The following is a 140,249-nucleotide window of genomic DNA, read 5'->3' as shown; positions in this document are numbered from 1 at the left end:
GCAGCCTTGGAGGGCCTCCAGGCCTCCGGAGACCCCCAGGCTATGCAGGAAATCAATGGGGCAGGGGAGGGGAAGATGGGCCCTGCCTCCTCCTTCCCCCAGATCCAAGGGATTGGCAGGAGGCCTGGAGCTGAGGCTTTCTCACCTGGCCCCATGCTCTGGTGGCTCCCGAGCCCCCTGCCCACAGCTGGAAGTTTTGGAAAAACATGGGTGTGGATGCCAGTTGGGCAGATGCCGACGCTCCCACGTATAAGCTCTGGAACCTTGGCTGAGTTCCTGAGGTTTCTGATCCTCACTGTTCTCATCTACTTTGGAGATATTAATAGTACCTACTAATGGGAGGATTAAATGAGCTAATATGTGTGAAGTACCAGCACTATCCCTTGATAATCCCCTTCCCAAACATGTCTGGGGAGACATAGCATCCAGAGTCTTCTCCAGGCCTAATATCTTTTACTTCAACAAGCACTTCTTGAACACGTACTTTGTGCAGAGCTTTACTGGACACTGAGGGGGAGCAGATAAGTAAATGCTGGAGGCGGGGGGGGAGAGGGAGCCCTTCCGGCAGGGGTATTGATGAGGAAAGACTCCACAGAGGAGGTGAGGCTACAAAGATGAGCAGATTTTTACAGGTGAAGTTAAGAGGGAAAGGAAAGGTGTCTTCAGGAGAGGGAACAGCATGAGCCAGGGGCAAGGTGATGTGACCCTGCAGTGATCAGCCCATTGTGGGTGCAGCTCAAGTGCCCCGGGTCCTGTCCCCCATGCCTCTGGTGTTGGGGGCTTTGCCTTTTTTGCCTCTTAAATGTAACCACATCCCAGTCAAATGGGCTCCTTGGGGTCTTCCCTCAGCAGAACAAGGAATAATTCCTATTCCTTTAGCTAGCTCTGTGACCAACGTGTGATCCAGGCCCTAATCTGGGGAATGTCTGTCTGTCGCACATATACACATAGGTACGGCTGGCATGAACCTCCCAACCTCTCCTCCAATATGACACTTCCTTCAGGAAGCTCTTCTGGATTGTTCTTCCATACTGTGCGTACTTAGAGTATGTGGGCCTATGCCCAGTCACTTGGCCCCAGCTAGGGCCAGGCCTGGGGAGGAGCTACCAGAGCAGGGCCCCCTGGTCAGCCCGAGCTGGTCCAGCCCTGGCGTGTCCCCTCTCCCATGCCACTCTGAGCTTGTGGAAATTTCCACACTTTCTTTGCCCTGGTTACAGCTCCTCCTGCTCCGTTTGTCACCCTGGAGACCTGGTGATGCGGGCGCACACGGGCCGCACACGCGCACTCATGCCCTGCACACCTCAGCCTGCACTTCCAGATATGCTCGCGCACGGCACGTGTCTGAACGCCCCCACAACAAAGCTCTCTAGGAAAATTGCCCCCACCCTTCTCCTCCTCCACTCTGTCCTCCCACCACCAACCACCTCAAAACACTGAGACCAAAGAGATGGGCTGGACGGCCCTCCCACCACTTGTCAGCCTGGGAGGCACATCCCACTCCCTGACTACAGCGTCCTCCTTCCCCACCACCCGCTTTTCCCTCCGTCTGTCTCCTCAGCTTCTCAATCCTTCCCTCTCTGCCACTTCTCTGCTCCTGTCTCTCTCTCCCTGCGCCTCAGTCATTCGGAGTCCTCTCGGCACTCTTTCGACCCCGTGAGGTAGAAACCGTGCTTCCTCCCTGCCCTCCCTCCTGGGGGCTTTCGGTTGGGGACCTCATGGGGGCTTATGGGGACAGAAGGACAGGCCTAGGGGACCCAAGGTCCTGAGCCTCCAGATCCTGTCACGTCAGCCCCTCCTCCTGTGTGCCTGGCACCATGGAGACCAGCGTCATGGTAACACAGCTTGGGTGGGCACAGCCTCCCTCCTCTTAGGGGGCCCCCCATGGCCTCCTGGGAGCTGCCAAGCGGCTCTGAGGAGATGGGCCTTGTGCTGGCGCCCTCCCCCAGCTCATACCAGCCCAGGATACCCCCACCCTGACCATCTGTACTTGCACCCCAGCTTCCAATGCCACAAGCCATGAATCCCCAGTGGGGGGCGGGAGGGTGGATTCTCTTGCAAACATGAGCTCCAGAGCTGGGGACCTTGAGGGTCTTTCATTGACTGAGAGCTCATTTATTGATTGAGGACCAGAGAGGGCAGGGGCTTGCTCAGGGGAACACAGCAAGTCTGGCCAGGCTTCTGACTCTCAGACATTGGTTCTTTCCTCTGGGTTCCCACCTTCCACCCGGGTCAGTGGTTACTGGGGCAAAGGGGTCATTCCAATCTGGGAGGTCTCCAGCCAGATGCAAATGATAATGCTGATAAGCCACAATGAAGCACCCACCACTTCCTGGGCTAAGGCTTTGCATGTGTTTTCTCTGATCCTTGCAACAAACCCCAGGAGGAAGATATTCTCATTTTATAGCTGAAGAAACCAAGGCATGGACTTGACCGTGTCAGGTGACTAATAAGTGGTGTGGCTGGGAAGGAACACAGGTCCTTCCCAGATGGTGCAGGTGAGCCAAAGCTTCATGCCCAGTGCCCTCCCCAGCAGGCACTCTTTTTCTAAGTCCGTGACAAACCATGTTTTCAGTTCTGTCTTTCCTTCTGGAGAGAGTTCATGGGGAGGATCTGGGCTTAGTCTAAGTTTGGCCGTAGGGTTTCTAGAAACCAGGGGGTTATTTTTCTAAGAAGGTAGAGAGGGAACAGAGACTTTCTAGTGTGGTTAGCCCTAGGGAGGACCTCCTTCGAAGTCCAGCAATGCAAGCTCACAGATCCCAGGTCCACGTAGAGTCATGTCCAAGCCCAAGCTGGAGCTGTGTGTTGGAGGGAGGAGACCCTGCCTCCCAGGCCCAGCCTCAGCTTGTCTACCGACCTTGATGGAGTCACAGTGCAGTTGCCTCCCTCCTGGCTTATGTAATCATTCAAATATAGCAGCTGCCGTTATCCCACTGAGTCACACCCCCTCCCGCCCCCACTCAGGTGCGGGGAGTTAAGGGGGAAGAGGTAGATTAGGGCTGAGTGGGTAGATCAGGGCCTCCTGGAAGGAGGATCCTGGTGTGCCGCATTGGAGGCCGGTGGAGATGAGGAAGCGGGGGCCAGAACCCCAGGGAGAGTAAATTCTTTCCCAGAGTATGAAGCCACAGGGGCCATGCCTGTTCGGACCTATCCCTGCTGGAACGCCACATTCCTGGGGATGCCTCCCCAGGGTCACGAGCTGTATCCACAGCCTTCTTTCCTAGTCCTGTGCCTCCATGGAAGAGGTGAGGAGGAGGAGGGAGAGGTGGAGGATTACAAAGAGGAGGAGGTAGTGGAGGGGACAGTGGCCAGGGGTCCCTGGTCCTGGGTCTAGAGTCCTCCTTCTATTCACTGTGTGACCTGGGCATATTTCTGCCTTCTTGCCTGTTTCCCCCTCTGCACCATAAGAAGTTGGATTCCACTGGCTCTGGCATCTTGTTGTGCTGTCTGGTCCGTATTTCTGGAGATGACCTCGACCTTAGGCAGAAGGCACTTCCAAGCATCTGGTCTAGCCCCATCCCTGGCTGACTTCCCTCTCTTCCTTTTCTTTGTCCATCCCAAACCTGTCCATCCTCCATGGGCCAGTTCAGCACCCCTGCTCCCCACCAAATCCACAGGGCAGTGGAGACAGGAAGGGTCACTGGGTTCTGGGCTGAGGGGCTGAATTTTGACTGCCTCTCCCCTTCCTAAACTGGCCATCTGCTCCACCACTTCATTCCCCTGCCCAGCAGGAACGAGATGCTTACTCCCCCTGTGTGAGGTCGCCCCTTGTTTCATAGTTCAGCTCAGACTGACCCTGGACCTGAAGCAGGCCCACACAGTGCCTCAGCCCTCAGCTCTGGTCCCCAAAGCCACCTTCCTGGGGTGCTGAAGAAGCCACACCAGCTTAGAGCTGTTCTGGAGCCCGGGGTGGCTTTTTGTCCCTTTGTCCACAAGGGCCTTGTCACCCATGGCATGATGGGGTCTGTGCTTAGTGTGGGAACACAGGGAACTATGCCAGGCCCTTGGCGAGGATTGGTGGCCTTCAGGCATTGTCCTTGGAGTCACAGGGGACATCTTCCAGGCTGAGGGGGAAGCAGAGGAGCACTGTGAGATGGCTCAGAGTTTTCCACTCAACCCCCCCATCCGCCTCCTTGGGCTTTAGTTGCCAAGATTCAGATGCAGGGCCCCTCCTGGCTCTCAGCCAGAGGGAGTCACCCAGGGGTTTTCAGGCCAAGCCTCCATGAAATCCATGTTCCGCCAATTACCCGCCTTCCCCCGAGAAGGCTAAGGGACACTCCATGGCCACAGCCTACCCTTGGGCGGGGGTGAGCAATGGTTCCCACAGAGTGGGGCAAGGAGTCCCCCACACCATCCGCCTGCAGCGTTTTCTTGAGGCCTTGCTCTGATGTAATCCTGCACTGAGCTCTCAAGCACTGTCTCACTTCCACACTCACCTGTATATCCTTCCTACTTTCCGCAACATTTCTCACTCGTACCTGGTGAGGCTGCCCAAAGGCTGTGGACTGGGGCTGAGGTGACTAGGACTTTGGCCTGTCCTTGAGGGAAGCGTGATCCAGTGGAAGAAATGAGGTGACCCTGAGCAGGGGGGTGGAGTGGTGGGACAGATGACAGGGAAGAGGGAGGCAGCCAAAGGCTGCTCAGCTCAGAACCCAGTGGTTCCTCCTGCCCACCCTGTCCCCTGGGCAGGGTGTGTGCTGAGCTGATCCAAGAAGAATAGGCCAGGATTTGGGATGGGCAGAGAAAAGCAAGAGGAGGGTGGAGTCAGCCTGGCAACCAGAGGGTACCAAGTCAAGGAGGAAGAAAGAACTGGTGCGCGCTTAGGGACTAGACCCTGCTCCGTGTGGATCAGAGAATGGAGAGGTTGGTCGGGGCCGAACACGAGAGACTTCAAATACCAGGCTGAGGAGCTCGGCCTTTATCCTGAAAGCACTGGAGAGGGTTTTGAGGAAGAGTTACATGACCAGCTAGGTAGGGAGTCAGTGCCTGGTGCAGGGTGGAGTGGAATGGAGGGGCGGAGTTGGGGTAGGGAGCTGGAGAAAGACCAGAGGAGGGGAAGGAAGCTGGGCCTGGAAGGATGGAGGCAGTGGATAGAAGAGAGGATTACAGAGGGAGAATTAACAGTGACAGATTTGACACAGGAAGTGCAGGAGAAGGAAGAGGCAAAGAAACTTTGAAGTTTCCAGACGGAATTAGAAGTTTGCTGATGCCTTTGATAGAGACAAAAGATATGTTGGATGTTGAATATTTGAGTGTGGGGGGCCCCGGGGTGGTCCCACAGATGTCCAGGAGGCAACCGGAGCCCGGGGGAGAGGGCTGGGCCGCAGGGGGCCCTCGGACGGAGCCAGTGCGTTGGGGGAAGGCTCCAAACTCCCTGAGGGTGGGGTGGAGAAAGAGGAGAGACAGGGCCTGGTGCTCCTCTGAGGAGCACCCATGTTGAGGGTGCAAAGATAGGATGAGGCAGCAAGAGAGACAGAGGTTGGGCCGTCTGGAAGGTGGGAGGGAAACAGCCGAGCAGGAAGGGGGCGGGAGAGGGCCCTCAGAAGAAGCCGCCTTCTTAGGCAATGAGGAGGTAGCTAGAGCCTTGCAGTCCTCGCGAGGCAGGGGGCGCAGGGCGGAGGCTGGATCCCAGAGGCTGCAACCTCCCATCACTTTGGGCAGCCACCCGCCTCCCAGCTTCCTCTCACCTCCCGCCAGCTCCCCGGACTAGCAGGCACGGTGTCTGCCGACCGGCTGCAGAGCGCCAGCCCGGGGCCTGTGAGCGTGGCACGCCCGGATCAGCACCCGGGAGAGCGGCCGGGGCCGGCGGTGGGGCGGGGCTTCGCGGGGCGCGGGGCGCGCTCGGGGCCTGGGGTTCGTGCCGCGCCCGCCTGGCAGGCTGCAAGCCGGCGGGGGAGGGAAGAGCAGGCCGGGACACTCCGGCCCTCTCCCCTTTCAGAAGCATCCCCCCATCCTGGCACTGCCCTACAGGAGCCCCTACCCCAACATTTGAGGCTGTTACTGCCTCTGCCCCATGAATTCAACTTCTTCAGGGGACGGGACTTGACGGGAGGGGAGGAAGACTATTCATTGGGAACTTGACAGACATTTCCAAAGCCTTACAACTCTTTGAGCTTGGAAATTGTGACCTCTCCTTTCAGGTGAGCAAACCAAATTGAAGTTCAGAGAGGTTAAATGACTTGCCCAGGGCACATGGCAGAGCTGGGATCTGAACTTCCACCTGCCTGGCTCTAAGTCCTGGAGTACCTCGTTTCTGCAGCTGTGGAGTCTGGTGTGGCAGTGGGGTGGGAGGAGACCTTTCCTCCTCCCTGACTTGCTTGAGTATATTCCCAGGAGATTTCTGAAGATGAGGCCTCCACCATAGTTTCCAGAGTGGGAGGGCAGAGAAGAGGCTGAGGGTAGGTGAGGTCTCGGTGCACCTGCTTCCCCTGTGCCCAGGAGGTGCCCTCCTTTGAACTCTTCTGACTCAGCTTCTTCCTGCCGGGCTCCTTGGGGCATGAAGGGGAACCATAAGAGGCCAAGTCTGGATGTGGGCCAGGGCCTGGGCTTTCTGGGCCTGAAAAATGCCTTCCCAGCTGACAGGCATGGAGCAGTGAGGTCCCAGGTGTGGGTCAGGCTGAGAAAACAGTTCGGCCAGAGCTTTCAGAGGTCTGAAAGTCTACCTTCTGGGGCCACAGTGGGGAGCAAAAGCTCCCTCCCATTTTCTTTCCTGACACTTCGCAAGCCATGAGAAAACTGCTTTCTGTCAGCCTGGACAGGCCTCGTGCATGGGCTGGGTCACTCCTGTCCATCCCACCACCACTGTGCACCCCCGTGCCCATTCACAGGGGCTAGGTTTTCACTCCGTCTCGTGGGCTTTGCAGCCTGGGTCCTGGCGTGTGGGGCAGGGGATATTGCCCCCACAGGTCAGAGGCGTGAGGTTATTGGTGAGTACACCCCCTTCTCCTGGGGTCCTTTAAAGACCCAGCTGGTATCCTCTCTTACAGAAATGCTCACCAATCCCAGACTGAGTCAAGGGCCCTCTTTGGGCACCACAGACTCTGTGTTTCTGTCACACTACAAGTCTCCCCCCAACACACACACACATACACACCTTGACTGGGTGCTTCTCCAAGGCAAGGAACAGTCTGAGTCATATCTAATGAAGTTGGCCAATGGTAGGTGTTTGTGAATGAATGAATGAATAAGTTAGTGGAGGAGCCAGCATTTGAACCCCCATTTCTTGCCTCAAAGTGTGGAGCTTTTTCTTTTATGTCCGACAGGCTCTCTACTGAGACAACCCCCTACTTGTCCCATTGATAAAATGACGCCATTCCATTGGGTTAAGATTTCCTCCTGAGGAGTCCTCTCTGGCAACAGGGTCCAGTGGGCCTTCTCCCATGCGTATAGCCTGTGGACAGGGAAAGCCACGTATGTAGGCAGGCTGTGGCCTGGGTGCCCACAATTCCTAGGAGAAGTTCATGCTTCTGGGCACCTGACTGACTTATTCAGTAGAGCATGTGACTCTTGATCTCAGGGTTGTGAGTTCGAGCCCCATGTTGGGTGTAGAGATTACTTAAAACAAACAAACAAACAAACAAAAAATGCATGCTTTAGCATCAGGTCCCACAGTGTCCCAACTAAGCAGAGCCACCAAAAAGTGGACTCTGTGACAAGACTCTGAGTCCAAAGGCCATTAGCAAAAGCACCCAGAGTCCCCCCCCATGTACCCAGCTCCACACTGGGGATGCACCCCAGGACATGATACAAACTCAGTAAGGGAGCCCAGAGGAGCAGGTTCTGCCTGGAGGACTGGCCTTTCCGTACTTGAGGAGGGCTCAGAGGTGTCCCTGACCCCGAGGGCCTCTAAAATGGGGTAACACAGGGTCTGAGTCCCATCCATCTGCCCCTCATCCCCAGCCCCCATTCTAGTCCTTGCACAGTGCAAATCCTTCATCCTCGTACCTCTCTGGGCTCCTCTATCTGCTTCTCTCTCTCACTCTCTCTCTCCATCTCTACTTTTTTTTTCTTTTCTTTTCTGTCTTTGTTCCTCTGTATGTGTTTTCCCTATGCCTCTCTGATCTCTTTATATCTCCATCTTGATCTCTGAGGCTCTGATCCCTCTCTTCTCTCCTCTATGTATTTCTCTCCTTCCTGTTTCTCTCTGTCTCTGTCTGTTCCTCTGTGTGTGAGTCTTTCTTTTCCTCTCCCAGCCAGAGTCTCTCTCTACCCCTCCCTCCCTGTCTCCCTCTCTGTCTGGGCTTCTCTGTCCCTCCTCCCTCCTCCCTCCCCCTTCTGCATTATCAGACCTGCTCCAGCCTCCTCCCAGAGCCAGCCTAGCGGCAGAGGCAGTGGAAGCAGGAGAGGTGGGAGCGACGGGGGCAGCGGCAGCGCTGGCCCGGGGTTTTGAGTCCAGGCTGAGTTGGGGACAGGCTAGCGCTCTCAGTCCCTGTGCCTGCTGGGCCAGGCACCCTGCCTGGAGCCCCGGGCAGGGTGGACAGGGCAAGGTGCCACCTTAGTCTGGCTGGGGAGGCAGACGATGAGGAGCGATGGGGCAGGCATGCGGCCACTCCATCCTCTGCAGGAGCCAGCAGTACCCGGCAGCGCGACCGGCTGAGCCGTGAGTACCATCGAGGGCCTGGGGTTTGGGCGAGCGGCTGCAAGACGTACCATGGACAAGGGTCCTGGGAGTGCCTGTGAAGAGCTGGGGCTGGCGTGGAGCTGAGCCACGTGGGAGGATCAATCGTGCTCCTGGGTGCCTGGTTGCTGCACTGTAGCCTGGGGGGCCTCTGCACAGGGCTGGGGGTGTCTGGCATCAACCTAGGGGGTGATGGGGCTGGAGTCCTGCAGAAGGGGCTGGGGGAGGGGTTGGTAATGAACCTGAATTATCTTTCCAGGGGCTGGGGGTGGGGGAGGTCTGCAGGGAGTTCCAAGGAGCTCCTGGGGGGCTGAGATAAAGTGATTAAGAACCCTGGAGAAGGATGAGATGTCTGGGACCGTGTGTGTGTGTGTGTGTGAAAGAGAAAGAATAAAGGAGGGAGAAAACAAACATGAATTTGAATGAGTAAGAGTGGCGCTGGAACAGAAGAGGGTCTGGGGCAACCACCTTTCATGGGATTGGGATTCATAGCCACCAGTTTAGGCAACTTTACCCTCAAAACACCTGTCCCAGAGAAAGCCATGGGGCTGGTTGAATGAGGCCCCTGTGCACCAGCCTCATGTGTGTCCACATGCGGGGTGGGGGGAGTACTTGTGCAGGTGAGTGGGGGGTTCTGTGGAGGTGGCCCTCCACCATCTGAGGGCTGCCGAGGTGGGGGACAAGTGACATGTGTGTCTCCAAGTCCGTGGAGGTGCAGGTCCATGCCTGCACATGAAGGTACATGTGTGTGTATATGTGCGAGGTGCAAGGGGACACATGGGGTATGGAAGGACCTGTGGAGTCCTTGGTGGTCGGGTGGGCAGTAGCCTGTCAGGATGTGTGAGCAACGCTGTGTGACCGTGAGAGTTCATCTGTACGCGTGTCAGAGCAGGGTGCTCTGTGTGTCGGTGCGGGTGGGTGTGTGTTAGTTTGAGTTTGTATGTTGGCATGCATGTTAATAGATGTGCTGCATCTGCAAAATAGAGTGACACAGTACTGAGTATGGTGTTTGATTCCATGCACATTCATGTTTGTGTGCTCCTTCACTCACGTGTGAATATTAGTGTTGCTAATATTCACTGTGTGCATATCGACGTGGATGTCTGTTAGGCTAAGTGTTCGGGTGTGGGTGTGTAATCCTGATGCTGGTGTGCGTGAGTGTGTGTGTGTGTGTGTGTCTATGTGTGTGTTCATCCAACTGTGTGTGGGTTGCTGTTTCCTTCCCCTGGTGGTTGAAGACACAGCTGGGACTCTGTGGCCCACTGAGGCAGGGCGGGGGTGGCTGAATGTGCGACCACCCCTCTGAGCCCAGGACAATTCATTCTCCACCCTGTGGGGAGAAGCAGAAAAGAAATAGGCCATAATGGCTCTGCCCTCTGGGGCCTCCTCAGCTTCCTAGACATAAAATAGCTTGCAAATAATTAAGCATAAAGATCAGGATCAAGCTAACAGGTGGGGGTGGAGTGTGAGCACCATAAGCAAAGGCCCTGGGTGGGGATGGGGCCCGTGCCTGGAGCCAGGAGGAGGCTGAAGGGAGGGGCAGCGACCTCAGCCTGCAGCACTTAGAACTCCAGACCTCTTGGGCTTTCTCCTGAGGGCCCTGGGGAGTCTGAGAAGGTTCCGTGTGGTGGAGGGACAGAATCAGGTTTGGGTTTTAGAAAGCTGCCCTCGTGCTACTGTCACAGTTGAACTGGAAGAGAGCGAGGGGGCAGGGAGGCCAGGGTGGAGGCCAGACCGCGTGGGCATCTAGGAGGTCTGGGGCCGGGGGACCAAGGGGCAGATGACCAGGGCCTTTCCGAAGGGAGAAGTTGGAGGGCCTGGGGAAGAGGATGGGACGGGGAATGTCAAGGTGGCTTGGGCTTGGACGCAGGTGGGAGGTGCGGTGGCAGGACCTCAGGGGCTCAGGGTGTTAGAGGGGAAAAGCCTTTGGAAAGTCAGGCCAACAGGGTAGCAGGAGAGATCCCCACGGGGTTTCTAGCCTGGGTGCCGAGGGTTGGAAATCATGGAGTTGCCTCTTCCCAGACAGGGAAACTGAGGCTGTGGCTTCGTCCACCTCCTCTGGCTGTAAGGCCAGGGCTGAAGCTCCTCAGCAGATGCGAGCCTCGGTCTCCTTTCTCAGGCCCTGCAGGGGACCTGTGGGTTGCCTGAGCTGGGTCGGCTTGGTGAGGGTTAATCGCCTTTTTGCTCCCTGCACCCCCCAGTCGCCCCTGCCCACCAAGCAGCTCCTGCCACTCTTGCTGCTTCCCACACTAGCCTCCTGTCCCCAGGGACTGCTGATGGCTTGGCTGGGATCTAGCCAAACAGGGGAGGCAGAGCTCCCAGCCATACCCGCCTTCGGTCTTAATGGCCTGGGAGTCTCACCCTGAGCCAGGCTGCTGTCAAGTCAGGCCCACACTCCCCAGGCTCCTGCTGCCCGGGCCTATACAACCTACCCGCTCGGCATGCTCCCATTCTGGCATTTTTGTGTTTATCCATTCATTTATTCACTCAACACAAACTGTCCAATGCCTGCTTGGTGCCCACTGGGCTGGGCACTAGGGGCGCAGAATGGACACAGACCCAGACCCTGCTCTCAGGGACTCCTGGTCTGATGAGGGAGGCAGGGGTGGAAACCTCCAGCCTTGCGGTATGAACAGTGCTGTGCAGAGGGAACCAGGAACTGTGGGGCCCACCCCAAGCCAGGGCTTCCGAGGAAGAGACACTTGAGCTGCACTTTGAAGGAGGGATGGGAATGGCCCGCATGGGGAAGAGTGGAGGGAACAGCACGTAAAGGGGGGCAGATGTGAGAGAGTGCTATGTGACCAAGGGACAGAAAGAGTTTGGGTTGGCGGGAGCAAGAAGGGAGTGGAGAAGAGGAAGAGAGGACACAGGAGGGGCCGGATTCTGTAGAGTCCCAAATGCCAGGTGAAGGGGTTTGGACTTCTCGTCATAGGACTAGGTTGCTGAGGAAATAGGAAGCCTCCCCCCAGAAGACTTCCTTGGTTACCCCTCCCTCTGACCCCATGACCCACCCTGCAGTATGGCATCAAGATTGTGGCCCAGACTCAGCCTTCCCCCCATGATGCCCCCTGGGTGTGTGGTCCTTACCCAGCCAGCCAAGGAGCTCCTCTGAGGCAGGAGCCTTCTCCTCATGCTTCCCAGCACAGAGCTGAGCACCTAGGCTCAGTGCAGCCTCCCAACGGAGGAGGACATGTAGAGCATCTGGGCCACCTTCTAGCAGTTGCTTTACTCCTCTCTGCAACTTGCCCACAGATCTATTCAGCCCTGCTTACATACCCCCGGGACAGGTGGCTCATCCCTTCCCTCTCAAGCCGCCCTTCCCTTGGAGTGATTATATCTGTCCTGGGATCCTCTACAGGGCCTGGCTGCTTGGCCTTGTGTCCCTTCTCCATCCTGGGTCACTATCCTTCTTCCCAAGTAGGGCCAGGCTGGGGCATAATGGTTCAGGAGTGGTATGAACACATCCCGGGCAGAGAGTAGGGAGAGATAAGCGGCCTTTGTCCCACTACAGATGGTAAAACTGAGATGGAGCAGTCCCTGACCCCTCTCCAAAAATAATGATAAAGAAGCAGGCATGGCTAAAAAAGGGAGTGAGGATAGACAACAGGAAGAACTTCCTACCAGCTCAGAGGGGTGTGGAATCTCCTGGCTTTGTGAGAGTGGGCTGTGGGCATGAGGGGGAAGTCTTCTGGGACAGGAGGGGGAGTAGGAGACCGAGGGCCTCTCCAGCCCTGTCCCTCCTGCCGGTGAGTGAAGTCATCCAGGGAGAGGGGGACAGCAGGGGCTGAGAGAGACAGGGGAGGGAGATCAGGATTTACTCATTCATTTAGCGGGTATTTCCGGGGCTGCTGCCCAACCAAACAGGCCAGGTCTGCGGAGAGCTGGACAGAGCAATGGCCACATGGAGGAAGGCCCATGGTCCCGCCTACCTCTGCCAGTGTGCTGGGAAGGTCTTTCAGAGGAGGGGCGGTTGGGGCCGGCCTTAGAAGGAAGAGTCACTTCTTCAGGCAGAATTGACAGCTCCAGGAAGAGCAAATGCCATGTGCAAAGGTCTTGAGGGGAGAGCAAGCATGGTTTTGCTTATGTGAGCACTGGAGGAGTTCAGAGTGGCCTAAGCATGAAGTGCAAGGGTATGGAAGGCCTGAGCAGAGACGGAGAAGGAGAGAAGTGAGGGAATTGAGGTTACACTATAGGAAGCACTTTCTATAGCCAAGGTACCCCCAGCAGCTTTGACATGTAAGCATTGGTGTGAATTTGCAACTTCTCGGTCTCTCCCAGTGAACTGCTGAGGGACTCCTTCTTGCTTGGGAATGAAATCTTCAGTGAACAGAGACCCTGAAAATGGGGGAGAGGCGGCAGTTGAATGTGAGCCCCTTCCAAAAAGTGGCATGCAAATGAATGCAAAGTAATATGCAAATAAGCTAGCTTAGGCTTGGCAGCTTTGTCTGGGAGGATGAGACATCACCCCCTTCCCTGCTTGCCTCCCACCCCCTCTGCCCCGCCCCGGGACAGCCAGAACAGCCTTGTCTGCTGCTCTGAGTGCCCCAGCTTGTCTGAGCCACAAGATTATAGCCTCTAGGTTAGGGGCCACAGGCTCCCTGTCAGCACCCCCATCCTCTCAGAAAGTCGATATATTTAGTAACGGATGTTTTCAACACATTTATCTCCCATTGTTCAGCTGCCCGCTCCCTGGGAAAGGCCAGGTCCCCAGTGACGTGACCCACTTCTCGAATTCCCTGAAGTCACCCTTCTCACTGCCCTCCCTGAAAAACAGGAGGCAGATGGGGCTTGGTGCAGCAGAAGGGATTTAAGTCAGACATCTGGGAGGACATCCCAACAGTGTAGTTGCTGAAATATGTGTGGACCTTGAGGTTTCTGGGTTCTCACTCTTTAGATGGCTAGCTGGGTCCAAAGCCAGAGAAGGCTTTGAGAATAGAAAATAGAAAAGGTGGTGGACAGTTGGAGGTTCAAATATCAGCACCATTACTCTGTAGCTGTGTGGTCCTGGGCAAGCTACTTAGCTTCTCTGAACCCTGTGTGAATGGTGGACTGGGAATATTAATACTTTCATGGCAGGATGACTGTGAAGAATCTGGAAGTGGAGAGCTTAGTGGCAGGCATGCAGCAGGTGCTCATAAAGGTTAGCTGTTGCCATTATAAACCACCCACACTCACCTACACTTTTAGAAAGATTCAGTGGGGGCCTGGAGGGGGAGAGACCAGAGCTAAGAGCCCAGAAGCTGTCATCGTGTGGGAGACACAAGGAGGTCTGAAATGGAGCCATGGTGGTGGGAATGGTGAGAAGTGTGGATGCTCTGTGGGAGGGCCTTCAGAGACATGTGACCACCTTCCTAGGCTGCACTGGCTGGTCAGGGACTAACCCCCAGAGGATACGGTGGAGGAAAGGGCTCAATAGGAAGGGGTTAAGCCAGCGGCCACACTCATAGCAGTCTGTGAGTCATTCTGGGAGTTGTAGTCTGGCGTGAATTTGCAATAAGTATACTTAGTCCAGCCTCCTTGCGTGCAAATGTGCACCCTGCTGCTGAGGCAGGCTGGGGACAGGCCCTGGAGGGGGTTGGGGGATGCAGGGCCCCAAAGTGGAGCAGCATCAACCCCTCCCTCAGGACCCCTCAGCCTGCTGTGTGTTGGGCAGTGCAGGTGGGGGATAAAGGGACTAGGCCATAATTAGGACTCTTCACACATTCACACAGAAGTTTACAGCTTCCAGAGCATGTTTTCACATCTATGATCTCATTTAATCCTCACCACAAACCCGAGAGACTGCTGTTTTCTGGATGAAGAAACCGAAGATCCGAGAGGGGAAATAAGTTGCCCAGAGCCATTCAGCCAGGGACTGATGGAGCTAGGCTTGGAGCACATATCTGCCCTCCCCGAAGTTCCTCTTCTTTCCATGGATTGTTGTTCCAGGTGGCAAAGGCCAGGCGGTGAAGGACAGGCAAGATATAGACAGTTAGACATCTCAGCAGAGGAACCGAGGAACAAAGACCTGACTCAAGGGACAGAAGGCAAAGGCTGAGCCCCGAGGGATATGAGGCTAAGAAGCAGACTAGGCAGACCCCCAGACGACCAATTCCAGGCTGAGAATTTGAACTTCTTGCCATGGCCCATCAGGCTCTTCCCAAGAGTTTGGAGCAAGGGCAGGGCCTGATTAGAGCTGGACTTTGGAAAGATTGATCTGGGCTGAATGGTTAGGATTGGAGAAACAATCTGAGGCTTCTGAGGTTCATCCATGGTGCTCTCAGCACTTTGCTCCTCTTCATCCTCCACACTTCTTCCCAGCTTCTTCCTCCTCTTCCTCTTTTTCCTCCCCCCTCTACCCCGCTCCCCTCCACCCCAGCCTGGGGAGTGAGGACTGTGTACCATAGAGCTGTGCTGTAATGCCACCTGTCTCCAGCAGGGGTTGCTGTCGTGCACAGTCAATTGCAGCCTGGATGGTCCTCCTGTTTGAAAGGCCAGAGGGAGGAAGAGGCTGGACTGGGAGCAGAGATGACTGGGGGTGGGGGGAGCCCATTGTTCTCCACTCCCACTGGGTCCAGGGTGAGGACACTGCTGACATGGCATAGGGAGGAAGGAGGGCTGAGGAGAGACCAGATCCCACATGGCAAGCACAGACATGTAGAAAGCGTTAAGCCAGAGGACAAGGTATTTTACCTCCTTACAGTTCTGGGACAAGTTTAGATTTGGAAATGGATCTAGAATGACAATTGCAGCTGGAGTCTGGGTTTCTATTGGATTGTGATTTGCCTGATCCTGAGATGAGGGCTAAGATTGGTTGGTTTATTTGTGTTTCTGTGTGTGTGAACCTGAATGTGAGCTTCCAGTTGTGCATGTGTGTTTATGGGTCTGAGGGTGTAAGTGTGTGGGTCAGTGTTTGTATAAAAGTGTGGACATATTCATAGGTGTGAATACATGAGTGCCCATTTTTATGCCTGATTATTGGTAAATGGTTATGTGTGCACCTCTGTGTACAGTGTTATGCACATATGTTCTAATAAAACTGTATGTGGGTGTGTATCTCCATGTATGTGGGTCTCCGTGTTTCAGCGTAAAGGCAGGGATGAGTGAATGTGTGTGAAGGCACGTGCCCCTGCTCTGCTGACCCAGTAAAGCCACGCCCAAGGTCTGGATACTCAACACTCTCTCTCCCGAGTCCCATCTGCCTGAAGGTAGAGACGATATGTGTGTGGACTTGGGCTGGAGGGGCTGTCAGGGAGGCTGGGCCTCCCTCAGGAGACTCTGGGACCCCTTCTTCGTCAGTGAGGGCCCTAGAGGAACATGGTGTCTTTGTATTCAGGCTCAGATCAGACTAACCAGGATCCAGGGCTATCACTTGGAGATGTTGGACATGGCCATACCTGCACCCCACTAGCAGAGTTTCAGGGGCTCCCAGCTCAGTCTTTTTCTATAGATACAAATCCTGCAGCCCAGAGAGGAGTAATGATTGACTCAGGGTCACATAGCTGGATCCAGGGTGAGATGGCACAGAGGGGGTGTGTCTGGCCTAGAAGGCCCCTCTCTGTCCAGCCTCTGGAGCAGATGGGGAGCTCAAAGTAGAGATACTGTTCTGTGGCATGAGGCCACCTCCTGCACCTGGGCCTTTGCACTCCTCCGAGGCCTCAGATGCTGCCTTTGAAGTTTATACCAGAGCATCTGCCTGCTGTGAGACTCCGCCTGGGCACTTGTGAAGTCTGTCATTCCTGGAGCACTGCGATTCCATGGAGAGGAGTCCGGCAGTGGAGTGGGACCAGGGGGAGGGGCCTCATCTTTGCATCACATGGCTTTTTTAGGTTTTTACTGTTCTAATATTCAAGGCTTTTCCTGTAATCCTTCCTTGGGCTCTTAGTACTGAAAAAGTGCTGAGGTGGTGGGGGAGTCCTGGAAACCTAGCTTGGCTCAATGAGAGGAGGGCAGGGTAGTCCCATGGGGAAGGGACTGCCCTAAGGCGGAGGGATGAGCTTTGGGTCCATGGTACAGGGAGGTGTGAACAGGGAGGCTGGGCAGCCTGGTTAGGGAGACTGCACAGGAGACTCCTGTCCTAGCAGAGAAGTTGGTTGCAAACTCTCTGAAGTCCCTTTGAGCTCTAGCTGTCATGGAGGGGCCAGAGAAGGACATACCTCAGCCCACTTGGCATGGGGAAGCTTGAGCCCCACAGTGCTTTTCCTGGTGGCCTGGGCAGTGGGAAGCTGGAAGCTGGAAGATCCCCTTCCCTGCGAAACTGGAGAGACTATCTTTCTGGAGTTTGGGGATTGGAGGCAGGGGGCTGGATTCAAAGACTCCAATGGAGCTGGGGTTGCAATGGGTGGCAGACAGTGGCTTTGCTGGTAGCACTGTCAGGGAGGGAGCAGACAGGCAGACAGACAGGCAGCTAGCTTCCCTTGGGCTGAGATGTGGGGGGCTCTAAGGTTGGAGGCCCATGGGAGGCTCAGAACTGGGTGGGTTGGGGGCAGAGGCTTCCCGGTGCCACAGGCTGGGCAGGGATTGGATAGAAGCGGGCAGCCCGGCACCGCATCCTTCCCGTGGCAGAGAATTTAGAGGTATCTTAAAACTCCAAGTAGGTGCAGTCTGGGGGCTAGATGGAGAGAACTAACGATTATGGAGTGCCCTTTATATTTTCCAAATTACCTTGTTTAATCACCTCAACAATCCTTCAAGGAGCTCGCACTGTTTTGTAGAGGGGAAACAGATGACACACTTATGTGATTTAATTGAAGGCAGTTTGATGAAGCAACCATTGTGGAGATGGGGCAGGATGAAGGGAAAAAACAGGGCATGTCGAGGTACTTTGGACTAACATCCATGAGGCCCAAGGGGCAAGGAGAGTGCTGTAGATCTGAGAGCCAAAGCATGAATAAAGGGCTGCCCCACAGAGGCTGTCAAAGGAGACAAAGAATGGAGGTCTGGAGGGACAAACAGATGATGGGAACCCGAAGCCCAGAGAGAGTGCCAACTTGCCCAAGGTCACACAGCTGGTTGGTCTCAGAGCTGGAGCCAGAAGCCAGGCCCTGCTTCTGCACATGCGTTTTGTCATGTTCTCTGATGCTTGGTGGGATCCAGGTACCACCAGTGCTTTCTGCATGCTCCCCCAGGCACCTCGTGGTCTGCTATTCGGCTGGAGCTACTTCTGCCAAGACTGCCCTGCTCCCTACCTGAGTAGCACTGGGGCTGCTGAAGAATGTCATTCTCAGGATTTGGTGTGCCCTGGGCCCCCACTGAGCCATCTGCTCATGGATCCCACCCCTCCTCAGTGATGCCGTCATATCCCTTGCCCTGTGCTTGTCACCCTGGCCATGGAGATGGGCTGCACAGCCCTTGTCCTCCCCTGTGTTAGAGGAAGGCAGTGAGCCTTATGGGGTGAGTGCAGGGAAGGAGGAAAGCCCATGCTGGGACCGCTGATCAGGAGACTTCCCTGAGGAGGTGATGCTGGGTCTTAGCCCTGAAAAATTAATGGGAGTTTTCCGGGTGAGGGAGGAGAGGAAGGTGATTCTAGGCAAAAAGCCAGCACAAGCAGAAGTGTGAAGAACAGCAGGAAGTCATGGTGGCAGGGCCAGGGCTGCTGGGCTGGGGGAAGGGCCAGTCGTGGAAGCCCAGTTCACCCAGGGAAGCCAGGGAGGGCGGAAGCAGGGTCATGGTTAGCTTTGAGTTTTGAAAGCCCCAAGTGAGGGGTGAATTAGAGGGGCCAGAGAGGAGGCTGGTGTGGAGACCCAGGTAAGAGGCAAGACGGCTGTGTTGGAGATGGCTGAGGACAAGTGAGCTGTGTAGACGGGTCAGAGGAGGAGTGGCAATCCCCAACCCCCAGCCACCCATCTGAGCTATGGCCCTAGTTCTTCAGGGTCCACCCACCAGTGCAGGGATGGGTGGCAACTCTAGACTCTCCTCCAGGAGCACCCCTCCCTGCCTGATCCTGCCTGTGGCTTCCACACTCCATCCCTGGTACCATAAGCCACCCCCTCACACCGTAGCCCCCAAGAGCAAAGCTCTGTCACTGCTGCCTCATCTCTTAATGAAAATTATGACTTGTCCACTGCCAAGTCTAATAAAAGTCTTCTCTTTTAAGACCTTCATCCTGGAGTTTGATCTCAATCCTTCTTGCTTTCCAGAGCCTGGGCCTTGGCCTTCCTGGGAGATGAGTCAGTGAGATGGCTCCCTCCTGGTGCTGGGGGGCAGTTATGGGCTTTGGCCCAGCCAGCTCATCCGTGTGCCTGTGTGCCAGTGGGGACCCACTCTCAGCCTCTGCTGGGCCTCAGGTCACTGACTCATTATCAGTGTTAATTGGCATCTCTGGTGCAGCCTTCCACCCCACTAAGTGCTTGACAATCATTAGGTGCTATTGTGCGCAACTGGATTCCAACTCTAGCACCTCCTACCTCAGGCTTCTCCTGGTCTAGCTGCCTGAGCTAAGGGACCAAGTGTCCTGGCCACAAACATCCATCTCCAGGCATGGAGAGACAAACAGAAATAAACAAGAGAAAAGCTCAGCAGCCTCAGAAACCCATTCACAGAGGAGCAGACCATAGTGCAAAGACACGGAGAGACCCACAACGAACACGCACATAACACAGACATTAATATACACTGAAAAGCAGAGAGAGAATAAATCTAAAAAACTGACCTAGTAGTGGAATGAACTGCAACACCTGTGCACATCACCCAGGTATACACACCTGCAACACAGACACGCACTCAGCACACAGAAACACTCATACTTGGCATAAATACGGGCTGCCCATCAGGTAGCCAGACCAAGCTACCTTTGGTTCCCCACCTGTGCAGCCTTCTCACCCCTGGGCTAATGCATATGCTGTTCCTTTTGCCTGGAACATTCTTCCTGGATGCCCCCTCACTTCGCAGGGTTAATTCCTATCCTTCTTTAGGTCGTGGTATCCCTTCCATACTCCCCAACCTTGAAGCTCTCCCCTGCTACATGGCATCACTGACTATTTTCCAACCGGTCTTTGACAAGTTTTGGGATGAAACTTTTGCCTGTGCCTGGTGAGGTGGTGGCTGTGGTTGTGAGTGGGCCATTAGGGCTGAGAAACCGAGCAGAGACAAATTTTGAGGGGGACAGAGTCAGGAATAACAATGAGGAGCCCTGACTGCTCAGGGCCTGAGCAGGCATTTAACTCACAGGCTAGCATAGCCAGATGTCCTTTGCCTCATTTTTTTTTTTTCAGACGCTGCCTGATTTCTTTTGTGTTTCTTCTAGGCTTGCTGCCCAACCTAGTTCCCTCCTTCCCAAAGCCAGTCCTGCCTCTTGCCACCACTCTGAGCTCACACATGTTCACTTGCCCTCTTCGCTTGGGTGTACCCTGCCTCTACTTCTAAGCCTCGGGAAAACCTCATGATTCAACGCCTAGGGTCAGAGGCAAATCCTCCATACATGGTCTCCTAACCCAGGCCATTTAATTTGGTAAAGGGATGCTTATGAGCATAAGTCTTGGAGACTGTCTCCTGGTTCAAATCTCAGCCCTTCCACTTCTTGGCAGCAGGACATGTGTGAGTTCTGCCACCTTTGTTCCCTCATCTGTAAAAGGGGGATGCTAATAGAGCCCACCTCATTAGGGCTGCCGCAAGGATTAAATGAGACAAGTGTGTGAGGTACTTGGCATGCAGTTCGGCTCCCACTCCGGGCTGTGTGAGAGCTGAGGGAGAGCTAATGAGATCAAGGATGTGCAAGTGCACCCAGGAGGTGCCTAGTGAGTCCTTGCTAATTGGAACTGAGTGAAACAAACATGTGTGTGAGTACCTACTATGTGTCCTCCATGGCTGGGTCTTTGCACCTCCCCTCCTCAGTTTCTGCATGCCTGCTGATTCTGCACAGCTGTTACCCTATGGGGGGCTCAGAAGGTGAGGGTATAACTTCTTTTTTTTTAATTTAATTTTTTTACATCCATTTTATTGAAGTATAATTTATATACAATAAAATCACCAATTTAAAGTGTATGATTCAATGAGTTTTAGTAAACGTATACAGTCATATAACTGCCATTTCAATCAAGAAGAGAGTATTACTCCCTCAAACTTCCCTGTGCCCTTTGCAGTCAATCCCCTTTGGGGGGTGACTTTTTACAGGGCTGTGAGAGGCGTTGGGTTTTCCTTGAGCTGAAAACCTAGGCGCATAGACTGGAGCTCCTTCTAACATGTTAGGAGATGCCAAGGAAATGCTCACCCTTTCTGGGCCTTTATTCCTGTGGCCTTTATACCTCCTGGCAGAGGTAATGAGGCCAGGGAGGGGAAGGGATGCTCAGGCCACATTTTCCTGAGGGCACACTCTGGGTCTGAGGGCTGGGTCAGACGGAAGTGGTGGCCTCGGAAATCCACAGAGTGGGTGACAGAGAGTAGAGAGTTGGTGTTCTCACAAACCTGCCCCTCCTTGGATCAGGTGAGCCCTGTGGCCCTGATAGGAATGGCAGGGGCCTGCCCAAGATGACTCCACATCTCTTCCTATCTATCTCCCCCTTCCAGGGGCCATAAACCCCTCTGTGGATTAGCAATTCCCTGAAAAGAAGGGGGCACTTCTGTTCCCCAGTTCTGGAACCAAATATTAAAGTAATTATGTAACTAGCAATAAATTACTTAAAGTAGTGACTCACTCAGCTTAATTAGAGCGAGAGCAGGGAGGGATTAAGGTATTTTTAGAGCACACACCTCACTCCCTCCTGGGGGGGAGGAGAGGCCTCTGTGCAAGGTGGGGGTGGAGAAAGGGCTGGGAGCTCATGGAAGCACCCCAGGTGTCTGCAAGGAGATGAAAGCTGATCCTCCACCCCACTGAGGTCTCAACAAAGAGAAGCCAAGTCAGAGCTGTGGCAGGAGGAATTCAGATCAGACTCAAGGAACACTTTCCAGAGATGCTTGTTGGAGAACGGGGACAGGTAAACTAGATTATGAACTCTTTGAGGGCAGGGACTAGGTCTGTGACCCGCCTGCCTACCTTCACTGGTTACTAGCTGCGTGGCCTTGGGTAGGTTTCTTTGTCATCCCAAGCTTCAGTTTCCTTCACTGTCAGATGGGCATAATAATATCCACCTTCACACACATAGTAAGGATCAAGTGGGTTAATGTGCATAAAGAAAACTCCAGTGCTGACTTAACAGGACAAAAATTTCCAAAAAAGCAGGAAGTAAGTCTGTTTTGTTCAATATTTTATCCCAAGCTCTACTCACAGGGCCACACATAGTAGTTGTTCAATAAATGCTTGTTAAGTGAATGCGTATTTCCCTTTTCTCCTACTCCAAATGGGTTCCTTGTTTCAAGGTTTGTGGATGATGGACCTATGTGAGAGGAGGGCAGGGTTGCCTCGCAGGTGGAGACTGGCTTTTCTCCCCCAGGCTGAGGAAGAGACGACGTAGGACAGAAAAAAGGCAACTTCCAGAGACAGGCCTGGGAGAGTTAAGAACCACGGACAGCTCCAGCCCGCGATAATGGGCGTGGTCTTCTGGTCGCTGGGTGTGGTCTTCTGGTCGCTGGCCGCGCAGCTGGGATGGGAGGGGGAGGGGGAGGGGGAGGGCCCGCCCAGTCGACGCCACAGCTCCAGGTGAGAGGAGCCAGCAGTCTACTCAGACTGGAGAGATCAGGACCCTCACCATCATTGGGAGGTCAAGGGAGGGAAGATGAGTGTATCCTCAGGATGGGGCATCCTGAAAAGCTTCCCGGAAGAGAGGAATGGGATTGGTGGGGAAGATTTAGGCAGAGAGAATATCCAGGCATCTGTAAACCGAAGTAATAATTTTGACCCTATAGGTTTTCTAGGTGGATTAAATGAGTTACTTTTTAGGAATGCCTGGCATATTTGCCTGCTTGGAAAGGGCACAACATATGGGCTCACTTCTTCCGGCTTCCCTCCACCTCTTCTCAGCCCCTGTGACTTGAGGAAGGACATCCCCCTGCCCTACTGGAGACAGCAGGACCTGGATAACTGCTCAGAGACGCTGGGGTACAGGGTTTCCTATTCCGGCCTTCACTGACCCCCAGCTCTGAGATTGGACTGAGCTAGACGCACAGTAGGTGCACAAGACAGACTGAGGGAAGGTCTGTGCTCCTCCTTCCTATCAGGGCTTTGGGAGGCTGAGGGAAGGACACAGCAGGATTGGGGTGATGGAGTTTAACCTCTGGTCCTCCCCCAGGCCCACAGCCCCAAGACTCCTGCCCCTAGTGGTGGCTCTGATCAGTTCTGACTAGTTCTCTTCACACCTCTTGGGCCTCCCAGGGCTCCAGCGATGAATTAGTGATGACAGCTTTGCACCATCACTATGACGACCAGGCATGTTCTTAGCCTCCAGTCAGGGTGCAGCGGCAGAGGCCAGAGACCCTTTGGCTCTGGGCCTTTGTACTGGTGTGTTTGAGGGGGATTGGGGCCCAAAGGGGGAAGCAGGAGGGAGGGAGCTGGGGATGGAGCAGGGACCAGGGCATGGGGGCTCCATCTGGAGTAGCCTAGCATTCCTTCAGATTGCTAGATCCAAAGGAAACTTGAGGATAGTTATTTCTCTTCCTCCCTGCTTTCTTTTTCTTTTCATTCCTCCCTCCCTTCCTCCTCCTTTCTTTCTTTCCATTTTCTCTAAGCCTCATCCCTGTGCAAGGCCCTGAGCTGCCCACCTCTTCCCCCTATTCTGGGAATCAGGCCCAGCCCAGCCCTCACCCTTAAGAGCCCAGAGTGAGATGGGGACACAGACACATCCTGGTCTGGACTTCAGAGAAGGTATGCGGGAGCCACTGGTGGCTCTGCAAGAGGGGGCTGGCTTAGCTCTGCCGGAGGCTGTGCAAACAGCTTTGCAGAAGGAGTGATACTTCTGGTCCTGTTGAGTGAGGAGATTTTCCTGTGGAGAGGCAGAGGATCAGAGGTGAATAGGTGAACCATGAATCCCGAGGTGAAACATAAAGAGGGATGGGGGGTTGCCAGAAATCCAGAGCAGCCTACTTGTAGCAGGGAGAAGAGGAGGACTGGAGCCTGGGGAAGGACTGGGAGGCAGTGGTTGCAATGAGGAGTTTGCAGTGTGTCTCATAGGGAAGGAGGTGCTCTTGAGGAATTGTTGTTGAGTGTTTGATTTTAGGGATGGGAAAACTGAGGCACAGAGAAAGTGACTTGCTCAAGCTTACTGAGGTCACTAAAGACAAACCAAGGCTATGGGCTCTGCCAGGATCCCACTAGACCCCAGCTAGGACCTCTTGTCTCAGACTTGCTGGCCAGGACTTTTCCAGATAACCACTATCTCCAAAAGGTGAGGAGGGCCCATGGGTGACTTTGTCCTTAGTTTGAATGAAATTTGCATAGGCAATGGCTGTGCTCTGGCCCTCCCTGCCTCTTGCGCGTTGGTGGTAGTTGGAGAGGGCATCCAAGGAAGGACCTGGGAAGCCAGGGGCTTGGCTGAGGTCAGCAAGATATTACGGTCAGAAATTGATTAGGGTCAGAAACTTGGGCCGTCAAGTTCCCAGCCCAGGCACTGTGCCACATCCCTTACTCTGCACCCTCAGGGATCTTTGTCTGAATTGGGCACCCCTAGGAGGTAAGGGCACTCTGAGCCTCCCCAGGTTCTTCCTGGCCCTGGGGCCTGATATGGGGTCTGCTGTGGCTGGAACTTCTCAGGGCAGAGAGAGACATTTAGCCCCGTTGTCCTGATGAAGAAACTGAGGTCTCAGGGCAACAGTGACTCACTCGGGGTTATTGAACAGGTCAGTGCTGGGCTGGGCCTGGCTGCCTGACGCTTAGCCTGGCTACACTCCCCCCACCTCGCAGCTGTCCCTTGCCTCTCTTCCACCCCGCTCTGCAGCATTGCTTGCCCTGCCAGCTTTGATGGATGGCCCCACAGCTCAGCCTCCTTCCCATTCCTTTCTGGATGCTGGGCTTTTAGCCTTCTCATCACCAGTTTTGCCTGGTGGCCGTCAAACCATCCATCTCCCCCCGCTCCCCCCACCCCCAGCTTCATCCAGCACAGGTGGGGTTTTTTTGGCGGGGAAGAGGATCAGTGCAGCAATTCCCCCTTCTCTGAGGTTGGGCTGAGAGTGTGGTTGCAGCCCTACTCTAGGGGAGTCAAGGGTTAGGGAGCAGCCTGCCCCTCCTTGCTGGAGTACCAGAAATCCCTCCTCCCAAGGCTGCCTACGAATGCATACACGCACACATGCTCACAGTGACAGTAATAAAATAAAAACATTCATGTATCAAAAAATACTGTATGCCAAGCACTGCGCCAGAGTTCTGCATGTACACTCTCTGGCTGGGTACTATTGGTCACTTCACTACAGAGGTAAGGAAAGGAAAGAGGTAAGGAAACTGGAGCTCAGAGAGATTAAATAACTTTCACAGGTGCACATATCCAGGAACTGGAGGAGCTGGGATTTGAACCCAAGTCGTATGGCTTACATCTTATTTCCAGCTCCTTTGCCATACTGACTTACTTGGTGTGTACATGTGCGCCCACAAACACGTGTACACGTGTACACTTGTGTGCTGGGCCTTGCACCACCCATCTACCTGGACCAGGGTCCTGAGGAGTAGGGAGAGTGCTGGACTGAGAGACAGATGAGGAGTCCCTGCTCATTGTCCCCAGGCTGCCCCCAGAATCACCCTGGCAGGGACACTGATCAGCTGGAGGGCTGCATGGAGGAGGCAGCCTCCGGGCATCAGGAAGGGAAGGCTGGGAGGCCTTCGATCAATAATGCCTGCAGCGCTGCCTTCCAGGAACTGGGGCTCCGGGGAGTACGGCGCCGTGGGTCGATCATCTGGCTGCAGCCCAGGCCCGGCAGACATGCACGTTTGTGCGGAGTGTGGCTGGTGAGCGGGCGGCCTGCTGCCCCCCTGCCCCCAGTTCCGTGTGCTCTCCCTCCTCCCTTTCTCTCCCCTTCCTGCTGTTGTCCCTACACCGGCCCGTTCCTCCCCCTTCTGCCCCCCATAACCGGCCCTGCAGCGGAGAATCAAACTGCCCGCTCCCAGGCACCCGTGTGCATGCACGGCTATGGAGCGCTGCCCCAGAAGCTGCGGCGAGGTGTGGGGAGGGCGAGTGGAAAGGCCAGGGGCCACGAGATGCGGGTGGTGGGGCAAGCCCTCAGAGCCCTAGGAGCCGATTTAATGAGATAATGAATGGAAAGTGCTTCACACCACCAGGGGCACATAGTAGGTGCTTAATTGGACTGCGCTATGTTCCTGCCTCCGGAGTGTGGGGAGAGCAAGGCTGGTGCTGATGGGGGTGCATGGGGCGCCTCTGGAGGCACATGAGCACCCAGAGCGGCTGTCAGGGGCAGCTGACAGTGTTAACAACCCCCGGAACAATTAGCAGTGAGGGAGGGGAGAGAGAGATTCGTACCTGACATCCGACTGAGGCTAGCCTGGCGCTGTTACCCGTCTGACGTCGGGGGAGGACAGCCGGTGCTGGGAGGAGTGGCGGCCCCAGCAGGGCTGGAGACCGCGCCCACCCCCCTCTGGGAAGGGCCCCTGAGCAGGCCCCCTCCTGGAGGGGCTGCCGCCACCCTGGCAGAGAGGCTTTTCCCCCAGGCTCTCCAACTGGCACTGGCCCCCGGAGACCTGGGTTCAGGTCCGGATTCAGGCACCTGCTGGCTGGTGGTGGTTAGTTAAAATGAGTCACTCTCCTTTTGGGGGCCTTGGTCTTCTCATCTATAACAAGTTACGGTGAAGATCAAATGAGATTGTCATATGTTGTCTGTGAAGTGCCTGCCACTTCCCTGTCCCCAGGCAGCCAGGCCACCCGGGGTTCCCCAGAGTCTGCCTTTCCTAGTCGCACCCCTGAGAGGGACAGGTGTGGGCCATCTCTCCACCAGATGCTGTCTGCTCCATCCTTGGGTGCCCGGTGTCCCGACACAGGGTTGTTGAGGAAGAAGGAAATAAAGAGGGTCCCATGTTAGTTTCTGTCATCTTCTTCACTCTGGTAGGGGGACACGTGTGCCTGCAGACCACATTCATGGGAAACCAAGGAGTGGTCCGACTCCTGTGAGGGGGGGAAGAGCTCTGGACTGGGATTCCCAATGCCTGCCTCCTCCCATTTCAGACAGTACCTCACTGTCTGATCTTGGGCAAGACCTGTCCCTGGGAGGTTAGAGAGACATGGGACCTCTGACCAGCCTCTTTTTTGAGGGCCTAGATGCTTCTGTGTTCTGGGGGAAAGGCTGGGTGGGGGAGAGGGTGTGGTACAAGGCTGGTGACACCCAAGCCACTGATGGGCAGACCCAGGAGGAGGGGCCAGCTCAGGCCTCCTGTGACTTTGGTGCCCTTGTCCTCATACTGCCACAGTCCTGCCCCTGCTGCCATCAGCCCTGCCTCCAAGTCTCTGCTGCCCCTCCTGCCCCTCCATTCCTAGTCCTCTTTTCCTTTATTGTCTGACGGTATTGCCTCCTGCCCCAGGCTTATCTCCTCCGGTCACACGTCCATCCATCTCTGTCATCCCCGGCGGCTCTCTGGCACACCCTCTCCCTTCCCCGGGAGTCAGGCATGTCTGGGAGTCAGTCCTTCCCTGCCAACCGTCGAAGTATGTGGTCTCCGTGACTCTGACCAGCTCTTGTCTTCTCCCGCCTTCCTGCATCTTCCTCTCTCTGACAGTGTCTCTGCCTTTCACTGTCTCTGGACTCCAGGCTGGAGTAGCCCACGCCCCTCTCTCGCGGGCTACCTTGGAAGCCCCTGGCCACGCCCCCCGCCCCGCCCCGCCCCCCGCCGCGGCCTCGTTGCTAGGCCTCGGGCAGGCAGCACCTGGCTTCCATAGCGACGGCTGCTTAGAAACGAAACGCCACATCTCCCGGTCCCACCACGGAGTCTTTGCGAGTCTTTGCGGGATCCAGCGCCTTTGGATCAATCAAGACAGGAAATGTGACCGGCTCTAGGCTCAGGGAGGCGAGAGAAGAGGGAGCCCCAGTCTCTGGCTTCTGGAGCTTGGGGCGGCTGGGGCAGGAGAAGCTGCCCCAGCGGGGACCTGGGCCAAGGAAGGAGCGAGGAAGGAGGCCCCCTGGGCTCTTCTCAGGAGTCAGCCTGCTACCGAGAGCCATGGGTCTGCCATGGGGCCCAGTTTGGATTACTGTTCTACTATTTCTAGCTATGTGACTTTACACAAATGACCTCATGCCCCAGGACCTCAGTTTTACCAACTGTAAAGTCAGGCTAATAATATCATAAGGATTAAATGAGAGAATCAGCCAGGTGGGCCTGGCACTTAGAGGGTAGTCCCTGATGGCAGTCCCTCCCTTCCCCCTTTAAAGTTGCCTGAGATTTAATTAGCAGAGAGGAGGGCGATGGACAGCGGTGTTAGCAAGAGGACGGAGGTGGAACGTACCTCACCTGGCATGTGCAGGGGTTCGCTGGGGCCCTCTCTCTTACCTGGTACTCACAGAGACTCAAGCCCCAGACTGGCAGGCTCTGAGGGGCATGGAGACACTAATGGAGATCTGGCTTGTCAGGCAGTTAGGATCATGGAATCCTGGACACCTACATTCTCAGGACTCCATGCTCTTGCATGCGTAGAATATAAGAAGCACAGATTCTTGAAATAAAGGAACAATATAATAGAGGCTTGATTTTCTTAGAACACAAAGCTCTGGGAGTTCTTGGAACCTCAAAGCAAGAGACAGGGGCTTCCCTTTATGATGGTCTCTGCGTTGGCAGGGAATTTTCAGAGCACGGGCCCTTGAGTTCCTGTTGCTTAGACTTTCTTGTGCCTCGGTATCTCTCATGGGCTCAGCTCTGAGCAACCCTGGTGTGTGTGAGGGGGTGGGGGTTGCTGGGGTCAGTGACGGACTGCAGCCTGAGGCCCCTCTGGAGCAGGGCCAGCCCAGGAATAGCTGGCGGAGGAAAGCGGGGCAGCTTGTGGGCTGCAGCTGTCCAGGCAGGGCTGGGTGGGAGTCTGGGCAGCCACCCTTGGCTGAGGACCAGCCTGCCATCCTCTATCCACCCGGCCTGTGAGTCAGGGCTCAGGAGGAAGCATCTCCACGTGGCACTCCTAGGGCTGGAGTCAGAGTACTCCTCATGGTCCTGCAGACTGGAGGGCAGGAGGCTCCAGTGAGGGGAGGAGATGGGGTGTGGGTAGGGGTGTGGGGGATGAAAAGAGGGGGCTCAGGAAGGGGATGGGGCTCAGAAGGGGGATGGGCCTCAGGAAGGGGGTGGGGCTTAATGAAGGGGTGCGGGTTCAGTGAAGAGGATGGGAGTTCACTAAGGGGGTGGGGTTCAGTGAAGAGGATGGGGTTCAGTGAGGGGTGGGGCTCAGTGAGGGGGATGGGGCTCAGTGGAGGTTGCTGAAGAATTTCTTAGCACTGCACTGTCTCTGCACCACCCCAGGCTCCTGAGGATGGTGGTTGGGGTTAGGGGGGCCTGAGCACCTTAAACCCATTTGCCTTTCCCTGGGGCAGGCTAGGAGCCAAGAGCTCCTTTTCCCACCTCTTCCCGAAGCTGGAAAGATTGGTAGAGCTGCTGAGAAAGCTAGGATCTGCCTCTCTTTTTGCTTATCTTCCTTCCTGGTTTCCATGGGAATCGTGGCTCAGGATGATCAGGGTTTAACAGGATGGTGCTGTGGGAGGAGTCAGCATCAGGCAGAGCCATCCCACATAGGAAGGGGTTGGCTGCTAAGAAAGCGAGCTCCCTGTCCCTGGAAGTGTGCAAGCAGAGGCTAGTCAGAGTGACTTTAGAAAGGGGCTCAGATGAAGGAAGGCAGTTGGGAGGCCTCTTCCCTGGGACATGTAGGCTTTGTGTGATTGGCCCAGATGGCCCAATCTTCCAGACATCCCTATGCCTACTAAGGGGGTCACAATGCCTTGGGCTCTGCCCCCACATCCATTCCCCCATTCCTACTCTCTGTGCCTGGCCCTGAGCTGGACATGCACACATGGAGCTGAGTCAGACCCATCTCTTCCCGGAGGGGCGACAGGTCTGACTGGGGAGGCACACAGGGAAACAGATACAGTTGGGCAAATCCTACATAAGGGAGCAAACCAGGCAGGAAGGAAGATTCTACCACTGATTTATGTAGTCAAAAGATATCTTTTTGAGCAATTCCTTTGGGTTGAGCCTTGTTCTAGGTTCTGGGTCACAGCAATGAACAAAACAGAGAGTCCTGTTGGCTGGAGTGGACAGCACAGTGGGAAGGATGAGCACCTGGTAAAGCGCAGAATGATGGCAAGTGCTGGTTGGTGGATCTGGAACCCATGAGGAGTGTGGCCAGAAGGCAGTGTAGGTGTGGCCTGCAAGGAAGTTTGTTCGATGGTGAGGGTTAAGGGCCTTGAAGGGCTCCAGCTTTGTCCTGCAGGCAACTGGGAGCCATTGAGTGTGGGTGAGGCTGCAGAAAAGATTACTCCAGCAGGTATGGGCCTCAGGAGGGAGGCACAGTGGTCCCTGAAGGATGCCCCGGGGCAGACATGCCCCCCTGTGCCTCTGTGTGTAGGAGTCATGTGAGCATATTTATAGGTATAGGAGTGTGTGTGTGTGTGTGTGTGTGTAGGAGTGTGTATGTGTATCTGTGGGAAGATGGTGAGTGTGTGTGTGATTATGGTGTCCTGGGGAGGCCTTGTGTGGTGGTGGAAGGATCTTGGGGTTTGTAGAAGATAAGGAGCAGATACCAAGGCCTAACATGGGCCAAGGCCGAGTCCCGTGGACCTCAGCCCAGATGTGAGCCTGCAGGTCCTAGACGGGTCTGGGCCAGAATCCTATGGGTTCCCGTACCCCTCTAGGGTCATGGACCTGGCCATCTGCTGCAGACAAATGTGTATACAAATAACATGGAAATGGATGAGATTTGTGGCTGACCCACCCCCATCCCCATATGCCCTGGGCTTGAGTTAGCTCAGCCTGTGCTCTTCTCCACTCAGCTGCTGCTGGGGCTCTGCGAGCAGGCCCTGTTCACCCAGAGCCAAAATCCATATTTTCCCAGCACCTGCCTGTGGCCAGATCCTCTCTCTGTGAGGGCTACCCCACATCTGGGGCAAGGGACGCCCAGAGCTGACCCGGGCTGGTGGCCACGGCAGCACCTCTGGTAGGTGTGCCTTTGAGTACACACATACTCCCACATTTGCACACACAGTCACCCGTGAATGCACACCCACAACTGTTCACACGCCTGCGTGTGTGCATACACACACCTGCACACACAGACCCACGTGCGCACACACACATCTACACACATCCCGTAGGTACACACCTGCACAAATTCAGCTATAGCATGCAAGTACCGCGCACCCCCACAAAGAAACTTACAAACCTGTAGTCACACCCTCTCCCGCCTTCACCCTCACCATGTCAATGGCCTGGGTGTAAGGCCTTACACACCTGCACACACTCACAGCTACCTAAGGGTGGCTTATGCCCATGCTCTCTGCAGGACCGAAGCGTGGAGGACAGGCTGTAGATGGGCACGGAACTTGCAGAGATGTCAGCTTCCTCCAGGCGCTCTTGGATCGTCCCTTTGCAGGGCCCCTAGGATGGTAGAGTCCCTGGGCTCCACTCCCCAAGTCATGGAAAGATTGAGTCATGCACACTCTCTCCTGAGGAGCCTCCCATATTGGGATCTGGTCCTTGTTCACAGTCCTTGGGTCCGGCATGCACAGGCAGGCCTGCCTGCCCAAGAAAGCTGCTTTGTGCCCAGCTAGGCCTACTGGATGCTGCCTCCCTCCACCTGAGCTGCCTGAGTCCTCAACAAGAACCAGGCCAACTTTTACAGTTGCTGAGAAGTCTGAGGCCAGACAGAGCCAGAACATTGCCTGAGGTCACCCAGTATGTCAGGGCAGACGTCATTCAGATTTGAAGCTGGGCTTCCAGGAGTGTGACCATGGTTAGCAGCCACAGGATGGATGCATGTCAGGCACCAGACAGGCTTATGGAAGTAGGCCATGTGGGCATGGGGAATGAGAGCAGATTGGGGGTCTATTGGGGGTCAGCCGGAGGGATGGCGGGCAGGAAAGTCTGCTCTCCTGGCCCGGATGACAAAGTGCTTTGTGGGCACAGTGACCCACAGGGATTTGGGGGGCCTGGTACGCAGGTTGACAGGCTGTTGGCTGAGTCACTTTTTCCTAAAAATACTCAGTAGCTGGGCCACTGGGCAGTTAGAGTGGCCTGTAAGGTGGGGCGATGAAAAGAAGTGTGTAGCAGGGCTGGGCCAGGCATTCCTGCCCCGTGCTGGGGGTCCGGGGCCCCTACCCCTCACTCAGGAGTGGTGCCCCTGTCCGTGTGTGTGCTCGTGTGTCTGTGTGCACGTGTCCCCCTCACAGACTGGCTACTGCCCCAGATGGGCAGAGGGTTCAGGGACTGGGAGCATAGAACCCTCAGTCACAACATTGTTGGGGACAAAAGGAGAGGTGGGAAAATCTGTTTTTCTCACATGCCTTTCTTTAAGATGTGGAGCATGAATTTAGGGCACATATTGGAGCCAGATGGCCCAGGTTTGAATTTTGGCTCCATTACTAACTGTGTGACTGTGGACAAGTTACTTGGTCTCTCTGTGCCTCAGAGTTCCTTATCTGTAAAATGTGGCTAATAACAGATCTGACCTTATAGCATTGTTGAGAAGCTGAAATGGGAGGCACATAGTAAGTGTTGAATAAATGTTAGAGCCCCTCAGACACAGAGGCCGCCAGCTCCAGATGTACACGCTCAGGCCCTAGGGGCCAGCCCTGTCCCTCGATTCCATGGGACTGAGGTCAGCCGGGAACAAGATGCAGCTCATCCAGGGTTCTCAAACCTGGCAGCAAATTAGAATCACCTGGGAACATTTAAAAATACCTGGGGTGGGGGAGTCCCAGGCATGAGGCAGGGTGAGAACCCAACAGAGAATCACAGAATGAAGAATTGGCAGACAGGGATCTGGCGGGGGGGGGGGGGGGGGGGGGAACGGATGGAGGAGTCCTAGCCTTGGAAGAAGAGTCACTTCCTGGCAATGAGGGCTTGGGCACGGTCTGTCACTTTGCCATCTCGAGGAACCTCGAGGAGCCTCGAATTTCAAGGATTATATGGGGGGATGTTTTTGAAAAAGCCTCTGTAACCTGGCAAGCATCAAAAGAAAGAAGCTTGTTTCTTGAATCTAGTGTATTAACATTTCACGGGTGGGGAAAATCAGACCCAGAGAGGTTCAGTGGCCTGCTCAGAATCACACAGCAAGTCTATGACAGAGTTAGGACTCCAAGCCTCAGAGGAATGCTTGAATCTGAAGGACTGATGCAGACTAAATATGAGTTGAAGGACGCAGAGAGCACGTACCTGGGGCTCCAGCCACTGAGCTGCAGTATAAGATGACCAAGGAAGATTTACGAAATCACTTCTCACGAGCTGAGTGCTATGGAGGTTCTGCCTAGAGCTGAGAGCCCAAGTGACGGGTGGCTGTGCTAGGCCAGGCTCAGCTCTTGATTGCACGGGCTGACATGGCTTCCCCTGAAGAACAGCTCTGGCCAGCAGCTCTAACAGCTACCTCCTGGGGACCTGTGTCCCAGCCACACTATAAAAGCCCAGGACTGACAGGTGCTCAGGATTTGCCAAGTGATTTGTGCACTGGGCTCACACTCAGTCCTTTCATATAGCCTTTACATTGGTCACCCCCTTTACAGAGCAGGAAACTGAGGCCAAAAAAGGAAGGGAGGCCCTTTTTTGGGCCAGAACCTTTACACCATCTTAGCCCATGTAGATTTCTAGGGAATTAAAAAGGAGGCCACATTCCCCCAATTTGAAGATAAACTAAAATACATCGACTTGGCCGGGATCACTTGGATCTCACTCCTCCCCATGTTCCCAGACATGACTCCCAGGAAAGACACAAGAAGGGGGACCCAGAGGACTAAGGTAGCATCAGGGGAAGGCCTCCTGGAGGAGGTGGGCCTCTGGCCCCTGAGTGATAAGCAGGCGGACAGGATCTGGAGGGCATCAGGGATAGCGTGGCATGGGTAAGGGTCTAGAGGGGAGGATGAGTCAGTCACCCAGCTGAGTAAAGGAGGAAGTATAAATTTAAGGAGTGGTGACAAGAGGTTCAAAGCTAGGAAGATAAGTCAGGGCTAAATTACAGAGGGCCTGCCATGTCAGACTGAGGATTTGGGCTTTCTTATGTTTGTGGTAGGGAGTCTTTAAAGGTGCCTAAGCAGAGGAAGAAGCATGTTCAGAGCTGGGCCTCAGAAACAGAGGTGGGAGAAATCCTAGCTCGGAGGGTCTCCCCCTGAGCTAATGGCACAGAAAGGGCTTGGCCCAGCCTGTGTTTCAGGGGCCTGGACTGTGTCCAGGACTGGGCTCAGTGACTCAACGTGGAGGAAATCACTCCCCAGGGAAAAAGGACCCAGATGAATCAGCCCCATGAGGTGGGGAGGCAGGGGGCTCACTGAGTCACCCTGCAAGTGGGGGAGGGGGCTGTTGCAGAGAGAGGGGCTCGCAGTGCAGTGGGAAGGATTCAGGGCAGACCACAGCGAGGGCTGTCAGGGGACCCTGGCTGCCTTCCCACCTTTATCGAGGTTGATTATCCTGGCAGTCTTGTGAAAGAGATGGGAAAACTGAGGCCCAGAAACAGGAGGGAATCTGACCAAGGTCATGCAGCAAGTCGCAGGCAAAGGCCAGGTGTGACCCAAAGCGCACCCTCCAGTCCAAACACGTCCTACCACCCCAGCAGATCTCACGGCAAGTGGAGGCTAGGAACTGGGTGGGTCCAGGCAGGGAGCTGACCCAGGTGACCCCTCCTCCCTCCGCCTGCCCCCCACTTTCCTTGCCAGGCAGACGGCAAATAGGGCCGGGCTGTGCTGCCGCGATAGGACAGCAGGGGGCGCAGAAGCGTCACGGCTGTCGCAGGCGCCAGAGCACAGAGGCCGCTCTGCGGAGAACTGCGCTCCGGACGCGCGGGTCCCACCGGCGAACTGTGGACTGTGTGGCCCTGGGGCCTGCACCCTCTCCGGCTTCCGGGGACGCCAACGCAGGCCTGCCTGCCCCGTGCTGGGGGTCCGGGGCCCCTACCCCTCACTCAGGAGTGGTGCCCCTGTCCGTGTGTGTGCTCGTGTGTCTGTGTGCACGTGTCCCCCTCACAGACTGGCTACTGCCCCAGGCCTGTCCGTCGCTGGGCGACCTCTAAAATTCTCCCCGACTTCCCCGTTTCTCCTGAGGAGGAGCGCCCGGGGCTCCTTGCATCGGGTCGGCGGCCCCTTTCCCCGCCCCTTATCCTCCGCCTCCCCCCCACCCCCACTCCCGTCACTGCGCTGGTCTCTGGCTTGGGGTTCTGGCCGGGGCCCCAGGACTTTCTAAGTGGGGGGAGAGGACGCGATCAGACAAGAGAGGGACTCCGAGAGGCGAGGTAGCGACAGGAGGGGCGAGGGGCCAGAGGAGCGAGCGGAAGCTGAGAGCTGGCTACCTGGTGGGGGATCCCCATAGCGGACAAGCTGCGAGAGTCTGGCGAGCGGAGAGAGAAGGGAGGTGAGAGCCAGGCGAGGGGACCCTGGGGGTCCGCAGGTCGGACAAGCGGAGAGGTGCAGCTCGCGGTGGCGGGAGGGTAGGCGGGGCCGCGCGGTCGGGGGGCGGGGAGTGGGCGGGGCGGGGCGGGGCCGGGGCGGACCCTCGCGCGGACCCGGCGGAGCTGTCGCGGACGCGCTGACCGAGCGCAGCGGCCGGGCCGGCGGGCGGGCGGGCGGCTGTGAGCATGGTCCTGGTGCTGCACCACATCCTCATCGCTGTTGTTCAATTCCTCAGGCGGGGCCAGCAGGTCTTCCTCAAGCCGGACGAGCCGCCGCCGCCGCCGCCGCAGCCATGCGCCGACAGCCTGCAGGTAGGGGGGCCCCCAGCGCTGGGCACGAGGAGGACCGGGTGTCGGGCGAGCGCCCGGCCGGGTCTTCCAAGGAGCGTGAGGGCACGGCTCCGTGGTCCACTCTGCCCCTGAACCCTCCTCAAGGTGGGGCCCCCTTCTCTAGCTCGGAATTCCACTCCTGTGCTGGGACTGCAGCCCATACCCGGAGCCCTTGAATCCCCAGCTCGCAGTCCAAACCTCACCCCAGACTCTGAACCCTTTTCGGATCTGGGACTCCACTCCAAGCTCTGAACTCCCAATCCACAGTAGGACCCCAGTCCCCACGAAGAGCTCTGTTCAAACCTGGAACCCCTTGCTTCCCAGATGAGTGGATGACCCCTGCCCAAACCCCTGAACACCGACTATATATATATATCGGACTCCAGGTACACCCAGAACACCTGAACCCCCAGCTCTCAGCCAGGACCCCATGTCACAGCTGGAGCCTCACCCCAAGCCCCTGAGCCTCTACTCCACAGCCTCATCTGTGCCCCCACCCAGATTCCCACTCAAACATCTGGTCTTCGGTCCTCACCTGGGACTGTACCCCAGGGTCCAAATGCCTCTATCACAGCTTGTGTTTTTCTCTGCAGGACCCCTTCCCACCTGGTTCCTGCTTTCCTACCCACTCGTGTAGGCGGTCATCTAGTCTTTTAGGGGTCTCACCCTCTCCTCTTATTTCTCTCTAGTGTGTTGGTCCCACTTTATTCTCTGGTTTCTCCTCTGCCTTTTCTGAATCTTTCTGAGCATCCTCTCTCTCTGCCCCTCCGTTTCTCTCTTTTGGTCCCTTTTGCCCATGTACATCTCTCTCAGTCTGTCCATCACCCCTCCCCACCCCCGTTTTTCTAGGTCTCTATCTTTGTTCTAGGGTCTCACCCTGTGATCTTCCCTTCCCCTTATTATCTGCTTCTGCTTTGGGGTGAGGAAGCGGTAGGCTCAGAGTGTGGGGCCAGTGTACCCAGGACCTCTGCCTGCCCTATGTCGTCAGGCATGGCACGGTGTGGGCGCTGGTGGAAGGGACTAACCATGGAAGGCACAGCCCTTGGGCGGTGCCCAGGGATCTAAGGTGGGTGGGGGTTGTGCCGTGGAGCACTGGGGTTCATAACTTATAAATCCCCCATCCGCACTGTGCTGGTCTTGACTGGGGGCAGCTGGGGGCTTGGGATGGGGGAATGGGGGAGTAGACTGCAATCTGGTGCCCGTGACCTGTGGTGGGAGCTTTCTGGGGCTGGGTGAGTCTGGGGTGTGTGTGTTTGTGTAGGATGGGCCACATTGCATGTGTTGGGTGTGCCTTGTGTGTGATCATTTGTGATGTGCCATGTAGTATATTGTATGTGGCATCACCAGTGCGATGATTTGGAGGGATGCATGGGGGCTTAGGGCAAGGGTGAAGATTGCATGCATGGGGTTGCATGTCATGTGCAGCTAGGAAGGCTGCATTGTGAGTGCGGAGTGGAAGCTGTATGTATGAGTGTTGTGTGTACAGGGAACATGAGTGTATGTGCTGTGTCTGTCTCCATGGGGTGGAGTTGTAGGGCCAGCCTGCACGGGGGGTTTTGTGTGCGGTTGCGCATGTTCTCAGCTGTTGCGTGTAGCCAGGAAGAGCCACTGTGGGGGCCTGATGAAGGGTTGCGTTGGACATCTTGGTGGAGGGGTGTGGGGGTGGGGGAGCTGTGTGTGGGCCCGAGTGTGTTTGCAGCCTAGGTGGCTTAGAGTCTCGGTGGTGCATCCTGGGCTTGCTTGGGAAGTGTTTTAGGACCTGGGTGTTGGTGTTGGAGTGTCATGTGTCTGTGTGATGGCCGTGGGTGCCACTCCGCATAGGGAAGGGTGCAGCAGCCTGGGCCGAGGGGTCCAAGGCAAGGGGCTGGTTGACTAAGTGTGTGTGTGTGTGTGTGCCCACGTGCACATGGGCAGGAGGCGGCAACGTGCCGGTGGGATCGTCTGTGCCACGGGTCTGTGTGTGTCCACGAACATGTGACATTAGGTGTGCACATTATCTATGCAGGGTGTGTCTCTCTGTCTAGGTGGTGTGTGTGTTGAATTTAATTGGATGTGTGTGTATCTGTGGTTGGGGAGGTGAGTGTGGGGTGTGTGATGTGTGCGGTGGGAGATTGAGTGTGAGTGTGGCGTGAAGTGTGGGTGTGTGAGCTGTGTGACTTTTCAGTGTGACGTGTGGATTATGTGATCTTTTCTCCCTGTGAGCTGTTGGTGTGTGGTGTGTGGTGAGGGGTGAGGGGTGTGTGAAGGGTGTCAGTAAGTTAGCAGTGTGGGGGGGCAGGCACAAGGTGTGTGGGGTGAGGAATGAGGTATATAATGTTTGAGGTGCGTGGAATACAGCAGGTGTCCCATAAATGTTTGTGGAATGATGTGTGTGTGCAGGGAGGACTTGGCTGCCATCCTGTCCTTGCTTCCCTCCCAGTTAGGTCCCCAGAGATGCCCAGTGACGTTCTGTCATGGCCCACCCCAAGCTAAGCTGCCTCTACCCTTTGCCCTTCATCCTCCTCACTTTGACCGAGGCCTTTGTCTTGGGTTTCCGGCTGAGCAGGCATTGGACAGGCAGGCGGCTGGTGATGTCGTGCTCTGGGAACCTTTGTTCTTTTCCTTTTGGTCTGTGTCGTGTTTTGGGCTGGGCTTTGGAGGAGGGCGGGGAGAGGATGCACGTGTTGTAGGCTTACTGTGTTTACTACCACCTCACAATGCTCCACGGTGGGGAGGGGTTCAGGCACAGGCCGTGGGGCCTGGCTGGTATCCCCAGTGGTGTCTCCTTGGGGCAAGAGCGGCTTGGGCCGGGCATGGCACTGGGTGACTTTGCCAACTGTGAGGTCTTCGTCCCATGGCTGGCCCAGTACCCTCTCTGGCTCACATCATCTGTGGGGTGCTGGGCAGCCAGGAGCCGCCCTCTGCATACCAACCTGTCCTCTTCCCTTCCCTGTGTAGCCCTCAGGGAGTGTCCCTGGGCTGGGAGTCAACCAGGAAGGCCTTAATCTATCTCCTCTTGTTGACCTCACATCTGACAGGAGGGAGAGTCCCTGTCCTCACAGAGACCCTTATCTGAAAAAAAGGAAGCCTGGTCACACTTCGGGGACCCTCTAGTCTGATAGGGGAGATGCCAGTCAGTAGGAAGACCCAGGTCAAACCCTCCAGAGAAAGCGATGGGGGAGCCTTAGTGGGCGGCCTGCTGACAGGTATTCAGGAGGAAGAACGGCCAGGACTCCTGACGGTTGGAAGGCACAGACTAGCAGAGTCATCAGGGGAGGGGGCTGGGGGCAGTGCCTCAGTATCACCTTCCAAAAGGTTCTCTGCTGTGAGTGGGCTGAAGCTGGGCCTGGAAGGGGGTGTTGAGTAGGCAGAGAAATGTGGCCTGGGCCTGAGGAAGATTCTAGCTCAACTCAAAGAAAGGGTCTTGGCGGCAGTTGATCCTTCCCAAGCAATACTGTCTGGCTTTGGATGGCCATCCCTGGGCCTCCAGCCTCCTCAGGCTTTCACATCCCCTCTTCCCACCCCCTTGTCTTCGGCCAGAATGACTGTCATTGTCATCATCATCTTTTAGGCAGCTCTTTCCAGATCCCAGCCTCCTTTCACAGGGGTCTCATTTAACAGATCAACTTGTTTTCTTGTCTATAACATTTATTGTGCACCTGCTATGCACCAGGCGGGACCAGTTTGACACAGTGGTGCCCAAATAGGCCTCCTGGGGCTCCTACCTCCTGTGTCAGAGAAACCCCATCTAGCTAGCCCAGCCACACTGTCAGCCCTCCCGTCTGTTTCCCCAGCCTGATGTGCCCTTGGTTCTGTGAGGCTCCAGGTGGGCACCCCATGGTGTTAGGCTCCAGCTCCCAATTGGAAGGCAAGCTCTTCAGAGGCAGGGCCGGGTCTGCCCATCCCGTGTGTCCTGAGCTGCGCTCGGCAGAGTCCAGATGGCCACATCAGTCATCAGATGTCCATCACCCCCTGTAGGGGTGGCAGCCCATCTGCCATCTAGAGAAACCAAGGCCCAGAGCAGGGAGGGGACTTTGGGCAGCCTCCCCTTTAGACCCTCCTTTTACCAGGGTTACCAGAGACCCAAGAGGTCAGGTGATGTGGCCAGGTTTCACAGTAAGGTGGCAGGACACAGCAATTCTGTAATTCCCAGAAAACAGCTCTACTGGTCACCAGGCTGGGCTCCAGCCCCAGCACCATGCTGCTTCCTGGCTGGCCTCCGGGCTGCCTGTGGTGTGTAAATGATTATTAATGACCCTTCTGGCCAGGAGACAGGAAACGTTTCCCAGCCACAGCTGGGGACACGCTCCCGGCCAGCCTCAGCCCTCCACACCCAGCCTGGCCCTGGGGTCAGCACGCGTGGTATCTCCGTGCCGCCTCAGCCTTCCCCGCTCCTCCTGCCCAGCCGCCCCACAGCAGTTTCCTCTCTGGGTTCACGGACAAGAAGAGACAGAGCTTTCTGTCCCACATCTCTGTCTTAGCACTTTCTCCAATTTGATTCATCTCCACCTTCTTCCCTGCCCCAGACCAGCCAGAAGGAGCCCTTCTCTTGGAGGTCTTTTCTGAATGCACAGCTAGGCCCTCCAGCGGCCCTCCTGGGCCCTGACCACCGACTCTCCCTCCTGCAGACTTGGCTCCCACCCTGCTAGCCCTTCGTCTAGGCTGGGCACTTCCTGTGGCTTGTCCTCAATTGCTGTCTTAAGACTGACACTTGGAGGATCCTCCCAGATGCCTCCTCCAGGAAGTCCCCAGCCCAACCTGGGACTCTCACTTACTCCGAGCATCCCAGCCTGCCTGTCCAGGCCACACACTGTGTACTGCCAGGCCTTCAAAGGTGGACATACCTACTATGTGCCCAACAGAGGCGGGAGGTAGAGATGAGCACAGTGTGGGCTTTAAAGCTCTGCCACACACTGGCCCACGTTGGAGCCATAGTGCATCCGCCCCATGGCAGCTAGGCGGACCTTGGCCTAGGTACCAGGGCTGATGTTGGGCAGGTGATGGGGTAGAGGCGGGGGCACAGACGAAGACCGATGCTGGTGGGCAGTTTGGGGAGGGCAATGCTGGAGAGACTGAGGGGCCGTGGTGGGACAGGGTAGCTACCCCTGATTCAGCCCAGAGTGGGAGGGAGGGCAAGTTGGGCAGCTTCCAGGAGGAAGCATATCTAATCTGAGAGCTAAGGGATGAGCTAGGAGAAAGTTCTGGACAGAGAGAAAGAGTGAATGGCAAATGTGAAGGCTTGCTGGTGACAGACAGAGGGAGGGAAGTGTGGTTCTATAGTTCTGTGGAGCTGGATCCTGGACTACCACGGTGCGGAGTCCCAGGGTGGGCTCTGTGTGTGTGTGTGTCTGTGTGTGTGTGTGTGTGTGTGTGTGAAGCTGGTGATGAGGCTGGTGAGGTCGCCAGGGCCAAATTGTGCAGGCCTTAGAAGCAAAGAGATTTGGACTTTTTCCAGAAGGAACTGGGCACTAGGATGGGAGTTGAAAGAAGGGCAGGGACTGCTCAGATCTGCTTGTTAGGAAAGCCTCTGGGCCACGGGTAGAGAGCACACGGAAGGGGTGAGGTGGGAGGCTGGTGCAGTTTGGTCCGGAGAAGGGTGGTGAGGCCCAGGCAGGAAGATGCAGAGGATGGAGGGGAGGAGACAGACTCCCGAGGGTGGAGAAGGGAGCCACTCAGCCGTGGAGGTACAGAGAGAGAGAGGGAATGCCGCCCTGGGTGTCTGGGTTGGCTCTCAAGGGATGACAGGGCATGAGAGCAGATGCCTGGGCCTGCGTCAAGACCCTCTAAGGTCCAGAAGGTCCCAGGAAGATCTCCCGGGTCAGGAGCTTTGAGGCTAAACAGAGACCAGGAGACCTGGACCCTGCTCTGGGCTCCAGCATCCTCTTCTGCAGCGTGGAGACTTGGGAACTGCCCTGGGCAAAGAGTGGTCGGAATTCAAAAATTAAAACAATCTGTGAAATGTAATATTTAATAAAATTCAAATCCAAAATGTATGAGTACATTCCAAAATGAGTTAAAATGTAAATTTATGAAAATGCTAAACATACTCGATGGTTCTAATATCAATTGTAAGCCTCAGTCTCTTCCTTCCACTCTGGATCCAACTCCCCCGAAGCTGCTGCCTCAGGTATGACCGGCCCTGAGGGCTCCAGGACCTTCCAGTCTTGAGTTCAGGGCACCTCCTCTAGGGAGCCCGCCCTCTGGCTCGTGGCTTCAGGTGGCAAGCATTTTGCTTTTCCTGTCCCCCACCCTGAGGGAGTTGGCCCCTAGAAGTCCCCCATCTGTGGTTGTCTTTATTGAGGCGGCCGAGGTACAGACCTGGAGGAGGGAAGGGTGCTGAGAGATGGGGTGTCAGCTACAGTGCCCAGTGGGGTATGGTGGGGGCACAAGAAGACTTGGGGAGGGCCGGGGCGGGGGCATGAAGGGAAGCGAGCAAAAATGAAAAAGCAGCACCACTCCAGCCTGAACAGGGCTATTTCCTACTGTAAAAGTGACACCATTTCTGGAACACTCGAATGTTATGGTCCCATCTTGCAATCTTGGTGTGGGCATCGCTTGGCTCGCACTCTCTGGTCATCTTGCACCAGGCCATTTTCTGGGCTGCATTTTCTCACCTGGAAAAGGAGGAAGTGGGGGTCAGCACCTCCAAGGCGTGTATGAGCTCTAGCTCTAGGGACGCATGACTCCAAGAATCTGGCATTGTCGGTTTGTGGGCTTCTAGCCTTCCATGACTCTTAGCTCCCAGCCAGAGCTGTGTGGAAGCGTGGTTGTGTGATTCCGACATTCTGTGACTTGAAGTTGCTGAGACTCCAGGAGCCGAATGGGCGGGCATTCTGTGAATCCAGGATTCTAGGATTTGATGATTCAATGATTCTAAATGGGGCTGCTGGGAAGAGCTGCAACCACCTGCCTTGTTAATGTTGATGTGAGGTTATTAAAAACATAACGAGAAGCAATGCAGAGAGCTCAGGATGGAGGGTGGCCCCCACCCCCAGGGAGTGGGGGAGAGGAGGAGGGGCCGAGCCAGTGTTGGGGGAAGGAGACCCTCTTCGCCTGGGTGACACGGGCGGATTCTCCTGCCACAACGGAAGTGGTGTCTGTGCACGTAGGAGAGCTCTCTCTCCCTAAGCTTGCAGGGTAAGGGCTCATTTCCTTCATCCCCCTGCCTCCATTCTTCAACTATTTCAGCTCATGGCAGAGAGAGGAGTGCCCTTTCCTCCTAGCCCCTAAAGTCTCTGGGCAGAAATGTGGACAGACAGTGGAGGAAAGAGAGGCCTGCTCACCACCTACCCCCCTTCCCCGCCAGCCCTGGCCTGAGGGGGAAAACAGGACATGAACACTTCCTGGACACGGATGTGGAAATGCACGAACCCCTGCTTGTGAGGGCCCCAAGTACAAAGGGCCTCCGACTAGGGCAGAGGCCAGGGCAGCCAGATTGGCCGGTGACCCATCGGCACCTCTGGAGCGCAGGTGCCCCACACCTGCCCTGGAGGTGGCTGTGAGAAGGGCTTGAGGAAGGGAGGTCCCAGGCCAGGGGGCCTGGAGAAGGGATGGCCAGTGGGTGCTCCCCTGTGGCATGAGGCCAGGCCATTTGCCCAGCGGCTTGCTTGGGTTATGCACATGTCTCAGCATCTACACCAGGGTTGTTGGTGGGAGGGGGGAACCTCTAGCAGGAGAGACGGATCTTTGGCCTCTAGAGAGCTCACTCCAGCTGGGTGCCTCCGAAGCCTGGCACCAACTGCATGAGTCGCAGCCTGGTGGGCTCACAGATCAGGTGAGGGAGGCCGGGAGCTGGCCCAAGTCACACAGCACAGCAGGGCCTGAAATCCAGCTTCCTGACTCCCCGTGCTGGGTACTCCCCCCTGTCTGCAGCTCCTCCCTTTCCCCTGGAACACTTGGGGAACAGGAGCTGAGGCAGGACTCCTGTTAGGGGCAGAGCTCTCCTCTGGCACTCCTCCATCTTTCTCCTCCCACAGACCAGAAGGCAGGTAAGGTGGCGACAGCTGCCCCGTACTATCCCCAAGCTTCCTTTGTCTACCACATCCTGTCTTGGCCCTGAGGATAGGGTCCCCTGTTGCCCGGCCCACAATGAGCCTCCTGGGTTCTCCTGTCCCTTCACTCAGGCTCTCTCCCCACCCTGCCAGTCTCCCCCTCTGGCCGGCTGTGAGTGTCAGTCTCTCTCCAAAGACCGTTAGACTTGGACGGGCCCCAGGAGGTCATCAAGTCCCATGCTGTGATTCTTCAGATGAGGAAAGGCGCTCAGAGAGGGGAAGGTCCTGTGCAGGGGCACAGTGGACTGTGGCTGGGCCTGTGTCTCGGAAGGACACTGCCCTCCATGTCAGGCAGCTAGGATGAGGCCTGAGGTTAGGACCAACTGACGGGCCTCTCTCTTCAGCCCTGAGCTGAATCTTTGCCCAGATTACTCTCTTGTCCGCCACTGTGCCTGCTACCTAGCTGACCCCTACCTTGGGCAGAGCCTGCCCTTGGGACACAGACCAGAGCTCAGCACTCCATGACAGGGATGAACACCCATGCACACATGGACATGGACACATGCAAGTACATACATGAGGACATACAAGTCCCAGGTGGAAACCTGGATCTCATAGTTAGGAGGCTGTCCTGGAACCTAGTGATCTTTTCTTGTGAGGCACCACACACCTCTGCTCGGAAGCCCTCCAGGACCTCTCTGCAGACTGTCTCCATCTCACTAGCCTCTTTGTGACAGCTGGGTTCTATGATCCTAGGTTCCTCCTCTGTGACAGCAAAGTCATGGGTGAGTCTCCTCCTAATCCTAAAGCCCTTCCTTCAGTGTCCCTTCCTTCTGTCTCCAGGAGGGGCTCAGCTTCCTGTGGCTGGGTGGGGAGAGCCCTAAGGTCCCCAGAGGACAGTGGGACAATGGGGAGGCGGTGACAGATAAGACATTATGTCTTCCCCAAAGCAGGCTCCACCCTCCCCTAACCTCCTGGCTGGTGTCTGGGGCACAGCCCTGGCTTGTGGGCCCCTTAGGGTCCTGGTCTGCCCCATGGCCTTGACCTCTCAGTGTAGAGGTCAGAGGATCAGAGTCACAATCGCACTCAGCAGTTCTCCACCTGGAGGGTGTGAAGCCCAGGTCCCCAGGCCAGCAGCATACTGGATGGGTGCTGCAGATCCCCAGAAGGGGTAAGCTGGACTGGCCTGCCTGTGGGGTAGGCAGGAGGGTGTAAACACTGAGGCAGGTGGGATTACAGAGGAGCTGTGAAGGCCTACCTTCCCCATGCTGGAAGCTGGTGATGGGGAGCCAGAGAGAGAGGCCAACGGTATTTGGAGAATCACAGCTAGCACTCCCTCCTGTCAGGGGAGGAGGAGGGGGCTGGCCCGGGGCAGTGCAGTGGGTGGACCATCGGAGGCCTGGGTGGAAATGAAGGCTGAGGCCTGTGGACAAAGGGACGGGCTTGGGGTTAGGTATTTAGCTCGGCCCTCGTCATTTCCTCCGCCGGACGTGGCTGGGTTAGCAGGGTCATCGCACAGAGGGAAGGAACAGGCCGGGACCAATGCATACCAGGCCCTGCAGCAGACTCAGGCACGTGGTGACCTGGTCACCCCCTGGGCTGCAGTCGGTCCCCCATCAAAGCCCAGCCATGTGGCCACAGGCACCGTGGGGGATGGCCACATCTAGACCACTGCCCCACACGCAGACCAGTCTTCCTGGGCAGCACTCAGGCCCGGCTGTAGGCCTGGCTGAGTAGGGAGACCCCACAGGACACGGGGACTTGTGGGACAACCAGACACCCTGCGACAGCCACACCACAAGCATCCACACACCAGGTGCAGCTACTGTCACCCCTATGGTGACCCAAGGAGAGCCATAAATTCCAGCAGTCATGGGCAGGTGTCCAGGGCCTGGGTGAGAAGAGAGGGGCACCAGGCAGGGAATGCAGAACACCCCCATGCCAGACTGTGCCCTCCCCCCAGTTCGCTGAGTGCCCAAGGCTGTTTATTTCCTAGCAGGGATGGGTGTCTCATCCCTCTCCCCCTCCCTGTCCCCACCACACGCTTCCAAAGCTGCCAAATCAAATCAGCCCCTGCGCCCGCGCCAGGCTGGCATGGCGGCCAGCAGCTGACTGGAACGAAGCCAGGCTCAGAATATCCCGCCGCCTGTGCCTGTCCGATGCCTGGGTGTGCTTGCCGGGTGGGGGTGGGGAGGGGCAGGCAGCCCCTGGGCAGTGCCTGGGAGAGGCTGTGCTTTCTGGATGCCACCTGGGGGGTAGGCTCCTGGAGAATGAGTGAGCGGCTCCTTGGTGTGTCTACCAGCGTGGGAGAGGCTGTGGCACACGGACTGGGGGTGGGGGCGCCTAGAGCCCAGAAGACTGGGTGCTAGGCTGGGGTTGGAGGCTCGCACACAGGATCATGACAGCAGCCCTAGCTGGGAGCCCAGCCCAGTGACTGTGTGAGCTAGACATCACAAACCCCATTTTACAGATGGGGAAACTGAGGCTTAGGAGGGGTCGTGAAGTTCCCTGGAGAGAAGTGGAAGTGGAGGGGGCCTCAGAAGGAGTAAAAATGTGGTTGTTTCCCCTCCTGAGGAGGCTCCAGCTGAAAGAAAGAACTCAGCTCTGTTCTCAGAGTCAAGAGCAGAGAATACACCAGAGTCAGAGGTGCCCACCTGAAGTAGGGCCTGGGTGGTGAGAAGTAGCAGGTGAGAAGGGGGTGTGGGGAGAGAGAAGGGGGTGTGGGGAGAGAGAAGGGAGTGTGGGGAGAGAGAAGGGGGTGTGGGGAGAGAGCAGGGCAAAATCAGGCACAGCTCCCTGAGGAGGCCCCCTGTGGGCAACAGGAGGCCCTGGGCCTGCTGGGGGCTGGGGGGGTGTGGGGTGGGGGTGGTGGGCAGGCTGGGGAGAAGGGGAGAAGGCCTGCAGGCCTCAGCCCCTGGCCTTCTTGTCTCTGCAGCCAGCCGGGACCTCCTTGCCCAGGAGCCAGTGCCCCCAGGGAGTAGAGACGCCAGACTGGAGGTGAGAGCTCAGTGGAGGGAGGACTGGGTGGGCTTGGAGGGGTAGGGGCACAGGCTGGGGGTCAGTCTGAGCATTGTCCCCACCCCTGGGAGGACTGGGAGGCTGGAGCTGAATCCCAGCCCCACCCCCTCCAGCCTAGGGTCACCCTGCACCAAGGTCACCTTCCCTGCCCTATTCCTGCCTGGGGCTCTCTCCCCGAGTCATTTCAGACCCCTCTCTAGGCCTCCCCACTCTCACCCAACAATTCCTTGTTAATTCTCTGCCCTCAGTGTTTTCTGAATTCCTCTCCTCTTTTCTGTCCCTGCACCTGCCCCAGTGCAAGACTTACCATCTTTCCCCTGGACGGCTCACCGGCTGGCTGCTTTCAGTCGCCCCACTCTCTCTCTAGGCGGCTGCCAGAAGGCTCTTCCTAACATGCAAACCTGAACTTGTCCCTTTTCTGCTCAAAAATCCATGCCTCCCATCCTCCTGCTTCCTCTGCAGCTCCAGCCAGGCCCCAGTCCCCCCCTTTATCCATCCTGCCTCCCCAGAATCACTCCTGCCGCTCTCTTCTTCCTCAGCTTCCCAAATCTTTCCGGGCTCAGCTCTAGCCTCCCCTCCTCCGGGAAGCCCTCCCTGTCCCTCTTGCTCCCTCCTCTGAGCTCTCCTGCCCTGGCATTCAGATGGGGCATTCTGATGTCTGTGTCGTTAGCACCCTGGTTTCTCCGTTCCGGGACTCTCGAGGTCTGCCCCTCTGAACTGAGCTCCTTAGCCTGGGCACTGTGCTTTTGTCATTCCTGAGTCTCCCACTGCCCTCCAAAGGGGGCCTGGTGGGGGCTCAGTGGGTGCATTTCCTTTGAGATGAAGGATGCCATCGGCAGCGCTGACCATGGCTTTGGGGTGCCTCATAGGATCTGGGTGCTCAGAGGGGCCGTGAGCAGTAGCAACGGGGTGGGCGGGGGGCTCTGAAGACTGGCACAGAGGAGGGCTGTGTGTAAAATCGGATCAATCAGCAGGACCAGCCTGGGTCTACTCTTGGGCCCAGGACTGGCTCAGAGAAAGGGGAGGCTCCTCTGTGCTGGGAGCTTTAGACACACTTCCTTGTTCAATCCTCACGACCTCCCTAGGAAGCAGGGACCGTTATTCTCCTTTTATGGCTGGGCAAGCTGACACACGGTGGGGTCCCACAGTGAGCGTACAGGGCAGATCTGAGTGTGGAGCCCAGATGTGGCTCATGCCCAACTGCCCTCCAGTAAGATGGGAAAGAAGGCGCCCACACGGGGCCTGGGGCACAAGGGCCTCAGCATGGACTCATGGCCGGGGACGTGGGGCCAAGCCCTGAGAATGTCCCTACAGCTGGGAGCTGGGAAGGGCAGGGGTGCCTAGAAAGTCATTATTAATTTATTTATGGCCATGGCATTCCCCACGGGGCAGGGGCTCCCCCCCAGAGCCGGGACAGATGGTGTTCCTGGGAACCAGCTGTGTCTCAGCAGCCCCTGCCACCTGCCAGGAAAGCCTGGATTTGTCATCTTCCCAGGAAGCCATGAGGGGAGAGGGCCTTGGAAAAGCCGAGACCCTCCTTGGTGCCAGGAACTAGCCCCCAAGGGAAGGAGCCAAGCTCGGGCTCCTTGTGTATAGCTCTGTGCCCCGCCCCCTTTGCCCGGCCCGTTGGCCCAGTTCCCTGCAAAGGCAGGTTCTGCCCTCTGGTCCAGCCCCCCAAGCCCCACCAGGTGGCCTGTCTGGATCATGCCCATTTGATCTCTTTGCTTCTGTTCTCTCTCCACATTTCCTTTGTCTGGGTCCTGCTGCCTCCTCCCTCAGAGGGAGGGTCTTAGGCTGTGAGCCTAAGCTCTGCTGGGAGAGACTGCTGAGTGCTCCCCAATATAAGAAAGGACAGGACTGGAGAGAGTAGGGACCCTAGGATGTTGCTCATACTATAGGGACGGCTGGAGGGAAAGAGGGAAGAAGGATGGGGAGACTGATGAGGAGCCTCCGTGTCGGGGTGGAGTCTGGGGAGACACGATGGCCTCCTCATGACTGGGGTCAAGTGGACATGAGTTCAGGTCCCAGTTTCACCACTTTCTCAGTGTCCAACCTTGGGCCAGTCCCTTAACCAGCCCAAGCCTCAGTTTCTTCACCTGTCAAAGGGGATAAGAAGAGCCAGCATTATTTGGCCATAATCACAGCAGAGCCACTGGGACAAGTTACAAAGTATGTGTGAGGTGCCTGGCCCAGAGAAGGAGTTGGCACCCTCCCTGCTTCCCGCAAGGGTGAGCTCCCTGGAGCCAGGCCCAGGCTGACGGGGTGCAGGGTGGGGCTGGGCCGGGGCTCGCGGAGGCTCTGCGGGCGCCCATCCCCAGGGCGGACATATGTTCAGCAACCCCTCTCGGGAGGGCTCCCTGGCCCCTGGGCCAGCCGGCCAGCTAACGGGGAGGGCTCTTCAAGCTCAGCCTGGAATCCTACTTCAGGGCCAGGGCTGTTGCTCTCTGGAGGTTGGGGCGGAGGCAGTTCGGGTAGTGAACTGAGCGCGCCGGGTCCACGCCCTCTTTCTGCCGGATCTCGGGGCCTTGGGAGCCCTAGCAGGGCAGGGGCCAGGGGAGAGGTGGACACGGGCGATGGCAGGGGTATCCACACTAAGCATACTGATGCCCTGCCCAGCCCTGGTTCCTCGGGTGCTGCGACGGGATAAGGAGAGACCACACGCCTTGGCGTTGCCAGCCCTGCCTGCTGGACCCCCTCAGGCCCACCCGTTGCTCCCAGACATGGCAGTGCTTACTCCCCAGGATACCCGCTCTTCCTGGCCTCCCCACCTTTGCTTTGCCCTGACCCCTTTCTCTGGAATGCCTTTCCTTTCTTTCTCTACCTACTCCCTTCTTAAGCCTCAGATTAGATGTCACCTCCTCTGTGGAGTCCTCTCAGATTGCACCCTCCATGCAGGTCAAGTCAGTCTCCCCTCTTTCCTGGGCACTCATAGCCCCCAAGCTTCCCTGAGCTTGCAATTGGGTAACTTGTTAGCCCATGTGGTTATATATCCTTTCCCACATAGTTACAAACGCATGGGGGATAGGAACCTAGGCTGAGTCTCCTTTGTCTCTCCTGGGCCCACATGAGACCTGGCCTAGGCCTGGTACATAGTAGGTGCTCAGTAAAGCTTCTTGATTAAATGTGAATGGCTGTGTGAAAGTTGGAGTAGTTCCAAGAAAGGGGCACTTGCTGGATTGGGGGCAGTCTTGGAGACTTCTTGGAGGAGGTGGCCTTGGAAATTTGAAGGATGAGAAAGGTCAAGGACATGGACTGATGAGGCCAGAAATCAGCTGGATAGTCAGAGAAGTCCATGTGGTCACCTTCTGTGAGTACCATGTGAGGACAAGGACCAGCCCAGGGCTGGGAACAAGCAGGTAGAGGCGCTTGGAACAAAGACTTAGCCCCAGCGGGGGCTGCAGGAGGCTGGCTTGGTGCTGAGAAGCCAGCTCCAAACACATCTCTGCCCCTGGGTCCACTTGGCCCCACAGTCTGGGGTGAGGCTGAGGCCACCAATGGTGAATAAATGGGCCCAGCATGGTGGCATAGTGATGGGGGGGACAGGGATAGGCAGGAGCTAGGGTGGTCCTGTGAGGTTAAGAGTGCCAGGGGGGCTGAGAAAGGCTTTGCAAGTGAAAAGAGCAGGGTGTGCAAGGGCATGTGGGCAGGATGCCCTGGGTCCCCATGAGGGAAGGCCCAGCATGTCCGTGGGGCCCAGGAAACGGACAGGGAGCACCGGGATGAGGCTGGAAGGGCTGCTTCCCAGCAGGCTGCACTTCCCAGCCTGTGTTTAAAATTCTTGAGTGAGTGCTCCTACCTGGCAGGTGTGCCAGCCCCCTCCTGGGTTCTGCACATCAGGATCAAGTTGCCTCAGTGATGGCCCATGGCCCCAGGGGAGCTGCTGCCTGCAAGTTGGCCATGGCATCTGGCATCGCTGGGGGTCCGGAGGACCTGCCATCTGGCTGTGCTCACCTGTTGGGCTGCACAGGCTCGGGGGTGTGCGGGGACTTGGGGCCAAGGAGGTGGCCTCAGCAGCCACCCAGTCTGTTTCTCTGTCTGTCCATCCATCTGTCCTCACCCCTGACCAGACGAGGACCAGATGGAGATGGGCAGACACAGGCCCTGCAATCAGAGAAGCCTAGTCTGAAGGAGGAGGCATCAAGTACCAGGGACTCCCACCCAGAAAAGACCCAAGCTCAGACGGGGCCAGACATTGGGCAGGCCAAGGCCGGGGGGAGACCCGGCCCCCTTGAGGGCTGGGAATGGAGGCTCAGAGAGAGGCAGAGACTGGCTCAGAGGCGCACAGCACGGTGGGGTCGGAGGCAGTGTTGGGGTAGATGCCGTGAGCCCCAGGACAGGCTTCCTCAGGCAGGCCCCTCCCCCACCGCCCGGCCTGGTCCTTGGCTGTAAACACTGAGAGAACAAGTTCCGTTTCCTGGGAAATATTTATCTCAAGCCGTGTGGGGAGCGTGTGCTGGCCTCCCTGTGTCCTTCCTGCAGGCTGGCCTGGGGCACGAGGGGAGGGGGCTTGGCAGCGGCCTGTGGGGGGCAGTCTGTGCGGCCTGAAGTCAGGACCAGGAAGCGAGTGCCCCAGGCTCCTCCTGGAGCCAGAACCTGAAGGCTGGAATGGGGGGAGGGGGGAGGGTAGGAGAGAAACCTGTTTTTCTCCAAATCCTGCAACACCACCTGCCCATCTCCCACGTTCCTGTCTTTAGCCCTAGCTGTGCTCTTTCCTCTGGTTCCTACCTCGAGGCATTTGCTCCTGTCTGGTGCTCCCATGGAATGCCTTTCCTTCTTCGTCCTCGTATTTGCCAGCTCTCAGCTGGCTTCCCCTGGGAAGGCTTCCCTGATTCTCTAGCCCCCTAACCCTTTGTCCTTCCCTTCTACCTTCTGTCTTTCCCTTCTGGCTCCCAGCAGCTTCAGACTGAGCCCCATAGACCAGTTAAGGTCTTATCCCAAGTTGTTGGGACAGGGTAGACGGCCTCTTTCAGACTGCCCAAGAGTCCCCTTCCTGGGCACCCTGGGAGTGGAACAGGGCCCAGAGGCCACCTTTCAGTGGAACCAGCACACGCCCAAGCCCATGGGGAATCCAGGTTGATTGAATGGGGGAAAATTCCATGGGCCAACCAGAATGGGGGGGGTGGGCAGTGGGGTTCCCACTGGCCAGCTCTTGGGCTTTGGGCTGTGTATCCCAGGCTGGGCCAGGCCTGACTGGGGCCCTGACAACAGGAAATCCTTGAAGGAACAAGCAGTGGCTAAGGACTCTGAGCACAACAACAGGAAACAGCCTTGACATGGGGCAGCAGCTCTGGTGATTGTGCCCGGTGGGGTGGGGGTGGGGGTGGGGGGGAGCTTACAGGACCCGGGGTGACACCGAGACACGGATTGTGGGGCAGGGGGTATTCTACTGAATACGTGACCCTGAGCTTGTGATGTTATGTGTTATCAAGTATGCGACCTCCATCATGGGATACTGTGTGGGGAGAGTGGGTCAGAGCGTGACATCAAGTGTGTGTGGGACACCGTGGGCATGACACCAGGATGTCACTCCCAGCTATGTAAGCACGGATGGGTGACGTTGTGCAATGACAGGTGTGGTCCTGTGGCTCAAGCGTCTGACACTGAATTGTGAAACCAAGTGTGTGCCCCGAGCGTATGTGATCTAGTGAGGCTGAATGCATCGCCAAGGGTGTGACATGGGGTGATGCCAAGTGTGAAAACCTGTGCATGATGCTGCGGGACACTCTAAGCCCCGTGCTAAACGTGTGATGCTGGGTGTCATGGTTGTGATGATGTGAAGTGTAACCACACGACACTGTGTATGACACCGTCCCGGGAAGACCCCCAGTGGTTCCAGGCAGGGAAGTGACACAGTCCAGTGAATGATTTTGAGATTGCTCTGGCTGCCGAGCATTTGTGGGGGGCGAGTTGGAGGTGGGCAGACAGGTTGGAGGCCACAGCAGCCATCCACGCAGGAGATGGTGGTGCCTGGGCTCAGGGGACGGCAGAAGAGTTGCAGAGAAATGGATGAACTTTGGAGATGTGTGGGAGGTTGAAATGGTAGAACTTGCTGATGAATGAGACGATGAGCCAGAGGGAGAAGCAGAGGATGGCTTCCAGGTTTCTGGCTTGAGGGACCAAGTGATGGATGGTGGAGATGTTACTGAGATGGGTGAAGCCTGGGGGGAGGCCAGGGTTCGGGGGTTGAGAGAGGGCAAGGAGGCAGAAATGAAGAGATCTATTTTGGACGGAAGTCAGACATCCAGGTGAAGATGTCCAGTGGGCAGCAGAGGCCAGGCTGGGGGTATCTTTGGAGGTGGTGGGTGTAGCTGGGATGACCTAGGGAAAGAGCGTAGTAAGAATAGAGGTGAGGGCTGAGGACCAAGCCCCAGCCCCAAGTCCGCAGACTCCATCATCTGGAGGCCGGGGAGGTGAGGAGGAGCAGTCTGGAGACAGAGGGGGAGTGGCCAGGGAGGTGGGGGCTACTGAGAGTGTGGAGCCAGGGGAGGGGAGAGGGTTGAGGGGGAGGGAGGTGGCTGCGCTCTCAGGTAAGGTGGACAGGGAAGATGGTGCTGGGCTGGGCCCAGCGTTGGCCCAACAGGAACCACGTCAGTGACAGGGTGGGGCCTGAAGCCAGCCCTGGCCTGGGAGGTGCTGAGTGGGGGGTGAAGACAGAGCACAGTCAACCCTTTGGAAACCTTTGGCTCCAAGGAATGCGGAGAAGGGGCACGGTCACTGGAAGAGGTGTGAGGTCGAGGGAGAGTAAAATTTTTAAATTATGGAATATTTGAAGTACACACAACAGTAGAGAGAACAACACAATACACTTGGCATACACCCGTCGCCCAAATCTAACAGTTACCAAGATTTGGGCACATTTAGTTCATCTATCCCTCTCCACCCCACCCAACCCCCCCCCTTTTTTTCATTCTTCTTTCCCAAAGTATTTTATTTTTTAGTTTTTAATTGTAAACTATACATAACCTAAAATTTACTATCTAAACATTTTTAAGTGTATAGTTCAGTAGCATTAAGTATGTTCACATTCTCCAGAACTTTTTCATTTTGCAAAACTGAAACTTATAGCCTTTAAACAGCTCCCTATGCCCCCAGCCCCTGGCACCACCATTCTACTTTCCGTCTATGAATTTGGCTACTAGGTACTTCAGATATCTGGAATCATACGGTACTGGTCTTTTTGTGACTGCCTTATTGCACTCAGCATCATGTCCTCCAGGTCCATCCACACTGTAGCATGTGTCAGAATTTCCTTCCTTTTTGAGGCTCAGTACTATTCTATTGTTTGTATAGACCACATGTTGTTTATCCATTCATCCACCGATGGACACGTGGGCTGCTTCCACCTTTTGGCTATTGTGAATAATGCTGCTATAAACATAGGGGTGCAAGCATCTCTTCAAGATTCTGCTTTCAATTCTAGATACATACCCAGAAGTGGAATTATTGGATCATATGGTAATTTTATTTTTATTTTTTTTAAAGATTTGCTTATTTATTTTGAGAGAGAGAGCATGAGCAGTAGGGGCAGAGGAAGAGGGAGACAGAATCTCAAGTAGTCTCCATGCTGAGCGTGGAGCCGATGTGGGGTGCGATCGCACAACCCTGAGATCATGACCTGAGCCAAAACCAAGAGTCAGATGCTTAGCCAACCGAGCCACCCAGGCACCCTATTTTTAATTTTTGAGGCACCATCATACTGTTTCCCACAGCAACTGTGCCATTTTACATTCCCACCAACAGTGTACTAGGGTTCCAATTTCTCCACCTCCTTGCCAACACTTCTTTCCTACGCTTCCCTGCCCTTCCCTTTCTCTACTACCTCTTTCTTCCTTCCTTCCTTCCTCCCTCTCACTCTCCTTTCTTCTTCCTTCCTTCCTTTTTCTCTTTCTTTTCTTTCTTTCTTTCTTCCTTCCTTCCTTTTTCTTTCTTTTCTTTCTTTCTTTCTTCCTTCCTTCTTCCTTCCTTTCTTTCTTTCTTTCTTTCTTTCTTTCTTTCTTTCTTTCTTTCTTTCTTTCTTTCTTTCTTTCTTTCTTTCTTTCTTTTCTTTCTTTCTTTCTTTCCCCATCCTAATGGGTGGAAGACTGGGGAAAGGTGTTATCTTTTGATTTGCATTTCCCTAATGATGAGTGATGTTGAGCATCCTTCCATGTGTTTGTTGGCCATTTGTATATCTTCTTTAGACAGATGTCTATTCAAGTTCTTTGCCCATTTTTAAATCAGGTTGTTTATTTTGTGGTTGAGTTGTAGGATTTCTTTATATATTCTGGATACTAACCCCTAATCAGATGCACGATTTGCAAATATCTTCTCTCATCCTTTAGGTTGCTTTGCTGAAGTATTTTAAAGCAAATCTCAGACATGATGTCATTTCACTGAAAGTGGATTTTTTTTAATGTCAGAAGGTCCCGGATGATGCTGAAATGTGACAGAGTGCAACGCAGAGCCAGCTTGGAAGTGTGTGCATGACACTACATGAGGGTGACACTGTGGAGCATTGGGAACATGATGTGTGACACTGAGGATGAGCCACTCCGAGGAGGGCACAGTGATAGTACCACTGTGTGTGGCCCTGTGACACTCAGTGATGTGTGACGCTGTGGAAACCGTGAAATGGCTGTGAATCACTGAGTGTGTGGGACATGCCGTGTCAGACAGCGATCCTGTCTCTGTGTGTCATCCAGGGGTGATGAGTGCAACACAGAGCAGGACACTGCACAGGAGTGAGACGGGTCATGGGTGCGCCATGGGCCGTGGGGGGAGTGTGTGATCCATGGGGGATTGGCCCCAGCTCAGCTGCTGGCCATCAGAGTATAGACAAGGAGAAATGCCCAACATGGACGGAAGGAGGGTCCGGGCCGAGCGTGAGTCGCTGTGAGGCCTCCTCCTTTCTCTGAACCCCCCAGGAAGGGGTCCCGGAGGCAGGATGGAAGCACTTCAGCAGAATGAGCAGGTACCGGGTAAGAGCAAGGGCTGTGGTATCCGACAGTCCTGTCTGGCTCTGACATCTAGCAGGTCATTCTATGTCTTGAGCATCTCAATCCCCTCAAGTATAAAATGCAGCTGTTGGGAGGATGACACGCGACAGTACTTTTCAGGGAATGCAGTACCCAGCACTCGGCAATGGCTCAGCGGTCTCTAGGGGAGCAGGGCTCCTCACCTCCCTATGCCCAGGCGGCTAGTGTGACGGGAGCACTGCGGGTGTGCAGAATGGGGGTGCTGAACGAGTGGAGTCCTGTCCTCCTGTGCCCACAGCCTTCCTCTCCCCCCGTCGTTCCTTCTGTCCCCTGCCCCCACGACTTGCTCCCAACCCATCTCTCCCCAGCTCCTGCTGTCCTCACCCCCTGTCAGCCTCCCCCCACCTTCCCCCGGGCTCCTGCAGCCTCATTCAGTTCGGCCGATACACTTTGCTCAAGAAAAAACCCTATAATTTGGTTAATCACACCAGTAGGGGATCTGGCCCAGGTAGGAGGGCCACACCCACGGCTGGGGACACAGGTGTAGCTGTACCTGCCTCTCAGGACCCCTGCCTACTCCCTTGGACTCCATTCAGTAGCCAACAGAGTCCAAAGCTGGGGTCTCCCCAACTGCCTCTACAGAGGTTTGGAGACAGGAGCTTGGACTGACTGGGCTCACTGGTGTCCCTGAGAAGGTCCCTGGCCCTCTCCATGTCTCAGTCTCCCTCTCTGATAATGGGAGTTGGGCTGAGGGTGGGGGTGTCTCTGAGCATCCGGTCAGCCTAGCTGGTTTCCGCATGCCCACAAAGTCAGCCCCTCTTAGGGCTTCTGTAAGGCCTTCTTTTGGGCTTGGGAGAGGGAAGGCTGGAGGGCGGGTCAAGGGGACAGGGCCCCAGGGGAAAGGGAGGGAGTGGGTGTCCTCAGAACCTCATCTGGAACACGGCCACCCCAGTTCCAGAGTCAGAGACCCTTTAGTCCCAGGCCGCACACCTGGAGAGGGAGCTGAGGAAAGGGAGCCACTCTTTTGTGCTCACCTGCAGGGCCACGGCCTCTAACCTCACACCTGATACCTGGCCCAGGGGCTCCCACAGAGGGAGGGCACTGCCAAAACCCAGCCTGCCCTCCCCCACTAATCCATGCCCCTCAGGGCTGCAGCTGGCCAGAGAGTTGGGATCACCTCTCTCTAACTCGCACAGAAGTGGCCTCACCCCCACCTGGGAGCCCGCTTGGGCAGGACATTTGTGGTACCAGGATAGTCCCCCCAGCAGCTCAAGGAGAAGGCACTGTTTTACGGATGGGGAAACGGAGCCCAGGAAGGCTAAAAGACTCGTCCAGGGCCACACGGGTGACAGGTGGCAGGGAAGGGATGTGAGCCCCGGTCCGGCACAGGTGGTGGAAGAGGGGAGGGGGGTGCACGGGAGGCCGAGAAGCAGACCCCCTCCGTGTTCAGACACTGATGCTCTCAGCCATACCCTCATTCACTCATTCACTCATTCACTCATTCAGAGACAAAAGCTGCCCCACGCCCACTGCACACACGTGGGGACACAGGTCCCCTGCCCATGCGGATGGCTCAGGCACAGATGTGGACCCAGGGATGCTCACACATTCACTCACACACACTCACAGAATCATGGCTCCACGTGTTCTCACACAGACATTCTTCTAGCGGCCCACGGGGTTGTAGTCTGCCGTGGCCATGTGGCGGCCCGCAGAGACACGCGTTTTGGACGGCTAATGGGCAGGCCACACACACAGTGCTTAGGGCATCAGCAAAGTGGGAGCTGCCCGTGAAACAAGAGAAAAGATCGGTTTTGATGAGTGTCTCCAGGATTTTGCAATCAGAAAAGTCACACAAAAGCGATTTTCACTTTCATTTTCATTTCCAAGACAAAATGAATATAAAGCTGGGGGTGGGGCTCACCATCTTTTTACCCAGCTTTTGGGGCTCCAAAGGGCTTGCTCAGATTCACAGGCAGAACAGTCCCGAGAGATCTGCTCGGCTCACATGTTTACCCAGCCCAGAACTCTGTGTGTGTGTGTGTGTGTGTGTGTGTGTGTGCGCATGCGCGCTTGCTCGCTGGTGTACCCACTCGGTGGCTCCCGGATCCTGGGGATGTAAGAGAGAGTAGAAGTTCCAGAGACTCCGGATGTTTGTTCTCTGGCTTCCTGGGCCCTCCAAAGGCAAATAACTTTGGATGCCAGACTGCCTGCCCTGGGCAGGGCGGGTGGGGTGGTGGGTTGCGTAGAGTGCTCGCTGCTGCCTCTGGGGCCCCCCTGGCTGGGGCCTTGCAAGATTTTGCCGCGTGATTGAGGCCTTTGGCCTGTGGCCAGCTTTCCATGAACTTGTACGCCTCCATCACCTCCCCTCTCTGGGGCTCAGGTTCCCCACCCAAGAAATGGAGGCAGGGAAGAGATGAGACTAGATGGGCCTCCTCCTGGAGACTGAAACTGAGAGAGAGACATTCCAGGCTTTGGGTGCAGAAGAGAAACAAAAGCGGGGGCCAGGAGATGGAGGGGGCCAGTAGGGTCCAGGCTTCAGGGCAGGGCACGGGGTCCCAGAGCCTGAGGTGTTTCCCCACCGATCTCCCATTCCCTGGAAAAGCACTCTACCTCAGAGCCTGCATCTGCTGGGGGCCCTGCGGCCCAGCCCTTGTTGAGCTGCTTAGGGGAGCAGGGCAGGGCCAGGGTCAGGCTAAGGAATGGCACAGCAGGGCAGCTACCTGAGCTGAGCAGACCAGGGCTGGGCCTAGAAGGACAAGAGGGGGCGGAGAGGCCTGCAGGTGGAGGAACATAAGGGTGGGGGGAAATAAGGTTGGGAGAGCTGGGTAGAAGCTAGAGCATGGGAGCTGGTAGCAACAAGCAGTGACCCCATTTTGAGATGCTGAGCACTGGACAAATAGCTCCCAACAGGCCTGGGAGCTCAGAGCCTACTGGGCCCAGAAGCCATGGCAGTCTCATGCAAAGGAGGGATACAGTTAGGTTTCCTTTTTAACAAAGCACGGCAGGTAAGGGTTGGCGCAGCTCAGAGAGGGCCCACAGAGTAGATGGGAGCCCAGAGGCAGGGGCATGTCTGAGATGAACCCAGCCCAGACGATTCCTCACTCTAACCCCCATTAAAGAAGGACTATTTTTAGGAACAATGAAAGTGCTCACACATTCCTGCAGGGGCAGGGAGAAGGAAAGGGGGGCCAGGAGCCAGTGCAGAGGGAAAGGGCCCACCCCAGTCTTCCCTCCAACTCTTTGTCTTCAGGGTCTCCCCCTCCGTGTCTGGGGAGGCTTTATAAACCTGGCCAGCCCTGCCTCCCCAGCCCTGTCCCCAGGGAGGTCCCCTCCTCACTCTTGTGTCTGTCCCTCTGCCTCTGAACTTTTCTCTGTCCCAGTCTTTTCTCATACCCCCATCTGCCCCCTTCCACTCCCCCACCCCACCCCCCGCCTGCCTCGGGATCTGGGGAACAGCTGGGAAGGGCCAGGCCCTGAAGATTGAGCCAAATACAGTCATGGGACCAGCAGTGAGACTGTGGGAGAAACACATACCAGAGAACAGACAGGCAGTAAGAGGGACAGACCCAGAGAGCCTGGGGAGGCTGCGAGGCAGGGAAAGAGCTTAGGACGGAGTCAGGGAGAGCCCCAAGGCAGGCCTCAATGGCTGTTTGTAGCTGCTCTGTGCCGTGCTCTCTGACTTGTCCCTGGGGAGATGCTCTACCAGACTCACCCTCCCTCCTCCCGCACCAGCACCCCCCAGGTCAGCCCTTCTTCCCTGCCCTCTGCAGGCCCACGCTAACCCCATGCCAGGCTGGTGCCATCCAGCATTCACCTCCCACTCTGGGCACTGAGTCTGGCACAGAAAGAGAGATGAGAAGCCTTGCCTCTGGTCTAGAGGAAGACGCCCAGCCCCACCCCATATCTGAGAGGGGCTCAGCCCACCCCCTGGCAAAGCAGGGAATTCGAGGGGCCCCCAAAGCAAACAGTGCTCAGAAGGGAGCGAGCCTAGTGTGTCCTGAGCCGGGGCATGGGCCTCTTGACTCCAGGTTGAGGCCCTAGGCAAGTCCCTGCCTCCCCTGGTCTTAAGCTACCCCCATCAAGCTAGGAACTAGGCTCCATGAGACCTAGGGCCCTCTAGACACTGGTCCTGCAGGAATTCTCAGGAGGCCTGGGACGAAGACAGGTGACCTACCCAGGAAGGCTGCCTAGAGGAGGTGACATCAGTCATGAAAGAAGGTGATAGTGATAGTGTTCCTCTCAGGGAAGAGCCCCTCCACCTGAAATGTTGTCCCCAGCCCCTTCTGTTCTGGGAGATGATCCTGAAGCATTGAAGGACCCTGTGGCCCATGGAGTTGCCTTGGAAAGGCTTCCAAAAGCTCTCAGCACAAGGCACCCTCATTCCTCAGGCTCCTTCTCTAAGACAGTCACTGTGCCAGAACTGGGAAACTTTGAGAGCTCTCAGCTGTCTTCGGGGCCTGGGATCCCCCAGAGGTCATGGGGTCCACCCATCTACTCGGTGATGGAATGTACCCCTCACTGCCCAAAGGCTCTGGGCGCTCAGAAGTCCAACTGATCATTTTATAGCTCAGCTAATATCTGCTGACACCTGTGATGGGCTGGATGAAGCTGGGGACCTGGGGAGGAACAGGACACAACCTCTGGCCTCTAAGAGCTCCCAGTCTGATGGGAGAACCAGTGGGAACTAGGAGCAAAGCAGCGGCGCCCTGCAGGGGGCGGGGGGAGCACAGGACTGTGAGTGCCAGCAGGGGAAGATCAGATTTGCCTGGGAAAGTTCCCAGAGGGAGACCCAGAGAAGGGAGGTTGGTCACTCATTCATTCATTCATTGGTGTGTTCCTTCATTCATGTATCCAGCTCTTCCTTTGGTCATTATTTCCTGAGAGACAAACTTTTTGGACATTGGCCCAGTGGGTCACTCCTCTCTATCATCTTCCACTCAGGCCACTGTGTCTGCCTTTCAGAGGCTCCTGGATGTGCTTTGCCCAGCTCTGAACCCATCATGAAGACTGTATGAGGGGTGAGGCTGAGGAAGGTTTGAAGACATTTAGGGTCAAGAAACCCAAAGCTGGAGGCCAACCAAGTTCACCAAGGCCTTTCCCCAGCACAACCTTGGGGACAGGGAGCTCACCCCCTCCTCCTTCCCAGACTTCTCTCTTATGGCATGACTGACTCTCAGCGAGTTACATCTGCTTCCTTGTGACTACCTCGCTGTGCCAGGAGTCGAGGATGGAGAGGCACCTGATCAGAATGACTGGGACAGCTGTGATGAGGGGGATGCTGGTGATGTGCTCGGGAAGAAGGCTGTGGCATGGAGGAAAATGTGGGCCATGAGGATGGCCCACTACTGACCCTGTCACATGGATGAGGCAGCTGAAAGTGGGGAAGCCAGGAGCCTGTCCTGGCCCCCCTTGGTCTGATGTCCACCTCCCGGGGCCTTCTGCCCCTCCGCACTTTCAGCTCTTGCCTCCCTCCCTCTGCCCACTCTGGCTGTTCCCTCATCCCCTCCTTTCCTGACCCCAGACCCTAGGTGCTAGGTTCCAGGGAGTCAGGCCCCCAGAGAGCTGATTGTTCACACAAGCCTACCTTCTCTCTGCAACTCCTTCCTTCCTCCCAGCCTTCATCCCTCCCCAAACCTAGCCCCTGAGGGATCCAGGGGGGCCTGGGACAATTGGAGGGCGTGTTGGAGGAGGCAGGATCTGGAGTAGAAGCTGCGTCTGGCTTAGAAAGGGTCAGGGCTAGGGGGAAGGATCTGGTTGGGCATATTGGAGGGGAAGAGCCCACAGTATGGGGGCCGAGCTCATCCGGGAGGTGGGGCACCCACGGGGCGGGCGCCAGGACTGGGCTCAGGTGTATTCTACAGTGCACGTGTCTCCAGTGTGGCTCAGAGGCTGGAGACGCGGCCCTGTTGGAGTAACAACTGAAGCCGGAGTCTGCGAAGGGCGGGAGGAGGGAGGAGGAGGGGTGGGGGGAGGGGGAGGGGAAATAATGGAGCGACGAGAGAGGACGAGGACGAGAGGGGCGGAGGAGGACGGGGAAGGGCAGGCCTTTTCTTTAGGGCTGGGCTCCTGAGCTCCAGGTGGCCCTTGTCCATGTCACCCCTCTGTCCCCCCGCACTCTCTCCTTCCAGCAGCCCCGCTTCTTCCCTCCTTCGGGACCTTCGGTGAGGAGTTGCTCTCAGGAGGTAGAGGTGGCGTGAGTCACCCGGGCTGCCCTCCGAGGCTGGGCGGGTCTCACCTGAGCAAGGCCCCGCCCCTTCCTCTCCCCACCTATGAAACGGGAGGATCAAAGCAGGCACCTCCCATAATATTGTCCTAAGGTAGTAAAGGCGGCAGATGGTGACTACACTTATCGTGATGAGCATTTTGTAAGGTATATAATTGCCGAATCGCAGTGTCGTAACCTGAAACTAAGGTAATAGTGTATGTCGACTATTCAGCAGTAAAGCAAAACAAAACGATCGTCCCAGGGCCCGCAGGAGGATTGGAGGTGGTGTATACCCCTGGGTCTCAGAATGTGGTCCCCGGGCCAGCAACAGCAACAGCAGCTCTGAATGTGTGGGAAATGGCGATTCTTGGCCTCATCCCAGATGTACTGTATCAGAAACTTGGGGGTGAGGCCAGCAAACTATGTTAGCCAACCGTCCAGGGGATGCTGGTGGGCACAGATGGTTGAGAGCCACTGGTGGCCCCCTCTAACACACAGTAGGTGTTTGAGAAAAGTCCTGTCCCCTCCCCCAAGCCTGACGGCCCACTCAAGCCGGGTTCTGACATTTGCGCTAGTCTACCTGTGGCTTGGATCTCTGTCCTGCCCGTTTCTTCAGATCAGGTCTCCCCAGGATCACCAAGCCTCTTTCCTCTATTCTCTTGCTGCTGGTCCAGCTCAGCCTTGTTGAGGGGAGGTCTGGGAGTGCAAGATCTAGCGCTCACACATAGCTGTTCTCGGAGTATCTAAGACGTGAGTGTCGGTTAGAGGCGGCTCCTTGAGCAGGTGGCAGGCATGGGCGGGAGCGCGGGAGGGAGGAGGGCCTGCCTCTTGTTCTTCCTTGCCATCTCTTGACTCTGCAGGGCGGGCCATGCTGTGAGGGCTGTGAGGAGCCACAGAGGAAGGTTGGGGTGTCGGACTTCAGGCCAGGGTCTGAGGGCCCACCAAAGGGAGCCTCCATGCTCTGAGCCCCCAGGAGGCTTCCTTACAGGGAGTTCTGTTAGTCACCCCGGCACAACAGCTCAACCTGTCAGTCCTGGGCACAGAAATGGATAAGTTCTCTTTTGCCCTAGAAGGGGCCCCATTCTCCAGGAAGATAAGAGACTATATATTGATCAGCAAAACAGGGGGCAGGAAGCAGAAGAGTGTAGATGGCATCTGCCCTGGCAGCCCCAATTTCTCCCAACATGGCTGTCCTCCTGGGTTTCTCCCATTCTGCGGGTACCTATCTTGGGTCAGGTGCTTTCTCCCCAAGTTCTCAAGGGGACTGCCTGGAGGTCTGGGGGAGGAGTGGACAGGAGAGATAAGAGTGGGTAGGGGTGGAGTGTGAAGGAGAGAGATGGGAGAGAAGCCAGCTGAGAGGAGAGAGGATTAGGGGTGGGAAAAGACATTGAGACTCATGGAGACATGACAGGAAAGCAGCCTGTGACAGAGCTGGGCATCAACGAAGGGAGGCATGGAGAGAAGAGAGATCCACTTGGAGAGGTTGGGAGAGACAGGGCCTGAGAGAGACACACAGCCCAGAGGGAAGGGAAGGGAAGGGAAGAGGAATAGAGGCAGAGAGGGGCTCCAAGGCCCCGGAGATCTTGAGGGACACCCAAGTTTCAGAGAAGGGGACACCGAGGCCCACAGAGAGACCCCCCAGGCCACCCAGGAGACTTAGCACAAGCAGAGTTGGATGACTCAGTCCATATGGCCAGTCCCAGTAATACAGCTTGAGTCTTGGGAGGACTTGACCATTGGGTTTGATGTTACTACCTTCTTCTAGGCCACCAACAGGGGCACTGTGAGGCTTCCTTCCAGAAAGGGAGGGGTGAGCTCTAGGTTTCAGGCAGTGGGCAGAGCAATAGGAGGTTTAAAGAGGTGGGAAAAGGGGCACCTGGGTGGCTCAGTCGTTAAGCGTCCGCCTTCGGCTCAGGTCATGATCTCAGGGTCCTGGGATCGAGCCCCGCATCGGGCTCCCTGCTCGGCGGGAAGCCTGCTTCTCCCTCTCCCGCTCCCTCTGCTTGTGTTCCCTCTCTCGCTGTGTCTCTCTCTGTCAAATAAATAAATAAAATCTAAAAAACAAAACAAAACAAAACAAAAATAAAGAGGTGGGAAAAGACATAGAGACTCATGAAGACAAGACAGGAGGGCAGTTTGTGACAGTGACCCTGACCCTCAAGATGGGCATCAGTCCCTGCACCGGTAGCACCAGAAGAACTAAGGCCAAGGTCTCTGGCTTCATATAATCCTAAGCATTAAGAGGGAGTTAGAAGTAATTTAGTCTAGACCCTTCCCCTCCCCAAACAAGTGCAGAAATGCTGATCTATCCACAGGACTGGCTTCAGAGGAGCCCTGACTCCTAACAGACTCCCCTTTCTTGGTACCTGGAGTTAGTGCTGGGGGGCGGGGGGGGGGGGGGGAAGGGGAGAGGCACTGTCTACGGTGCTGACCGGCCCTCTCTCCAACCACAGAGCTTCAGGTAGGGAGCCAGGGAAAGCAGGAAGTCTCCAGCCAGCCAGCCAGCCAGCCATCCTCACTGAATTAAACCACAGAACCATAGAACTATCTGTTGCAGAGCTGGAAGGACCCATTTTTACTAACGAGGAAACTGAGATCCAGAAGAGGAAAGGGGCCTGCTAAGGTCACAGAGTTTCTGTCATCAGTCTGGGACAGGCCTGGAAATTGCCACTCTTTTCTACATACCACATATTCTCCCCTGGGGTCTGGGAAATTGCCTTGTTGTTATGTTGATATTTATACTGGTGTTTGTTCGAAAAAACTGAGAGGGCAGGAAATGTGACCTCCTTCACCCCACTCTGAGCCTGGGCTGTGTACGTGTGTGTGTACTCATGCCTAAGTATGTATTTGTGTGTGTGCATTGTATATATGGCTGTGTTTCTCTCTATGTGTGTGCACGTTTGTGTGACGGTGTGTGCGTGTATGTTGAACAGAGGCATGCTCATTCTCAGCTGCTCCCACCGATTCCCTTCTCCCTTCATGGAGGCAGCCACTCTGCTCTCTGCATGCCCACATCATGGGCTTTGGGATCTGAGCTATTTCCTTCCTGAGCTGATGCAGTGGAGGTGAAGTTGCTTTGAGATCTGGGGAAGATTCAGGGCTTGAAGGCCCCTATGAGAGCGAGGTATGAGAGTGGTCTTCCCAGCTACAGTTCCTGCCCCCCAGACCCCCACTCCTGGGGCAGGCGGGGCAGGGCTGGGCCAGGAGGGGGATAGGCAGAAGGATGGCAGGCAGGGAGCCTCGGGCTTCATTGGCCATGACTGCTTCCAGCCCGCGCTGGCCAAGGCTGTGAAGCCCCTTTCTGCCGCTGCTCCGACTCTCCTCAAGTTTCCTTTCCTGTCCCCCCCCAACCCCGTCCCCACCTTCGTCCTGCCCTTAGTCTGAAAAGTCACAGAAAGCTGGCCAATCCGAACAAAGGCCAGACAGGCACCCACCAATTCCAGTAAAGGACAGGTCAGGGCAGCCCCCAATCCAAGTAAAGGGCAGGTAGAGGAGCCCACCAATTGGAGCAAAGGACAGACTGTCCTCTCTAAGGCCCCTGGGGAGGGAGCTGGGGGCGGACAGGGGCTGGAGATGCAGAGACCTGGGCTGCGGACCGGCTCTGCCTGACTCGCTGGCTGACCATAAATGGGACATTGCTTCTCTTTGACTCTCGGTCTCCTCATCCGTCAAATGAGGAGACTTAGCTGTCTCAAGCCTCGCCCCTCAGCAGAGCTCACTCCATCACCTTGGCCCCTCTTCTCCAACTTCCACAGCATACACACATCAGACTCCACCGGAGCCCAAGAACCCCAGGGCTCAGCTTGCCTACCCCCCAGCCACCGCCCTCTGCCAGGCAGGAACAGACCTAAACCAGCACTACCTTCTGAGGCCCTGACCTGGGAGCCTCAGCCTGAGGAGCCTGAGTGGGCAGACTAAATTTGGGGATTATTTGGGACATGAGCTCTTTCTCCCCTCTTTTAGTCTGCAGAATTGACCTCAAAAGGCCACAGTAGTCCACGTGTATATTGTCTGCACAGCTGTCCCCCATCTCACCTTTGTCCTGCCCTTAGTCTGAAAAGTCACAGAAAGCTGACCCATCTGAACAAAGGTCTGACAGGCACCCACCAATTCCAGTGAAGGACAGGCTTCTGAACCCTGGCCCTGTGAATCCAGAAGGAAATGGCTGCCCCTGTATGAACCTCTGTGTGCACCTGGGCAGGGGGTGGTGGGGGTGGGGTGGGGGATGGGGGCGTTCTGCAGGTGTGCTGGGCGCTTCTGTGCAGAGGTGAAGGTCTGTGGCTCTGTGGCCCAGTGTAGCGCGTGCTGGGGGGTGTGAACTGTGATCGGGAGTGCCTAAGTGTTAAAGGACAATTAATCCAATGGGGGGATTCTAATGTTTGGAATTAGCAGCTTCTGATGTCCAAGGGCAGAGACTTATCTCCGTGACTAAAATGTGTCTTCATCCTTGAGCAGCGGGAGGGGCCGGAGGGAGGCTGGGGTTTGGGGAGAACAATGGCAAGTGAGCATTCGGGGAGAAAGCCCGCGGTTGCCGCCCACTCCTGGGAACACAGGACTCGGAGGCAGCGGCGATGAGGGGAAGACCAAAGCCAAGAAGATGCATGGCCGAATGTTGTAGCTGAAGCCTGGACTCCAGGCTTCCCCTGGATCCCAGCGCAGGACTCCTCTTGGTGGCCTCTCTGAAAAATGGGCCCTGAGTCCTTTCTTGCCCACCCTTAGGGACAGGCAGCTCACCTCCTCCCTCTCTCCTGGTGGCCTCTGCCTATGTGGTGTGGCTCTGCCTAGAAAAAGGTCCTTCATCCCACTGGGCCAGGGCCAGCGTCCTTCAGACCTGATGGTCTCCAGCCTGTCCCTGGGGCCACAGAGTCCTGTCTTGCTGCTCAGGAGAGCCTGAGAGATTGGAGCCAAAGATGGAGACCCATGGGTCTGCTCTGCTGTAGGCTGGGCACCCCCAGGTTCTCTGGCCTCAGCCACGTGCAAGACTTGGTTTCTAGTTCCCTCTTTACATGGGTTACCTGTGAATGGGTCTCATCTTGTCCTTACTTGGGATACAATGCACTGGGGATGATCTAATCCACCTACAGAAGTGGCGGAACTGTCATCTTCCCTATTCGGGTTAACAGATCTTTATTAATATGGCCTGCAGTTTCAGCATTTTAATTATTACCAGCCACACATACACTGTGGGCTCATGCGGCACTTGGGGTTCACTAAGATTCTCAACCTCATAACATTTTTACATGAACGGGGGCCAAGCCATGTCTCCTTCCTCCTATGGTTAATCATTTTGCTTTTTGAACACAGACCCGGCCATCCCAGAAAAGAACTTCAAGGGCTAGCGGGAGGGCATGGCTGAGTGGACCGTATGAGTCATGAGCCTGCCTTGGCCCCGGATCCCCTGTTCCATTACCTTTCTTTTTGATCCCTGTGGCTCAGCCAAGTTAATAGAGTGAGAAGCATGGACCTTTTTTGTCTCTGTTCTGGCTCTCCAAGGACAAGGCCTGTTCCTGGGATGTGAAGGCTGTGAGGCAGTCAAGGCTGAATTCTCCTTTCTCCTCTGTCTTGCCAGGGGCTGGCCCAACTGTGTTTCTCCCACCTTGTGGGCTCATGTACCCCTTGGACTCTTGCTACTCCCAACCCAGGATACAAATTGGGGGGTTTTTTGCTTGTTTATTTTGCTTTGTTTTCATATGGAAGGTTGTGCTTTCCCTGCTATGCCAGAGTTGTCCTTGGCTAAAGAACAAGAGGCCTGGGGGCTAATCTAGACTTGACCTCTTAACTTACTGTGAGCACTTTGCTAAGCGCCTCGCCCTTCTCTGGGCCCCCTTTCCCCATCACTAAGATGAGTGGACTTGGACACATTAGGGCCTTAAGACTTGTTGGATTCTGAGATTTTAAGATGCTGGGATTCAAGTGTCTGAGAGCCTTGGGCTCTGGTTTAAGTGGGGAGTTTGTACTCCTAGCTGCCTGGGCAGATGGGGCTGTCCTGGCCTGCCTGGGAAAAGCCCTCACTGCCCTTTCCTCTCTTCCAGGATGCTTTGCTGAGTCTGGGCTCCGTCATCCACATTGCGGGCTTCCAGCGGGCTGTCAAGGAGGCCCTCTCGGCCGTGCTCCCCAAAGTGGTAGGTGCCTTGCCCCATGTTTCCCCCCCACCCCCCAAACCTTTGCCCAGCTCCTTGCTGTACCTCACATAATGTTGAGAAGGAAGGAAGAGGCAGGGTCCCTGCCCAGAGGGCTCTCGTAGGCAAGCGACGGTTTTGGATAAGTGTTCTGAGAGGGGTTCCTGAAAGAGAAGGGCTGAAGCTAAGTCCCAAAGAATGAACTTACATAGGAATTCTGGAATGTCAGAGACAGAAGGGGACTTAGAGCCTAACTGGAAAGATCATGTCTTGAATAATGGAAAGGATTCCCCTAGGATAATAGCTAGAACATAGTGGAGTTAAGTGGGCTTTGGAATATGTAGCAGAAGAGGTTGAGGGTAGACATGCAGAAGAACTTCCTTGACGCCAAGTCCAAGAAGAGCTGGAGTGAGAGGCATAGCTTTGTTGAATGAGTCTGTGTGAAGGTAAAGTGCCTGGAGACAGGAGGCTGGACAAGATGACCTCTAGAAAACTTCAGGCTTCTCTCTGACCTATCCCAACACCACGGATGATTGCAGATTGGGGGCAGGTGGAGGGTGGCTGCTTGGGCCCATGGTCACCTGGCCCCCTTCGTTGTCTGGGCCCAGAGTGCCTTGGTGAGGGGCCTGTGGCCCGGTAAGCTGCCCCAGGCCATTCCTCAACCTGGCTCCATTGGCCACTGCTCACCCCTTAGGCAGTAGGACGAGCAAACTGCCCCTGAGACCTGAAGCAGCTGTCAGCCTGGTGGGGGGATCTGAACCCGCCAAAGGAGCACAGAAGACTTCCTGGAGGAGGAGATGCCTCATCTGGGTCCCCATAGCCTGGCATCTCCTCTTCCCTACTCTAGACACCAGCCAAGGGCAGCCTCTGCCAAAATGTGACACCCCTCACCCCCCCACTCGCCACCCCCACCCCTGCAAGTCTACCATATCTGAATCTGCTTGATTAATGAACCTCCAGAGGCCCAGAGAGGGGGGGTGCCTCACCCAAGGTCACACAGCATGACAGGGACAAATGGGGCTTGGCACCTAAGCATCTCCATTCTCTCTCCTCAGCTCTGCCTTCCCAAACCTTCTAGAAGTTCAGAGCCCAGGAGGAGGGCTGATGAGTGAGCTTTATTGAGCGTGAAATTGGTAGGAAGTGGGTGGTGTGTTGGCGCCCAAAAATAAATCCTCCCAGAGAAGGACAGGACTGAGGCAACATCTGGCCTGGGATGGAGAAACATCTGGAAAGGAGGGGGTGGGGAGGTTGGCAGGTCAGCATCTACAAGGCTGTCCTGGGGCCTTCTGTGGCCACTGGGGCTGCCCTGGGAGGGCTAAGGAGTAGGTGACTAGTTAGGTCTTCCCAGGCAGGCTTCCTGGTGGTTGTGGTATAGATGCCCTGAACTGGATTAATTGTGTCCCCAGAGCTGGGGGCTTGGAAGACAGCTGTGGTCCAGGCGATCAGGTTCCTGGGACGGTGGGACATGTTTACCTTAGCTCATCCAAGAGACCTGTATGAGCTAAGGGAGGGAGCCCTGACTTTGGAGAGCTGGTTGAACGGAGGGTCTCAGCACACCCCCTCTCCAGGAGGGGTCCCTCCTCGCCCCATCCACACGGGAAGTGTGATCTGCCCCCAGTGAGGGGCGGGTAGATGAGAGGTCTCAACTGCCCACAGGGAGTGGGGGGAGATTGGAGGTCTTCTCTGCCTCCAGGGAATGAGGGAGTCTCGAGGGCCCACAGGGAGTGGGGGGAGGGTTGATGGGAAGGGTCTGCTCTGCCCCTAGGGAAGGGTGAGGAAATGAGACTGTCTGCCCCCTGAGAAGGGAGGGGAGATGAGAGGGTCTGCTCTGCCCCCCAGGGAATGGAGGTGGGGAAGATGGGAGGGGTCTGGCCTGCCCTCTGGAAGTGGGGGGAGATGGGAGATCTGCTCTGCCCCCAGAGAAGGGAGGGGAGATGGGAGAGTCTTCTCTGTCCCCGGGGAGTTGGAAGGCGGGGAGATGGGAGGCGCCTGCTCTGCCCCCGGGGAGTTGAAGGGAGGACTGGCAGGGTTCCAGTCTGCCCCCACGGAGTGGGGGGAGATGGGAGACCTGCTCTGTCCCCAGAGAAAGGAGGGAGATGGAGGGGGGAGGGGTCTCCACACCCCCCTCAGCGAGGAGAGCCGCCAGCACCTGGCTTCCTCATCAGCACCCATTGTGGCAGGCGGGCCCGAATGCAGATGGTGCTGATGTGTCTGCGAAGGCTCCCTCCTTCTCTCCAATAAACTCAGCTAATTTTAACCCAGAGGGCTGAGAGTGAGGGGGTGGGAGGCAGAGGGACATCCGGAAGTGATGAGGATCTGTCCTCCCCGCCTCCCCAAGCCCAATGTAGCCGCCTCTCTCTGCCAGGGCCAGGCTTTCCATGTGAGCCTGGGTGCTGGGGTGGGGGGGTCTCTTAACCTCTTTGGGCCAGATCCCTCAGGCCCCTCCCAGGCTGCGGCAAGGGCTGGAGGACCAGAAGGAGGAGAGGCCTCCCTCCCACTGATTTCTCCATCCCTGAACTCCCCGCCTAGACCCTTCCCCTGAAGGACAGGGGGCCTTCAGGCCTGGCCTGTGCCTGCCCCTCTCACTGCTCTCAGGCCCTATCATCCTCAGCCCACACCACCAATGAACTGGCTCACATTCTCTGGCAGTAGGACTGAAACAACTCCTGGGGCTGGGAGGGCAGGGGCAGCCAAAGACAGCAAGAGTGGCTGGCAGGATTGTGGACACTCACAGTGGTCGAAGGGCAACGGCTTCGACTGGATTCCGTGCATACCGGGGGTGGGCCTTCAACACCCAGCTCCAATGTCACCTCCTCCAGAAGCCCTCCCTGATAGCATCAGCAGAGAGGCGAGTCCTCCCTCGCTCTCCCAAGAAAACAGTGTCCCTCAGGATACCTAGCTGGGCATGTGGGGGCCCCCAGCTGGGCAGCGCTGGTCTCTGTGTCTCCCTCCCTCCCAGAGTGTGGGGCCGGGGGGCGCCCGCTGAGGCTGTGCTGTTGGGAGTTGGTTATGGATCCCTCGGGCGGCCAGTCCTGCTTGGAGGGGATGTGGCTTTTCACCCATGGGTCAGTGAGGGCAACCGCTTCTGCCAAGATGTGGCCTGGAACCGAGGCCAAGACTGCTCTGGACCCTTGGGGAAGGCACACTGACAAGCTGAAGACTTGACAAAGCTTTGAAGAGAGCTTTGATCTCACTCTAGGGAGCAATCATTCCAAAATACGCACCTGCTCTCCTCTCTCAGGGCTCACAGCAGCTTCCTCCCCAGCTCTGTTTCTAGGCCCTGCTGACCCCAAGGCCACCTCCTGTGCCCCCTGCCTCCACTGTCAGCTCCATAAATGCTCTGTGCTCTTTACACTGCTTATCTGCGACTCGGCCCAGGCCCAGAAGCCATTCTTCTATGCCTCATCCATTCCCCAAATGTGTCTAATTTTCACTGCAGTTACAGCTTCAAGATCACTTCCTCCAGGGAGTCCTTCTGACTTCAGTCACAGTGTGTGGTTTCTTGTAGAATTGTTTGTGTCTCTGAGGTAGGGGGGAAGCTTCCAGGGCATTCTGAGCCCCTCCTACCATACAGCCCTGAATGGACCACTCTTATGGTTTGCTGAGGCTGGAGTCACAGCAGGGAAATATCTTGGGGTGGATGATGGGTGGGATTTGTCTGCACTTTCAGCCCTTTAGACTCTCTCCCCAGCACCTTAGATTTGGGGTGATAGACAAGGAAAGCCAGCAGGTGGCTCATGGCTGCCCAGAACCCCTCCAAGAGGAGAGGCTGAAGTGTAAGTTCATAAAGTTTTCCCACCCTGGCAGCAAGTTAGAATCACCTGGGGAGTAAAAACAAATGCTTGAGCCCACTAACAGAGGATCTGTGACCTTGTCACCCAGATCCGCGTCTGCACTGGGACAAGGCAGCTGGGAGGGCTCTCAGCAGGATCTCACGAGCACCTTCTGTCCTAGGAGACTGTCTACACCTACCTGCTGGATGGGGAGTCCCGGCTGGTGTGTGAGGACCCCCCCCACGAGCTGCCCCAGGAGGGGAAAGTCCGGTGAGCCATTCTGTACCCTATTGCCTCTCCTGCAATCGAGGATCTCAGGCCTGGGAGACCTTCCAAAGTCATCCAGTCTGACTTCCCCCAACTGCCCTTGACCTCAGCTTCCCTGCCAGCTGGGTCACTGGACCCACTTGGCTGGGTCACTGACTCCCCATAGAGGGGAGAACCAATGTCTTTTCTCGTGTTGTGTTGGGGCAGTGGACAGCACAGGGCAAGTGCCCACTGGTAGGTTTTCTTCTAGAAACCTAGAGAGCTCTTCTGAATTGCAGCAGCCTCCTCAGAGCCCAGTCTCAGAAGGTCGGAGCTACAGCTTATCATTAGACCCCCAGCAGGCTCTGAGAACTGCCGGGGAGGTTCTCACCGCATCACAGAATGCTGGACCTGTGGGAGCACATGGTGTGAACCTGGTGTCTGAGAGCAGAGAGATCAGAGACAGGTGTCCTACTGTGGGTTCTGAGCCCAAGTGCCTGGGTTCAAATCCCACTTCCCTTTTACTAGCTGTATAACCTAGGGCAAGGCACTCAGCCTCTCTGGGCCTGAGGGTTCTCGTTTGTAAATGGCAATAATGATTAGTTACTTATCTCGTAGGCTTGTTTCGAGGATTAGATGAGTTTAACACAAGTAAAGCACTTAAAACTGCATCCATTAGAAACGCTAAGTATCTGGTTTTGTTTTTGTCAGGATGGAATGTTGGAATCCCTGACACGAGGCACAGAGGGCTCGGTGCTCTATGGTCCCCTGATACTTCTGAGCCTATTGAATTCCGCCTCCTTATCTTCCATCATGAGACGTGTCCAAGGCCACATACCTGGTGTGAGACAGAGCCAGGCCTGGGACACCGTCTCCTGGCTCCTGGCCATTCAGGGGACAGTCAGGGGGAATGGAACTCGTCAGATGAGAAAGTGTTGACAGGCAGGAGCGCTGGTCCAGAGGAGGTCAGGCCGCAGAGGACATGGTCACTGCCTTCTCGGCACCGCAGGGCCAGCGTGGGCCCAGGGAGCTGGGTCGGGAGCTGAGGGCTGCGTGGGCACCAGTGGGGGTGTTAGTAGAAGGCAGCACTCCAGTCCCCGGGGGACGGCTTTTCCTACAGGCCAAGTCGTCCAGGAATATGGCTTTTTCAGGTAGTGGCTGAGGCCGGCAAGACACTCCCCTTTCACAGAGCTGGTGGAAAGAATTGCTGTTTGCGGCTGCTAGAGGTCCTGGTGCTGGGGATGCTGGTGGTCTTGAGGCCCCTCCCGGCACTTGGGACCCTGAATTCCAGGATGCTGGCCTCTTTCCAACCCTTCCCCCTGGGAGCGGCTGGTGCCTCTCCAACAACCCAGAGCCTTCTCACCTCCTGTTCTCCCATTTGGTTCCCCTAGGGGATGGGTGGCGGGTGACACTCTCCCCTTCAGCATCTCCTGACAACTCCTTCCCTCGAGGACTGTGTGAACCAAGCCAGCCGCGCCCTTCTCTGGTTGCCACCGTCCCATCTGTAAGATGGCAGGATAGGCCTGGCAGGTCTTCGGAATCTTAAGGAAAAGAATGCTTATTATATCCCCGTTCCTCCTCGGAGCCAGCAGCCCTACTGCTAAGAGCTTTGCTTCATATAAGCTTGCTCCATCCAGGAAGTTTCCTTCAAGTGGCTGGGGAAGGCCTTCCTGGGAGAGGGACGCAGGACCTTGGGCTCAGACGGCAGGAGGGGAGCATCCTGCTGGGTGTGCTCTGCCCCTTCTGAGCCCGAGAATGCTCCCCTGAGGCTTTCTGCTGTGAGGAGGGATGGGAGGGGGTGTCTTCGGTCAGGCATCTTGGAGAGGTCTCAGATCTGTGCCTCTCAGGATCCCCCAACCACCGCCCCCACCTTCAGATTCAGTAAAGCTTTTGGAAAAGATAAGGAAGAAAAAAAGGCAATTAAAAGAGAATGTTCCAATGCAATCAGCGCAGAGTTCAGTGGAGATGGGGAGGTGAGTACCTGCTAGGATACAGGGCTCAAATCCCAGGAAGAGGCTAGCAAGGGGCAAGAGGCGTGAGGCAGCCCGTGTCCCGGGGACACAGTGATCAAAGCTCATTCAGGCCAGCAAGGATTAGGGGTGAAGGTTTAGGTCCGTCCTCTCTTCTGAAATCTGTGCTCTGCCATACCCCTTGAGAAAAATACTTCCTTCCGGCTTCAGTCTCTTTCTATAAAATGGGTGAGGCTGGGTACAGGGTCCTTCGAACGGTGACCTCTGTGATTCTGGCCCCAGCAGGAGACAGGGGAGCTGCCTCAGGCTAAGGTGGAGCCCGAGGCTCTGGCTGTGCCCAGTGGAGGGGGCACTGCTCCGGGAAACCCTGGAGGGCTGGCAGGGCTGGGAAACAGCACAGGTGTGAATAGAGGTGGGGCATAAAGACAGATAAGGCCCCGGGAGGAAGAGGACAGGCTTAGCGTGGTGTGAGGGTGGCAGGGGAGACAGCGCAGGGGGGATGGAGAGGCCCCTCCTGCCACTGCCCCCTCCCCTCCGTGGGCTTGCAGGTGCCCAGTCTCATCCCCACGGTGTGTTTTGGGTTCCCTACCCCCTCATGCTGGCTCATGCCCTCTTCTCCTGAGCGGAGTCCTTCCCTGTGCGGCTCCATCTCAACCAGCCACATTTCCCTGATCTCCCGAGGCCCAGCTGGAGGCGCTCTAGGAGGCCTGCTCCATACGGGATCCGGTTTCCAGAAAAGGTGTCTGGGCCGTGGTGGCCTCCCTCAGGGATGAGTCTTTCCACCAGAAGAACCGTGGGCTGGGAGTCGGGAGACCTGGGACCCAGGCCAAGGAATCGCTCTGGGCCTCTGTGGGCTCCTGGGAGACAGCAAGATGGAACACTGCAGTGTGTGAGGGCTGGTCCAGCTCCGAATTCCAGGGGCTGGAGGGGAGAGGCTCCTGGAAGGCTGCCTGCAGGAGGGCCTTCCGGGAAATCTTCGTCTCCCTCATGCTGGTGCCCCTTCAATCTCCCAGCCTATTTCAGTCCCCAGCCCTGCCGCCTTCTTCCTCTTATTGTGTCTCCTGGATCTTGAAGCTTCTCATTACCGGCTGCTGGTTGCAGCGAAGTCTGGGGCCTTTCAGCTGCCACGGGGACACCACCGCCCACAGCAGCCCAGCTGCTTGTCCCTCCGCTACCGTTTGGGGGTCCCAGGGCCCAACCTTGAGAAATTTCTTCCTCAGAGCTGACCTGGTCCTCTTGCACTGCAAAATCTGTGTGCTCCTCTGATTTGTATCAGGGACACAGGGAATAGTCTGTTCTCTGGAGTCTCACATTCTGGGAGAGGGAAGGGGAGAGGAGGGTCCAGGTCCTGGCCTGAATCATAATTTGTCTCCAAGAGAGATGAAAAGTCAGAGCGAGATTGAGACTCGGCGGGGGGGGGGGGGGGGGGGCTCACCAAAGAAGGGGCTCATAGAAGTGGAAGGGGGCCTGGGCACTCAGCTCTTTCCAGGCCATTGACCCTCCCAACAGAGAGCCTTTTTCTCTACTCTTGCCACTAAACAAATAATTGTTAAAGGGATGGAACCGTCATAAAGTCCACGCCCGTTCCTCTCCCCACTCTGTGCCCATCTGTCTTCATCGTCACTGGGGCAGCCATGACCACCCAGGCACCAGGGCTGGGTCATTAGCCTGCAACCTGGACAGCTGGTCCCTGGGCGTGGAGTCCCTCACCCCCCACCATCAGCCTGGCAACTGGGGTAGGAGGACGGAGGAGTCAGGAGGGGAGATGAGGCAGGGCAGAGGGTCCTAAGTTGAGGGAGGAACCACTGGGGTGTGAGTGTAAAGCCCCCACCCCCATCTGGGTTGGGGAGACTCAGCCTGGGCATTTCCCTTGGCCTTCCAGTCTGTGGGTGTCTTTAAAACCTCCAGGAGGACGACAGTCCTGGGAAAGGTGCAGCAGAAGAAAAGGGCTTGCTTGGGCATGGGCTGGGGTGAGCATGGCCTAGCACAGACCTGCCTGGACTGTGGGTTGTGGCCGGGCCGGGGAGGGCAGGTTGCAGAGCAAGGTGCCAAGGTGTGGGGACTCCTGAGGGTTTAGGCCCCTCGGAGGCCCCCCAGTGCTCTGTGAGAGATCTGGGCTCAATCAAGTTGATCTGCCCCAGCCCAGCCTCTCCTCATTGGTCCAGGGACAACTGAGACTAGAGGCCCTCACTGTCAGGACGTTTTCAGTCTCTTAGGTTCTCCCTCTCCAGTGAGAGTTTTACCCAGCAGCTAAAGCGATTAGGCTGAAAGCAAATGTGACCTTCACCTTCCCCTATCAAGTCCGTCCTGAGGCTCCCACTGCCATCAGGATCATGCCCAGCTCCTCAGGGCCCTCTTCAGCCTCGCTCCCTGCTGTCCAGCCACACTAACCTCCTTGCAGTCAGGCCATCCAGCAGACACACGTTCTTTCTCTCCTCTGAGTCTCGACACATGCGGTTCCTCCTGCTTGCAGATCACTTCCGGTCTGCCTTGATAACCTCTGCATGTTCTTTTTTTTTCCTAAAGATTTTATTTTTTTATTTGACAGAGAGAGAAAGAGAGAGAGAGCACAAGCAGGGAGAGTGGCAGACAGAGGGAGAGGGAGAAGCAGGCTCCCCACAGAGCAGGAGGAGCCCAATGCGGGACTTGATCACAGGACCCCGGGATCATGACCCGAGCCGAAGGCAGTTGCTTAACCAACTGAGCCACCCAGGCGCCCAACTCTGCATGTTCTTTAGGACCCAACTCAGCATCGTGTCCTCCAGGAAGCCTTCTCCGACACTAATTCCATGCCAGACAGTTGTGAGAGATGCATGGGAGGTGATTCACCCATTGGATGGGGGAGGTGAGGAAGAGGGAGGTAGCTGGGACAGTTTGTGGACAAGCTACAAGGGACCAGGTAGGTGGTTGTGCCTCTTTGTGGGGTGGAGAGAACAAGTTCAGGTTGGGACTGGGTGCCTTTGACTATGTCAGGGACATCCAGGACAGGCTTCCAGGAGGCCTTTGGGTATCAGGGGTCTAGAGCTCTTGAGAGTGGGGCTGGAGAGTCATGGGGCCATGAGCACAGAGGGAGTTTTGTGCAGAAGAAAGGCTGAAGGCAGACTCCTCTCTCAGGCTCCCGAGATGGGGTGGGATGGGGTGTGAGGCCAAGGCAGCTTCTGGTCTGCCCAGGGGGGTGGGAGGGTGGGAAAGGGGGAGTGAGGGGTCAGTGGGATGAAGCTGCCAAGCTTACTGACCAGCAGCATAGAGACCAGCGCCACCTTGTGGTTGCCCAATAACCAGACTACAGGAGGCCAAGTGGCTGGGTGGGTTCAACAAGAGGCGGTTTGGCTGAGGGTCACCAAGGCGGGCCCCTGCCTCCAGGAAGCCCCAGTCTTTAGCAATTTGGTCATCAGGAAATGCGGCTGCATTGCCCTCCTGCCCCCCTAGATTCCTATTCCCTCCTGGGGTGTTTGGCACAGTTGGACAGCGTGGAGCCTCATGGTCCAGGGTGTGAGGGCTAGAAGGTAGGAGACACCACTGGTTCTTGTAGATTCTGAATCAAGAGGCCAAGAGTGAATGGATCCAGTTCAGAATGCTGCATGACCTTTACCAAGATGCCCAGCCTCTTTGTCTTTGATTTCTCTGGAGGCTGTGATCTCCCGATCCGGAGACTTGGAGGCCAACCCCCTCTCTTTTCCTCATCTGGCCTTTGCTTGGCTCCCCTTAGTGACCCCACATGCACACACCGGCGTCCCAGCCCCCCAGGCTTCTCCTCTCATCAGGCCAGGCAGTTCCTGCAAACACAATTAAGTGGAGGCAGCATGAGGGATGAGGAACCCAGGACAATTAATCATCGGGGAAGGACAGTTGGTGAAAAATCAGGCACTTAATTAAGCAGGAAGAGCTAGAGGCCAGGGGAAAGGTAGGTAGTATGTGTGGTGAGGGCAGATAGAAACTCATTCTTCCTACACCACCTCCCCTCCCTGCCCCTCCATCACACCTATGCCCATTCATACCAATCCCATTGGAAGCTCATACCCCCTCAAGTCTTTAGGAAGGTTCAAGCACACTAGTTAAAGAGTGTGGACTCTGGTGCCAACTGCCTGAGTTCAAATCCTGACTCTACCACTTATTAACCATGGGACCTTGGATAGGTTCTTAACCTCCACCTGAAAATGGAAATGATGATAATATTGAATTCATGGGATTGTGGGGAATTCTGAGTTAAACTATATGTGTTGCTTGGACTGTGCATGGCACATAGGGAATGTAGGATAAACTTTAGTTACAACAACTGCCCCTGGAGTCCTCCTGTGCTTAACACCACAAGTTGCTCTAGAATGTTTCCTTTTCCTTTTTATAGTTGACACACAGTATTATACTAGTTTCAGGTATATAGAATGGCTTTCTGAGGATGGAGATGGTTAGGATTCTACTCTCCTCCACACTCTTTCTCCCTGGGAGGCTCAGAGAGGTAGATCACTTGCCCAAGGTTGAGTAGTAGCCACAGCAGGATTTAACGTAGGCAGCCTAGCTCTGAGCCCTTGCTTTACTCGCTCTGGTGGACCTGCGCTGGGCCCCAGGGTTCCTGCAAGGGGCACCAGAGGCCAGACTGTGGCTGCCTGCCCCTCTGCATGGCGGGCCAGGGTTCCCATCTCTTTTATCTCATGTCCACCCTATGGCAGGTCAAATTGTCTAGATCCCTGCAAACGTGCAGGGTCCAGCCTGCTGGGTGTCCCCAGGTCGGGGCCTGCTCCTTTTTGATCCAGGGACTGAGAGGTGGGAGGGTGTCCTCTTTTCAGAGAGGCTGTGCTGTCCCGGAAGCGGCTGGGCTGCAGCGGACTGTGCCCCGCGGACCTGCCGGGGAAGCCCTTGGCCAGGCTCGTGGCTCCACTGGCTCCTGACACACAAGGTAAGGGCGGGGACCTGGGCAGGGGCAGGGGGAACTGTGCCCCTGCTCCCTAGATCACGTCTGTCTTCTATCCCTGTCTTCATCTCTGTCTCCTTCTTTCTCTTGCCCTATGTCTCCAGCAATCCCTCCAACTAATTCTCTCTCTAAGGTGCTACTAACCTCTCTGAGCCTCAATTTCCTGATCTGTAAAATGGGGATGAGACAACCTACCTTGAGGGGGTGTTTTGAGGAGGAGCAAATGAGATGACGCATGTTAAGGGCCTGGCACATACTAGGGCTCCGGGGCCAGTGGCCGCAGTGTGCTTGTGTCTGTTGCTAGATGGCCTGCAGTGTTGTCATGCTCTCTCTGTCACTGTCTCTGTTTTTCTTTCTCTTCCTCTCCACGCCCCCTGTCCGCCATGTCTCTCTGCCTCATGTCTCAGTCTCTCTAGGTCTCTGTCCTCTGTCTCGATGTGGAAAATGCACAAGACTGGGAGTCAGGAGACCTGACTTGCTGTGTGATCTTGGGCAAGTCACTTCCCCTTTCTGGACCTCAGTTTCCCAATCTGTAAAATAGGGGTGCTCAGCCTTACCTGCTTCCTGCCCTCTCAGGGTTGCTGGGTGGGGGGCTCACAGAAGAGTTGTGAAGTGAGGGGGCTTCCTTCCATGCAGGGGACATTGCTGTGGTTGTTCTGTTGCTGCCTCAGAACCCCCTGTCTCTCTGGGTCTCTGGGTCTCTCTGTGTCTCTGTGCCAGCCTCTCTGTCTGTGTCTTTGTCTCCCTCCCTGGGGCTTGGCTCTGTACCTCTGAGCCTCGTTGGCCCCGCAGGACCACCTCATTGCCCTCTCCCCCTCAGTGCTGGTCATGCCGCTGGTGGACAAGGAGGCTGGGGCTGTGGCAGCCGTCATCTTGGTAAGAACAGTGTGGGGTGGGATGGCGGGGAGAGGAACAAGGGAGGAACAGCAGCAGATGGAGCCTGTCTGGGGTGTGTGTGTGTGTGTGTAGAGCAGCAAGCTGGGCTGGAGTGCGGGAAATGGGGGTCTGGAAGGAGTCTGGGCTTCTCCCACACCACAGCCCTCTGCCCTACCTTGGATGGGCAGGACGAAGTCATCAGCCCAGTCAGCACCATTCAGAGATGTGTAGAAGCTCCACTTGCACTTCTCAGCCCCATCGGAGCTATCAGTGCAACCCTGACCTTGCTTCCTTTTTGGCATCCTCCCCGCTGGGTTAGGGGCCAAGGGGCTGTGTCCACAGAAGGCCCAAGAGACCCCGAGGAAGGATGGATGGCCATGGCGCTGACAAATAGAGACAGTGTGGGAAGGCCAGTCAGATTCCTGTGGCTGGAGCTCAGGAGCATGAGAGGAGGCCCACAGGGAGGGGCGGCCTGGGAAAGCATCCAGCCCCAGGGCTGAGGCTGGCGCCGATGGGCGGGCTGCCTGGAGGGGGTGATGGAGGGGAAGGGCCTTCAGCGGCAAGGCGGGGATGCGCTGCCTGGGACGGGGCGGTGGGGGGCGGTGGGCAGTCAGGCTGGGACCCCAGGCCTGGGCTCCCCCTGCCCTCTGCTGCCCCCTGGCGGAGCTCACCGGCTTTCTGCGCCACGGGCAGGGCTTGGCGGAGCCTAGTGGGGCTGGTTCAGCCGCTCTTTCAGGCCCTTCTCCGTATGGGCATTCAGAATCATTGTCCTGTCCTAGGAACCGAGGGTTGGCGCCCCCAAATGGCCATTATTGGGGGTCGGCTTCACCGAGGCAGCCACAGCCTCAATAAGGCCCAGACCCGGGGATGCGGACAGATGAAGAGGGGGTCCTCGTGTGCCCGTGGGACTCCTCCTGAGCTCATTAAAACGGAATTAAAGGTTTCGGAGGCGCCTGACCTTTCCGGAGCTGCTGGCGAGGGAGGGCCGTGGGAGGGGGGGGGGCGGCCGCGGGGAGAGGAAGGGAGAGGAGAGGAAGGAAGGAGTGCTTGGCTTGGTCTCCCCGGCGCCCCATCTGCCTGACTGAGGGAGCCCGCGGCCCCCTGGTTTCTCCTGCAAGCTGCTCCCCCACCCCCAGCTTCTGTTCCCGCAGGGGACGGATCTGCTGTTGGCACAGAGTTCTCAGCGCCACTTCCCTCCCTCTTTTGGTCCCAATCTGTGCCAGAGCTGGTGGCTTGGAAGAGGAGCAGGGCTAGGGGCAATGCGCAGAGGTGGGCAGTGGGAGGTGGTAACTCGGTTGCCCACCTCCGTTGAGGGAGGAGAGTCTGCGGGTGCCAGGTTCCTGAGAAGGATTTCCTGTGGCGGGGCAGTGAGGGCCAGGTCAGAAGAGAAGCAACTCTGGCAAGAGTAGGAGGACTTTTGGAGTTTGTTCATCTTGCGGACAGGAGGATGTCTGCCATGACCGCTCACCTTGGCTCAGGTTGGGCCAGGGGTCCAGGCTTCCGCCTTCACCTGCAGGGACAAAGGCCTGTGTGTATATGTGTGTTGTGTGCTGCCGAGGGGGAGGGGGCTGACGTTACTTAAATTTAGCGCACTCTGGCAAAACCCTGCTCTGGGCACCCATCCATCTGGGTGCTGGGGCAGAGAGAGGAGTGAGACCCATTTGTGCCTTCTAGAAGCTCCATCTGGGGGAAAGCAGGCACAAACTCAGACTACCAGTGGCCAAATGAAATAAATGCTGCTAGCAGGTGCTCTGGCAGCAGAGGCTGGAGCCCCAAGGGGTGCCTCATCGTGGAGGCAGCATTTGAGTGGGGCTTTGGGGCATAGGTAGGAGGTCGACAGGCAGCGAAGGAAAAGGATATTCTAGGCAGAGTAAACAGCATGAGCCAAGGCAGGGTGGGGAGAAGGGTGGTTGGAAGAAGAGTGATCCCGGTGAGGCTGAGGTGTGGGGTGCACGCTGCTGAGCAAGATGCCACCTGGGGCTCTGGCGGCCAGGAGAGGGTCTTGACAACTAGCTGCCCACCTCCTCAAAGACCTGGGGCAGTTCTTCTTCTTCTTCTTTTTTTAAGAGCTCTTGAAATGTACTTAAATTATTCACAGCCTGCCTCTCCTCCAAGCCTGTGCCTCAGGTAGAAATGCACTTCCCCAGGACACCCCTCTCCCCATGCATACACATCTGATAGATCCTGTGTCCCGCTGGATCGCACATGCTTCCAGAGGTAGTGCAGGCAGCCCCTGACCTCCTAGCTGCAACCAGATCCTGAAGGCAGAGGGTACAAAGGGTAAAGGGGGTGCCACAGGGCAGATATTTGGGGAGGGCTGACTCACCAGCTCCAATCTCAACAAGCCCCATTCCTTTCTCTGAGTCTCTGTTCTCGGTATCCATTTATCCATCCTTCCATCTGTCCATCCATCCTCCCACCCATCCATCAATCGAAGACCTGTTTCTTGGGCATCACAAGGCATGGTGTGCTCGGTGCTGCAAACGGAGCAGGGACTGACCCCTGCCTTCACAGATCATGCAGTCTGGAGGGGTCGGGAGACAGACATCAAACAAGTGAGCCAAATGAGGATAGAATTGCAGATGATAGAAAATGCTGGTAAGGAAACAGGGAGCCCTGTAAGGACTATTGGGGCCTGATGGATGCATGGTCAGTGGACTGCTCTCTGAGGACTATGCAGGCCAGGTGCAGGGCTGCGTGGCTGCGGGCTGGGCATCTGCGGCTTGCTGCTCAAGTGCCTTGACTGCAGATTCTTCGTGTGCAAAGAGTCTTTAGCTCTATTCTTCAGTTCTGGGATGATAAGTCCCAGGAGTGGGCGGCCCCTGGTCTCTGGCATTTGATGCATGATTTGTGCCCATTCCTCCGCTGGTTCTGCCAGCCACACCAGCTCCTTACATGAGGATGAGGTATTCATGCAATTAGCCATGTTGAACTTGGTGAGGGTGAGGGGTATGAGGGCTGTGCTGGGCTTTCAACCCTCTCTGCAGCCCCAGTGCCCACTACTGAACTACTGAGTGTTCCCACTGGGCCCCAGACACACTCCCGGATTAGCAAGAGTAGGTGTGTGTTCCTGTGGATGAGCAAAAAGCCATGTGTGAGTGCTGGTGATTGTATGTTTGCATATGGGGGGCAGGAGTGTGTGCATGGCTCTTGGATATGTATCCTGTGTACAAGTATGAATGTGCACACATGGATGGTGTATATGCTGTGAGTGTGGGTGTGTGAACGTCTTTGAGTCTGGAGCTATACTCTGTGTGCTCACACGCCTGAGTAACTCCATGGGAAAGTGAGTGTATGGGCGGGTGCTGAGGGTTTTCAGGAGAGTGTATGTGGGCTTGTGCACAAGCTGGCTGGGGATGGGCTGAGACAGCCCAGGAGCTCGCGCTGGGGTGGGATGGGGCCCAGTGGGTACAGGAGGACTTCCCTGTCTCCAGCCTTCTGAAGCTCTCAGTCAGTCTCCCAGCTCTCTGTTGGCACCAGGCTGTATTGCCAACCCAGGAACTGGTTGTCCCCACAGCCCTAGAGGGGTCCCAATCTTCCCTTCTCCTGAGAGATGGGTCCAGGTGGAAGGAACAAGAAGGATAACCTCCCCCATCTACTAACAGTAAAATACCAACATGTTTATGTAAGCCATACACAAATGAACCATGCCCCCAGCCTCTTTCAACTCCCTGTCCTGTGGGAGTCCTAGATGGGGGCACTTCGTCCAGAGCTTAACCTTCAACACCATCTTTGGTCCATAGATGCTAAAGTCTGCCATGGATCCCCAGTACAATGAAGCTAAAGTCCAATTCATTCACCTTGCACTCAAGGTCCTTCCCCCTGTGGCACCGTGGATCCTACCCCTGCCCTGGTCCTCCTAACCCCATGCCACCTCCTAGCCAGCCCTACCAGGACAACCCTGCCTGCAGCATCCCCTCTCTTCAGGCTCCTCCTGTCCTCCCCATACTTCAGTGCCACTTCTTAAAGCCTCCCCAATGCCCTCCCTCGGAGCCCCCACAACCCTTAGGTTCCCACCCACCCAGTCTGTCCTCTCCTACTTCCTCAGGTATGAGGTTCTGCACCCCACCAATTGCATCCCCCACTCCATCCCAGGCAGGGGACCTAGAGCAGAGGCGGGCGGGGGCTGCTGCATGGGAAGGAAGGATGAAGGAGGGACCCCAGTGCAGGCACTGTGGGGAGCCCTGCAGGTGGTGAGCAGCTCTGAGTAGGCACAGGAAGCTGGTGACGCAGGTGGGGAGCCTGGCTGACAGGGCCTGCAGTGGGATCCCAGACTGCCACCCCCCACCCTCTCTCTCTCATTTTTCTTACCAAGCGCCCAAGCAGGGGTAGGGGAAGAGCCTTCACAAAGTATAGAAGATGGGCTAAGGGTATTCCTTGTGATTGACACAGGGACATTGGAGAGGGACAGGATGATGGAGGTTGGGGGGTGGGAGGGCTGAAAGTAGATCCAGAGAGGAGAAGGTATGGGGCAGACAAGGGTTGGGAGTGGTTGGTGCTGTCCCAGACTCTGCCACTTTCTGCTGTGTGACCATGAGCAAGGCAATGCAACCTTTCCGGGCCTTGAACCATGCTCTGGGTGGAAGCTTGCCTTCTGGGCTGGTGAGAATCACATACATGTAAGGCAAGCACTTTATCACTCCATTCATTCATTCACCCATCCTTTCTCCCAAGTTCTTTAGGCACAGCAGATGCATCATAAATGTTGAACCTTTTCCCTTACTGCAGACTCAGGGGCAGCTCAAACCCCAACTCTGAAATGATGGAGCTGGAGGCTGAGGCTAATACCACTGATTCCATAATCAGGGCCTAAGGGCTCCATGGGCTGGGAGATGGAAAGGGGTCCAAGGTCACCCCCCTTCCCTCACTAGACACCTTGATTGTGCTGTTGGTGGGACAGTGTCTGAAAAGGCAGAGATCAGAAAACTTCTATTTCTTTGGATTAGCCCTAGAAGGCTTCCTGGAGGAAGGGATTTTCCCTGGAGCCGTCTCCTTGGTCAGGATAGGCTTATCATTGAGGCCCGCAGACTGGAGTGTGTATGTGTCGGTGGGGACAGGTGTGTGCTGGGCATGGGGCAGGAGGCTAGGGGACGTCACAGCTGGTCCCCCTCTCATACTCCTTCAGGTGCACTGTGGCCAGCTGAGTGACAGTGAAGAGTGGAGCCTGCAGGCGGTGGAGAAGCATGTGAGTGGGGGTAGGGCCGTGGTAAGATGGGGGCTGAAGACCCTCTTCACAACAGGTGGGAAGATGATCTGGCCAGGGAGCTGGACAGACCTGGGTTCCAGTCCACCATCTTTGGGCTATGTGACCTTGAGCAAGTCACTTAACATCTCTGAGCCTCAGTTTCCCATCTGAAAAGGAGGATAAGGATAGCACTGACCTGCGTATGGTACAGTGAGATCAGGCAAGTCAAATACCTTGTCAATACTTAGGAAGGACTATGTACTTAATGATATTGAGGCTCTTTCCTGAGATTTTATGATTTTGTGACTTTAACAAGGACTTACAACTCCCCTGAGTGCTAGAGACACAAAGAAATCTGATCCTGCCCTATCTAGTAAGAGCCTGGGGGCTAGCGGGGGAGACAAACCGTGCCCTTAGTTGTTCAAGGACCGAAGGACGCTCCTGGGGCAGTGGGAGCCCACAGGCCCGTGTAGCGCTAAGGGCTGAATTGTTTGGGACGGGGGTGGGGCGAGGGGCACCGCAGGACGAGGGAATGGTTTGAGAAAGGCGAGAGTCCCGAGGCGGCGAGCGCCGTACAGGTGGGACGAGTGACTCGCTGACCGCTCGGCTTGCCCCAGACCCTCGTGGCCCTGCGGAGGGTGCAGGCCCTGCAGCAGCGCGGGCCCGGCGCGGCCTCCGAAGCGGTCCAGAACCCCCCCGCGGGGGCGGCGGGAGACCAGAAGGGCGGCGTCGCGTACACCGACCAGGACCGGAAGATCCTGCAGCTGTGCGGTGAGGACCCCGCCGGGCCGGGGCCCCGGGGCCGGGACAGGATCTAACCTGGAAGGGAAGGGCCTAAGGGGTGGGGCGCACCCAGGATTGGGGGAGCCGGGTGGCAAATGGAAGGGAGGTCTATGGGCCGGGCCGGCAGGTGGAGCACCCTTGGGGAAGTCTATGAGCCTTCTGTCTGACGCGCGCCTCGCCACTGCAGGGGAACTCTACGACCTGGACGCCTCTTCCCTGCAGCTCAAGGTCCTCCAATACGTGAGTGCCCGTGCCTCTCCCCGAGGTGTTCCTCCAGGGCCCTAGGGCCCCGTGAGCCCCCCTTCTCATTCAGATTCCGGCGCCCCGCCCCCCTCCCCTCCTTAACCTGAGGAGCCTCGGAGAGGCGAGAGGGTGGGGAGTGGGGGTGGCCCCAGACCCGCGGTCAGCCCATCTCTTTGTCCCCGCCTCTCAGCTGCAGCAGGAGACCCAGGCATCTCGCTGCTGCCTCCTGCTGGTGTCCGAGGACAATCTCCAGCTTTCCTGTAAGGTGAGAGCCCAGGTGCACTGCGGGGCGGAGCGGGGGCGGGGGCCCCAGGTCTCCGAGGGGACCGGCCCTGCCCATCCTTTAACCGCCCCGCCACTCTGCCCTCAGGTCATTGGAGATAAAGTGCTGGAGGAGGAAACCAGCTTTCCGGTGAGTCCTCCATCCATCCTTGCTGTTGGAGTGTGTAGGAGCAGTTAGGGCCAGCTAGGTGCTCCAGGGATCTGCCCAGAGAGACTGGGGTCTCTGCTAGAATCTCTTGGAATCTGATGGAATTATCTGGATCTTGGAATCTATTTAGAAATGTTGTGAGAGATCACAGCCTCTCATGAACAGGATCCATTAGGAGAAATTTCTTACAATCTCTAGAAAGGCTTACTTGGGATCAGTTCACTTCTGTTGCAATATTTCTGGATCTGGCTCTCTTAGAATCTGTTGAGATCAATGAGAATCTTTGGAGTTTGCTTTTCTCTCTTCTAATTAGTGAAGACCCTAATGTCATCCAAAGGAGATTCTGGTCAAGAGCAGACCTTCCCTCCACCCCACCTTCCACCCCTGCCCATCCCCCGCTCCAGTGTTGACTTTATCCACCGTTTGGACTTGCTAAAGAAGTTGCTGAAACCTCCAGACTCGGGAGGGAGGTTGAGTCTGAGGTCCCCGGACCTTGGAGAAAGCTAAGCCCTGACTCAGCCTCTCCTCGCTCCCCAGTTGACGACAGGACGCCTGGGCCACGTGGTGGAAGATAAGAAGTCTATTCAGCTGAAAGATCTCACCTCTGTAAGCCATGGCCTGGCTGGACAAGGCACAGTGACAGAGTTTCTGGGAGAAGGCAGCCTGGGAATGGGGGAGACAAGCCCCAGGGACTTTCTCCCAAGCCACCCCGCTGTGTGTAGTGTTTCCCATCCCACAGGAGCCCCTCAGAGCCACCTATTGCAGAGTGTGGTGGAGGGCTGGGCGACAGAAGCCCGCTCCCTCCCTCCACCCCACCTGACACACCTCGCCTTTGCAGGAGGATGTGCAACAGCTGCAGAGCATGTTGGGCTGTGAGCTGCAGGCCATGCTCTGCGTCCCTGTCATCAGCCGGGCCACTGACCAGGTGGTGGCCTTGGCCTGCGCCTTCAACAAGCTCGGAGGAGGCTTGTGAGTCTTGGTGGGGTGATGTGGATCAGGAGGTGGAGCTGAGAGGCTGGGCAGGGCTCTTCCGGGGTGCCAGTGAGGGAAGGGCACCAGGCAGAGGATACTGTCCTGGCAGCGGTGGGCCAAATGGTTTGTTGATGCAAGAAACTAGGGGATTATGAAGGTGCTAGACCCTTGCAGCTGCTGCTGACTGAGACACAGGTCATTGGTGACTCTCCATCACCCTCTTTGGCTTATTTAAAGTCATGTTGAGGTCCAAGTGAGTTGCGCTTCTCTTTGCCCACTTCCTCCAGTTTGGATTATCCACTCTTAGAGTACTGGCCTTTTCCCTACTTGCCATCACCCTCTTTTGGCACTTCTGCTGGGAACTGCCTGACGGAGGGGTGGTGAGCCCTGGGATGGATGAACTCTCTGGGACCCACAGGGCATCACTGCCACTGTGGACAGGGGCTAAAGGGAAGAGGTTGGGGGGCTGGGCTAAGCTGAGGAACTTTAGAGACACTGACAGGGTAGCTATAGGAATCATAGGAAACAGAGGGGTGGGCAAGGCAGAGTCAGGTAAAGAGGCTTAGGAAGCAATTCTCAAGAAATGAGGTCGGGTTTGGGGTCTAAAAGTGATATCGTAGATAGATTTCGCGTCCTACTCCAACTCACTACTTGGCAGGAGCGGCCTGCCACAGTGGGTTGGGTATGGAGATCAGTTGAGTGAACACTAGAGGACTGGCCCGGGGGCAGGCTCAGTCTGTGAATACTGCACTTGGTCCTGCTGCTCTAGCGGTGTGCCTGAGTCGTGCAGGGAGGCGGGAACAGGCAGGTGAGGGGGCAGTCCTGACTCCGGGATGCAGAGATGCTGACAAAATGCTGGGCCCCTGGGGCTCAAGCAAGCAGACTAGGCTTGAGGGCCTGGAGGTCCTGCAGAAAGTGGAGACTGGGGATGTTGGGACGATAGAGGTGTCAGAAGCCCGGGCACAGTGTCTGCAGGGGTGAGGCAGAGATCTGGGAGTCGTAGGCCTGAGTAGCAGGACCTGCCAGCACAGAGCTCTGTAGGCAGGTGGCTAGGCTTGGGGAAATGAAGATGGGTGTGAAGCAGAACCTGCTGAGGCAGAGAGGATGTGGGATCTGGGTCATCTGTGCTTGGCATCCTAGTGGTGGGAGCATTTGCACCATTCAGTAAGCACACGTTGGCCCCTACTGTGTCCAGCCCTGCACTGGTCAGGTGGCCTCGGAAAGAACCCTTGGGAGGGGAGTGCAGAGGGAGGGGGTTCAGCAGGGGCTGTGACCTCTGGCTGCTGGCCGGGGGACTGGGCTCTGAGATGGCCCTAGACCTGGAGGAGAGGTGGCATCAGAAGGGAAATGAAATGGGGCTTGGTGACAGCTTTGTAGCCATCTCTGGGTCCCACATATTTCAGGGAGTGAGTGCTGAATGAGTGCATGCGCCAAGGTGGGGTTCAGTTCAGAGCAGTGACGGCAGACAAGCTGCCTGGAGCCCAGAGAACAAGGACCCCAGGGTCCCTTGACCTGGGAGTGTGAGGGGGCTGGTGACCAGGGCAGATGTAGAGTTAAAACATTTAGCAAACACCCCCCATCTATCTCTCTGGCACCAGCTCTGCACTGGGTGACACAGTCATGGTCCCTGCCTTCAAGACTTGAAGTTTATTTTCAGGGCCAAGAGGGAGGAGGGTGGGAAAGGTATTCTAGGCAGAGTGAACAGTGTGGGGAAAAGTGTGAAGGTGTGAAAGAGCCTGAGGTTTTCTCAGAATGATGAGGATCTCTGGCTTAGTATGAGAGACACCCATAGATGAGGGGACAGAGGTGAGTGGGACCAGACTGAGAGGCCTCACATGCCATGCTAGGGAAGCTGAGGAGATGGACACAGGGTGGTGGGGATAGGGATCTAGACCCAAAGCATCGGGCAGCCAGCATGAGAGGGGGATACTCTGGCAGGGGAGCACTGAGACCAGCCATAAAATGGGGAGAAGCCTAGGCATGGAAATCTGGGGACCAAGAGAAGGTCAAGATCTCAGAGGTGTACTCCTCCCCCTCACTCCCAAGACCCCCACTTGGAGAGGCTAACCCACGTCCCTAGCACAGATCCTGCCCCAGCTTGGTCCATCCAGCCCCACAAAACTCCCTGGTGACAAGTCATTCAGTGGCCAGATTGAACGACCTCAGCAAAACTGGGGGCTATCTTGTCAGATGAGATGGGGCTCTATGAGTAAGATGGCTCCTCCTCACAACCACGTTACGATTTACGACAGCACCAAATCCGGGCCTGCAGAGTTGGAAGAGCAGGCCAGTGGCAGGAGCTGGGCAAGACAGGGTAGTACCACTGCCCCTCCCTGAGGCTGGTGGCCCCTGGGGAAGAGCAGGACAATACCTGGCTCTGGCCCAGGCAAGTCTCTAGTCTGAGGGAGGAGACCCAGGCTCAGTCTGGATAAATCTGAAGTCAGTGGAAGGGGACATAACTCTGGCTTCAAGAAACAATAGTTCGAGGAGGAAAACACATTTTGGTCCCAGGGGGATTAGAGCCTTCCCCTCAGAAAGCCCCCAGTCTGCGAGCAGCCCCGGCAGAGGGGAGTGCTGGTTAGCTGATGCGTCTCTGAGTGGACTTCCCAGGGAAATGGAAACAAGCAGAAACAGGAAGGCAAGTGTGCTGTCCACTGCCTCTCCGGTGACCCCTGCCCCCTGCCCCAGGTTCACGGACCAGGATGAGCGCGTGATCCAGCACTGCTTCCACTACACGAGCACGGTGCTCACCAGCACCCTGGCCTTCCAGAAGGAGCAAAAGCTCAAGTGTGAGTGCCAGGTGAGTCACCTACTCTGAGCCTCTCTTGGAGACGGAGTCACCCGGCTCTCAGCCCCAGAGCGTCACCCACAAGGGAAAAGGCCCTGCCTTTCTGGACTGATGGCCGGAAGTCAGCTACCTAGTGCCCTGGAGGCTCCTGAAAGCGGAGGTCCGCGGTTCCTCTGGCCAGCACCGCGGTCAGCAGGCACTGTGTGCGATCGTCCTCTAGTGTTCACCTCGGGTACTACAGCAACGTCCGGGCCGCGGGAGCCCGAGGTGAAGGAGCATCTGGGGCTCAGGATTACTGGGCTCCTTCACTGGGGCTATACTTCCCACTCCTTCACTTGGTAGCCAAATGACATAATTAGTCCCTGCCAGTCCCCAGTTGGAGGCAGAGGGCTGGAGAGGGTGACGCCTCTGCAACACCAACCTCTATGATCTTCATTCTCCCCATTCCAGGCTCTTCTCCAAGTGGCAAAGAACCTCTTCACTCACCTGGGTGAGTGAACTGTCCTCCTCCGTGTCAGGCTGTGGGGTGGGAGAGGCGGCGGGCGTCTTGCGGAGGAGAGGAGAGAGGGCTTGGGCTGGGCACTCTAGCCTGGTCTCACCACTGCCCTCCACGCTTCTCCCACCCACAGATGATGTCTCTGTCTTGCTCCAGGAGATCATCACAGAGGCCAGAAACCTCAGCAATGCTGAGATGTAAGCGAATCTACCTCAGGGTGGCACGAGAGAGGCCCCAGTCCTCAGTCCTCGTCCCCTTTTTCCTTTTCCCTCTATTTCTCCCTCCACTGCCTTCTTGAGGGACCCTGTCATGTTTTGTGTGATCCTTTATTTCATGCCTGTGTCCCTCACTAGTAACGTCAAATGACAGCAGAGGCAGGCTCGCTTTGCTGTCCGTGGGTCCCCAGTGGGTCCTAACACAGTGCCTGGCACACAGTAGGTGCTACAAGGGGGGAAAAATCACTGGAATGAATTAATGTCTGGAGTCAGCCAGCCCTCCGGAGCGTCTCATAACGGAGCACTCCTTCCAGCCTTCAGAAATCTGGGCTTTGCCCTAAGTCGTGAGAAGTGGGGGTGGTCGGAGAGGAGTGTCAGGGCCCTGTGGACCAAGGCTGTCTCCCCACAGCTGCTCCGTGTTCCTGCTGGATCAGAATGAGCTGGTGGCCAAGGTGTTCGACGGGGGTGTGGTGGATGACGAGGTGAGGCCCGGACGCGCGGAGGGCGTGTGTGGCCGTAGTCCTGGGGGCCGGGGAGCAGGCGGGACAGTCGATGGTCCGCTCTGTGGCCGGCCGCTGACTTCCTCCCTACTCCATCACCGCCCCGGCAGAGCTACGAGATCCGCATCCCGGCTGACCAGGGCATTGCGGGCCACGTGGCAACCACCGGCCAGATCCTGAACATCCCGGACGCGTACGCGCACCCGCTTTTCTACCGCGGCGTGGACGACAGCACCGGCTTCCGCACGCGCAACATCCTCTGCTTTCCCATCAAGAACGAGAACCAGGGTGCGAGCTCCGGGCAGCTCCGGGAAGGGGGGCGGGGCGGGCCGGGCCGGGGGCGGGGCCTGAGCAGGATGGGGCGGAGCCGAGCGGAGGGTCGGCGACTCCGTCCCCCCGTCCCCCCCAGCCCTAGCGTCCGGGAGCAGAAAGGCCGCCGGGATGACCCTGGCCGGGACGTCCCTTGAGGACACCCTGGGCGGGCAGACGCCGCCGGACACATCCACCGGCCGGTCCTAGCCCCTCTCCGGTCCCCAGAGGTCATCGGTGTGGCCGAGCTGGTGAACAAGATTAACGGACCATGGTTCAGCAAGTTCGACGAGGACTTGGCGACAGCCTTCTCCATCTACTGTGGCATCAGCATAGCCCATGTGAGTGGGGACAGGGTTGGGGCCGGCGCAGGACTCTCTGTTCTCCTCTCCACATTGACTCTGTCCAGATGGGTCCATGACTCAGAGCTCTGTTCCTGCTGCCGTACCTACTGGTCACCTCTGGCTTCAGTTTCCCATCTGAAAATTGGGGATACTATTTCTATCTTGTCCCATTAGCCTCCTAGGATCAGGGAAAATGCCAGTTGTCATTATTGCCCACCCTCTTCCCAAAGGAACCTCAACCCAAGCCCCTGGTTAGCTTCTTTTTGGGAAACGTTGGGTCTCATTGTCCAGAATTGGCAGCTCTGACTCGCGGAATCCAACCTTTAGGTTCCTGAGGCTCTCCCACTCCCTTGCTTCTCTTTCCCTGCTATGGGACTCAGGCTCCATGACTAAAGACTGGGGCAGGCTCAGGAGGGGATTCAAAGTGCCAGATCAAATGCCAAGAGGATCTGGGGAGGAGGAGGAGCAAGGGGAGGGAGGTCTGGGTGAAAATTGGAGGAGGCTCCCTAGTCTGGGCTGGAGCTTGAAGGCTTGGACTAGGGCCAGCATGGGACAGGAAGGGAGGTTCTATCTAACCCCTTTATCCCCTTCCTGGGCATTCTGGGATTTCATAGACATCTTGCTTGAGCCCCATCTTTCCCTCTCTCCCCTAGTCCCTCCTATACAAGAAAGTGAATGAGGCCCAGTATCGCAGCCACCTAGCCAATGAGATGATGATGTACCACATGAAGGTGAGGCCTGCACGGAGCTTCTGTCCTCCTTCTCAGGATCCCAGGGTCCCCCGCAGCCCACCTGTTGCTTCTCTGCCTCCCAATTCCTCGGGGGCCCAGCACCAGCCTGGGTTTTCTGATTGCCCTCTCTTGAAGATAAGAAGATAGACCCAGAGCGATGCCTGGCCTCCTGTCTCCTGCTCTCCTTCAAGGCAGCCTCTCCCAAGCAGTTTCTGGTTCAGCCCCAAGGCTGGCAGCAGGACCCAGCCCAGGGAACAACTTGGTTCAGCCGGGTGTTCTCCACATCCGGGGAGAACTCCCATCTTGAGAATTACTGAAGGCTAGGAAGCTCACTGAGGGCCCTTCCCCCAGCTCCCCTAGGTACAGTGGTCCTACAGTCCTCCGCAGTCTGCTGATACTCTGTCTCATTCCCAGACTCTGGTTCAGAAAAATGGTCCCGGGCTTTAGTTCTGAGTGCGTGGTGGTCATTTTCCTCTCACCTGTGTCCAAATCAAAGGGTCCTAGACTTGTGGGTAGAGTCAAAGCTGTGGCCGGAAGGATTGAGGTTAGACTCTGGGAGGTCCCCCCCCGAAAGAAGGAACCCTCAAGTTAGTGTCTGTGAAAGGCTGACGTTGTTGGGGGGGGCTCATGAAGGGGTGTTCTCTGTCTTTGCTAAGGATAGACTGTTACAGATGGGGGTTCTCACAGGCAAGGAGGCACAGTAGGTGGGCTGGACAGCAGTGATCTGTGCCCAGTGAGGGTGCATTCTGGGTGGGGGTACCCCCTCCCACGGTGGGATTTTGGGGGTGAGGACACTGGATAGAGGTGGAGGCCAGCTTCTAACACCCTGGTTGGTTCTCTCTAGGTCTCTGATGATGAATACACCAAACTCCTCTATGACGGAATCCAGCCTGTGGCCGCCATTGACTCCAACTTTGCCAATTTCACCTACACCCCTCGCTCTCTGCCCGAGGATGACACTTCCATGGTGAGCTGGCCCTCCTGCAAGAGGCAGAGGGTGTGCAGCCAGAGGTTTAAGTTAGATGTGGATAGGAACTTCCTGGCAAGACAGTCATCACCAAAGGCTAGAGAGCCTCCCTCAGGGATGGAGTGGGTGTGTGGTCTGCCAGCATGGGCCCCATGGCCTGCCCAGGGCTCAGGGCTGGACTGGATGATCGCCAAGGGCTGCTCCAGAGCCAACAGTGTCCAGGGCGTGTGGCCTCAGGGTTGGCACCTCCTCCCTGGGTTTCTAAGATTTCGTGTGAGCTAGGTTCCAAGAGTCCTTAGATCCCGTTTCTGAAAGTTCATGGCACTGAGAATGCTTGGCTCTATCATTTCATGGTTCTCTAAGTTTTTGGTTTTGTTTTTTATGGTTCTCTGGTTTAGACCTAAAGTTCTAAGATTCCCAAATTTTGGAGGCCTCAAGGGCCAAGGCAGAACTGACAGTCCCTCTGATCCCTCCCTTCTGCTCTCTCCAGGCCATTCTGAGCATGCTGCAGGACATGAATTTCATCAACAACTACAAAATTGACTGCCCAACTCTGGCCCGGTGCGCACCCCAGCCCTCCCCTCCACGTGCAGGCAGCCCTGGGCTTTGCCTCCCTGTGTCCTCTGTTCTCACATCCATTGCCCCAGCGCTCTGGACAGGGGTCTCTGTGGATGACTGGGAATGGCCCGATCTGTGGGAGTGGGGCAGATCCCTGAGTGAGAGGCAATTCCCAGACTCTGGGACCACGAGTAAAGGAAAGGAACGGGGCAAGGCAGAGCCTGAAGGGCTTCCTGGAGGAGGAGAGCCTGAGGCCCCTCTACTGCCCTTTCTCCTCCCCTCAGGTTCTGCTTGATGGTGAAGAAGGGCTACCGAGATCCCCCCTACCACAACTGGATGCATGCCTTTTCTGTCTCCCACTTCTGCTACCTGCTCTACAAGAATCTGGAGCTCTCCAACTACCTCGAGTGAGTGGCTGCACTGGCCGCCCAGTCTGGCAGCTGCTAGAGTCCCCTTCTTTGGGATAGGGAGGCACCTCCAGTGTGGCAGGCCCTCGACATGCATCACCTCCTGGGACCCTCTTAACAGTCTCGTGAGGAAGGTTGCATAGCCCCATTTTCTGGGTGGGACTTGCTCACAGTCACATACCCCTGGAGCAGTGAGCCTGTCGAACTCCAAACCAGGGCTGCTTCCCAAGAAAGGGACCCAGGTGTCCTGAGCTCCTGTCGGGTGGCTCCTGGACATCTCATGCAGCCATTCTTCCTCTGGATGTGTGGGAGGGGGCTGATCTCCCTCTCCCATCTGCCTCACAACCAGGGACATCGAGATCTTCGCCTTGTTTATTTCCTGCATGTGTCATGACCTGGACCACAGAGGCACAAACAACTCCTTCCAGGTGGCCTCGGTGAGACTCTGCCCTCCTCATAGTGGGCACCCTCCTGGGGGCATCTGGGAGTCTCACCCCTCCAGCCTGAGGAGAGGTGGGAGCTGGTGAGACCAGGAGCTGGTTTAGAGCTGGGAGGAGGCTCGCCGAGGCTTTGCATGGGCTCTAAGATGGGAGAGTGGTGAGGGGCAGGGAGGACAGGGCAATGCCTAGCCTAATATGGCAGGCACTTACATCTGATGGGAGGAGTGATGGAGATTTCCCCGGCTTTTCCAGAAATCGGTGCTGGCTGCGCTCTACAGCTCCGAAGGCTCTGTCATGGAGGTACCGCCATTCCACCCAATAGCCCTGTACCCACCATTCTCTTAAGGCTGGTGACTTACATAGTTACTGTGACCCAGCTCCTCCCTTTCCCAAGCCCTGCTCTCCAGACAGGCCCTGAGGGCTGTAGCCAGCCCCCCAGGACATGTCTGGCTCCTTTTGCTGGATGGGCTTGGAGGGGTGCCGGTGTGGATGGGGGTGTGAGTCAGCCTGCAGGTTTTGCCCGAGCCCAGGTCTGCACAGGGAGGACTTGTATTTAGCATGTTTCTCTTTGCGTATCTGGGAATGCCCTGTGCAACCCCCACCCCACCAGGCCTAGGATTGCTCTGCCCATCACTCCCAATTTTGCCTTAGGTTGTTTGGATTGGGTCTGTCCATATCCAGATCGAAGCTCCCTGGGGCAGGGACAAAATCTGAGACATCTCTGAATTCCCTGCGCTTGGCACAGGGCTTGGCACAGAGTAGAAGCCAAACCTGCAAGGTCACCTTGCCCCACGCTGCCCCCCATAACACCCCACTGGAGACTGCCCCTGTTTGCATGCCCCCGGGAGATGAGGGGCTCACTCCCTCCCAGGAGGCTGCCTGGCAGCCCTGCTTCTGCCCTCTGTGCCCTAGGCTAAGCCTGCTCCTCCTCCTAGTGACAGCCCATCAGCATCTGGAGACAGGGGCCTTGCCCTCACCTCATCACTGCCTTTCTTTGTCAGCAAACAAATGTTTGCTGCATGAATTCGTGTCTAGGACTCCGAGGGATCATTTCAGAATGATTCCAGTTTGAGAGGCTCTCAGAGCTTGCCTGGTTGTGTCCCTCCCTGTGACGGCTGAGGGATCTGAGGCTCAGGGCCTGCAAGGACTTGCCCAGGGTCACACAGAGAGCCAAAACAGAGCCCAGAAAGGGAACCAGGTCCCCAGACTCCCTGTGTCTGCCTGCTCTGCTCACCTTGGGGGGCTGGGGCTGTACCAGGTCTGCTCCCTCTCTTGGGGTCAGCAGTGAGCAACATCCCCCACCCCCGCGAGGCCTCCATCTTTCCTCTCCCCCGACAGAGACACCACTTCGCTCAGGCCATCGCCATCCTCAACACCCACGGTTGCAACATCTTCGACCACTTCTCCCGGAAGGTGACGGGGCCAGGGGTGGGGGTGAAGGAGTGGGAGCCCAGAGCTGGCCTGAGGCAGGAGAAGGAGCCGAGGGAGTGGGTGGGAGTGTCTGGCAGGAGGTCTTGACATTCCCCCCCACCCCCCCGGCCCAGGACTATCAGCGTATGCTGGACCTGATGCGGGATATCATCTTGGCCACCGACCTGGCCCATCACCTCCGCATCTTCAAAGACCTCCAGAAGATGGCTGAAGGTGCCTGCTTTTAACCCGGCCTCAGGGTTGGGAAAGGATCACCAAGAGGGTGATGTGCCTAGAGAGCAGCCCCAGGTGTTTAGACCCACCCCCTCCAGCATGGAGCCATCAGACCCAGGCAGATCCAGCACCAGCCCTCTGGCTCCCATTCAGGGTGCTGGATTTCCTGGACCACGCACGTAGGGTGGGCCCTGGGGGCCTTGCCCTCAGAGAGAGGGGACTGGGTCCTTGACCCCACCCTCTCCCCAACAGTGGGTTATGACCGAACCAACAAGCAGCACCATAGCCTCCTCCTCTGCCTCCTTATGACCTCCTGTGACCTCTCTGACCAGACCAAGGGCTGGAAGACTACCAGGAAGATCGCAGTAAGTGCTGCCCCTCCCTGAGGAGGTGCAGGCTTCACAGCCGGCCCAGTTCTGTGCGGCTCCTGCCGCCCAAACACCCTCTCTGGGCCGAGCTCAGCCTGGCTCAGTTCTGGGGAGACAGAAACCTAGACCACGTCAGGGCGACAGATGGGGAGATTCAGAGCGGGGCATGGACTCACCAGGTGTCACACAGCATGTCAGTGGCTGGCGGAAGGGGGGCCGGAACCCAGCCACTCCTTCCCATCTGGGGCCATCCCCCGGCCAAACTGGGCCTGAGGTGGGGCTGAGGGATGCCTCAGTTTGCCATCTTGGGAATGAGCTGTAGAGGAGCTCGGGCGGACGGATCCCACGCACAGAGTATGACCAGAGTGTTGGCCTTTCAGGAGCTGATCTACAAAGAGTTCTTCTCCCAGGGAGACTTGGTACGTGGGGAGAGACCTCGGCCGTCCAGGTTGCGGGGAGGGTCCCTGGCCTGGGGCTGGGAAGGGCTGGGTTAGTTTCATCCTGGTGCCTGATGGAGGGAGAAGGGGCCAGGCCTGACAACTTGCGCCTGCAGGAGAAGGCCATGGGCAACAGGCCGATGGAGATGATGGACCGGGAGAAGGCCTATATCCCCGAGCTGCAGATCAGCTTTATGGAGCACATCGCAATGCCCATCTACAAGTGAGAGAGCTCAGGGAGCCTGCTGGGGGGATGGGGCTGGCTGCGGCAGACACAGGTGCTGGGCTGGCCTGCCCAGCTCCCGCTGACCCACCCCGCGGCCTCTGGGTCCAGCCGTCTCCCTCTGTCCCATAAATGGGGTCTTCACTTCATGCTCTCCTTGAGTGTCCAGTCCTATGCCTCACACTCGGGTGCAAGTTCTACTTGCAGTGTAGCCCAAATCTCCCTTGCTACTCACAGTCTGACTTCTGATCCTATTCCTGCACCCTTGCACCCCCAGGCTGCTGCAGGACCTGTTCCCCAAGGCAGCAGAGCTGTACGAACGCGTGGCCTCTAACCGTGAGCACTGGACCAAGGTGTCTCACAAGTTCACCATCCGCGGCCTCCCGAGCAACAACTCGCTGGACTTCCTGGACGAGGAGTACGAGATGCCTGAGCTGGATGGCACTGGGGCCCCCGTCAATGGCTGTTGCAGCCTTGATGCTGAATGAGCCCCTCCCCGGGACCCTTCCCTGCCCAGGCCTCCTCCTCACAGCCCTCCACTGGACCACAGGTCCTAGGTTCTAATCCAGGACTTACCGTGCCACCCTGGGCAAGCACTGACCTTCCCGGGCCTCAGCTTTCTTGTCTGTATAATGGAAGCAAGACTTCCAGCCTCACCAAGACTTTGTCATTTGTCCTCCGAGAGCACAGGGGTGACTGAGGAGCAGTGGGCCCTGCTCTGCGCCCCTGACCACATCTTGGCAAGTCCTCCGCAGCCACTCTTTCTTCTGAGGCAGCCTGGATGGTTTCTCCTGGGCCACGTTCCTGCTCCACCAAATCTGGCCCTCTTCCCTCTTCCAGGGTCCTCCTGCAAGGAGGAGGTGGGACGTCTCAGTGAGCAGAGAGTGGCTCTTAGAAACAGTCATTAGCTCTGCTGGATGACCAGAAATAGCCATGAGGCCGAAGGTGCCCCTTAGGATCGCCACTATACTTATGGTGGGCATTGGAACCTGGGAAGCTGCCCGGGCCCCACACAAAAGCTGCCAGAGGGCCGGCTCAGTGCTCTGAGCAGAGGGGGCTCAGGAAGAAAGCAGGTTGGGAATGGTGGGCAGAAGGATCCCGGGGCTGGAAGACAGGCTCCAGTTGAGTCAATAATGCTTCCTCCTGGCTGTGTGACCCTGGGCAAGTGACTCCCCCTATTTGGGTGAGACAGGAGAGTGAGACTATCCATTTTCTAAGACCCCTTTTAGATCAAAGTCCCATTGGCTCTGTGGAGTCCCAGGAGAAGCTGTGGAATGTCCCTGCCACCCTAGGGCAGAGAGCCGACCCTGAGTCCTTCAGGGGCCCCCTGAGTGTCCCCCGCTCTTAGCCCAAGTCCCTTCCCCATCCCTGCAGCCAGAGAGGGCTGCCTCAGCCCTAGCAGGGCTCCTATCTTCTTCAAGGCCATATCTACCCGTGCCCTGGGGCTTGGAAGACCCCCATAGGGCCGGGCCTCTTGGGTCAGCCCGGCTGCTGGCTTCTCCCTCCTCTGTGTTATTCTGTATGTGTTGTGGGGTGGGGGGAGGGGGGCCACCTGCCTTACCTATTCTGAGTTGCCTTTAGAGAGATGCGTTTTTCTAGGACTCTGTGCAACTGTTGTATATGGTCCCGTGGGCTGACCGCTTTGTACATGAGAATAAATCTATTTCTTTCTACCAACCCTCTCCCATGGGGCTATTTCCAGATATTGTGCACGGAGATGGGGGAAACAGAATTGGGGCCAGAAAATGCTCTTTAGAACTCCTTGGCTACCGGAGCCCCCACCCCTTGTGCCTAGCTCCTCTTCTAGGAGAGTCATAGACCTGTCAGGGTACCCCTGGACCAGTCCTCTACCAGACTGTAGGGTCTTAGAGGTGGATGGCGGATGAGGAGGCCTGGGCATGGAGCAGTGAGAGGACATGTTGGCTGGCAGAGATTGTGGACTGGAAAGAAAGAATTGAGGGGCTGAAGCAATCAAGGAGGCTGCCTGGGGGAGGCAGCCTAAAGCTCCTCCTAAACCCTCTGTCTGCTGGCCTACTGGTCATGAGTGCCCATACAGCCAGGGCCTAAGCCTCTGAAACCCCTCCTGGCTTTCCCTATCTGTGTCCCCATAAGTCCTGCCGAAGAAGTACCCCTGAGTCTGATTCTACACCAGATGCAGCCCGAGTTGTGTCGATTTAGTTCCCTGCTTTTCTGGTTGTGAGAGTGTTTGCCTCTGCACAGAGAGGCAGATGCCAGACTGGACCATAAGGAGGCTCTGACAGGTAAAATCTCTAGACCGTGCCCCTCTCTTGCCTACACCCCCTGCCCCGCCATTTCCTCTCCTGTTCATCTCTCTTCCAGATCAGCAAAGCTTGCTGTGTTAAGTGCTGGACACTGGGATTTCCTTTCTTGGGAGAAAGAGGAAAGGAGGGCTGGGAGGAGATGGTTAGGGCTATCCTGTGACCACTGGCGGTGCCCCAGGTGCCGGCCTTTGGGACCACAGAGCCGATTGGTTTCTCACGGTTTGGTACCTGCTCTTCTGGGCTTAATGGTTTCGGACACCTAGCCTTCCCTTAGGAGCTTGGGGTCCAGTCCCCTCCCCTGCCCAGCCCCTGCTTTGGGCCCCCAGGCTGTCCCTGTCCTCTCGCAGCACAGGACCCAGGCTGACCCAGGCAGGGGCAGGCCAGTGCGCAACAGGGCCCCCGGCTGACCGGGGCTGGCTATTCGAACGACATGCAGCTGAGCCCAGCATCAGTGCGGGTTGGCGCAGGTGCTTCTCTGCCTGGGATCCACCCCACCCCCAACCTTGAATGTGTGTATGTGTCCCTCTTCTACCAGCTTTTGGACAAAGGGAAAGCACAAGTCCCCTGTGTGCACACTGCAGGGACCCCGCTCCCCCTCCCTGCATCTGTTGTCTGTCCCCAGCTCAACCCTCCCTTGAGGACATTTAATCCCATTTGAGGCCCATGCTGTGACACATCCCTCCTTGCCACCCAGCTGAGTGAACAATTCACAAATATTTCCTCATGCATGCAGGACCCTGTGCTGAGGCCCAGAGCTAACTCTCCTTGTCCTTGGTCTGGAAGGTCTAGCAGCCTGGCCAGGGAGATATGGTCACAGGACATGACAACTCCATGGGACTCTTGGCCATGGGGCTCCAGGCAGGATCATAAAATAACCCCAGAGAAAAGGCAGTGAGGTCTGGAAGATGAGCAGGTACTGTTTTCCTGTGGGCAAAAAGGGGACAGACGCTCCTGGTAGAAGGGACTGCTCATACAAAGACATACAGGGAATGAAGAGACAGAGGGAAGATATGGCCAGACCAGGGAGGGCCTTGAATGCCAGGCTGGGAAGTTTGGTTTTACTGCGGGGGCAGTGGGGAGCCCAGGAAAGTTTTCAGTAAAGGAGTGACTTGGCCTTAGATTTTAGAAAGATCCTGCTGGGAAGCAGAGAAAGGACTGCAGGATTGAGATGGGGCAGGGGTCCTTCTAGAGCTAATGCTCCGTGCCCTAGGCCGGAGGAGGGAAGGAGGAATTCAAGACATGTTGGATTGGCAGAACCTGGTGACCAATTGGATGGAGGTGAGGGCAGAGGGAGGCCTGGGAGGTGGCCTGGAAGGTGGGTCCACGTGGCCCCATGAACCGCCCTGGGTGGCCGCTCATGCCACTCTTACCTGCAGCCAGGTGTGGGGTGGCGCCTCCAGCAGGAGGTGAGCTCGCGGGAGGATGGGCGGGGCAGCGGTTCGGGCGGCTGGGGGAGGGGCGGCTGGATAAATGGGAAGACAGCTAGGAGGAGGAGTCTCTGTGCTGCTCTCCCCGGCAGCTCTCACTAGATCTGAGAACACGAGGCTTGGCCCCATGGCTTCTCGTAGCTGCCCAGCCCTCCCAACTTAATAGTTTCATTTTACATAAACCTTACTATGATTCTGGGGAGTAGATACCGTATCTCATTCTGTAGCCAAGCAGCTTGAGGTTCAGGGAGCTTGACTAATCTGCCAAGCTTGAGATGTGAGCCCCGCCTGCCTCACTCCCCTCCCATGGCTCTTTCCCTGGGATAGAGAAAGGAGATTCAGGAGGGCAGAGTCTCTGTCTGTCTCTGCAGGACTGTGGTGGGGGGTAGGGGTGGTGAGCAAGTGGGGTTGGAGCCCCAGAGAAGGATCTGGGATCAGTTTTGCTTCTGTGTTGCAGAGGCCCAGAGTGGGGAGAGAGAAGAGGTAAAGGGGTGGGTGGCCTATAGTGCAGCTCATGGCCACTAGATGGCACTCAACCCCTGCTCACCTCACCTCCTCAGGTCTAAGACCGGTGCGGGGCGGAGGGGGGGTTGTGGGGGCTAACCTCACTCCCATCCACTCACGCGCGCTCCTCTCCTACTCTCACACACAGACTTCTCCCTCTCTCTCTCTCACACACACACATACACACACAGACTCACCTGCTCATTCTATAGGCAGACACACTCCTGAGGCTGACTTAACACAGTCTACACGGGGTACAGACTCCATAGGGAAAATGGGAAATGTTTCTTGGGGGCCTCTAGCCCCTTTAGCTGCTCTCTGAACAGGACTGAGGCCCGTCAGTCTTACCTGAGGGAGAGCCCATGTCTGGGGCGTGTCTGCCTGCCGAGGGGCCTCCCTCTGCATGAGGATCCCTGGGGAGGCAGGACCAGCCTTGTGATCCGGCGTGGGTGGAAACTCTCCTCCAGGAGACAGCACTGTGAGGCCTGGTCCTGTGCTGATGAAGCTGGGGGGTCAGAGCGGGAGCTAGCTGGAATGCACAGGGGCCTCCAGAGGAGGCTGGGCTCAGGGCTCTTGACGTTTGGATGGGACGCCTGGGACAGGAGGTGAGGGCACTGCACATAGGCCAGGAAAGCAGGCTGGGTAGTGGGGAGATACAGGGTCTGTGCCCAAGGCCTCAGCCTTCCCTCACTGCTCGGCCTCCCAGGGCTCTCTCCTTGAGGCAGGGTGGGTGGGGCCTGGAGGTGGGGAGTGCAAGCCGCCAAAGATGTCGGGAGGTGGCCCGACAGGGGAGGGGCATGCCACGAGAGGACAGCAGGGAGATGCTATTTTCTTAGGCTCCACTGCAGTGTCCTGGAAGGGCCCCGAGCAGGGAGGTGAAGGGGTTAGAGGCCTGCTCTGAGCAGGAGCTGGGCCCCAGGGCAGCAGGGCAGCCACACGTCCAAGCTAGACTCGGCACAGTGCCTGGGAAGAGAAAAGAGAGTGGGTTGACAGGGGAATGAGAGGAGTGGGGAGGAAGAGGCAGCATGGCTGGTTTGGGGAGGATCAGGAATGTCAGGGGAGGCCTCCCATCTGACAGCAATTCGCGCTGCTGGGTTCTCTCTCCTGAAACACAAAACAAGAGTTGTCACGACACACCCAATCCCGCCAGGACTTTCTTTTCTCTCCTGACGGGATGAGCACTCAGATTCTCCCTCGCTGGCCTCAGTTTTCCTGTCCACAAACTGGGATGAAGAGGCCCCTCTGGAGGCTGTCAGGAGACAGGAGGGTGTGCTGGGAGGGAAGCCGCTCTACCTCTAAGGAGTTGCGTGTGAATGAAATCTGCACATAGACGCCATGGCCAGACCGTTCTCTGAGGGCTTATAGGATGGGTCCGTACAGGAAGAAGAGTACGCGGTCCCATTTGAAGATGGACGACACAGGTGTGAGAATGGGAGGTGTTGTCATTCCTGCCAAGATGGCTGTCACTCTCCATTCCTCAGTCATCCCTGCAGAAATCATAGAACTGAGCAAGGAGCGTGGCATTCTGGGAACTAACAATTCTGGATGAGTTGGGGAGAGAGAAAAGTGAGAAGCTGAGTTGGAGGAAAGCACTTGCCTCACCCCATGTTGCCTTGGACAGTCAACCATTGCCTGTCCCCTCACCTCTGCACAAACTCCTGGGGCTTCTTTATCCCCTTTGGGCAGTGGCTGGAGGAAAAGAACTACCTCTTAATGGGGAGGCTTTCCCAAGGATGGGTGGGAATTATTGTCCCCTTTAGAGACAAGGGAAACTGAGGCCCAGAAGCTCAGCTAGCAGCAACCTCCCTCAGAGCAGAAGTTGCTTATAGAGCATCCCCAGGGTCGGATGAGGAAATCAGCCCTCAGAAAGGACAGAAACCTCTAAGATCATACAAGATACAGAGGAGGAACGGGGCTGAGTACCAGCTCCCAGTCCCTGGCCGGAGGGTCTTGTCCCTGTCCCAGGGAGGGCAGTCTTTGCTTCCTTGAGTCACCAACATCAGGCCTCATGTCGCTCCTCCCCACCCCCCCGCAGACCTGGTCCTGGTGAGCTGCTTTGTTCCTCCCTCATCCCAGCACCCCTGCATCTGCCTAGTGCTGGGGTCAGGGAAGGGGGAGGACAGTGAGAGCAGTAGGTGTCCTTTTCTCTCCACATCTGCCTCTGAGCATCCATGTGGCTCTCAGCTTAGACTCGCCAGGCAGTGTGTGCCCGTCAGGTGCACGAGCTTGCTTTCCTCCTATAGACTGGGACCCCCTCAAGGGCAGGAACAGATCTGCCTTGGCTCTGGCTTCCCACATCCCTACTCAGAGTTTGGTGCACAGAAGGTGCTCAAAAGAGGCCTGTTGATTGATCAAAAGTGACAGAGTCAGGACTCCAGTGCGTGCATTGATCACAACGCAGCTGAACACTTGAGGGAGACCCTCTGAAAATCTCCAGAATTCTCTCTATGCAGCTCTTCCATCTCTGGTACTCTGCCCTATAAATTCTAGCCAACTGGATCTCTTCAGACTCACAACTCCATCCTCTCAACTCAGGGAGACTTCCAGGCTTCACCGGGGATCCCCCTCCCTGCACTGTGGCCTGGAAACTCTCTCTAGGCTATAAGCTGGGCAATTGTAGAGCTTACCACAATTTTCTTTTCTCTTACAATCCCATTCCTTGTCTGGTACCCGACCCCTTGAAAACCTTTATTTCATACATTTTGTCCATTATGTTGTTGTTATTTCAAGGAGACGGGTAAATCTAGCCTTTATTACTCTGCCTTGGATGGGAGTGTGAGTCTATTTTACTAACTTTTATTGAAGTATAGTATTCCACATATGAATGTTGACAGCCATTTGGATATTAATATCTTGGCCGTTAGGAACAATGTTCCCAGGGATGTTCTTGTGTATGTATATATTTTGAGTACTCCATTGTATGAATATATATTTATCTATTTCTACTGTTGATGTATATCTTTAAGCTTCCATCAGGAGCCATTCCTTTCTACCTGAAAACACCCTTTTAGTGTCTCCTTTCGTGCAGGTCTGCTGCTGTTGAATCCTTCCGGATTGGACTAGTTTGAAAATGTCTGTTTCTCCTTCATTGTTTTGGGATGTTTTTGCAGCTGTTGAAGTCTAGGTTGGGACTCCGTGCACTTTGGAGATCACATTCGATGCTCTTTTGACTGCCATGGGTTCTGATGAGAAGCCAGACAGCAGTCTTGTTCTTATTCCTTTGAAAGTACCATAATGCATCTCGTTCTCTGGCTGCTAAGATTTTCTCTTTGTTTTTGGTTTTCAGCAGTTTTATGTATGCTTATGTATGGTTTTCTCTGTATTTCTTTTTTTTTTTTTTAAGATTTCATTTATTTATTTGACAGAGAGAGACAGTGAGAGAGGGAACACAAGCAGGGGGAGTGGGGGAGGGAGAAGCAGGCTTCCCGTGGAGCAGGGAGCCCAATGCGGGCTCGATCCCAGGACCCTGGGAATCATGACCTAAGCCGAAGGCAGACGCTTAACAAACGACTGAGCCACCCAGGCGCCCCTTCTCTGTATTTCTCCTGTTTGAGATTCATAACGCGTCTTGAATCCGTGGTGATTTTTCCCTCCCCTCAATCCAGTCTTCATCGGCTATGGATAAGTACGTTTCCCGTAATTCCCAAAGCATGCTAAGAAAGTATTCTACGAAATTTTGCTGAAATCCTGTGATACACAAGAGAAAAATAGTGATGCAGATAAGGGGGAAATTATTTTATGTTGACCACTAGATTCTTATCCTTGGGGTTCACACTCACACCCCCCTCAGGAGAGGAGAAGGGTCATCAGTCGCAGTCTCTGTCCTTAGCTCCTGATCTATAACCGAGGATCTGTCCCTGACCAGATATCCTGACCTAGAAGCAACGCTTTCTACCTTCTGCCTAGTGGCTGGTGAGAAGGAAAAACTACTTTGTCTCTGTCTCTCTGGCTTCAGTTTGCCTCTCATAAACACTTACATTGTAATTAATGCAGGACACTTCAGTATTTCGTTGTTTAGAACTGCTCCTTATCAGAATAGGATTTTGGAATTCCCTATGTGACAGTAAGTAGATCCCTGAGTGGTGAGTTCCAGCTCAGTGAAATAAAGGGTAGCCGGCGGTGGATTTCTCGCTCTTTTCTTCGACTACCAGGCTTCGAGTGCACCCGTATGACGAGTCAGGAAGACATCAGGCATCTACCTTCCTACCGTGCCTCTATCTCTGCCAGCTCATTTGCTGTTTCAGTGGTGAATCAAAGTGGAAGCCCCTTTGTACCTGGTCCGGGTCACTACCCTCACCAGTCTTGGCACCCAGGCAAAACCCCTGTGACACGGCCCAGCTCACTGGTCCATGTGTCTTTCCTGAATCCCAGATACAAGCATCCAGTTGTCTGATCCCTCCTAGATTGCCTTCCTGTGGTATAGGGGCTGGAAGACATTTCCCACATTCCACTCCAGCTTGGGTTTCACATGGGACCTGGGTTCTATCAGGAAGGTGTCGGAAGGGCTTGGAGGAGGGCTACCCCGGCGGGCTGTGCTGTCGGGAGGTGAGACATAGCGAGCCAGACAAGGGAAAGGCCACGTCATCTGCCCGGCCCCCACAGAGGCCCCCACTCCACCAGCGAGTCCCCCACGTGGTGGCCAGAGGCCATTGGCCGTGTTGTTCTTCGCTCCAAGCCTCCGGTGGTGGCTACCTGGCGTACAACCCACTCTCTGAGCTTGGCCTTGACCACGTGCATTTCTCCCAAATGCCCCAGACACTGTTTGGCCTGCAGCTGCCTGAAGCCCTGCGCCTGGGCCTGCTCTTCTTCTCCTGGGGGTCTTCCTCATTCTCACCCTGCCTTCCCACCTGCAGGGAGCCCCCTGCCATCCAGCTGCCACTGGTACCACAGCCCCCGTCGTCTCTGTCACTTTGCTGGTACTGTGTTTGCTCCCACCTCTTCTAGTCCATTGGCTCACAGGATGAGGGCCAGAGCTGCCCTGAGGATTAGTTATGTTCTCCAGCTTGGTCTTCTCCCGTGGTATGCAGTAGGTACCTAATTAATGTGTGAGAGCGAAAAAAAAAAAAGGTGTCCTTGCCAAGACACGGAGGTGGAAGTACATAATGGACATTGATGCCTGCAAGCAGGTGGATAGAATCACCTGAAAAGCACTGTATGAGGCACCCACGGAGGGCTTTCTAAACGGCAAGCCTTCACACCGGTGCCGAGCGATAGGTAGCTGTATGGTGAGGTTTCCACTTGAAAACCGGTTGGGCGTTTTGGCTGGCCATGACCTTCAACTGTGTAGCACTGAGCCTGATTCTCTTCTCCTTCTACTTAAGCCTATGTAGCTTATGGTGTGTACAACTAAGAATCTCAACTGATAGAGTCCTCTCAAAGCACTGATCCCATTGGTTGTAATTGCCTGTCTCCCCCAATAAAACATGAGCTCCTTGAGGGGAGGGACTCAGTCTGGCTTATTTCTGTATCCTTAGTACCCAGCACAGAGCTTAGGACAGAGTAGGCACTCAGCAAACGTGTACTAACTGCTTAAATGAAATGTGAGTCATTGTAAATCCAGTCCGCGTGACTGCCTCCATTGAGGGATCTGGGGCTGGCCTGCATATCTTGAGGAGTATCTCGGTTGCGATCATGGATGTGCAAGAGTTATCTCATTCAACTGAGGAAAAGAGTTTGCTCAGTAAAACCGTGCCTGCATGACGAACAATCAGGCATAGTGGAGTCATGCTCGTGTGACCAGCGCTGAACATCATTTGAAACAAACTGGCTTCCAGAACACCAGCAGGCTCCAGGATGCAGTGATATTCACCATGAGTGGGGCATGTAAAAGGACAGAGAAAAATCATTGAATTCATACTATAAAATCATCAAATAAATTTTAAAATCTCACCAATTGGAAAACTCCCCCCTAAAGAAATGTCACCCCGAACTTGCCCTAAGCATTTGTTTTCATCTCTAAATGCGATCTGTGACTCCTTATTCCTGGGTCCTCCTAGTGCCAAACACAGACCCCCAATTTTATGTTCTTATTCTCTTAGAGGTTTTTTCGTGACACTCTTCTAAGTTGCTAGATGGGTTTACATGGACCCTCTCGGCGGCTGGCGGATATCCCGCCAAGGGAAGTGTTTGGGCAGTAAGAGCCCGGTGGTTAAGGGCGTGGCGTCTGCCATCAGGCAGACCTGGCTCAGATCTCTGTCCTGCCATTCCTTTCCGTGTGACTTCGGGTAAGGACTTACGTTCCCTGAGTCTCAATGTCCTCCTCTGTAAAGGGAGGATGATCATAAGCCTTCTCAAGGCTGTGGTGAGGATTAAATGAGAAAAGACATGACAGCCTTTGGCCCCTGTCAAAGCTACAGGGGTGTGAATTGCAGGATTTCATCAGGGAATGAGGAGAGAACTTCATCTTTGGCAAAGGCTGAGGGGTGGGAGGAGAGCTCCCGGGAAGAGGGCTTTGGCCTCAGGGACAGAAAGAGCAGTTTCAAAAGAGTTTGGACGTGGTTACCTGTGGCGATCTGGGTTAGTGTACTGAATGTGCCCCCCGACAAAGGTATGTTCAAGTCCTAATCCCTGATACCCGTGAATGTGACCTTCTCTGGAAATAGGGTCTTTGCAGATGTGACTCAGTTGAGGTCATTACAAGAAGGAAATGTGGACACGGAGACACACAGAAAGAAGGTCATTTGAAGATGGACGCAGGGATGGGATGATGCCACCACGAGTCAAGCAACACCAAGCAGGGCCACCAGCGCCAGAAGCTGAGAGAGAGTCAAGGAAAGATCGTCCTCTAGGTCCTTCAGAGACAGCATGGCCTGCCTGCCAGCACTGATTTAGGACTTCTAGCCTCCAGAACTATGAGACAACACATTTCTGTGGTCTGAAGCCATCCGCTTTGTGGTGCTTTGTTACTGCAACCCAAGGAGACCAACGCAGGGGGTGTGGCCGGGAAAGGATGCCTCAGGGCACAGGGCACAGGTGGATCGGAGGGAGGGGGGACACAGCTGACCATGTTCCGACTTTGGTGTCTTGGGTCCAGTTGGCAGGACAGCCCAATCACGGCACACACAAACGCTTAGCGTCCTTGCCCCGGGATGGAACAACTCCTCAGTGCAATCATTGATTGATGTTCCATATTTCCTTCTCCCATCAGACCGAGACTAGGGTGTCCTTAGACCCTATCCATTCTCAGCTTGTTCCCCTTTCCTGTCCTGTTTGCCTCACTCCCTTACAGGTTGTTTCTGACAAGCACTCCCATCTCCGTCAGCGTGTGGTCACCATCCCTCAGAGTGTTCATGACAAACTTGCCCAGCCCAGCCTTGCGCCAGCTGCTGAGGGGAGGGGTGGTGACACGGAAGCACTAAGGCGGGGTCCCCCCTGGAGGGAGCTCAGAGTAACCTGGGTGAAACATTAATTGATTCATCAACTAGTTCATAGTGAAATGCACATTTGTTGAAAACATACTATGTGCTGTCCCTACCTGGACATCGGAAAGGCTACAGAGATCAACAAAACCAGACACCAGGGTGTCTGGGTAGCGCCGTCGGTTAAACATCCGACTCTTCAGCCATGAGATTGAGCCCCGTGTGGGGCTCCACGCTCAGCGTGGAGTCTGCTTGAGATTCTCCCTCTCCCTCTGCCCCACCCCGTGCTGGCGCTCGCTGGACTCTAAACAAACAAATAAGTAAATCTTAAAAAACAAACAAACAAACCCAGAAACCAAACTCATAGGCTAATTGAGGGATAGACATTCATCAAATAGACTCACAGGCAGGGGTGCCTGGCTGGCTCAGTTGGTAGAGCATGCGACTCCTGACCTTGGGGTCATGAGTTCAAGCCCCGTATAGAGCTTATTTAAAAAAAAAACCAACCAGACTCACAAGCAAATGTAAAATGGCAATTGTTCCAACAGGGCCATTAAGGAAAAGTAGATGCTACAAGAGCCTCTGACAGGTGGATTTGAACTGGTCATGGTGGTCAGTGGGTCTTAGCAGAAGGAGAGCACCCAGGCTAAGGCCTGAGGTAAATTAAGAGCAGAAGGAACAGCATGTGCAAAGATCCCAAGACAGGAGGCAGCACAAGAAGGAGGGTCTTAAGGAAGGTCAGGGGTGGGTGGCTGGGAGACTATGAACTATGAGAGGGAGTGTGGAAGATGAGGCAAGAGAGCCAGACTCTGTTAGGGATTTTGAGCTTTATCCCAAAAGGAATGAATATCAAGGGTCTGCAGTAGGGAGGTGACCTGGTCAGAAACCGAGACACGCACTCTGGTGGCAGCACCGGCTGGGGGAGCAGCTGGGTGCCTGGGCAGGGAGGGAGCTCCTGCAGCAGCTCAAGTGAGCACGTGGTAGTAACATGGGCCCAGGTCACGGAGGATGGAGAGAGGTGCACGGATTGGAGACACAGCCTTGGCGATGGGTGGGAGGTGATGTCTGGGAGGGAGAAAGGGGATTGGTGATGACTCTTAGTTTTCTGGTTTGTGCAACTAGATAGATCTTGGTGCCATTTGCTGGGAGAAGGCGCCCTGGAAGAGGACCAGATTTGGAGGAGAAAACCCTTAATTCAGGAAAAGTTCTTTGTGAACCCTATGGTTGCAGGAATATCAGCTGTTACCACCCACTCATTAAAAAAATATTGAATAAACGCTTGCTATATGCTGAGCCCTGTGCCAAGTGCTAGAGATGAAAGGGAAGGAAATTAGCTTTTGATGCACAACTCTGCAAGGCAGTAGGCTAGCGAGATTAAGCTGGGCATCATGGTGTGCAACAGACCTGGTGTTGAGACCTGGCTCTACAGCTTCCTGGCTCTATGACCTTGGGCAAATCACTTAACCTCTGGGTGTCTCAGGATCATCTGTAAAATGGGATTTACAGCCCTGTCCCCTAGAATGTTCTGTGCCTCTAGCCACAACACGACCTACTGCCTTTAGCACAGTGCTTTGCACACGGCAAGTGCTTAATATAAAGATGCTGTTGGGCGCCTGGGTGGCTCAGTCGGTTAAGCGACTGCCTTCGGCTCGGGTCGTGATCCTGGAGTCCCGGGATCGAGTCCCGCATCGGGCTCCCTGCTCGGCGGGGAGTCTGCTTCTCCCTCTGACCCTCCCCCCTCTCATGTGCTCTCTCTCAAATAAATAAATAAAATCTTAAAAAAAAAAAAAGATGCTGTTGTTGGTTCTTTATGTAAGGCCTGATCACGTCTTTTTTTTTTTTTTTTTTAAGATTTTCTTTCTTTATTTGACAGAGAGAGATAGAGCACAAGCAGGGGCAGCGGGAAAAGCAGGTTCCCCACTGAGCAGGGACCCGATGTGGGGCTCAATCCCAAGACCCCGAGATCGTGTCCCGAGCCAAAGGCAGACGCTTAACCAACTGAGCCACCCAGGCGCCCCTCATATGTCATTTCATCTAATCTCTACCACAACCTCTTGAGAGAATGACCATTGTATCTCATTTTACAGATAAGGCAGCCCTGCGGATTGCCTAGCCAATGGCATTTTCCGTCTTCCTCACTGCAAGAAAGCAGGATTTATTTGGGTGTTCATCATTCCATATTCAGGAAAGCGGTTCCCCTCTCTTGCCTCAGGGCATAAATCCTAATTAGTCTAAACTAATTATGGTAACTCCATTCCCCTATCCAATGATTGATTTAGGCAGTCATGTGGTCCATTCCTACCCAGTTATGAACTTCGAAGTTGCCCAGGAATGTCCCCGTTTTAGTTCTAGAAGTACTGAGTCCCTGGAAATCTGTCAGTCCCCGGGCAGACTAGGATGGTTGGTGACCCTTCTGGCCACTGAGACCCAAGGAAATGACTTCTATGGGGATTGGGGTGGGGGGGGTGGTCTGGAAAACTTTTTCCCTGCTAAGAATAAATGGTAAAGACATACATGGCAGGACATGCCCTTCTTTGCTGGAAGGCTTTGTTTCTCCGTACTATGCTTGGAGTTGCTGTAGCCATCTTGTGACCACGAGAGGAGAGAAGCAGCACGCTCAAGATGGCGGGCTGAAGTGGAAAGCACCTGGGTCCTTGAGGACACCACTGTATTACAAGTGCTTAGCTCAGGAGTTCTTGCTACGACAGTAACAAACTACAATACCCACGAATATCTGCCACCTGCAGCCAAAAGCATCCTGTGTCATCACTGGGCTCTGGGAGAGGAGGAGGGCTTCCTGGCAGAAGGGAAGTGAGGGGCTCTTCAGGATCAGGGAGCCGTGTCTCCCCCGCCCCCAGCAGACAGGTGTGGCCAGAGCGAGCCGGCTGGGGCGGCAGCGAGGGTACCGAGCGGCAGGAAGTGCGGCAGGAGGACCGAGGGGTATGGAGCTCAGCTGTGGCACGCGCTGTACGTGTGATTCGGAAAGGGAGATGGGGGGGTGGTACAGGGCCATCAGCCTGGGTGGGCAGAGAGGAATGACAGGCTCGCAGGCTGCAGCGACACAAGGGTAGCCTGGGCCCGGAGGCCGCACACAGCACCCACAGCGGGTGTCCCCTTGGGCCAGTTCTACCTACTCCATTAAGCAGGACTGTCTAATGAGTGGCTTGGGCAATGGGAACCGGATGCTGGATGTATAACCCATCTGGGAAGGCAGAGGCCTAAAGGAAGGTAAGGAAGCAGCCCGGTCCTGAGTTTGTTAATCCTGCCGCTCCAGTCCCAAGTTTTTTCTTTTGTTTGCTGTGTCCCTTATTGGACCCGAAGCTCTTTGAGGTCAGGTACTGTGTGTGTTCTGCCCACCGTTGTATCCAGAGCGCCTGGAGCAGTTCCCCATCCGTAGCAAAGGCTCAATAAATACGTGTTGAATAAATGCATGAGAGGGAGAAAAACATCTTTCTAAACCAGAAGGGCATTAAGACTTAATGAGCCTCTACTGTGTGCTGGGGGCTGACCAGCAGGCACCTCCTTTAGCTCACCTCCGGGGCAGAGCTCACGGAAGGGCTGATGACAACCCAACAAATGCCATTCCTCGGCTGAGGCCCCGGTCAAGCCCCTCCACCTGCAGGAAACAATTCCCCTTCACTGAGCTTCCTCTCCTCTGGGCTTGATAAAATCCAGCTCTTAACTGCATGCTGCTCAGCGTGGTGTTTCATCAGACCTCCTCCCACTTGACTGTAAACTCTTCAAGAACAGAGGCTACATCTCTGTTTCCAGGTCTCCCCCACAGCACCAAGAGCTGAAAAGAACAAAAACCAAAAAGCAGCCCCGTGTGTTTGTTAATTGGTGGGTTTACTCTGAACCCTGGTCCAGCATGACCTTGACGCGGTGCATTCTTCTGGCGGTTAGTCCTGCTGCTCTGTGTGTTCTGTCTCCGTTAGGGAGGTTGTCTGGTCTGCGACGGAACACCTGGCAGGGAGTGCTTTAAACGCTCAGGTCACTTAATTATCTCGCGCAGGGGACGGCTGGGGGCAGGCGGGGGGCAGGCGGGGGGCAGGCTGGGGCAGGCGGGGGCAGTGCTCCCAAGAGGCCAGCAGAGATTCAGACTTTCCGCTCTGCCACCTTGAGCGTGCTGGCTTGTTGCCTCCCGGTACAAGATGAAGTTTTAGGCTTCACGTCTATAACCCAGGCAGGAAGATGGGAGAGAGGGGGGAGGCTAGCCCAAGTGTCCTTTTGATCCGAAAAGCAGAAGCTTTCCCAGAGGCCTCTAGCAGACTTCTGCTTCATTTTATTGGCCGCACTCAATAAAAGAGCCTGAGAAAACAGCTAGGTTTTCCAGACTCTATAGTTAAGGCGACAAAGGAAAAGTGACTTGAGAATGGGTGTTGCATGAGGCCACCAACAGTTATTGCTGTATACGCTATAGAAGGAAGAGAGAGAAAACTAATCAGGCTTGTCATTCACTCCGACGGGCCATTCTGAAATCTCCCCAGCGCAAGCAGGACCCTGTTTAGATTTGTTCCCAGGGAGACGCTCTACATTCTTGGTTATACATAAACACGGATGCCTACAGACGTAAAAGGCATTGTCCATGCCTTCCCAACCACATAGTCAGGCGGGGAGGATGCGATAGGCTGGCTGAGATAGAGCTGTCGTCTCAATAATGTGTGCTATGGCTTGTGCATAGAAAGAGATGAGAGAAGGAGCATCTAACTCTGGTTGGGGGCAGCCAGGGAAGGCTGCCCAGAAGTAGTCACACGTGGGGTTGCAATGGCGGCTAAGGATATGAAGAAGGGGCTGGGAGGGTGTTCCAGATGGCCAAAAGTGCAGGGGCAGTGGGACAGTGGTGGGAAGAGAGCACAGTGCAGCTGACGAGCATCACAAAGTTCTGTTTTGCTGGCGTGTAGGATGCCTGATGGAGAGAGATTAGGCTGGCAGGGCCAGATCATGAAAAAGGCATGATGTCTGTTGCTAGAGGCTCAGGTCTCCAGCTTGGGTGCCTGGGTAGATGGTGGTACCATTTTCTGAGACAGGAATCACTGAACTCAGTTTGGTAATGTTGACTTTGGGAGCTTCAAGCTGTTGGTACGCCCCATGAGTTTCCAAGACAGCCTCATCCACTTCAGTTACCGTCGTAGGACTCCTACATTTATAGGCCCTGTTCAGATCTCTCTTCTATATTCCCAGCCTGCGTATGCAATGGAGCTTTGGCTACATGACAACTGGGCCCAAAATTTAGTAGCTTAAAACGAGAACCATTTATTTAGTCCCTGAATCTGTGGGTTGGCAATTTGTTTGGGCTCAGATATTGTCCCCCTTAAAGACTAAAAAGATAGAGGATGGTAGTTCCCATTATATTCCCCCATTTAATCTGCCTGTATTAGTGTCTGCAAAAACCATTTCCAGACATGTTGGCTCATGTTGGCTCATGTGATAACCACAAATGATAACCTCAAATGCAGCTCGTATGTGGATGTAGTATCTTTATTGGAATAGATCAGCACAATCTCTGGCACTTGCCATTAACTCTGTCAGTGTGTTCTTTCCGATCCCCAGTAGTAGAGAACCAAAAGCAGTTCACAAATAAATGAGCAGTAGTATTCATTTATAGTCTTGCTCCAAGACTATAACTCTCCTTCTCTCTGTCAGAAAGACCTTGGTCACCTCGACTTTCTGCAGAATAGCACTCTGGTCCGCCATATTGATGAGGTCATGCTCATTGGACCTGGTAAACAGGAATATGGTGTTACTCTGAATGTCTGAATAAGACACATATGTGCCAGGGGGTGTGGGAAAAAGCCTACAGAGATTCATTAGCCTGCTACATAAGTGAAGGTTTTAGGGGGACTAGGTCTGAGACATGCTGGGACATCCTTCTGAGGCAAAGAACAAATTACTGCACCTTATACTCCTTATTGCCGAGCAAGATACACATGTTTGGTGGGTCCTTTGGAATTTGGAGGCAGTAGATGCTACGTTGAGGATAGTACCCCAATCCATTTATCAGGTAGTCAGAAGTCTAACAATTTCAAGTGAGGCCCTGAGGAAGAGAGGGCTCTGCATTAGGACAAGGTTGCAGTACAAACAGCTCAGCTCCTCGGCTACAGGGGCTATAGTGTTGGAGCTGTCCACGGAAATAGGATGCTGGATGGAGTCTCTGGCGAGCCCCATAGGAGATGCATGGCGTACATCCTCTAGCTAGGCCATGCCTTCTGCATCAGAGAACTATATTTGAAAAGCAGCTCCTGACGGACTACCAGCCCCTAGTAGAGACTGCACATGGTGCACTCAGAAGTGCACTGAGTGATTAGGAGAGAGGAGCTATTGTGAGCTGGTATTAGATCCATGGAGTCATAGTCAGAGCAGACAGGCCCAGTAGCAATCCACTGTATGATGGAAATGGTACATTCAGGCCTGAGGAGGTCTGTAAGACACAAGTGAGTCATACGAGCAGGTGGCTCAGAGCCCCGTGTCAGTAATCTGTTGCAATGACGTCTCTCCTGCACTCAAGCCCATGGCCTCATGGGGGCTTCTCTATGACCGGACAGTGGAGAAAAATCATCCAGGCTTGGTCCACATATGGGGAGGCCCACCTGTAAGTTGATGTGAGCCAGAAATGGACGGTTGCCACACTGTAGCCCCAAGCAGGGGTGGCCCTAAGAGGTAGTATAGAAGGAGAATCCTCCTAGTGGGCAGAGCTCCAAGCAGTGCTTTCAGCCGTAAGTGTTATGGGGGGTAAGATTTGGCAAAGATAAAGACACACACTTCTGAGCAGTGGTGAATCACTGGCTGGCTGGTCAGGGGCCAGAAAGAAGCATCATCAGAAGACAGGAGAGAGGCATGTGGAAAGCATCATCAGAAGACCTATGGAGGTTCGGGGGGGGGTGAAGATGTTTGTGTCTTGCATCTATGTTCACTAGGAAGCATCCACCTTCGAGGAAGCATGCAACAGCCAAGTAGACAGGATAGGATGATTCCTCTGGACCATGTCAGCCAGCCTCCGTCCTTAGCCACTCCAGTGCTGCGGCAGGGGACCCATAAATGGAGGAGTCATGGCGGCAGGGATGGAGGCCATGCAGAAGCCCAGCAGCAGGGGCTCACACTCACCAAAGCCAACTAGCTACTGCCTCTGTTGATCATCTGATCATCTAACTTGCCACCAGCGGTCTCCAGTGTTGCTCCATCCCCAGAGCTCAAGCAAGTTGGTTATACCATATCCCTTCTAACCTGGAAGGGGAACTAATTCTTTCTTATAGGAACTTAAACTAGCTCTGGGTGTGGCTTTGTCTTCCCGGCCTACAGGGCCTCTGCCAGCACCAATTCAGAGTGACTGTGTCCCTGATTTCCTGACAAAGCACTCTGCCTTGTGCTGTCTTAGCCTAATGGCCATATTTTATGATGAAGACAGGACAAGGGGCACAGTCCCACAGGATTCACTGGTCCTCTGTCACAGTGAATCACCTGGAAGGCTTAGTGAGGCAGCTAGCCTGGGGATGTCCCCTCGCAGGACTGGGTGCTGTCCTGGAAGATATGCAACCTGTATTGACCTAACGGCTGGTATGTGGTTCTCTGTCCCCATCAGCTAGAAAACAGAGGTCCAGGAACCAAAGGGTAGAAGGAGGAGGGGCCCCCTCCTACCATCATTTCCCGTGACCTACTTGCAGAAGTTTGGCTTTGTGTTCTTACAACTTTAGGCTACACTGGAAAGAAGTCCCTGTTTCCAGGGAGGGGCTCTTCCACCAAGGGACACCGGAGAGTTCCCTTGAACCTGAAGGTACACCTGCCGCCTGGTCACTTTTGGATCCCATGCTGGTGGCTCAGAAGGCAAAAATGGATTTGCCATGGTGGCAGGGTATAATCACCTCTGATTTTCATGAAGAGGCAGTGTTGCTGGCACTGAGCGGGGCAGAAAGGAGAACATCCAGAGCTCGGGCGATTCCCTAGGACGCATCTTGTTGCTTCCGTGCTCAGCAGTAACACTGCGTGGGTGACGGACACATCTGTGGCCTAAGAAAGCCAAGGCCACCAAGGGCTCAGAGCCCTCAGGGACAAAGGTCTAGGTCATCCCTTTGGCAAGCAGCTAGACCAGCTGAAGGGCTCGCTAAGGGCGAGGGAAATACAGAATGGGCAGTGGCAGTGGGAAATGACAAGTATCAGTTAGATATGCAAATTCAAACTACACTGAGAGATCATTTCTCACCCAGCAGATGAATATAAATCCCACAGTTGGACAACAATTTCTCTTGGGAGGCTTTGAGAGAAAGGCGCACTCACACATTACTGGGGAGGGTGCAAAATGGTATGACCCCTATGCGGGGAACATGGCAACATCTAGCAAAATGACATATGCGTTTACCCATTTCTAGGAAACTATCCCAAATATATGCTGGCAAAAACCTGAATTGACGTTGGCACAAGACTGCTCACTGCAGTAGTATTTGTATTAGCAAAAGACCCAGAGGAATATCATCGAGAGAGCTGCAATTCTTCTTTGTGGCAGCTGTTGGGAAGGAGCTGGAATCCAGACAAAACACTGGGTGATTTACTTGTTCCTAACTAACGTGTACTGAGGGCCTGCTATGTGCTTGGTAGTTTACAGATATCACTCTGTTCAAACTCTTCAGCACCCCTGCATACTTTCTGGAAACAAATTTGTGTCTGTGATCTTTAACACAGAAATTCTAAGAATATACCATGCAAACATGACCAAAAATGGCAACCATTCTTTATGCACAAGGGTGCTTACTGCAGTATTATTTTTCAGAATTATTTATGTGTTTTATCAAATTTATGTAGGCATGTGATTCAAAAAAAAAAAAAAAAAAGGCAAGCAAAACAGAAGAGCTTATAAAGGTATCAACGGTCTCCAGCTCTGCACCTTTCTGTCCCAATCTGGTCTCTATAGGCAACCCCTTTGAAGCATTTCTGGTTTTATATCTTTGAGGTGTAGCTTCTATATCTTTAAATAATGTGTTTGTGTGGCTCTGCATTTACGAAGTTTAGATATTGTGTATTGGCTTCCTGCTAAAGATTAAACTAGGACCTTTTCAAGATCAAACACAACATTTTAATTCTCTTCAGAGCCCCAGGACCTGGCCATGGGACTAGCAGGAAAAGAGTATTTTTTTTTTTTTAGATTTTATTTATTTATTTGACAGAGAGAGACACAGCAAGAGAGGGGACACAAGCACGGGGAGTGGGAGAAGGAGAAGCAGGCTTCCCGCCGTGCAGGGAGCCTGACGTGGGGCTCGATCCCAGGACTCTGGGATCATGACCTGAGCCGAAGGCAGACGCTTAATGACTGAGCCACCCAGGCGCCCCAGGAAGAGAGTATTAAATAAATATTTGTTTAAAAAAAAAAAGGATAACCTGGGTGGTCAAGGGAGGGAAGGCATTGGAAGTAGAGAGAAAATCATTGGCAAAATGGTCAAGGCCTCTTCTTCCCGATTAACAGGACCCTGATCTAATTCAGGGTGGCTATGTCCCCAGCTCAAATTGCTTACCTCCCACACTCCCTTGTAGCAAGTAGAGACCATGTGACCTGTCCCAGCCAAAGGCACATAAGTAAAAATCACTTATATAAGTAACTTCTGGGAGCTTCTGGGAAAGGTTTCTAAAGGAACCCTGAGGCAGTTGACATATCCTTGGGTCCTTTTCACCCTTCCTCATTCTTCTGTTCTGCAACAAGGATGTGATTTCTGGAGGCTTAGCAGTCATCTTGCCACCATATTCTAAAGATGGAAGACCAAAGCAATAGAAGGAGCTCAATTTTTTGAAGACATCATTTAATTTTACAGCTTGGATTGCCTATCTCTAGACTTTATGTTACCCGAGACAAATAGTGCTTTTGTTTGTTTAGGATCACATAACTAGTTTTTCTGTGGCTAGCTGCTTCATGTGTTCTTAACAGAGGGACGTGGAAAAAGAACAGCTAAAATCTGATGGTTGTTGATAGTACAAGGAGATTCTAAGAATTTTCTGTAATAAAGAGCTTAAAAGAACTATGAAAATTAAAAAATATATATATTTATATATATAAATACATATAAGTCATGCTTGCAAATACGATTTCCAAAAAGTTTTACAAGACATCTAGGCTTCAGAGATTGTTGCTATGTCTTGTGACAGTGTGCCTTAACCTCTAAAGTCTGTAATTTTGATTGTTTGTTGATGAGAAAAGTAACTTTTGTTTTTCTGAGTTGCTGTCTAGGCATTTTACAGTATGATAACCCTATTCACACCCAGAGTCTGGACATTTGGATAAGGAGTTAAGTTTAGAATTCCCACCATAAGTTCCCGCTTTACTTTTCCCAGAGCACCTTCTAAAATAATCATATGGAGTTAAGCCCACAAAAAGTGACCTCTGCCTCAGCCACTTACAGGCAATAGGTGCTTGCTACTCTGCTCTCTATCTCCCACTGGCTCCTGACCTGGGACAGAGGACTATCCTTTGTGGGGTGTATTGAAACTGCACCTTCGAGCAAGATCACCATGGGGTTCACTCCCCCAAAGTGGGAGCTTGGATACTGAGGGAGCTACCTGCTGCTGATCATGTGGGTGCCTTGTGCCATAGTCCGCATATTCTTAATTCAATACACCAGCCCCAGCTTCTTAATACAGTTGTCTTGATGATGTTTTACACTAGTGATGACACTTGAATTCCCTCAGATTTTTTGGAAGGTACAAATGCCTGTGAATTATTATTATTATTATTGCCAAGATGGGATCATTGGAATGGCACCTTCCTCAATATACATGAGGGAAAATAAAACCACTCTGTAGAATTACTTATTATTTATTTATTTATTTATTTATTTATTTAAAAGATTTTCTTTATTTGAGAGAGTGCGCATGCTCAGACATGCACAGTCGTACCCACGAGTTGGGGGGGCGGGGGAGGGAGAGAGATGAAGGGAGGCTGCGCAGAGCGCAGAGCCCAACGCAGGGCAGGGTCCCACGACTCCAAGACCATGAACTGAGCCGAAACCAGGAGTCAGTTGCCCAACCGACTGAGCCACCCAGACGCCCCCAGAATTACAAAGAATTTGAGAGGTTTTTTTCCTAAATCTCATTTAAATGGATAAACTGATGTGAAGCTAAGAGCAGAGGTTGGTGACCCCAAGTGGAACTCAAATATGAGCCAACCAAGGGGAAACCAAATTAACCTTCATGTAGTGGACACTTCTTGCCCCCCCTCGCACCCCGTCAGTCCAGTTTTGACTCCAGCCATTGCTGCTGCAACCGGATCTGTGTAGGCGAGACCCCACAGCAGGGGGCCTCAGCCGCATCGTGTTTCTCTCACTGTCTGCCCACGGCTTCTCGGAAGACACAGTGAGAAATGCCTGTGCGAACTCATAGGCACTCATTCATGCATGTGAGCCCTGGATGTGGGACAAATGAACACCCCAGGGGGCAATGCTTGTCTACTAGGGGATGAGAACCCATGGATAAATGCTCCCTAATTCTGAGATGCACCCCATTCGGTCCTATGAGATCAAACCAATGCATCACTCAGTCTTGCACTGGATTTCCTTCCTTCCCTGGGGCTAGCTCCCCAGTTCCTCTAATGACCAACTTGTTCCAGTTTGCTTGGGATTTCCCGGATTTTATCACTGAAAGTCTCACACCTTGCGAACCCCCTCAGTCCCCAGCAAACAGGGATGACTGATCACCCTACCGGTTCCTCACGCCTGCACCATGGCTCTAGCCCTTCCAGGTAAGTCCCTGTCTCAGGCTCTGTTTACCGAGGGAGCCCAGGCAATGATGATCCATTTGGGTCTTGTTGGGGTACCTGTCTCTGAGATCTGTTTCTAAGAAGGACATCAAGTTGTGACTGCCTAAGAACATCTGTAGAGCACTGGGAAGTGAAAAATTGCAGTTTCTGTTTCCTGTTTTGTGGATTATTGTCTTGTGCCTTTTGCCAGATGTTCATGGGTATGAATCCAGACAATACAGGTAGAGTCTTACTTATGAGCCTGCCTGCAGTCAGAGCGGATGGAAGAGCTCTTGTGCTTCTGTCTCCTGGAATGAATGCTTCTAGTTTCTGGGTTAGAATTTTATCTGATTCGAAGCTGGAGTGTTTTCTTTCTGTTCAAATTATGGTCTAGCTAAGTGAATTTTCCCTGGAGGCTCAGAGCTGCAAAACTCTGGCCCAGAGAGGGTTGTTTTCCCCCAGAAACAGGGAACTACCGCCCCCTAGAGGATAAATGTGTGTATGATGGTTCAGGGAGGCTCAGGGTCGCTGTTTTAATGAATGTATGCATGGTTTCTTCTCCTTAGGGAAAGATGCTACAGCTTAATCTTTAGGTTACCTAATAATTTTTATTTTTTTATTTTTTTAAGATGTTATTTATTTATTTGAGAGAGAGAATGAGAGAGAGAGAGCAGGAGAGGGGGGAGGGTCAGAGGGAGAAGCAGATTCCCCGCCAAGCAGGGAGCCCGATGCGGGACTCGATCCTGGCACTCCAGGATCATGACCTGAGCCGAAGGCGGTTGCTTAACCAACTGAGCCACCCAGGCGCCCCCTAATAATTTTTAAAAGATTATTTATTTATTTATTTATTTATTTATTTATTTATTTATTTGAGGGGGGAGGGGCAGAGAAAAAGGAGAGAGAGAGAATCCCTAGTAGACACCCCACTGAGAGTGGACAGGCAGGGCCTCAGTCCCACCATCGGGAGATCAGGACCCCAGATCACCACCCCAGCCGAAACCAAGAGTCTGACGCTCAACAGGGTGAGCCACCCAGGCGCCCCTAGATTGCCTAATGATTTGAACATTTCTTCGGTTGTTTGAGTGAGATTTTCTACCCCATGTTAAAGCCCAGCTGAATTGCATTTGAATTGGTATGAAGTAAAGGATCAGGAGTGGGGAATCCAAGGGATTGGAACCCCAATAGATATTTCAGTTTGCTGGTTTCTGGAGGATTGGTCTGGACACACTATGGGTGACAGGAAATGAGTTTGATATCAAAGTGTCTTTTGAATTAATTAGGCCTGCTCTGTAGAAAATATTTTGCAGAAAATACTTCCCTAATGTCTCTCAACCTCAGTGAATTTCTTATTTGTATTGGTTTCAAGAGATCAGTGAGCACTTATATAAATCTCAGATAAAGGGATTCAGTGTCTCCCAGGGTGAAAAATTAAGAAATCAAGCCATAACTCCAATACTTTAAATGTGCTAGCTTTTTGTGAAAAGCCCTACAGGCTGAGAGAAAAATAAAAGAAAACCTTCCAAATCACAGAACACCGTGTTTACAAGAAGACTTGAGCTGTAAATTGCACTCTGTAATTTATGTTAATACATTTAAATAGATTAAAGAAATTAGTCTTCAAAAGGATGAATCTTTTAATGGTTTTTTTTTTCACTTAGAAAAAAATGACTTCCAGTGGAAAAAAATGAAACTACTCAATTGAGTATTAAAACCTTTGGGAAAAGGTAAATTTTACATTCTTAGAAGAATAAAACAAAATATGTGTAAATAACATACAAAATAAACAAATACAAATTTAAGCACTATTGTTGTTTTCAAATCTAAGCCCTTTCTTCAAAATGTTTTTGGATGGGAAACGGGGAAAATCTAACTTTGGTTTAATAGCTTCATGGTCCCTGCTGAGTTATAAAATAAATATGCAGATCAGGCCCAATGATATGCAAATTCACACCAGGCCAAAAATCAGCACTCGCAAAGATTTTAAGAGACTCTTCGGTACTAAGACTTCTAATCAAGGTTCAGAGAATTCCGTTACTCTATAAAATAAATATAAGGAAGCCCTTGATCCCCTCTGCCAAGTGGTCTGCGTGCAACCACGGCCCAGGTGCTTCCTCCCAAGGTCTGTGAATTATGGGACTTCCTTTCGCTGTTCTTGCACAAGGCACTACCACCCAGCTTATATTTTCCCGAAGACAAAGAAATGCAGCATAGTCTTCATTTGGAGTCTCCTGTTGGGAAATCCCCAAGCTCCCTCATTTTTCTCTCCAGAGTTCCCATTTTCTAAAGTAATCTGTCCCTCGTTTAATTATCTGGAGAATCTTACCAGCAAATGACAATGGGTACACCAATCACTAACATTGCTCATCAGTGTCTTAGTTTTGGACCCTTCAAGGGTATTTTGCCACTTACTTTATGTTGATGACCCACCTCTTTCCCAAGTCAAGGGAAACAAGCTACTGGCCTGTCTGAGAGTTCCAGATCCACCCCGACAGACTTGTGATGCTTATGTTGCTTTAGGTGCTGGGAAATGCTGGGGTTAATCCCCTGGTGGCTGCATGTGGCCACAATTTGAGCTGATAATGGTAGACTGTTCCATGCTAGTGAGCAATCCCAGTTGCCTGTACATCCTGGAGAAGCTCATAAGTGTCTGGATGAGGGCGGGAGCCCTCCCTCCCCTGATTCAAATAAACTCCTGAGCATTTTCTAACCTGTACACAAAGGGGCTCTGTGGGTGAGAAGTCTTCTACCTTCTGCACACAGACACGTTAGCCAGTGTATCTCCTGCATGTTTCTCATTGTATGACTTTCTAAGGAAGTATCTGAAACAATTCAGTTTGAATTCTAGGAGAAATATGTTGCTTTCTGCTGAATCGGTATCTGGTGTTTGAATTAGCCCAGCTTTCCCTGCAGCATAAGCCAGGGATATGTCTTCCAAAGACAGAAGGACATTCGCTGCCCAGCTCAGGGGTGTGGACCAACTACTGATTCAGTTCCAGCAACTCTTACCCTCACCCTTGGGGAATGTCTTCCGAATGTTGGTTTTGTTTGACCAAGAATCTTGCCAGAATCCTAAATCACGGACTCTTTGAGAATCCTTGTGTTAAGGAGGAAGAACGTGTTCCGGATATGAATGTGCATTTCGTAAAATCCTTCTCAGTTTCAGAATTAATCTTAAACAAGTGTAGCAGAAGCCCTCAGGGCCAGAGCAGGGCTCAGTGGAGCAGGTGAGGCTTTGGAATCAGCTGCTGTTTGTGATTTGGAATTGGGGGAGGAAAGAGAAAAGAAGAAAGCAACAGCCATCTAATCTTGCCTGTGTACATTCTTTATCAGATGGGGTTCTGTCTTACTCGTCCCCGAGGTATATTGCAACAATGTGCCTTTATCAACGAGGAGTTTTACAGGCAAAGCTCTCAAATAAACAGATATAAAATGGAAAAATAAATAAATGCAAAAAAATTAAATGCTAATATGTATGCCCTTAATATTCTCAGTCAAGGTAAACCCTTTGATAAAATAAATTATGTTGTGAATTTTAGCTAAAAGATGACATAGGTCTTCTTGATTTTACCACAGTAGGAAATGAAAATGCAAATGTAGTATTTTAGTTCCTGCAAGACTTTGAATTTAATTTTTTTAATTTCCCCCCAAAAGTTAAATGAAGTGGAAAGTTCAAATTTCCCAATTATTATTACTTACGCTAATATTTAAGAGTATGTAAATGTAAACACAAGTATTCAATGAAATTTAATTCTTTTAAAGAACCAGTATTTTAGGGACAGCTGGCTGGCTCAGGTGGAGGAATGTGCAACTCTTGATCTTGGAGGCATGAGTTCGAGCCCCACGTTTGGTGTAGAGATTATTAAATAAATAAAACTTAAAAAAAATAAAGAACCGGTATTTTATAAATTGTTTCCTATACTACTGGAACTTATATAATATTTACCCAATATAATGTGAATCTATAGTTTTGTGAATTACTATAATTTTGTGAATTACTCAAATTATGTGAATCTATAGTTTTCACTTAAAAGTGTATGTTTTGTTACCATATTTCCCTTACAAATCCTTATAATCAGCATGATTGATTAATGTTAACTTAGCGTATTTTCTAGCACCTGTAAATGAGTTGGAATCACAGGTGATAAAATATTAAGTAGATTAATACATTACCATTGTTTATCTGGAGATTTGTAAAGAAATTAAAATCCAGAGACAGAAAATAAAGTATATGGTTATATAACCCCCACGTGGATTTCTAACCTATGGATTATTTTCTATGTATAAATACATTTGGTCTTTGAAATATTCAAATTCAGAGGGCAAATTAATCAATGTATTGTAAACATTGCTTTGTAATATGATTGATAATATTCATTATGATTAAAAAAATAGATATTGTCATTTATGCATATTGTTTAACACGATTATATGTGCTTCTGTGCTTAACCTGAGACACGGGCTTACATTTGAAGGGGATCAGGGTATGCCACCCAAAACATACCACTTTGGCATAGGAATTATTTTGAGCTGCAAGCATTTGAGTTCCTGGAATCCCTTATCTGCCTAAAAGCAGAGCCTCTCAGAACTCAATTGTCATAAATCCCGTCTTGGGAACAACTCTCTATATAATCTTGGAGACTAGAAATTGGCACCATACCCAAGCAGACATTGTCATGAGACTATCATGTCTCTCATCTATTCTCCAAAGTCTCATTTATCTTTCCAAAAAGTCATTTCTTTTCCCGTAAGTGTCCTTTCTCTTTTTCCTCTTCATCTGCTAAGTTAGGTACATAAGCCCCAAATTCTAACCACCTGTTTGAGTTACTCATTGTTGAGTAACACGTTGTGTATATGTGTTGTGTGTGTGTCACATGCATAAATATGCTCTGTTTTTTTCTCTCATAAATCTGTCTTCTTTTGGTTTAATTTACATGCGTCATGAACTGACCATAAGAGGGTAGAGGAAAAGGATTTTTTATGCCTTGCCTACACATTCAGGTGGCTTATTTAGGAAGTGATCCTAGAAAACAGAAGGGCAGGACCTAGAGGGTAGAAAGGAAAGGAACAAATCCAACATAAGGGTACATAATGGAGTAGACCACTACTGTGGGCAACTGGGCCTTCATCCCACTGGGGCCTTCTGAGGAGCTTTATGAAATGAGTCTCAGAATCATCTAAGTCGGGGGACAAAAGCGAGACATTTTTATCCTCTGGTTCAGGTCCTCCATTGGTGGAGAGTTGCCCCATGGAATTTTGACTAGCCCACAGTTCTGAGTTGCATGGGTATGAATGCAGAGTGGGTTCTCCCAGGCGTTCTGTGCCTCTGCGTCAGAGAACCGAAAGGCAGGAAGGGAGAGGCAGTGCGCCCCTGAGGAGACGTGTGGCAACGGGAGCCAGCAAGGAACCGGTCACTGCAGTTGAGACTGGAAACTGTAAGCGAGGCTGAGAGAATGTGAAGTGGTGCAGAAAAGGTGTTCCACGTAATACACATGTATACATATCAAGGCATATTAAAGTTAATGGTTATAAAAACCCTCATGAATAGTGACTGATTGCTCAGAGAAAAGAATGGTCTTGGGTTATGCAGTCTGCTCTCAACATGAGGTAGAAAAATTTCGTCTCTATTTTCTGCTCAGGTAGCAAACTTGTAGCCTCCCTGCACTTGTACTCTCCCTTCTCAAAAGTCTGTTTGCATTTGTATCAGTTCTCACAATGCTTTTGAGTACTTCGTGACTGTAGACAATAGTGGAAAAAAACCAACAGTCCCTCACTAATACAGGAGCCAATATTTCTTACGGTGCTTTTGTTATCTTCTATGGCAATCATAAAATACTGTCCCTCTGATGGATAACAATGGACTGTAGCCATTACTGTTCTCAGGCACATTCGTTCTCATTTGTAATCAACTGACATCTTCCAGCTTCTCTTGCAGATGTTGCCTTGCTCTAAGGGTCCACAGTCATCGCCTTTGGAGACAGACCACGGCGTTTTTTTGTCCAGACTGTCTTCAGTGCTCCCTGAACCGTTGATTGGCAGCACCGAGTGTTTTCTCTTTCACTTTGTATGTGTCACCCAAGGTATGGCACTCACAAACACAAAGGGAATTCCAGGAACACTTAGCATGTTTGGAATGCACCAGTTTTCAGAATCTGTCAACAGTACTGGAAGAACTACATGTGTTTTAAGACTGCAGTGTGGGAAAACCTGTCAAGACGAGGAGAGCGACTCAACCCACCTTGGGAGGATGATAATACATTTTATTCCAGTTGCTTTTATTCAAGTGAAGTGTTGACCACATGAATAGATTTTAGTAAATTTATGCACTTTTAAAGCAAGCCCAAGCACAAGAATTGATACTGTGTCTGTTGATGAAAGAGTTCTAAAGGTTTTCTAAAGGGTGTTTTTGGGTTTTTTTTGGTTTTGGGGGGGTTTTTTTGGAGGAGGGGAGAGACACAGGGACAGGGAGAGAGAGAATCTCCACACCCAGTGCGGAGCCCAACATGGGCTTGATCTCACAACCCTAAGATCATGACCTGAGCCGAAATTAAGAGTCGGATGTTTAACCCACTGAGCCACCCAGGTGCCCCTCTAAAGGTTTATCTTTAAGCTTGGATTACCCTTGCCTATGAATAGATGCAAAGCCTATTGATTCATGAATGCCTTTATGGCTCACGTTGTCTGGAGTCAGGGAAAGTGGTGAAACTTCAAAATGGGGACTCAAACATAGATAAACTGGTCAGGGTTTAAGCAGAAACTGGACTAGAGTGGCCACATGCCCTTTCCATAGCTCTTATGAGCATGACATGTACTGCAAGGTGAAAACCAGGACTCTTCATACATGATCCATCATCGGTGGGAGGCGTGTACAATTTCTGGTTACTCCCCCAAGGCCAGGGCATTTGTGGGCCAGACGATGTTGTGTCGATTATTTTAAAGCACTAATGATGCGTATCTAAGTGTCCTCTTCCAAGTGCGACATACCAACTGACCTCCACAGACAGAGTAATGGCAAAGCGTTTGACTGAGATCACATAAGGTTTATCAAAGGAAGATGTCACTGGAACTTCATTGGAAAGGACCTTACCGAGCCTTGCTAAGTCCCCAAATGGCTGACAGGTGCTGAGGCTTTCTAGTCTTAGATCCTGTGTTCTCACTGTAAGTAAATGTACCCCACCCATTTAATGATTTCTTGCTATGATCTCTGTTTTTCTCTTCAACACAGGGACCAATGCTTTGCTTGTCACTTGGGATCCCGGGAGGGTAGGACCGCTTCCAGGAAATTCCCCGCGTTCCCAAAAAGAAACCTAGTTTAGAATGAAATTGGGATACAGCAGAGGAAACTCCGAAGCCTTAGCCCTCCTTGTCAATTACAGACCCAACAGGTGGATCCTTCTTTACTATTCCAGCAAGAGCAGGAAATTGTTCCTCCTTTCCCACTGCCGTGCAGCCAATGAGAGTCACAACTCAGCCAATGAAGAGCTGCTATACTTCAAACTCCTAGTCTATACCAGTGGGCTTTTTGTTTATAATAGCCATCCCAACATCCCCTTTCCTCTATAAAAGTTCATGCGTTGTTTGAAAGGGAGGTAGTCCCAAAATGACCTTTGAAGGCAGAATGCTGAAGGAAAAGGCCTATAGGTCCAGCTTGACGGGAAATAGTTTATGAAAGGGACTATTATGGACAGAAGTGTGTGTTGTGCGGTGGCAAGACGTGTAGATCTGTGCAGCCCCATCTCCGGTAAGACCGATTTTATAGACTTAGAGGTTGGGAAGTACGTGCCAGTAGACCACCCAGGAGGAAATGTTTGAGAATAGCTATGCGGTAGTTCTATCTCCAGAGCAGATCAAGGACCTTATGCCCTGAGGGCGAACTTAAGGGAGTGGTTGGGTAAAAAGAAAGAATGTGTGTGTGTGGAGGGGTGGGGGGGGCTGGTGCTGTACTTTAGGCTTCAGGTCACAGTGCGGTCATCGTGGAGGATTTGTCCAAGATGGTGTTAGTCTGGTTCACAGCGTTCCTTTCCTTTGTTCTGCAGACTTTCCTATGGTTTTGCCGTAGCTTGCTTGTCCCTGATTGCAGTTCTCCGCTAGTCCTGAATAAACCCATTTTTGCTCACAAAATAACTGGCATCTTTATTTTTAAGGTTAACACAGAGCAGCAGGTTCCTTTTCTACTCCAACCCTGACCTTAATTGCATATCTATCTATGTGGAAAACAATGAAATTTGACTTCTTCAACCATACTCCAGAATCAATTTCAGGTGGGTTGGGGATCTGTATGTGACAAAATAACAAGCCTCCTAGAAGATAACGTAGGGAAGGAAGAATTCTTCTTTATCCTTCAGGGTCTTCCAGCTGGACTAAGAATTAAATTTACCTGAGACAGATTCACAGGAAAAAATAAACAGTTTTATTACATGCACACAGAGGCCCTAAAGAAATGACCGAGGCAGGCAGTTTTTATACTTTTTAGACAAAGACACAACACATTTGTGAGGAATTGACAGGATAAAGAAAACAGATGTTTGGAAGCATGAATTAATAAGGAATTCTAAGCGGAATTTGGGCTGAAGTTGTAGATTAGAAAAAAAGTCACACGATTTGCTTCTACAGCTTTCTCGGCTTTAAAGTTCCTATATCTGGTGATAAGGATGTCTTTTTATTTTGTACAGAGAAGGTGCCTCTCCTATGGGAGATTAGTTCCTGCTTTCAGAGGCACAGAGAAGGATCTGAGTGTCTTTGCACCAGCTGTTTCTTAAGTAACTTTTATTTAAAATAATCACTATGCGGGGCACCTGGGTGGTTCAGTCAATTATACATCTGACTCTTGATTTCAGCTCAGGTCATGATCTTGGGGTGGTGAGATCAAGCCCCATGTCTGGCTCCAAGGTCAGTGCGGTCTGCTTGAGATTCTCTCTCTCTCTCTCTCTCTCTCTCTCTCTCCCCCTTTGCCCCTCCCCTTGTGCTCTCTCTCTAAAATAAATCGTAAAAAAAAATAATAATAATCACTGTGCCAAACTGGTACATTTGAAAAAGTCTTGATCTTGGGGAAGAGAAAATTTTCTTAAACTGGGCACAATAAACACCAATCATAAAAGACTGAATAAATTGGACTACATTAAAATGAATGATTTTTTCTCTTTAGATTTATTTGAGAGAGCTGTGCACACAAGCAGGGGAGAAGGGCAGAGGGAGAGGGAGAAGCGGACTCTCCGCTGAGCAGGGAGGACATGGGACTCCATCCCAGGGCCCTGGGATCATGACCTGAACCGAAGGGAGACGCTTAACCAACTGAGCCACCCGGGTGCCCCTCTTTTTCTATTTTAAAAAATACCATTAAGAGCATGGAAAAGTAAGCCACAGCATGGGTAATATTTGCAACACATATAGTCACAAAGGGCTTGCTTTAAGAATACATTAGTTAACATAGCCCCTCCTAACCGTTAACTACCACCACCCCCCTTCTCTGATATGTTCCCTTCCCTTGTTTCTTAGCTCTGTTTTATTCATTATCCATTTACATAACTAATTTCCAATTATAAAATTGGAAAATAGCAGAACTTAACCTCAAGGGTTATCATGAGGGCCAAATGAGGAAACATGGACGGTGTTTACTTAGAACAATGAGTGCCTGACTCACAGTAAGCACCCAGTTCATTGTAACTTATTGTTATTACTACAGTTTACTTGTGTGTGTGTGTGTATGTGTGTGTTTGGCATTATTTAAGAATATTTCCCCAATTAGTATTTTCTTCTCCTTCCAGGCACCTTGTAAGGCCCCTTTTGAAGTTAGATGTGGTGTGTGGCTTCACTGGATGCGTGAACTGGAGTGGACGGGCTGGGGTATAGGGTCACAGCCACCCACTTAGCGCGCTCCCTTTTCCTGCCACAGTACCATAACCTGAGAGCATGTTCTGTGATGGGGCCTTAGCGTCCTGCTTCCCTGAGTGACGAGCAGTGCCCCGTTGTGGCCTGAATTAGGTATGAGCAAGAAACAAACTCTTGCCTGTTTTATTTTTTGATAAGAAAGAACTTCCTGCTGTGGGGTTAAAAAAATATATTCTCCCACATTTTTGTAATAGTCTTAGAGGTTTATGTTTCACATTTAGGTTGCTAATTTCTTGGGATTGTTTTTGTGTATAGTTCTATGCAGGAATCAAATTCAGTTTTGTTTTGTTTTTCAAAGCCAGTTGTCCTAACACTGTTCACTGAGTCGTCCTTTTCCCCTGACTTGTGGCCTGCCATATCCAGAGTGCCCATGCTTACGTGGGTCTTCTTCTTGACTCGTTCTCTCCCATGATCTTTTTTGTCTGTTATTCTACCATTTTACCATATGATTTTACTTATTTCTTTGTCATATGTCTCACTAGTGGGTAGACAGAGGGCAGGGTAGTCTTCAGGCATGGAGAATGGGGAATGAAGAGTGAATTGAGTTCTGTGCCTCTTAGCCAAACCCCCTCTTGGCGAGTAGAGCGCCAGACTCTGGGCCTAGGCATCCTGGCTGTCTGCACATCAGAACGTGCATGTCCATTTCGTCGGAGATAATCAGAGTGAGAAGCAAGCACTAGATTTGGGAGCTATTATTAAAGTTAATTGACAGGGCTGGGTAACTGCTTGGATTTCTGGTGAGGTAGTGTAGGGAGAGGGATTTATATAAGACAGCTCTTATATTTCTGGCTCAGTCAATCAGGGCTTCAAGGATATCTGTGAGAAGTATAAGTCACGAACCTTCTGAACTAATGCCTGGAGAGAATTTCTTGAGCAAATAATACAACCTGTAGAATACTGGTCCCAGAAAAGCAAGGTGTGATTATAAATGGTTTATTTCTTTAGATGATAACATTCATCATAATTCAATTGCATTTTTAAGACTTACTGCTGACACTACGTAGAAATATTGCTTTTTAATCATAGTGAAGTGTCAAGAGACTAGGGACTTATCTCAGGGGGTAAATCTGAAAACAAAGTGCACACTTTCTTTTTTTTTAAAGATTTTATTTACTTATTTGACAGAGAAAGACACAGCGAGAGCAGGAACACAAGCAGGGGGAGTGGGAGAGGGAGAAGCAGGCTTTCCCGCGGAGCAGGGAGCCCGATGCGGGGCTCGATCCCAGGACCCTGGGATCATGACCTGAGCCGAAGGCAGACGCTTAACGACTGAGCCACCCAGGCGCCCCGAAAGTGCACACTTTTGCAATCAGAACCAGTAGATGCGTTCGAAGTCTTGGGGGATGTGAGCACTAATGCAGGCCACAGAAATAATCCTGTGTTACCACCCTTCCCAATCCTGATGCTGGCCAGCCAGCCACTTTACCTACCCCTTTACCTCCTTCCCACACCCCTCTCTACAGACCCCTTGCAGAACCGGGTGCCAGGCAGGGCAGGGTTCTGTAGCTCAGCAGGGAGGAGCAGCAGGGTGAGGAGGCTAGACGTTAGCAAGATGAATGCAGGGCTTTCTTTCATTCCTGCAGATGGGAGGAGGAGAAGGGAAAGGGGGTTTCTCAAGATAGGGGCCCCTCCCAAGCTTTTCAGCCTTCAGCCTAGGGTCAAAAAACCAAGAGGGTAGGCACTCAGTGTTCCCTGTCCTTGGCTGGGAGGACTCTTCTTGCCTGTCGGGGACTCCTGAAGTTTCAGGAATGCCAGAGAGCTCAGACTGTGAGGACAGATCCTTTGGTTCTCTAAATTTAAAGGTCACCTAAAGTGGGTCTAATGGGACCCTCAGCCCCTCCCATTGCCACTTCCCAGGCTCCTACCCAGGGGCCTTTGTAAGAAAGCCCTTTCCGGGCGCCTGAGTGGCTCAGTTGGTTAAGCGACTGCCTTCGGCTCAGGTCATGATCCTGGAGTCCCTGGATCGAGTCCCGCATCGGGCTCCCTGCTCGGCGGGGAGTCTGCTTCTCCCTCTGACCCTCCTCCCTCTCATGCTCTCTGTCTCTCATTCTCTCTGTCTCAAATAAATAAATAAAATCTTAAAAAAAAAAAAAAAAAAAGAAAGCCCTTTCCTACCTGGGGCTTGAAGCTCCCTGGCCACCATGGGAGTTTCTCCATGCTTGTCTTCATCCACCCAGGAATATGTTTCTGGGTCTGGAAGTTCATCTTTCACAGCAACGTATACATTCCTTTCTCCACTAACCAGTGTTAACTGGAGTTCTGACTCTTGGTGGGATCTGGCTTCCTCTCCTGGGGTTCTCAGTCTCAGCCTGCCTGCATCTGGATGAATACCCACCACTGGACCCAAGATGGCAGGCTGCAGCTTCCCTCTGCTGGATTGTTCACATGGCTGTCCAGTTTTCATTGGGCTTGATCCAAATTCAAAATCCTTCTGTGTGAAAGCTCAGAGTTTCCTGGTAATCATTCTCTGTGGTCCCATTTCGACCTGAAACATTTCTCTTGTTTCCAACACCCTTTTGGAGCATAATTTGGTTGAAACTTGCTGGATACTTGGTCCTTCTGCAGCACAGATCCACTTCTGGCTGGACCCTGTCATCTCAACTAACCTTACTTCAACAGCATGTGCTGGAGCCTTGATTCAAGCCAGACATTGATAGATGGAATGGGGAGACAAGGGCTCTGGCATTAAAGAGATCACCAGACTATAAACAAATGATTATCCATGAGATGGTGGGTGTATGGCCAAGATGCATATAAGGTTCTCCAGGGGGGGAAAGATGGTATTTGTGAAGCAATGTCTGCGTGCCCCAGGCAGTAAATTATGAACGTTGCTCCTTAAATTCTCATAGAAATACTACTGAGCTTGTTTTACAAATGCAGCATTTGAGACAGAGATTACTCAGGTAACTCGCCCCAAATCACAGAACTGGTGGTGGTTGAGCCTGAATTACCATCGACGTCATCTGACCCCACACCTGGGACATGAAGCATTGTGTGACGTTTAATTTGGCCGGAAAGTATTGAGGAAGGCTTAACATTGGAGGTGATGTTTGAGGGAGGAGGTCTTGAAAGATAATTACTGTACTGAAGGGATAGTGTCTTAGACTGGATAAAGTAGGACATGAAGTCAGAGACTTCGGGCCAGAAGGAACAATGGGTAGAAATGCACAGAACCCTAGAGCCAGAATACCTTGGGAAGGGCTGGGTAGAGGGGGGGCTGCCCCTGGTAGCAAGGCTCTCACAGGGCTGGAGAGGGAAACCCTTCTCTGTGCTCTCTGTTCCTATTTCCAGCCATTATGGATTGGCCATCACTGAGGTTTGTGTCCTCTGGTTTTACCGCCTCTAAGCTTCGTCACTCAAGGTACCATCCTGTGTACGTGGTCCGCTGTACAGCCCACTCACGCAAAACCTTTCCGATTTTTTATCTTCTCAGCTCCAACACTATTCACCTACTCTTCAATCTAGCCAACCGCTTCTAGGAAATGTCCTCCAACCAACTCAGCATCTGCAGACTATCCACTCTGGAAATCTCAGGGTCCAGCATCCTTTTTTCTGACACCTCAGTCCACCAGCTTTCACTCTCTTCCTGCTGTAACCCCTTACAGAGAACCCCAGTCCCCCAACCTCTCTCAGTTACCACAGCCACCACCTCAGTTCAGGCATCTGGATATTGGCCAGGATTACTGCTGTAACCACACCATTATGCCTAGAACCATGTCCCCCGACCCCCCTAACCCTTTCCATGGCCATACATTCTGGTATTTTCAATGACTCGTGCTCCCTGGTGCTCAGCAGATCTCTGAGCTTTCTGCACAGCAGAGGGGCTAGGAGCTTGGCTAGACTAGAAACTGCCTGAACTGCTTTCTATTCCAGGATATCAGCCCTGTCTTTTTAGGAACCTCATACTCTTCAGCAGTTGGTTGGAGGCCCTGTGGTTCTCTACCCTGGTGGTTTCTGACAGCAGAGCAGCCCCCCTCTTCTAGTTCATGATGGCCTCACCACTCCCACCTGGAACACCATCCCAGAGTCACCTGAGCTTCCAGAGAAGCAGCTGAAATTATTGTCATTTATTTACTTACTTATTTTTATTTTGAAAGATTTTTATTTTTAAGGAATCTCTATACCCAACATGGATCTTGAACTCATAGCCCTGAGATCAAGAGTCACACTCTCTTCCGACTGAGCCAGCCAGGTGCCCCTGAAATTATTGTCATTTTAGAAAAATTGTCCAAAGTTAATATTTAATACTATTCTTTTAATGTTGATGTTTTAGAACACCTCATAATCTGGAACCAGCACTTCATCTTCACATGGATAAAAAAACACATTCTTTAATAGAAATTCCTAAGAAGATTCTAATGTCAAAGAAGGAGGCCTCTCCATTAAAATAAGGTGGATGAGTGGCTAGCTATTGGTCGAGAACAAGATGTAAGGTAAATTGCCCAAAATGTAGATTTCTTCTTCCACTGTAATGAAACTTGAAAGTTGGTGCTAGAGCCTCTGTAACTGAACATTTCCCTAGATTGAAAAGCTGAAGAGCTCCTGTCAAATAATAATGACTGCAATGCTTTGAACTGAAAGGTATGTGAATTTGGATGGAATTCTACAGTGCTGCTAAATTCGGTTGCGATGTGCCCAGTGTAGGTCACTAGGGCTGCTTTGGGGAGATCGCTGCATTGCTTAATCTGGTTTTTTGGGGGTTTTTGTTTTTTTCTCTTCTGTTTTCCCCTTTGCCCTTTTACTTTTGGTTTTACTTTATTATTTTTTTAAAGATTTTATTTTTAAGTAATCTCTACAACCCTGAGATCAAGAGTCGCGTGCTCTACCGACTGAGCCAGACAGGTGCCCCTTACTTTTGGTTTTAAAGTTTTTATTTGCTTCTAGTTCTTATAACAGCTGGGGGGACTTTCCATCCATTTCTTCAGTAGAGCCTACATACCAGGCATCAGCCGTGTTGTCAACCATGTCCATGCAGAGCCCATAGCATGGACTTCTTGCTTAAGCATGAAATTTCATGCATTCCTGCCACAGAGCTCATGTATGCAACGCGTATAACAAATCCATAGTAACTTCCCTATGGAGAATTAAATTGTATGGCTTTTATTTAGCTTTATCATTAAAAACTTCTTCCTGGGGTGCCTGGCTGGCTCAGTTGGTTTAGCATCTGCCTTTGACTCACGTCATAATTCCAAGGTCCTGGGATCGAACCCCATATTGGGCTTCTTCCTCTCCCTCTGCTCCTTCCCTGCTTGTGTTCTCTCATGCTCTCTCTGTCAAATAAATAAATAAAATCTTTTTAAAAAATGAATAAAATAAAAAATTCTTCCTATTTAGGATCCACAACCTCCAACACACCCTAGTTTATGCCTCCACTCTGGGGATCAACTTGTCCCCATGAAATATGAAGGGAGAGTAGTTGTCTGGAGGAGGTGGGCCCAGGACTGGAAAACATTATCTGTACTATTCAGCACCAAGTTGGGATCAGAAGGAGAACTCTTGCGTCTAACACTCATGTTACCTACAAGTTGAACAAGGACTACAAAGAAGCATAAGACCGTGAGAATGGGGAGTCAGCGTTAGCTACATTGCTGCTGCATCTTTTCTGTGTGAATGACTTTCAGCCTCCACCCTAGGATCCAGAACTCCAGGCTTGAATTTACACCTGCGTCCTGGACAGTTGCAGTCTTAAGGAAGTTCCATGGAAAATTTCTCAAGGGTATGATCATTTGCTTTGTGCAATTGGTCTCATGATTTAGTGCATCTAAAGAAAATCCTCTACCTTTTATTTTCTGTTTGGAAGATAGAAGCCACATATCTAGCAAGGCAAGTCAAGGAACTGCTTTGCTCTGGTGTTTTCCATTTCTTCCTGCATCAAGCTTGTATTTAATAACACAATCTTACTACCATCTTTGAATTTGTGGTCAGATTTTCCACCATGATCGGACACATCTTGGATGAATCTGGAGCACCACAGAGCCTGGGAACGGTGAAGGGGCCCTGTCAGACCAGGACTGAGTATTCATGGTAGGCCTCTTTGTGGTCTTTGAGTTCTCCCTGCTCTCTTTTTCTGAACTACTTTTGTGTCAGAAGACTTTGTCAGTTCAGTTGGTGATCATAAACTGTGCTTTTCTACTTCTGCTATCTTTCCTATGTGACTTGCAAAAGATTGAGTTTTCTGTTTTTTATCTGTAGGCTGGGTTGACCTTTCATAGGCTTTCCCCAGATCAAAGTTTAAAAGGGAATTCCCACCTCTGTGCATTTCATATTAGACCACATGTCCCTGATTGTCAATTTAAAATAAAATAATTGGGGGCCACCTGGGTGGTGCAGTCAGTTAAGCATCCGACTCTTGGTTTAGGCTCAGGTCATGATCTCGGGTCATGAGATCAAGCCCCATGTCAGGCTCTGCACTCAGCGCGGAGTCTGCTTCAGATTCTCTCTCCCTCTGCCCCTCCCACTCATGCTGTCTCTCTCAAATAAATAAATAAATCTTTTAAAAATTAAAATAATTGGTATACCAGAGATAACTCAAAATTAGAATTTCTCCTTGATGCTTCCTTAGACTATTATGTCCTGAAATATCCAATAACTCACTTACCCCTTAACAACTAGGAATAGGTATCCTATGGGGCGCCTGGGTGGCTCAGTCGTTGGGCGTCTGCCTTCGGCTCAGGTCATGATCCCAGGGTCCTGGGATCGAGCCCCACATAGGGCTCCCTGCTCGACGGGAGGCCTGCTTCTCCCTCTCCCACTCCCCCTGCTTGTGTTCCCTCTCTCGCTGTGTCTCTCTCTGTCAAATAAATAAAATAAAATCTTTAAAAAAAAAAAAAAAAGGAATAGGTATCCTAGACAATAGAAAACCCACGTCTGCCTGTTGGCTCAGTGTCATGAGGAGACCAAAATGGCAACTGAGCAGTCTCAGCTTCTAATTGTGTGAGACCATGGCTGTGTTCCTTGTTGGAAGTGTCATCTCACTTAGGAATTAAGACTTCTAAACCTGCCCACACCACGATTGTGAGAACAAGAACTGGATTATTAGACATACTCATGAAGGGGACCATTCCTATATCCACCTTCTTTCTTCCTGTACATGTGTGTCTCAGCTATGGAGGAAACAACATCAAATATTGGTTGCTGGTTTAAAACGTGCTGCTCCTAGAGGATAGCTCCCCAACTTGGTAGCGTGCTGTCTTCCTACTGTCACCATCACTGAGTCTCCAGGAAGTTCATTCCACTGTTCTTTAAGGCCATTTGTTTCTGGGTAATAACGTATATCCAAAACCAATAAATTGCATGGTACAAGCCCATTGCCACCTCCCTTTACCTGTAAAATTAGTTTCTTGGTCAGAAGTTATATCGTATGGGAATTTCATGGTGGTATTTCATAAGATATTCTCTGTAGGTCTTTGATGATTCTGGTGAAAGCATTGGGAGCATGGAAAGAAATCTGGAAATAGATCTATTCCCATGAGGACATTTTTCAGTCCTCAATGAAGGAAGGGTTTCTGTGAAATAAATTTAACATCAGTTGGCTGGTTGGTCTCCCTAGGGAATGGTGTTATATTGGGCACTCATTGTTGGCTTCTGCTTTTGGCACCCACCTGTGGTGGTAGCCAAATTAACTTTGATGAGAGGAATTTATGTTGTTCCTTCACCACCATGCCACTTTGTACCTGACCCCTTGGGCAGTCAGTGAGGCAGATGGGATAAGAGGCTAACTGACATCTACATGACCACTCATCTTTTCCACATGACTATTATTGAGTGACTGAACTATATTGTATGCCTCCTCTTGGGCATTTTTGTGGGACATGATTGTCTTTATATACTCTATGCCCATTCCAGGAAGCCCATCTACATGTCTCTTCTCCAGTCCATCCCTGTCATGGGGCCATAGGTTGGATTGAATAAGAGACAATAAAGGAAGGATTCAGGTAACCAATCGAGGGATTCAGCCAATTATCAAGTATGTCTACTTTATACTAGTATATATATACACACCAACATTCTAACCGGGGTGGTATTTTGTACCCCCAGTGAATAACATCAACTAAAACAGGATCTACTTGCTCCCAACAGATTTTTTTCCCTTCCAGTGCATAGTCATTTTAATAATTGGTTGTAGGTCTTTCTCGGGCAGGCTTGGAGGAAAATTTATAATACAGCCACATTGCTGGGTCCTTCCTTAAAGGGACCCAGCTTTCCCCTTAATTGAGGGGCTCTAGGCCTGTGATCTGGCTTGGTTTGATAATTGGATATAAGGCAACATATTCCCACTGTGGCAACTTAAATCAGGTTTCTGTTTTCCAAATACATAGCTAAAGCCACACCTTAGTAGACGGCCCATCTGTTCATTCCTAAGAACCCCATGATCCGTTAGCTGCCATCACAGATCTCTGAAAGTCAAAACACTCGAAGGGCCTTTCTGTCCCTGCTGCTGATTGTGGTAATTCACCCAACCTGAGCCCGAAGCTAAGGGCCACGAGCCGGCCTCTGCCAATCCAGAAGCCTGTTCCCACTGCAATCAGCCACCCCAGTTCAGACGCAGTGTCTGCCACTCCTGTCTTTGGCATTGTGTTTCAGGGTGCTTCCGTCACCTGTGCACGGCTCATGCTATGGTCAGGGGGCAGCCTCCGGACCTTGCTAGGGTTACTGATGAGAGTGGCCAAGGAGATCCCACACTTAGGTCCACTCCAAGATTGCCATGTTCCTGTGCTTTTGGACCTTTGGCACCTTAACCTCATTGACTCTAGGCCACCACTGCATCCAGGCTTCAATAAACGAACCAAGCAAGCTGTTAAAACCACTTGTGGGTACTCAAGTTAAATATCATAGCCTACATCCGCATTTGTAATTCGCAACTTTATGCCTATTCAAACTCACATTTCACTTCTTTGGTCTGACGCACTTAGAATCACTCCACTTCTATTCATGCTTTCCAGCTTTTCCAGATTTAAAGCAACCATCCCTACTTATTCTGACCTACATACAGCCTAACCACTAAAAGAGAGAAATCAATTTTAGAACTTAGAACTAAATTGGGATTTCTTTCTTTCTTTTTTTTTTTTTAAGCCCATCTAAAATCCTGTTAGACAGGACACTTCTCTTCTGGCTCACATTGATCACTCCTTGTAGAAACCCTCCATTTCTTTCTATCAACTCTTTCAAGGTTATATGGAGGCACTGTCTCTTTCCCTTAAATATAGAAATAAGAGTGCCCCAGAAGAGTTAATGCTTTAAAACAGCACATAATGAGTCAGAGTGGAAATAGAGAAAATCATTCTAAGAAGTGGGTATCCAGGCTGGCAGGACTTCAACTTTGTTTCTGTCTCTGGTTCTTAACTTTGTTTTGAAAACAAATCACTTTGAGAGTCTGGTAAAAGCTATGAATCCTCTCTAGAGAAAATGTCCATAGACATAAAATATGCATTCACTTTTCAGGTATTCAAAAATATCCAGTTATTCATAAAGCCATAGTTAAGAACCCATGCCTTTTGGGACTGGGCCAATGTATTTAAAATATCTAAAGAAAGTGTTCATCAGAAGGGGGTTTATTGGTTAGGCATGAATATAGAAAAAAGAGAATCACAAAGACAAACCCTATAGTGTCTATCCAAACACTTTCCATGGGAGAGAGGACTCTGAACCAAAGAAATCCAC

General features: G+C 53.8%; 1 protein-coding gene across 2 annotated transcripts; it reads left to right on the top strand.

Moving 5' to 3' along the window:
* The first annotated feature begins 35,155 nt into the window (after positions 1–35,155).
* PDE2A (phosphodiesterase 2A) lies at positions 35,156–99,103 on the top strand. Of its 2 annotated transcripts, XM_034995618.1 has the most exons (31): positions 35,220–35,325; positions 46,249–46,310; positions 67,526–67,615; positions 71,567–71,655; positions 78,386–78,495; positions 79,331–79,386; positions 84,512–84,571; positions 85,189–85,342; positions 85,542–85,594; positions 85,788–85,862; positions 85,968–86,009; positions 86,565–86,633; positions 86,866–86,996; positions 89,688–89,799; positions 90,238–90,277; positions 90,417–90,480; positions 90,908–90,980; positions 91,109–91,286; positions 91,536–91,648; positions 92,305–92,382; positions 93,227–93,349; positions 93,840–93,910; positions 94,192–94,314; positions 94,664–94,751; positions 95,007–95,054; positions 96,093–96,167; positions 96,299–96,398; positions 96,651–96,763; positions 97,147–97,185; positions 97,320–97,426; positions 97,704–99,103. In XM_034995618.1, the coding sequence occupies exons 1-31, from the start codon at positions 35,307–35,309 to the stop codon at positions 97,912–97,914; spliced, it is 2,766 nt and encodes a 921-aa protein (XP_034851509.1). In that variant the 5' UTR covers positions 35,220–35,306; the 3' UTR covers positions 97,915–99,103. The 2 variants fall into 2 exon arrangements, with proteins under 2 accessions (XP_034851508.1, XP_034851509.1); XM_034995617.1 differs by lacking the exon at positions 46,249–46,310 and having other exon boundaries at positions 35,156–35,325.
* The last annotated feature ends 41,146 nt before the right edge of the window (positions 99,104–140,249 follow it).

The sequence above is a fragment of the Mirounga leonina genome, unplaced genomic scaffold (genome assembly GCF_011800145.1).
Source record: "Mirounga leonina isolate KUSES-001 unplaced genomic scaffold, KU_Mleo_1.0 Mir_92, whole genome shotgun sequence".
In the NCBI taxonomy this organism is placed as follows: domain Eukaryota; kingdom Metazoa; phylum Chordata; class Mammalia; order Carnivora; family Phocidae; genus Mirounga; species Mirounga leonina.
This window is presented reverse-complemented; position numbering and strand designations above follow the sequence as displayed.

What these genes read in the sequence shown, in the direction of transcription:
- PDE2A (XM_034995617.1), top strand. Translation starts at nt 35,200, where the DNA reads ATGGTCCTGGTGCTGCACCACATCCTCATCGCTGTTGTTCAATTCCTC. An exon ending in CTGTGGCAGCCGTCATCTTG is followed by an intron (nt 79,387 to 84,511) that starts GTAAGAACAGTG and finishes ATACTCCTTCAG; the next exon opens with GTGCACTGTGGCCAGCTGAG. An exon ending in GTGGCATCAGCATAGCCCAT is followed by an intron (nt 91,649 to 92,304) that starts GTGAGTGGGGAC and finishes TCTCTCCCCTAG; the next exon opens with TCCCTCCTATACAAGAAAGT.